The sequence below is a fragment of the Phaethon aethereus genome (genome assembly GCF_964289735.1).
Source record: "Phaethon aethereus genome assembly, chromosome: Z".
Taxonomy (NCBI): domain Eukaryota; kingdom Metazoa; phylum Chordata; class Aves; order Phaethontiformes; family Phaethontidae; genus Phaethon; species Phaethon aethereus.
This window is the reverse complement of record NC_138577.1, coordinates 78,850,659-78,991,152: the sequence shown is the minus strand read 5'-3', so window position 1 is coordinate 78,991,152 and position 140,494 is coordinate 78,850,659. Positions and strand designations below refer to the sequence as shown.

Genomic DNA, 140,494 nt, shown 5'->3' with positions numbered 1-140,494 from the left:
AGAGAGAAAGAGAGCGAGAGAGAGAGCGCGCGCGCGCGAGAGCGAGAGCGAGCGAGCGAGCGAGAGCGCTTACCACTAGAGGGTACTGTTATGCCAAACTGTAACAGAAGGGCACCTGGAGGTGCTAACAAAACTATTACACACGTGTTATGTCAAGCTGTAATGGGAAGGCACCTGGAGGAGGTAACAAATCTATTATACCTATGCAGTGCTGTTGCCACATTGAAGTACAAAAGCTTCTCTATGGAAAAAGATGTGATCATTTACCCATTATCAGGCACAGCAGTGGCCTCAGTCGAAGAAAAATTGACACGTGAGAAAAAGTAGATGTCATGACTTTGAGAAAAAGAGTACTCAAAAGAGAGAGGGCAGCTCTCTGAACACTGAATGACAAATCTTCATACATTTGTTTGTAACTTTACTGAACTGAATAGATGCTGTACCAGAAATTTGGGTCACCAGAATGTCAAGATGCAAGTACAATGAATTAGTCTGTCCTGAAAAGTGGATGGTTAAAATACACAAGATAGAAAAAAATCCACATTTCTCTCCAGTCAACAGCCAAATCAACTAAGAAACCTGAGGCCAAATGATCTCCAACATTCAGAGTTTCATTAGTATTACCAGAGTTATAACAGCATCAAGATATTCTTGTTAGTTACATCGTGACAGTAAGTACTGTTCAAATACAAAGCAAATCACAAAGTCAAACCACTTACAACTAGGAAAAAAATGGACTACGTGAGCCAGAGTGTTTTGGTGTTATCCACAGAGCTTGGGGGGATATTTTTGAATAAAGAATGCTCACACCACTCTGTATCCCACTAAGAAAAAAAAAAAAGAATATTTCTTCATCCAAAATGAGTGTCTGCTTTTCCAACACACATTCTGCTCAAAGGAAGTTCTGACAATTAGCTTCCTTCTAAAGAGCCATTCTTCACTTCCTCACCTCTCTGCTGGCTTCTTTTCATTTTGATAGCCCACCTTCTTTCTGCCTCTGACCTACACAGAGTCAACTGGAAAGCCCACACCCACTAAGTCCCTGTCAGGAACCCAGGTGATAAATAGGTCTTGGTGGCCCTGACAAGCCTTTCCGAGAGCCTTCACCTACATCCTCTGACTGGGGTCTCTGTTTAACCTCATGCCTGGGCCTTCACAGAATCATAGAATCGTTTAGGTTGGAAAAGACCTTTAAGATCATCAAGTCCATCCATTAACCTAGCACTGCAAAGTCCACCACTAAACCATGCCCCTAAGCACCACATCCTCTAAATACCTCCAGGGATGGTGACTCAACCACTTCCCTGGGTAGCCTGGTCCAGTGCTTGACAACCCTTTTGCTAAAGAAAGTTTTTCTAATACCCAATCTAAACCTCCCCTGGTGCAACCTGAGGCCACTTCCTCTTGTCCTATCGCTTGTTACTTGGGAGAAGAAACCAACACCCATCTTGCTACAACCTTCTTTCAGGTAGTTGTAGAGAGCAACAAGGTCTCCCCTGAGCCTCCTTTTGTCCAGGTTAAAGACCACACACATAAAATCAAAGGAAACAGAAGATGTGGCTTTTTTTTCAACAGTAAGCTGCATAAGTCTAGAGAAATGTTCTCTGTGGGCATCATAGTTACTCTATAACATAACACTCAACATCATAGTTACTCTAACCAACCTCATAGACTCCCCAATTCCTGGAGTAGTCACAAAGAAAATTGCGGATCATGACATCTGTAGGAAATTATGAACTTCATGTTACTTACATTTTGCAAAACAATAATTCAATTCAGTAGCAAGTGGAGAGTCAACTTGTCTTCTTACCAGGGATAGATATTTTTTTTTTTAAATCAATTTTTAAATAATTTAAGTTCAGTCCCTGCCTGAGCTACATCTGAGGTATGCTTGCCCCCAGCTCTGTAACTGAATCATTGTTTGGATTTCCTGGATTCACCTCAGACCTGTCATGTTACCTCCTTTTGCCTGGTGCTCACCAGACTGTCAACAGGACCTGCTGCAGTCACCACTCTGCTCTGTGCACCTGCCCCTGGTGCCATGGGACTGTGCCCCGCTGCTGAAGCCGCTGCCTGGCCTGCCTTGTGGATGTTCTCCTCTAACCTTTGGGGAGCAGCCTCCTCTTGCTGCTACCTGGCCATGCCATGGAAAAATGAGACTTGGCTTTCTAACAGAGTCCCACTTGTCCTCACAACTTGAGCAGTAGCTTCTGCCTCTGGAAGCCCTCCTCAGTAAAAGTCCTTGAATGCTCTTCCCCTCTGTCACATCCGGTAACTTTAAATAGGTTTGTAAATGGTGGCAGTAAGTAACTCGCTTCAGCATAATAAAAATGCAGTGAGAAACAGCAGATAACATTCACTGACCAATTCCAGGCATGTATCATGAATTAGACTGACAACATGCCACAATTTTACATGTACCCCCAAAACAGCCACCAGATTAGCGATGTGTTACATATACACCCAAGATTCATACTGATTGGATCCTGGGAGAAGGGCAATGAAAAGTACCAAAAATTAGATCTTTCCTGCCATACTCATTTGATGGATCCTAATCAATTTTATTTTTTTTCTCACAGGACAAAGAGTGTCTCAGAACAGACACAACAGGAAGTGTTTGATACTGTCTTATCAGCAATGAAAAATGCTTATCTAGGGAGGTGAAACAGCACGTCCTCTTACTCTGTGCCTGTCACTTTCTGCTCTGTGATCCAAATGGCTACTTCTGAGCTTAAACCTGGATTTGGGGTGATGTTCTGAGTTTTCTCTGAATTGTCCAATGCCTAATATTTACTTTAGAAACAGAATTTTTTACCTCACTGGGCAATGTTCACAATTTTACACATTCTGGCAGTTGAATTTAGATGCACAAAATACTGATTTCAGAGCATAATTTTACCCCCCAGGTTTGCTAGATCTTGCTTCAAAGTTTACTTTAAGCTCTGGTAACAAATTAAACTATGTTAACAACAGGCGCAAATAAAATTTCTTTCCATTTTTGCCATTCCTAAGTATTGCACGGTATTCCTTAACACTCTTTACATCCAAACCCTGCCAAAGCCTTTTACTGTCGTCACCTGATCTTTTGCCACCTTCTGTGACTTGGATCCCTGCCAAGCACCCGTAGATCTTGGCAGCCATAGCCTAAATTAGAGCAAGGAACTCCACTTAGGGCTATAGTTAACATGTTAGCTACATTGTTTCCACCACTAATGAGTTAGTTAATTCCTTCTCTTAGCAATTCCATCAGATAGACAAATATTTTAATTTGTTGCCATTTGGCAACAAACGCTGTTTAGGTTTGCTGTTTGCTGTGGTCTTAGAATGAGTCTGCACTGAAATCAGGAGACGAACCACAACCTTGAAAGGTAGCCAAGTCCTAACTACAAAACTTTTTCCCCATGTGAGGATATTTCAGACTTCACAGCGAAGCAGCTATAACTAAATTCCTTAGTAGTAACCTAATGTGTGACTATTGCAATAACACATATATTTTAACACATTCTTCACACTCACCTGCTGAACAGAAATTTGTCAAGTTTATCTCTCAGAAAAAAAAAAAAAAGCTGCACTTGAACTGTAGCCACACAGTCATTTCAGTATGAATTAAACTTAGCATTTTGATAAACTCAGCTTTTAATAGCCTAGCAAAACAATTTCTCCCTTTTCTTCACTGTCAGTAAAATTCTGCTACGATTCTGCACAGTTTCTGCAGTGCATCGGGCCCCTTTGTGAAAGACATGGAATGGCAAATCACAGTATCTAATTGTCATTAGATTCCTCATAGGAATTGGGTTGCTCAGAGGAAGTGTCTTGTTCAGTTTCTCTCCATAAGCAACCAGTAGAGTCAAAGATGCAACCTGTATTGCTGAGGCACAGTGCAGTGGGCAATCTAGTGGAGAGGCCATACCCTACCAGGCGCTGCCAGCCATATCAGTGCATGGTAAGCCCGACAAGGGTTGGCCCATGGAAGTCCATGGCTGCCCTTTCCAGATGTTTGCTCTGCCCCATTACTGGAAATCGCCATCCCACTTTGGCCAACTGGACTGAACCCAACAAAAAGGTGGAAGTGACTTTTTTTAATTCAGTTTGTGGAATGACCTTAAAAGTAGTTGAGGAGCTGGCAAGTTGCAGTGAATTGTCAGGTTTGATTAGGAGTGTTATTTCTTGAACTACAGCTGCTAGTGAAGGCCTTGTGTTGTCAAGTAAGAGGAAAGCTGAATGTCCTAGTCAATGACTACCCTGGTAAGAAATCTCTTGTTTTCCTTCCAGGAAACTAAACAAAGCAGTTCCTACTAGAAGGTATATTGTACTGTATTCCCAGAAACATAGCACATCTGACTATGTACACATAACATTTTATGGAGAACTGAGAAGTTGTAACAGGAGAATTACATGAAAGACAACCAGGTATCAAGTTATTCTGAGTAAATAGGAGCTAAATAAAATGAAGAAGATATTTTCCCATTAAATAAAAAGCAGTTTAGAAGACCTTTTAGCTGCCAACTACTAATTAATGTAAAAAAAATTCTTAAAACCTTATGGTAATGAGTATGTTCCAATGGGTTAACACTCATACAGCAATTACTTGATACGTAACAAAGATGTCTAAACTATTGATTTACTATGATGACCGTACAGTTTGGAAGATAATCATGCAAGCTGACAGTCTGCAGTAATTATGTGTATTGTTTAAAATTACTTTACAGTAGACGTTGTGAGAAAGCAGAAGGTCATATTCTTTTATTTGTTAACCTGGCAAGAGAAGAGCAAAGGTGGTGCTAAATTGCTCACTGAAAAGACGGAACAATTTTGTCAGACAAATTAATTTCCCTGAGTTTCATAGTAAGTACATTTTCTGCCTTATGGATGTGTAAACTAAACCACAGACTGGTAGGCAGTCTTGCCAGATCAGATCCAGTGAAGAAATGGAGAGGTCTGGAACCAAGGGTTCTACATCTCCTTTTGGTACTGAATCAGCAGAATGTTGCCTTCATGGTTACAGCACATGGGAACAATATGACTTGAAGATTACATACTGATTTTGTGGCAAGCATTAAAAACTGACTGAATCAGAAAAGAGAAAGTATTTTCAGTGTTGAGAAGCTATAAAAAGTTTTCTTCTGTGATAAACAGATCACCTAAATTCCAAAATGGATTTGTGCAATAGGTTTGACAGAACAAAATTACAAAACAGAAAAACAGGCCAGGTTTTTTTTCATAGTGTAAGAAAGTGCTAGCAATATGGACAACAGGAATATAAATAAGATATGAATGAGAAAAATATGGTAGGTATTAGTTTCTTTAAACCTGATATTAGTAACTTCTAAGACAAGTAATTTTCAATAAAATGCTGTGCTGCTGGAAACAGATAAATGTAGTTTGTTTAGAATAGATCATGTTGACTGATTGTGTCTGTCTAATCATATTTGTATGTTGAGTAGGCTAATTATTGGGCACCCAGGCCCTGATGCTATAATTGGATCTGTGCATACAAACCTCTGTTCTTGCTTGAAGTTCTATTTAATTAAATTACACCATATACCTCTTTAAAGTAAACAAGACCATTGTTCAGTTTATACATCCTTAAAAAAAAGGCAGCTGAAACACAACACATCCATTCAACACAGTTACTCACACCTAGTTTATAGACATCACAACTTCACCAACTTCCCTAAACTTGCAAGAAACATGAATTTGACATCGATCAGGAAGAATGCAATTTAAAGAAACTGGAAAATGAGAAAAAGAAACAGACACAACCAACAAGGAAAGCAAACAGAAAAGAACAATTAAAATAAGTGGATCATATAAAGAAAAGCACATACTAAAAACATAAGGAAAGTAGGAATATAACTCCCAAAGACCAAGTTTGTTTCCTAGAACTGATTTCACTCATACTATCTTTTATCTCCCTTCCCTCGCTCACTCCTCCTCTCTGAGGAAGGCAATGTTTAAATTTTCCTTCCTTTCTGTAGTTTGCTGCATGTGTTGACAACGAGCTCGCAGGCCCTACCACAAAGGATTTATTTTCTTTTTCTATCATAACAATCTATAAAATTTCTATTTCCTTTGCGAATTGCAGTTGGAAATAAATTCAAAAGCATTCTTCAATGGCAGCACAGTCTAGATTATTGGTGAAATACACCTATTTCTATTTCTATAGTATACAGACCAATTACAGGAGAACCCTCACGGTATTTTTAAATTATATTGTGTATTTACCTTGTAACAAGAAAGATGTGTGCCAAGGGATGAAAATACAAGGCATTTTTCACAATCTGACATCTAAAGAAAAGATCCTTCAAAGGATTCAAAAATTCATAATTCTACATTTATGTAAAAATATATATGTCATTACTAACATACATTCTAATATATTGGAAATATTAAGAATATTAATATGTGTGTATGTATATTCTAATATTAGAACATATGTATTAGCCTATATATTAGAATATATATAATATATACTTATATATACATTCTCCCCTCTTTTTTTCATCATAACTGATTCAAATGTCATTGATTTTGAGTCTGGTGTTATGATGAAAATGCATTTTTTCAAATGAATACTCACCAAAGTACTTCTAATCTTACATCAGCTGTCAATATGCTAGGTGGGGTTTTTTGATCATTGTGATTTGTCTTACTCATCTATTTCATGGGGGAACAGAAAAGCACATTTTTAAGCATTCCTATATTCTGAACAAAATCTACTGTTTTCATGACTTCACTCTGGGAAATTGACCAAATAAATCAAACAACACACTCATAACCTCTTTTCTGTCACAAGTGATGAAAACCTTTAAACTAAAACCTGGTCTAAGATGGAAACCGTATGAAACCACAACTTTCTCACAATTTCCACTTGAGACTGCAACTTTTCCCAGATTAGAGAATTCATGTTAAGTTTAAAGGACATATGAGGTTGTGCTATCAAACCACAAAAACCTGCAGGTGCACAGCGGAAATTAAATTTCCCTCTACAAGACTCTTTCCTTGCATGCTGCCCTAACAGTTACAAACCAGAAACACAGCATACAGACACACTTTTTGACTTGCATTAGGGAACCAACCTGGTTGACAAATTACCTAGTTATAAAAAAAATATTTTTTTAAGGTCAGGCTAATTCTCCTATACAGTGTATGGGCTGGCCACACTGGCAGCTGTGATAGCAAAGACAGATGGGTATGCTACCATGATCGGGCAGAAAAGAAGGATAAAAGAAATGAGAGACAGCAGTGCCTTGCCGCTATAGACTTCATAACCTTTTAGCAGAAAAAGTTTCGTTCTATTTTTAGATAACAGGACTCTCAACCTTTGGTGTGTATGTTCCATGAATGCCAAAGCACTTGTCCTGGTTTCAGCCAGGATAGAGTTAATTTTCTTCATAGAAGCTAGTATGGGGCTATGTTTTCGATTTAGCATAGGAAAATGTTGATAATATGCTGATGTTTTGAGTTGTTGCTAAGTAGTCTGGGGCAGTCCAGCTTCTCATGCTGGCCTGCTAGCAAGAAGGCTGGGGGTGCAACAGGGATCTGGGAGGGGACACAGCCAGGACAGCTGACCCAGGCTGACCAAAGAAATATTCCATACCATATGACATCATGCTCAGTATATAAAGCTGGGACGAAAAAGAAGGAGGGGTGGGGGGGATGTTCAGAGTTACAGCATCTATCTTCCCAAGAAACCATTACACATGATGGAGCCCTGCTTTCCTGGAGGTGGCTGAACACCTGCCTGCCCACGGGAAGTGGTGAATGAATTCCTTGCTTTGTTTTGCTTTGCTTGTGCGCACGGCTTTTGCTTTCCCTATTAAACTGTCTTTATCTCAACCCACGAGTTTTCTCACTTTTCCGATTCTCTCCCCATCCCACTGTGGGGGAGTGAACGGGCAGCTTGCATGCGGCTTAGTTGCCGGCTGGGGTTAAACCATGACACGCTCCTTTTTCTAGGCACTCCTTGATGCAGGCAGGGATTAAGCCAAGTATTTGGTGAACTTGCTACCTACCAGCTTCTTCTCCAGTCATTCTACTCACTCTCCCTACAGCAAGACTCAAAAGATGTCCTGTCATATTCAATGCAAATATCCTCCAGCAGGTGATAGGATACAGGTTATATGAATCATCTGTCAGGAAGTGCTTGCAGTTCACTCGCCAAATATATTCTCATTACCTGAAGGGACAGAGGATTGGGAATTGCAATCATCAAAAGCCTGTGTGCCAGGCTAAGTCTTGCACGGAGTGAACTCTGGGAGATGCAAATATATAACAAATCCCATTGTTTTCTGTAAAGGATGCAGTCATGTACTGTGATTATGTTAGGCACTGAACAAATTAAAATGTAAGCCTTTTCCCACTTGGTGTCAAAGGATTTGTGTTATAAAGGCACTAACCTACAAATGGCTTCTGAGCGTATGGATCTGCCCCTCTTCTAATATTATCTTGTCTTTACTACCTTTTAGCTTTTACTTCCAAGTGATTTCATGCACCAGTCAAATAAGCAACTGTCACAATGTGCCACGCTGAAAATGAAGACACCTCTTGTATACATTAATCCTGTCCCAGGCAGGGGTTTAGTGGAGAGACCACTGTGGCCTCTATCTATCCACTGTCCCCCTCTAACCCTCACATGTACATACTTCCCATCATTATCACACTTGTAACTTCCACATCTTGTGAAGCACTGACCTCACACAGAATCTTCAAGCCATTTGCACTGACGCTGCCTCTTTTCCCATGTTCTTCGGTGTCTTCTGTAAAGAGTGATACAGGAAACCTCCATACCTCGTATTTCTACATCGACACAATACAGAAGGAGCTTTATCCCAAACACTGTGGCAGGTCTCTATTTCCCACTGAAGTCTATCGGACTCACAGGACTTTGATAATGCCAATAATTGTCTTGTGGCTCCCACTCACTTGATTGAGGCTACATATTTCTTTAACACTATAGCCCAGAAAAGTAATTAGTTCAGGGAAGTCCATGAAGTCTGCACTACATGGGACATGAACTAGAGGAACACATTTCCTTCCAGCCTCATGACACACAGATGCCTTATCTGGTACCTGCCTGATGTCTCCACTGTACATCCCACACCCTGGGATCCTACCCCTAGGAAACAGGATGTGGAAATAACTCATTTAATGCTGCATGTACCCACCTCAGGTATAGGGCTGTGCATTACTCAACAGTTTCCCACCTTGCTCCTCAGGCCTCGTGCACACTTTTCTAGGCCTTTGTCCACTCTCCCACCCACGTCTCAGTGAATTTGCAACGCATCTAACCACATCTAACATGAGGGAGAGTTGACAGCCTTTAAACAAGGCCACAGCCAGCTCTGATGCGTGCCACACGTCAGGGCACGAGATACCAGCACCCAGCTCGGAGCTGGCACAGCCGAAATCCCTCCTCCCCGCCATCAGCCTCCAGCGAAAGGCCTGCTCTCCCCGAGCCCCGCGCGGGGCCAGGACCCAGAGGGCAGGAGGGCGCTGGGACACCTGAGCGACGGCGCAGGCCGGGACAAGCAGGCGGGCCCGGGGAACGGGTCCGCTGCACCCCACCGCCGTGCTGGCCTCGGCACTGCGCATGCGCCGCGGGGCCTGGTCGAGGCTAGGGGACACGCGCGCCCGGCCGCGAGCGCGCGCCATCTGAGCAGGGGGACGAGGAAAACCGGGCCGGGCACGTGCCCGGCGCCGCGCAGGCACTCTCGCCGGCTCCGTCCGCCGGCCACTACCCCTCAGTGCGCCTGCGCCACGGCGCGTGGCCAGGAGGGGCGGGGCAGAGGGGGGCGGGGGCGATGGCTTCGTCCGGGGCCGCTCCCTGTCACCCGCGCTCGGGGCCGGACTCCCTGGCCCCGCCCTTAGCCCCGCCCCCGCCCTCGGCTCCGCCCTCGGCTCCGGCTGCGGGCCTAGCCCCGGCCCGGCCCCGGCCCGGCCCCGGCCGCGGCTGGCCCGCCGCTCCCCCTGTCTGGGTCATGGATGGACTACAACCTGCCGCGGGGCCGCACCGACGGGCGATGGCGGCCGTTGGCCGCGGGCGCCGGCGCTCCCCTGAGGGCTTCACCTGGCGCCGCCTGTGGCGGGGCGGGGCGGGGCGCGGCCTCCGCCTGTGGGGCGGGGCGCCGGCCCGGCCCGGCTCGGCTCCTTCCTCCTCGGGGCTTGCCGCGCCGGGGTGGGGCTCGGGGCTCGGGGGCGGTACCCCCTGCCCCCGGCGGAGGGCGCGGAGCGAGGTGAAAGGTGGGTGTGGGAGGGGGGCCGGGCTCGGGGTGGGGTTATTGCCGCGGGCTGCTCCGCCAGGTATTTCTGGAAGGAGGAGAGCGGCAGCGGCCACTGACCTGGAGCCGAGGAACGGGTGGTTGTCGCGAGGAACTTTGTGGCAGTCCGCGAGTGCAGGTTTCTCTTCGTTTTGCTTTCTTCTCCTCTTTTCCTCCCCCCCCCCCCCTTTTCCTAGTGGGGTTGGGGGCGCGTTTTTTTCCACGCCGCCGCTCGCGGCTGACTTCCCCCCGCAGCGTGGGCAGCCGCCCCGCGCTGAGGTAGAAGCGGGATGCGCCGGGCGGGGCCGGGACGCGCCGGGCGGGGCCGGGCGCCGCTCGGCGGGCACCGGGCTTCCCTCCCGCTCCGCCCGGGGCGGCGGTGGCTCCCGCCTCGCGGGTGCCGCTGTTCGGCGGGTCCTTATCCGGTGGCAGAGCGGCCCCTTTTACCCCCGGCGCGCTGCGCCCCTGTCGGCGAGGGGGGACAGAGGAGGTCTCGGGGCTCGCAGCTGCGTGCGGTAACTTTCCTGCCTGCAGTGTGGCAGGTGGTTGTAGCAGAATAAACCGCGGGAGTGCTGCGGCCTGCCGCGTCCCTGGCTTCTGATGGAGGGGTGTGTGTGGAAGCGACCTGATTGATATCTACGCTGCAAGGTTAATCAATAATCGGAATGATTATTCATGCAGTCCTAAATGCATTTTTACAGACCGCGCTGAAGGCCTTTACTATGTGGTACCTTGTCACAGTGGTGAAGTTTATACAGTGTGTGGTCCTCAGAAAATAAAATTATTTCTAAGTGAGTTTAATATGTCCCTGCTCGTTGGGGGGCGGTGTGTGTGGATTAGATGACCTTTAAAGGTCTCTTCCAACCCAAACTATCCCATGGTAAGTTTGAAGTATTGTGCTCCTGTTGGTGGGGTAGTGTGGGGTATGCTGACTTCTATCTTATCTCATGATAAAGTTTCATAACTTGAAACTAAGTAATAAAATCAAGTTCAGTATGTGTACTACTAGCTTCCCTCACTGCTTTTCCAGTGCAAATGTGATTGCTGGCATATTTTCCTTTGCGTATTGGTATTTCAAAATCCAATGCCTGGGAAGTTTGACCATGGTGGGAAATTCAACTGTCCCAGGAAACTAACTGTGCCTAATGTCAGCGAACTACACTGTTTCTTTTGTTTTTTTCATCTGAAACAGAATGCGTACATGAAAATGGAAATGGTCACTAAAGGCAGTCCTTCTAACTTCATGCAGAGACATAGATATTGTTAAAGTGCATCCTGTACCTCAGTGACCTGTAAAATATTAAGTGTTCTTGAAATCTAGAAATCCTGAAACAGAAGTTAGGAAAACTACTTTTTTTTCCTTTCTGATGACTCAAAGCACTGCAGTCCAAACTTTTCTGACATAGATCATTAAATAAATAATAAAATAGTTTGGGTTGGAAGTTACCTTCAAAGGCCATCTAGTCCAACCCCCCTGCAATAAGTAGGGACATCTTCAACCAGATTAGGTTGCTCAGAGCTCCGTCCAACCTGACCTGGGGTGTTTCCAGGGATGGGCCATCTGCCACCTCTCTGGGCAACCTTGGCCAGTGCTTCACCACCCTCATTGTGAAACATTTCTTCCTTAGATCAGTCTAAATCTGCTTTCTTTTAGTTTAAAACCGTTATCCATTGTCCTGTTGCTACAGGCCGTGCTCAAAAGTCTGTCTCCATCTCTCTTACAAGCCCCCTTGAATTACTGGCAGGCTGCAATAAGGTCTCCCCAGAGCCTTCTCCAGGCTGAACAACCCCAACTCTCTCAGCCTGTCCTCACAGCAGAGCTGTTCTATCCCTCGGATCATTTTGGTGGCCTCCTCTGGTCCCGCTCCAACAGGTCCATGTCTGTCTGTGCTGAGGGCTCCAGAGGATGCAGGACACAGGACTCCAGGTGGGGTCTCACCAGAGCGGAGCAGAGGGGCAGAATCCCCTCCCTCGACCTGCTGGCCATGCTGGTTTGGATGCAGCCCGGGACATGGTTGGCTGCCTGGGCTGTGAGCACACATTTAGTGCTGTTGAAGTGGAAGCCTTGATAGGGAGGCAGGTTGATGAGAACACTCTTGTATAAATGCTGATTAATCAAAAAGCAAATAGTGTTACAAATTCTCTTTTTGGGGAACTTAATTTAAAAATGTAATGTGCAACTGTGCTATGATCAGCATTTTTTCAGATTTGGTATGAAACTACTTTTTGGAAAATTTCAAAATAAAATTAAAGAAGTTTTTGCTGGAGTGAGAATCTCTTTTTTTAATCTGTCAAATGTGCTTATGAGTAACTTGTATTTTTCTTTTAACCTATCTGGGAATAGATAGATTTTTTTTTTCCTGGAATTTTTTTTCCTTTATGCTATGGAATTGCTATCTAAGCTGAGTGTATGGTTCCTGTGGCCTTCCTATTCTCTTTCAACCAGTATGATTAATTTCCTTTGCAAACTGTTTATTAACTTTCATAAAGGTTTTGTTATTTCAATTGAGAGAGGAGGGGAAAAAGAGGCATGCATCAGTTGGTGTACTGCCCTGAAATACTAATGTTAAAGGTAACTTAAGGTCAACATTCATTCTGTGTTGAGTAGAAATAGTGTAAGCAAAATGTATGTAGCTCTTAATCTGTACAAATCTAACATCACATAGTAGAACCTTCCTAATAAACTTGCTTTCTGAGAGTAAGGCAAAGACTAAGGGCACATTAAATGTAAATTGAATGCTTTTTAAGAAATAAGTAGAGCTTTCTAAGTGTTTCAGTAATGACACAGGTGGTTGATTACTGCAAGTTTGAGTATGCTCTAGGTTGTTAGCTGTTGCCTGTGACTTTGGGAAGGTCTGTTTTTTGGGGGCGGTTTGCAGGTGTTCTTTTTTTTTGTTAGAAGGTGCTAAGTACTTTCTGAGAATTGGACTTGATTGGAGGCTCTCTAGACTCTAATTTGGAAATGCAAACTGTTAAGACCATGATTGGTTAAAACTGCTCTAGCACAAAGAATTTAAAGTAAAACAAGTTAAAACTCTTCATAAACCAGCTTGTAACTTTTTTTTGTTATTAAATGCTCTTCAAAACAGGAAGCATAAAAGAAGTAAAATTACACTTCATTTGCACTAATATATAAATTACATACAGGAATTAATTTATTTTTAAATTTAATTTATAATTAAAATTATTTTTAATATTTAATGTTTATTTTTATTTTATTAATTTATTTCTATGGGATACTGGGGCTAGTTTAGATCCACAACTTGACATTTAGTGAGGGTAAGAATACATAAAGGTAAACATGGAGAAACTATTTTCATTTGGATCAGGAAGATTATCTAGGAAGCTGTAAAAATGTCACTGATTTGTAGCAAAGAAATTGGCTCTTTATGCAAGATTATTGAATTTGGCAGAAAATGTGATTCAAGTTAAACTGATTAAATTAAAAGAAATTAGTAATGGTATGAACTGTAATTTCTTTATGGCTATTGAAGGCTGTCCAGATATGTGTATATATAGTTTTTTTTAACTGAGGTTAGTGACTTCCTTGTGGGTTAGTAAGAGGAAAAAATCAGGAACAATGGTAAACATAGCAGCTGAATATATATCTGCAAGTTGAATTCAGCCACTCTAGCACCAGATTAAATCTTCAGGTTTAACAAGGCTTCTGAATTCTGGAAAATTATGTTTAAGCCCTTAAAGAGACATCAACCACTTGCATATTATTATCCTGAGGTTTCTGGCTCTCAAGCCTTTTTCGGATTTATATTCCACATAAAATAGAATTACATAGCTTCATTTTTCCTGTGGTTCCTTCATCAATATCTGTCTCTAACCAAATTTGAGTTACGTCCATGTGAAAAATATCTAATATAGACCTAGTATGAATGAAGTTATCCTTCCATATGAGCTTGCTGTTCACTGAACAAACTTGTTTACTGTTAATATCTGATATGATCAGAATGGGAATCATCTGACACAATCAGAAACATGAAAGTAGCAAAATATAAACCAATCTCATAGTTCCCTTACCAGTTGTCATATTACTATTTATTTGATTTGGTCTATAGTCTAGAGAATTAATCTGCCTCAGTACCCTGTGGGGGCAAATAAGCAGTTAAGTATGCTGGGTCCTACAAGGGAGTATTTATTGACGTTTTCTGCTGAACTAATCCCATGCTATCTGGTGGGAAGCACCTTTGGGGGTATTAAGTGATAAGAACGAGTGCGTTTAGGTTGACTTTCCTTGAAAGGGTATCCTGATTAAACCTAATATTGTGTCAAAACGTGAGGATGAGAGTTAGATATGTAATAAAAGTATTGCCATTTCAAGGTACGGTTCCTAATTCTTTTGTACTTGTTAACTGTTGCACGGAATTGCACTCTTGCTTTTGTTTTTTCTGCTTTTGACCATTGTATATAATTTGTACTTTTAATTTCATTTTGTGCTGCATAATCTTTATGAAAGACTACAATTGAGAAACTTTCGTTTTCCTTATTTCAGCATGTGAAAAATAGAACCTTTGCAGCTTTGTATGTGACTTTTACACTGGAGAAAGAGGCAGCGTATTTGCCACTGTGTTGCGCACGGGGTAGGTGAAAAGGAAAAAGTATTTTGACTGTTTCTGTTGACACCACTCTTCCTTTGCTCCTTTCCCTGTTAGCAAAAGTTGTTCAAACTCAGGACTGTTGCCAAAAGTGCAGCACCATCCTTGGCAGCATGTTTCTGCGCCTCCCTCATGGTGTAGCAATTGTCAGGTGTGAACTGCGTAGCAAATTACTGTGGTACCATGCTACCTTGCAGTTGTTCGTCACTGCAGGGGGATCCCTGAGAACACAAGGGTGGGGAATGACATAACTGCCTCTGCTCACTGCAGCCTGAGATTGGCTTGCACTGACCAGGAAACCGCACCCTAAATTTCCCGTGAAAGCCAATGAATGCTCATATCATTCAATAATCTAACCATTATCTTTGCAATTAACTTATTTAATCACACTGTATTACGAGTAATATTAACTTGCTGTCATTCTTATTCATTGAAAGGCGTGGTGTGTATGTGGCATTTAAAGTCGAGGAGAAGATATATCATTCTTACTGAATAGTGAATACCAGAAGCAGAGGAATCAAAATAATGTTTGCATACTTATGCTCTGTGCAAGTGTGCATACTTTGCACAAGTGCATGGTGGGGTCAGTACTCCCTATTAGGACCTTACCATTTAAGCAAAACATCACTATCTCTTGGGAGGTGGGTTGCATTAATCATGGGAATAAGCATAGTCCAAAACCAGTTCGGATGTAGGCAGAAATCCAGTCTTGCCATGTCTTCTGGGTTGGTATCAGACCATGTGGAGAAATCCGGGGCTGCTAACCCTTTTCTTGTCTTTAGGTGGCATGGTAGCTACATGTGCAGTGGCACATGAGATGGATGTGAAATAACTTCCAGGTGTAATGAAGAACAGGCCACTGCAGATCTTTCTACTGCACCTTGCAGTGATTTGGCTAAGAGTATCGCTGTAACTTTTGATTCTTGCTTACTAGGTGATTGCTAAACTGTGCTACTTTGGAAAAGGCCATAGGCATTTCTAAAGGGATGATTCAAAGCACATTTTTGCACTTGTCCTGAGTGACAACATACTTCAAAGGACTGCATCTTGGTGTGTAAACTATGCTTCAACACTGAGATATGGGCTCCCATATCTTAAAGGTCTCTTCCAACCTAAATGATTCTATCTGCTTTCAGCCTTTTAACCATAATGTTTTCTAGGCTGGAAACACTTACAATTACTGTCTGGCAGTCAGCATGAAATGCATGTTGCCACAGTGACCCCAAAGACAGCTGCAAATTAAATGAATATAGCTTCTGAGTGTTTTACTGACTTGTAACATTGCCAGGTGACTTAGTTCAATCTGCAAATTACACATAATCCATCTTGGTTTTGTTAGGCCTTCTTCTCCTATGTTTTTGCTCAGCTGGATTAGGATTTTCTTTCTGGTTCCATTTCTGTGGGTTTTTTGGCTGTTTATTTTTCTCCTTTTACAACCCACTACAGTGCTTTCATTTCCTTACTTTTTTTGATTTGTCAGTTCACATGTTTCTATTTTCTAGTCTAATTTCTCTTTCTTGCACCATGTATACAGACAAGCTATTTGTTCTGATCTTGTGTTACCAGGAAAATTACTCTAGCTTCCTGTCTGTTCCTTTCCCCTTGTTTAGGTTACCTGTCCTGTTCCAAAACACAGGCAGTTTGAAATCCGTAATGTTTTTTTGTAAAGTTTTTCAGTGCACGACCTTGGATGTGGTGGAAGCTATAGTGCAAAACTTAGTTTCTGTGGAAGAAACTTCTTGAGCTCAAAAGTAGGTGGTGTGTTCATTTTTCATTTGGTTTCTGTCAGTGCCAGCAAACTTGTTTCTATGTAATAAAACTTTGTAGAAGTATAGAAAAGCTTGCTCTCCTTATAAAACTGGTCAGTTTCAGAAGATGAGTACAAACTGCAGATATCTACAGTCTCTTAAGATGCTGGTGGTTTTAATTTTTTCCACCTTGATCTTTCTTACCCGGACAACCAAGTATTTATAGGGATGGGGTACCAAAGTGTGAGTGAAGGTATCAGTGGCAAAACTACATATTCTGTCCAGTGTTATAGGTCAACTTAATGCATGAGCTAAAGTAGTGTTTAAAGGAAAGGTCAGTGAGTATAGGCATCACTTCCTGATAAGCAAAATAAATTAGTGTCTATAATTCTATGCAGTTCTAGATTTTTCTTAATTTTTTCCCCAGATTAAAAGCAGCTATCTGTTGCTTCAGCAACTGACTTGTCTTAATTGCCATTAGTTTGGAAGTGTTACGTAAGTCTGTCACTGAAGACGACTGTGTTTATATATAATTCCCTTTTATTCTGTACAACCCTGCTTTACCCACAAATACATGGCTTTCAATGTATTGAAATAGAGCTTGTGTATGTACAATGGTTTTGTTTTCTAAAATAGAAAATAAATGGATGGAAGTAAAATCAAGTGCTTTAAAAATGTAAAAGTAACTTGAAAATAACTCTTAACTGCTAAGGCTTATCTGCAGGATCCCATAACATTCTTTCTGTAGGAAAATTGCCTTGCTAATGGCACCGCTATTGGCAATTTTTGTCTTACCATCATGTAAAAAAAGTATCAAGTGATGTGTGTATATTTATATGTATAAATATATATTTATATAAATGTAATATATACAACAATGGGACTTCTATATAAATGCAAAGATCATTCAGTCTATGCCATGTTCCCCTACTGCTTCTGCTCTCTGCTTGTTTTTGATGGGTAATGGTTGCCCTCTGTAGGACTGAGGACTGGACAGTAATAACATAAATACTGTCTTTGTAGAATCGTCAAGGAACAATATTATGATTCATGAAGAATTTTTTATTTTTGTGAACTTTACTTTGGAGCCATAGGGTTTATCTGTTTTGTATACAAAATCAACATTTTTAGTGCACACTTGTGACAAGCATAGCCCAGCATGTTTTGAACAATGTTCTCTTGGAGGAGTTCTTTATCATGGTACTAGTTGCTGTTTCAGTGTGTACCTTAAAAGATAGGAACAGGACTCATAACACATGACAAGAAAAAAGCCAGGTCTCAGCAGGATCCAGAGTTCTCAAAACATGCAATCCAAAGACTAGATTAAAACTGCATTCTAGTCTAACGGGTGTTAGTAACTCAATGTTTAGCCAAAGCCATCTCATTTAAAACTGTAGACCGCCTCAAGGTGGTAACTCAGTTACCAGTAGTTTACAAAACACAAGAGAATATTAACAGGATGCATAAATTTAAATATTAATAAAACTCAGGAGTTGTGTTTGTTTCATAGGTTTTCTTCTCAGAATCATGTTTCTCCCATAGTTGGTTGTATATTTATAAGCAAAAGGGTAGGGTTAAAACTAATGAAGTGATGCTTAACAGTCAAATTATATTAGTGTTACTGTTAGATCACTTCACAGTATACTTTGATCAGGGAAAATGATTATTTCACCAACTAAATTGTGTTCTCTATTGAGAGTTGGAAGAAATTAAGACTGTTAGAGGGTGTATTATTGGGAAGTAAAACTGAAGAGAAAAGTTCATTTTGTGTGACTGGTGATATATGGGAGAGGGACTGAGAAGAGCTTGTCCACATATACTGAAAATATGGAGCATTCATTTAAACAAAAGATGTAGGCTTTCTGCATACAGGGGAGAAAGTGAACAAAAATAGGGGTATAGTAATGCTGTGCTGTCTCCTGAGTCTCCAGACAGTCTGACATTATGACTGCCCTCATTTATATAATTAGTGTATTAATACTGAAGCTTTAATCTAAAGGATGATTCTTACAGTGGGTAGTTTATTATTAATTGTTCCAACAGATGAAGCAGAGTTGGGCTGAGGAACAGGTACCATTGCATGAGAAAGAGTCATGCAGTGAGAAACTGGTAAGAAACATTGCTAAGGAAGTGGGGAGGAAACAAAACACAGATGATACCCGCAGTTCTTGTCCTTTTTGTATCATAGGTGTGATCATATTTTTCCTGCATACAATACTACTCTCCTAGAAAATATTTAGTAATTGAAAGTTCAGCTTGTGAATAGAAGTATTATACTCTATTGTTGATCTTGATGCAAATCTTTCATCTATTAGGATTAGCTTATTCAAGTAATACTTAATTTATGTGATGCACATCATTGTGGACTTTTATTAGTTTCCAACCACTTGACTCCAAGTGTGCAATTCCTAGGGCTTTTAGTCCTAGAGTTATTTGATTGTTTGAGAACATGAATCTTGCTTTTAAAAAAATAAAAAAAAAATTCTGGCTTTTGTTGGGGAGAAAAGCTTTAAATCTGAAGCTGCAGATTAAATACTCAAAGGGCACACAATCCAAAACATGTGTCTTCAGAGTGTCATGATTAATTTGAGAATGCAAATTGTCTAAAAAAATTCCCAAGGCTCTGATAATACAGTCTGTAATTTCTTTCATAAGCTAATTACTTCCATCCATATGCAATTTGAAGATGCCAGGAGGTGACATAGCATTTTCCTCTTGAAATTGTGTATTTCCTTAGGTTCTTGCCCTGTATTTACCATAAATGCAAAGTATATAATGTTACAGTGTTCTAACCTGTGGAGCCTGGTTGTGATGTCTGTTTTGGACTTTCTGCATCAAACTGCAGATTTGATACACTGGGTAATGGTGTATCTTATTTTAAATTCTGAAGCAGGCAGTCTTAAATGTGACAGGTGGAAGTATAAGTATGTCTGTACATCCAGATGCAGACTTAGTATTACTGAACTTCTTTTATTTTTAAAGAGTAAAAAATGTAGTCATAAAAGTCTGTGAAGTGTCAAGTTATTCTTCAATTTAAAGAGAACAGCAAACTGTTAGACTGATACCTACATTTGACTCATGCCAACTTCTGCTGTGAATTCCTGTGATACACTAAGTTGTAATGCAGTTCTACACCATGTCCTCATTTTAGTATGAACTTCTTTGACATGCAAATGGTGTAATTTGTAATTTTTACTTTTCTTGCTCACTCAACGTTTGTGCAAACTTAGTGAGGCAATAGTTGGACCTTACATTTTACTATGCTTATTGGCAGAGCCTAATATGTTTAGGGAGAAGCAAATGTCTTTGATATTGGTGATGCTCATTTAGCAGTTCTCCTAGTGTACAAACCAGAAACATTTTTGTTTTGCTGCAATAACAAAGATGTTCTCTCTAAATGGGAAGGCACCTCAATAAATTTGAGAAATTAACCTTTTAAACAAGTGTTGTAGTTGCTTTAAGTATGAATAGGCTATATTAGTACACTGAGCCAGGAAACAACAGGAACATACAAGACATAAGTTATTCTGATCCTCAGATTAATTATTTTCAAATGAATCTATTCAGTTTTATTGAAAGGTGAATTAGTGTGCGAAGTGTTGTGTAAACAAGAACTGTGGAAAAGGGCTTTAGTAGTATGTCTGCCCCTCCTGGAGTCTTGTGCAAACTGGTACATTTTCCAAAGTCATATTACTAATAAACTATTTTTAAAATGGAGATGCTGAAGTGCATGGAATACACTTGCTTTATTATATAAATGCAGCCTGTCAGGGAGGGGAGAAGAACCTGTATTGAAAACTGATCTGAAGATCACTTTGTTATTTCAACATTGTCAATTTCGAGACTCCTTTACTTTGACTGGTTTTGGGATTGTTTGGTTCTCCATGTGTAGTCTTGTATCCCAAATACATTACCTAATAGTGATACAAAAGAGTGGTAAGTCAGTTCCTGAGATTGTGTGATGCCATTCTGTGACAAGTGCAGATAATAAATCGTTTCTCTTTGCTTGTCCTGCAGATCAGTAATAGTGGCAGAGCACTGCTGAATTCTACCTGCTGCACTAGGAGCAAATTGATGAGAGTTAAGCTGTCCTTAGTTTACTGTGTATTTCACACCATTAAAACAATCTTCTGCGAACAGAACTCCAAAATCTGTGAGAAACAGGAAAGTGTGTCGTTCTATTAAAGACAGCAAAAAGTAAAGTGAAAGTTTAATATTGACTTGCCTGCATGAGTATTGTTGGGATTGTGAAGGGGAAGCAATGGTAATGATGTACTTACCAAGTTGTGGTGTTGATTGTTTTTGTCATGCCTTCATCACAAGGTACAGAGTAAAAGGCAGATTATTATTTACCTTACAGGAGAGAAAACAAATGAAAAACGTGGAAGGTTATTCTGTGTTATTCTGTGGAATAACCTACTGTTCTCCTGCTCCCACAATTTTGCCAACATTAAGGGGTAGAGAGTACAGTGTTTGCATCATAATATAAAGCAGAGGTGCATACTATGTGATGCTTCCAGCTTTTGAACACCTTGAGAGTTGAAGTTTCTATTTAAAATGTCAGGGATTTTTGTCCACGGGCATTGGGGACTATGAAATTCTTTGTGTTGGTAGTCTGCATAGAGCTTTCTTCATGTGACCTCAAGCTAACATGCTGAATCTATTTATTGATATTTTAACTTACCAGGGTAGTGATGCAGTACTCTGAAAACAGTCAACTTTTAATGTTATTAAATACTTTCAGATGAAAAGTTAAATGGCTCAGGGAATACAATTTCTTGGCTTTTTATCAATTATTGTTGTTTTCCATATCACAAAAGTGGGAATGGTGCTTTTCATAATTCAAAATATTGCTTAATAACTTTTCACATTAATTCAACTGTCCAGTGTAAGTCTACATACCTATTTGAAGCCCTTATAAGCAAAGGCTGAAGTGGACTCCTGGATGTGAAAACACGGAGGTTTACTCTTAAATTTGTAAAGATATCTGCAGTGTAACTTCCAGGAGAAGGGGAGAAAGATTAACTTGGGATAGCCAAGTAAACCAGTAAACTTGGAATATCAAGCCCACTTTCTAGTATGTATAAACACTATCACAGAAGGTGGAAGAGGCAGAATTTGATTTCTGTACATAGCCATCCATTCCATGTTTAAGTCCGGTGTGGGGTCCTCCCAGGTTGTCTTGCAGGATATCATTAGGAGAGAAGGATGTGAAGCATCTTTCCTGGGGATGTCTTTCTGGCCTCCACTTTAACTAACTATCATTTTCATGCATTTAGTAGTTGGTTTTTATTGTAACATTGGGCACTTTAAAAGGGCGTTCATCTATTTAGAATGCTAAACAAGAATTTAACTTCCCTGTCTTCTGCCATCATTCAGCAATGGCCAGTATATAGAGAGCGTAGAAAATCCTCCATATGCTGTCTGGAGCATCTGTGGTATAAGACTCTGCTTGCTTGGGGGAAGAAGTGTGTGCTCCTTAAGGAGCAGTTTGAAGAAACAGGAGTAAAGGCTGTGTGGCTGGGCTCTGAGCAGCGTATCTTAACCTTTTTCTCTCCTGGCATCCACATGAAGAGGTTGTTTCTTGCTGCAGATTCTGCTAGAGTGGGAGAAGGGTTGAAAAATCACAAAAAACACTAATGATGTGAGAAACTGAAACCACATGACCCTTAAATAGTGATCTAAAGACTGATTATAAATGAGGATTAGAGGAAAACCAACTAATTTGGCAATTACAATGCTGGATGTGTGTGCCAGTAGCTTAGAGCTGTGTAGCTGGGAGGCATAGTGGCTGGGGTCTATGTCCAATGACAGTCATGGATGACCAAGGAGTTGGCCACCTGGTGATGTGAATCCAAGCAGCAAGAAAGACACTGTCAGTCCCCTGAGTGCACTGAAAGGTCTTAATGAGCCTTGCCCGGCTCTACCCACACCCTCTGCCCATGGGCTTTATTTCAGCCCACGCCTTCAGACACTGCTGCCTGGTATGTGACCATGTTGTGAATGAGTGCTTTAGGCCACTTAAGAATTGCTGCTGAAGTTTTTGGGAAAAGAAATTATTTTTAATATGAGTTTGTAAAGAAGTGCAGCTTAACAGAATTCAATGTCAAGGTTCACTTTTGTGGCAATAAACCATTAATTCAGCTGGGATGTACTGTGAAATCATGCCATCAGGTATGCAGACACAGCTCTGTGATTCTGCTGTAGACAAGATCAGGGATAATTTTTTTCATCAAATTAGTTTGTCCATTTGGTTCACAGTGGGAAAGTGGGATGGAAATGCGTGGGAAGAAGAGGCTAAGATGGTATTTCTGTTGAAGATTTTGCATCAGAGAATTCAGCTGCAGTGTTAGTATGAGTAAATTTATGTTATTTCTGAATTATAGTCTGAATTCTTAGGTTTCTATTCAATTAAGTGTCTCTTACATCAATCAGATCAGATGTTTTAAGTCTTATGTATATAGGATAGTAACATTGTTAGATATAGAATTTTCTTGGTACATTTAAGTAGTATTTATGTCTTTTAAAAACTAGATTCTGCAATTAAATGAGTCAAACTACTAGTATGCTTTCTCCCACTCTCCATCCTGAAAACTGAAAGCCACAATGCACCTTCTTAGGAAAATATTTTAACAAGTAGCCAAATTTTATGCCTTAATATTGCTGAGGACATAGACAAATTGTCTCTAGAAAAGAGGAAAAAAACTACACAGTATTATAGTTATGCTATCTATATATATTAAAAAAACCCCTACTTAATTTAAATAATGATTGAGGACCTCTCAATTTAAGAAGTGCTTTTTGTTATTGGGCCCTTGCATATTCCTAGACAAAGGCTTATGGTGAGTCAAGCAGACAAAATGACTCTTGCCTTCTTCCTGACCTTGTTGCTTAATGAAAACTCGTCGTATTTACCTGCCATATATTTAGTTGCCTTTTTATTTTAGTGAGAAGGGAAGAATTAAATTAGAATGTGTGGAAGGTGGAGAAGAATACTTAGGTCATATTTAGGACATGGGTCTGAGGTCCTTTCAGAATTTACATTTTTACTTTTTCTGTTATTGTAGTTGGTGAGTACTGTTAATAGTACAAAAATTTTCAATTAAATAGAACCTGAATTCTTTAAATAACAACTACCTGCGTTCCTGGTTTCTGCTGCTGTAGTGAGGTGTAAACATAAGTGGTGATAATGAAGATGACTACATGCAAAATGTTGAAAGTGCTTAAAATATGACTTCAGGGCTTTAATTGTCAGAGATGCATTCCCCCCCCCGCCATGTATAAAGAGCACTTGTTGTTTTGAGTTTTGCTTCTTAATAGATTTTTAGTCAAAGTCTGAAGTTTTGTGGCTCACGTGTTGCATCTGAAAGACAAGGAGTTGGTTTTGTGCTAGAATTGTACTTAAAACTTTTATATAGTGTGTGTGTGTTTTGTATTTTTAGAGCATCTGTTAAACTGTGGCAAGGCAAATATTTAAAATGGGGAGATCATGACCTGCTTTGCCAGGTAGCTATGGATGCAGAAGTTGCTGTTGTGGATGCTTGCTTTATGGATGACCTGAAAATGTGTAACAGCAGCTGGATTCTTCTTTGCCTCTTTGCAATTTTAAGATGTCTCCCTGGTTTCAAATGATTTTAAGTTAGCAGCTTGTGGTTTCTCCAACTTTGACTGGGTGTGACTGCAGATTAAAGCATGTGAGATACAATTGGTGATTCTTGAATTAATAAGATGTGACCTTGGACATACAGTAGAATTGGATGATTCATTTAACATTCTTTTCCAGCAAAATAACAGTAAAAGCAGTCCACCACTGAAAGTAAATGGTGTAGGTATATACCATGCAGTAAGTGTATTACATGTCTGCTAGTTGGTTTGCTGAGAGGCAAGGGAAAGGTGCTGCTCAACTCTGGTCTCATGAGCTCACTGCCTCCTTCCCCTCTGTCCTCTGCTGTTTCCCCAGGGGAGGATGAACGCCGTACCTTGGTAAAGCTTATCTCCTTTTCCATATGCCTGCTGCTGACCTGAAAAACAAACATGTATAAACTAGAGGTGAATGCTTTGCAATCCACATAGCTCCCAGTTTGGATCAATGCAGTTAGCATTTCCATGGTTTTAAAAGGTGCAGGTTTTTATTTCAGTTTCTTCATTTAAGTCCCTTAAGAAAATTCTATTTTGATTCTTCTACAAGAAGACCTAAATTAAACAACTTGTCTGCATGGCTTCAGCATTAATTTCTGTGCCTTTTTCAGCTGTTCAGTGCTTTATGGTTGCTCCTGTTAGGTACTTGGTAACGCCATGGTCTCTGGACATAACTGCCTAAACTATATATGTGATGTCACACTGTGATAGCACAGCCAGAAGCACTCACTGCTCCAAAAATTTTTCAGTTAATTTCAGGAATATCTTTGTGACAAGCATTTCTACTTTACCTTTTAATATGCTCAAAGGTAAAAACTAAACCCCAAAATACTGTAACTTCCCTACAGGTAAAAATTCTGTTTTCCTATTATCTCTACCTTTAGTTAGAAAAACAGAAGAGGAAAACATCTCTGCAAAGGCCTTTCACTTTGGCACAAAGGCAGGATTCAAAGCAGATTCATTCTGAGCTTATTTTATTCTTCCATATGAAAACCCACATCCTTGGAAGTGTTCAGGACTGGGTTGGATGAGGCTTTGAGTGGCCTGGTCTGGTGGAGGGTGTTCCTGCCCTTGGTGAGGGGGCTTGGAACTAGATGATCTTTAAGGTCCCTTCCAGCTGAAACTGTTCTGTGATTTTATGATTTTAAACCACTTCATCAATCTTAAAACAGTCTGTATTGGTAAAAAAGAGAAATAGCTGTTTAAAAAAAGGCAACAGGACAAATGTATGTGTGTAGTCACTTTTGTTATTAACCATTTTTTCCAGCCATTTTATTGAAAAACAGTGAAATGATTCCATGATTCTACTGTTACATTATCTACATTGCAAAAGTTAAGATGAGATGACTAGACAGTTTCTAAAACTATTTTGTATGCAGTTCTTGAAACTGCTGGATTTGAAATTCTTGCTAACTACTTCATGTAGTGTATTTTGGGCTATTTTGGAGTGCATATTGTCTTTCCAACTTCAGTATGGCATCTGAAAATAACTGTTTATTCAAGTTATTTTTGTGTCATAGAAACTTTATATTTAAGAAATTTTTCTATCACAATTAGGTAAGATGATTTAGTTTGTGTGACAGACTGCTGCAGCTTTACTGATTATTTGTTGTTCTAAAAAGAGCCCTTTATCCCTTTGTTAATGAAATCAACAAGCCTAAAACTTGATTCATTCTTTTCCTTTTCAATTTTTAATTACTGTTGCATGACTCTTTGAAAGTGTGCAGTATCTTGTTGCCAGTGTGACAGGGAGCTTCAGCAGTTGATAGAGGCAGTGAAGTGGCCTGTATTGCTAGCAGAGCCACTGAGCATTCAAGCCTGCAGGGGAGCAGCTATCTGTGCTAAAACAACATGCTTCTAGGATGACTGATGATCAGCCTGTTGAGCCAATGTGTTTGTGAGGGGTCTTTGCAGTGGAGGAAAGGAGGCTTGCCTGTTTGATCATTGCCTATGATTTCTTTCTGTTTCAGTTTACTGAAATGGCAGCTTTTTCTTTGTAAGGTCAGTTTATTTTAAATACAAATATATGACTTCGAAATTTCCCTTGGTTTACCTCCACTTTCATGGACAGCTTTTTATTTTGGCATCAATGGCATTGTACTTCACATTAAATCCTGATTTTAGAAGTAGGAGTTGCATCTGTGTTACAAACACGGTTTGTGGAAGAAAGAATAGAGGAATATAACAGGTAGTAGATAGCTTACTGCAGAAGTAGAAGATAATGGAAATTTTTTACTCTTCTCATGACCCTTATCTTTTTTCCACAATCAGATTCTATAAAAATTAGTAAGATATCTGTTAGAACAGTTCATTTACATTTAGCAACAATTCTTCCCTGGTATAGCTTGAAATTGTCATATTTCAAAGTGTGCCCTTTTTGGAACAGTAACTCATTTGTTACCATGTAGAATCTTGTAGAAAAATGTACAAAATTTTAATTTGTATGCAGGGAGAAAGGTGCTTTTTGAAAGAATTATTTTCCCTTAAGATTGGGCTCCCTTTTTTGTTGTTCTAGCTATCTCATAGTAAAAAGCTATGATCATATTCTTCCTGGTTGTTGCCTTAGAAATAATAGTCTAGAAAGGTGACTAGCTGTATTCTAGGAAAACGAACAATACATATTTCAGGTAAAACACAAGTTTCTATGAGACTGTCCCATTTGTAATTAATTGAATTGTACTGAAGAACTTGTGACTAGCAAGGAAGAGAGGAGGAAAATACTGCAGTTGAAAGTTGGGGGGGGAAAAAGTTGGGGGTTTTGCTTACATACAGCCTTTTTTAAAAAAAGATGGCTGGTTATAGGAGTAATTGATTCCAGAAGTAATGCTGAATAGATATGTGCCATAGTTTTGACAAATGGACATGGTCTAAAGAAGTATCTTAGAGTACCCGATGTACCCTCCTGTTTCTAACTACATGTGACTCAAAGACTTTAGAAACCTAGAGCTGTTATTGACTTTTAGATGTTTGCTGTACCTCTTTGCTGTGAATACAGCGTTTTTTTAAACTTGGCTTGCAGAATCACTAACATATATTACTATCAGAAATTTAAAAATCATAGAACAGCTTAAGTAATTTCAGGAAAGGCATCTTTTGCTGTAGAGTCTGAAGTTGTTTAAGAAGTTGTTTTATTTAGCCAGGGAAATTGACCATGGTAGCTACAGGAGAATAATTAGTTTCTTTAACCTGTCATTGAGTCGTACACTTTGTAGAGGCCTCCTTACTGGAGGAGGAGTTATGCAGAACTATAAATTTTACCTGTTTTTAAAGAAATGTCCAAAATCACATTATGCTTTCCTAGCAACTGGTTTCTAATTCCAACTCAATTAAAGGAAAGAATAAACTTGAACTAGCTGTAAGGTGCTCTACTGCTCTTAGTTTACCTATCACCACGTAATAATCCCAAACAAATGCAGAAATATTCTCAGGAAATAGAGGTGGCAAGTCTTACTGTTTACGAAAAAGCAGTTAACACGTTAGGAGATCATTAATGTGTTTGGAATGATGCGATGAGTCAGGGAACAGAGGAGGGTGTTCCAGCCCTGGGCTGGTAGCTGTCCTTGTGTGGAACAATTCCACTGAGCTACATTGACCACAGGTCTGAAATACGGAATATTCGCTGTGTAATCAGTACAGTCCCACTGGCACTTCAACAGAACTATGGTGCTGCTTTCTGTGAGTATAGCTTTGTGCTGGAAGAAGTGCTTATCAGTGAAAGGTTAGGCAGCCATGCTTCTTTGTCCTGCCTGCTTCTTTACCTTTGCTTGTGAGGCCTCACTGTGAACTGGCGCAAGCAGCTCACTTAGGTTAAGTAACGGTCTCGTCTGAGACGGTCTGCTCTGAAAACCGAAGCAGTAGTGATGGCATTAGGATAGTGTGAGCTGACATGCCTGCTGAAAGAAGTGCTTGTCAAACTGCAGGCAAGGAAGGATGTCAGGGTGGCTTTGTAGGCAGGATTTGGCTGCTCAGACTGTTTCCGAGCTAGACTTAACAGCGACTAAGGAGTAGCCAACTGAAAACTGTCTATGGAGAGAAACTAGAACATAGTAGGACCCTCTAGCCTCTCTAGAAAGATTCAGTAAGAATTTTGTAACACATTACCTAGGCCACACTAACTTGTTGTGTGGACTTTTTCAGCACTCAAGGCCTTGCCAGCCCTTTTACCAGAGCAGTCTGTAGTAAATTATTTGCCACCACATTAAATGCTTCATGTTATAAAGTATTTTAAAAATATTTCTTTCAGTGCTATCTGGGAAAGAAGGAGATTGAACAAAGTGGCTTCATGAGCTTGAATTCTATCATTTGATGGTATTGGATGCCATCCAGAGGGACCTGGACAAGCTTGAGGCATTGAGCCCATGTGAACCTCATGAGGTTCAACAAGGGCAGGGTCCTGCACCTGGGTCAGGGAAATCCCTGGTAACAGTACAGGCTGGGGGATGAAGGGCTGATTGAGAGCAGCACTGCTGAGAAGGACTTGGAGGTTCTGGTGGATGAAAAGCTGGACATGAGCCGGCAATGTGCACTCGCAGCCCAGAAGGCCAACTGTGTCCTGGGCTGCATCCAAAGCAGCATGGCCAGCATTCCAGTCGAGGGAGGGAATTCTGCCCCTCTGCTCCACTCTGGTGCAGACCCCACCGGGAGTTCTGCGTCCAGCTCTGGAGCCCTCAGCACAGGAAAGACGTGGACCTGTTGGAGTGGGGCCAGAAGAGACCACAAAGATGATCGGAGGGGTGGAACAGCTCTGCTGTGAGGACAGGCTGAGAGAGTTGGGATTGTCAGCCTGGAGAAGAGAAGGCTCCAGGGAAACCTTATTGCAGCCTGCCAGTACTTAAAAGAGTGCTTGTAGGAAATATGGGGACAAACTATTACAATAGGCCCTGCTAACAAGTATAAAACTGTTACCCCTTGTCCTAGAAGACAGTAGATTTAGACTAGATGTAAGGAAGAAATGTTTCACAACGAGGGTGGTGAAGCACTGGCCAAGGTTGCCCAGAGAGGTGGTAGATGCCCCATCCCTGCAAACATCCCAGGTCAGGTTGGACAGGGCTCTGAGCAACCTGATCTGGTTGAAGATGTCCCTACTCATTGCAGGGGGGGTGGACTAGATGGCCTTTAAAGGTCCCTTCCAACCCAAACTATTCTATGATGCTATGATTTCTTAGTGGATTCTGTATGAATAGGGGTGGAAAGACACTGATGAAGTAGATGTCATCTGCTTTACTAATCCAGAATATCCCCAACATATGCACATTGTACTTCAACTTGCAGGGGAACTGTCATGTGTCAATTTATCTTTTCATTCTTCTAGAATATTTTTGCATTGGGTTTGTTTTTGCTTACAATCAGTAACTGAGAAGGCTTATCACGTATGCCGCTGCATGAATGATGAGATGCTGAAAAGCATCTTTCGGGTGTTCTTGTACTTCTGAAGTAGCTTGGTCATCCACTTCCAAAAGCAGTTGGTTTTGGAGTGCACTAGTCCTAGCAGTTCTCTTAGCAAACCCCCTGGAAGGATGTTGTATATAATAAACAAATATGCTGTAGTTGTATGAGTAGGCATGTAACTTAGTATTGGTGTCAATTATAAATTGGAATAGCATTTCCATGGAGCATTCAAATAATAATAAAAGTATAGTCAAAATATTGTAGTTGTAAGAAACTAAGTTTTGTGATAAGGGCTCTATGCTTAGCATGACTGTGGCAGGACAATTATTCTACGATGTCTTGATTTAGTGTTTTATCGTTAACTTTTTAAACATAAATACTGTGAAAAGTATGTTTATTTTAAAATCCTCTTTGTATCAAATTGAAGACGTAAGGACAGTTACACATTTGTAATAATGATGATTCCCTGTATTGTAAGAGGCTCAAAGCCTTGCTAGTCTTTTATTAGACCAAGTAAAATGGTTGACTAGGTGATGAACTTGGACTTTAAGAGCTTTCATTGTATTTTGGTTGCTGTATTACCAGGGTAATGGTTGTCAGGAGAAAGGCAAAATCTAGGGAGCTCTCTTAGGAGATGGTGATTGAATGATGTATCAGTGTAGGTCCAGGCATGTGTCATGACTAAAGGTAGTAATTTTGTGGTATCACTTTTTCCCTTCTGAAGCTGCTTTAATCCCCCATCCCAGAGCAGTTCATTTTGTGCTGCAGTGAGCTACGGCTTCAGCTGTATGGATACAGGGCAGTTCAGATCACTGCAGCCATCTGAATTGCATTTCTCTGTGTATGTGTCTTTAACCTGGAATTGCTTCATTGGTTTACAGCACAATCCCACAAGTAATATTATTACTGGATAAAACTGTAGTGATGGGGTGACCTAGAAAGGATGAATACTTCTTGAGAAGGTTACATACATTTTTCTTTTGGAATATGCTAGAACTCTTTTGGAGAAAGCTGAATTATCTTTCAGATTATGGTAGATTTATAGACTTTTTTTATTATCTGTGATAGTAAGTTCTGGTCTTTGTAACTTGTTTTTAAGAGCTATCTGCTCATCATAGTGTTCTGTTGTAAATCCTCACAGTTAGTTAATATTTTATGTGGCATCCTCTAAGAATTTTAAAGCCTGGAAATCAGTATCAAATTTATTAGTTGCATTTTCATGTACCAAACCTACAAAGTGTCTAATGCTCTAAGTTATTGATGCAGGCAGTAAAATTTAAGTTGAAAAGAAATAATTTTTGTTGTAAATTATTTCTATGAAATATGCATGTCTAACAGTGTGTAATTTACAAATTTTTCTCATTTGTAGACTAATACCTAGACAACTTACACTAATTTGTAAAAAAAAAAAAATCACCGTAACACATTTTCGTAAGTTCTACATAGATTATAAGTACATAGCTTGTCAAAATAGTAGATACTGGGTTCTGCACCAAGATGTTTACTTGAATCCTGAGTTGAATCAACTAAGACAGCTTTTAAAAATGGAAGAGGATGGAAAACTATTTTATTCTGAAGGTCTGTTGTGGGTTTTTTATATCAGTACATAGAAAATTAAATATGAAACTGTGAGAATACATGTTAAGTCCTTGAAATTAACTTCTCTATCAAAATAATAATAGATTTATTTGGGGCCAGGTTTAAAATGAAACCACAAAATAGCTACAGGTTGCTCAAAAAGGGCACCTGCTGCCAGACTCTGACATGCTAAAACACCAATTTTTTTTTTCCACAGTTGTCTTGAAAAATGCAGAGAGTTCTTCAGATGTGAGGGTTTAACTTGTTTTTTAACTTGTCATTTATTCAACAAGAGTTATGGCAGTAGTTGAGGTGGGGTTCTGCCCTCCTGTAAATAAAAGGAAGGGCTGGCTTAATAAAAGGCTTTCCTTAAAGCTTTCTACCCCTTACTAGCTGCACATATTGCTGCTTTTGTTTAATGAGTAGGATGTGCATTTTAAAATCAAAATATGCTCTTTAGGTGTTTAATACCTAGATGCTGTCATACTCAAGGTACTTCTAATAACTAAACTGGTTATAAACTAGTAACTGGTTTGGGATGTTAATTACATTGCAGTATCCTGCCAAAAAGGTGATTTCTTGGTCCTGTATCCTCTTCAAGTATGCCTACCCCTTTCTTCACCCTGGACCATGGCGCTTTTCAATCACTCTTTCAGCTGATAAACTGACTAACCTAACTCAGTAGAGAGTGCTGGCAGGTTGGAGAGTTGAGTCATCTCATGGAAAATCTCTTGGGCACCAGACCTGGTGCAAGATAAACAGCTAATGACAATGAGCAAGTGGGAATACTGGGGCAGGGGCAATGTGAACCTCACCTTCCACCAAAGGGGTGAGGAGCTGTTTGGATCAGCTTATTCCATCTTGTAAAAGCACTCCCTTAATCTCAACTTTTTCATGAAAATGCTTTTATGGAAGTGTGTAGTGAAAGTTTCAGGAACCTTAACTGCTTTTCAGAGGTGTTATGGTACCTTGTTTCTTGTTGGTAGTTTGAAGCTGATATTTGGCTGGCACACTAGTGCAGCCTTAAAGAGTAAACAGACTTAACTGGCAGCTAGGCACTGATTTTTGAAGAACCTGTAGTGCTCAAACTCTGTTAATAGTTAGAGCCTCAAGTTGTCAATACTCTTAAAGCATACACTTTGATTTTCAGTACTTTTTCTAAATACATATGATCCACCATCAAATTCTTAGGACAAGGATTAGGTTGGCAAAAAAGGTATGTCCTGAGTTAGTTTTGCTCAAAGTCCACTGTGTCCAGTCACAAATGCTGACCTTACCTGTGTGGCAGTGTGTTTACTCACATTTGGAAGCAATGTTGTATTGCAGACCCAGAGCCTGCAGCCAGCTCTCTTCTTTTCATAAGAATTTGTTGTTATTGATCTTTTAAAACATAAACTGCAGTAGGATGAATAATAAGAGAAGTAAGAAGTGTAACGCAGCTGAACTTGACAACATGTTGAGACAGAAGGAAAAGTTGTGTGGTTGGCATTTATTTTCTTGAAAAGTAAGTTCACAGCAATAGTGGATAATGTGTATAAAAAGGGGATGTTCTTGGGAAGAATAAATTACAGGATTTGTTGTGCTTTTATATCAAGTCCTTTCTCTGTAACAGCTTTTACTAGTAATCTTGTCTTATTTTTTTCTCAGTGTGGGCCTGAAGAGCTTCTTCTGGCATTAGTAGCAGGCCTTCTACCATGAACAATTCAACTCCAGGTACAGGTATATATAAAGATTTTTATCACAATTTTTCAACAATGTGTGTTTTCTCTGTAAATGTATTTTTTTTTTATTCTTTGTTATCATCATGAGCAGCCTTAACAGCTGTAATCTGACTCCAACAGTAGAACCTCCAGAGTCTGACCAATTCAATGACAGTATTGAGGAGCTCCAAAACTGATTAGTTGAAGTTAGTTGAAAAGAAAAAAATCTTTTCTATAATCATGACAAAACAAGTAGCCTTCTGTACATCTTCTCAAGTGCCTACTCAATTTTCCTATAGTTGTGCATTTGAAGGGAATTTGAAGTATTTAAGGCTGTCAGTATTACAGAGACAGGAGATGAATATCCTATATCAATCTTGGTTTGGTGGGACATAGGGCACATGATGTGGATTTGTGGTGAAGAGTTAAGCTGATTCCTTTGAGTGTTCCTACTTTCTACCCTACTTCCAGAACTTCTTGAGCAGCAGCACAGACATTCCTGTGATTTGTTTTCAGGTGTTTTCCTGCCAGTTCTTGTCCCCAGACAGTCTCTCAGTGGGTTGAGATGAATGGTAGTGTTTTTGCAAGGGAAGCAGTAGGAAAAATGGTAATTTTTTTTCTTGATCAGGTGTTTTCTTGATCTGGCTCACTACATATCTGCACACATTGTTCTTCAGCAGAGTGGGGTTTTTGGGAGGTGGTGGGAAACTGGATAGACAGGGGCAGGGTAAGGAAATTAGGTCTATTTAGGCAACATGATGGCTCAGTGTGAAACCACAGCCACATGTTTCTTCTAACATGTTAAACTAATACTGCCATCCAAAGAAATTTGTGCTCTGCCCTACTCCATGTGTTGAGAAAGACTCAGTAATTGTATTTGGTTACATGTAGTTTTAGACCAGACAAAAAGTTGAAAGTGAGGGAAAACTGGGACTGCTTCCTATAGAGATACTTTCAGTTTAGGTGGACTTCAATTATTCAGCCATGGACCATTAATACTTCAACTTTAAGTAACGTAGATTACCTAACTCATGACATGGACAATTGCCTGTCAGCAGTGGTTTCCAAATAGTTGTTTTTAAAATGGGGCAAGGGACGGAGCAGGTAACCTCTAGATAAGCATCTAAGACTTGCTATTTTTCTGATGGGGAATAAGGGGAAGGAAGAGTCTGAGGAACTAACTTAGTAAAGTCAAGGACATCTTGTCTGTTTTGAAGCTGAAAAGTAGATTTAGAAAAGTAGATTTAACAAAATAGGATGGGTTGTTAGGCTTTAATAGTAAAATAACCTGTTGTGGTTTGGTACTCATGTGTTTAATATGTTTCTGTTTGTCTTAGTCTCATCCCCAACAAATGGGCCCCATGTTCACATTTTTCAGAATGCACACAGGGTACATGATGCCATTTAAGATTTCTTGATGGAAAAATCAATGCATAACAGACTTTTCTGTTTTGCAGGTGAACAAATTAGTTAACTTGGCTTATGAGTGTGCCATGGTTGGGGCTTAGATCATCTAACTTGAGTTTTACAGATTTCCACTAGTAAAAAAACCCTCTGCAAAGATCCTTGTACAAATGACTTGTGTGAACAGCTTCTCAGCCTTAGACTGTAGTCAAAAATTTTCTGAATAATCTGAAATTACTTACTAAACTCATACAGATTTTTTCCTAATCTTGTGATTTTTTTTTTTCCTTGGCAGGCTAAATGCAACACATGAGGTGTTAAGGCTAACTCTCTTGCTGGAGTGAAGCTGTTTGTGGCACATAAGTAAAAAAAGAATGCTGTTTCTTTCTTTAACTTCAGTGGTTGCAGTTAGACTTCAATACAGTTTCCATCAAATATGCTGCCTTTCCTCTCAGTTTAGGAGTTTTTTTCATCAAGTCTCACAAACCTCTGTAGCTTGCTTTAGGAGAATCTCTAACTGCATTCTGTAGTTTGGCTAATATATCTCATTTTTATTACTGTAAGTTATTACTCCATTGTGATAGCTTCTAGAACAATATGCCTGATCCAGATGTGGTATTCTGCTTAAAAGTGCTCTCAAGATCTCAGAGTCATCTCCTTGAAATGTAACCATTGGTCACTTACCTGTTACAGGATCCAAATAGGCATATGAAAAAAGGCAGTTTGCCAAAGTGGAAGATTTCAGGATCTGTACAAATTTCATGCCTCACTGCTGTCTATCCTTGTCAAAGACTTCTTAAAACTTAAAAGCATGTGTGACAGCAGGCTTCTTTAATAAAATTAAAAAAAAACAATTGAGCAACTGAGTCTGTTTAAGAAACAAACCATGCAGGAAGATAAGTTAGTAATGAAAAAAATGAATGCATTACTTCCCAATTACTACTTGCCCCTCTTCTGTGTAAGTAACATTTTGTAAATGTTACATGGGCATTTGGGAAGAAGTTACTGGCTTCTAAGACCTAAAAAAAAAAAATGAACAAACCAATCCAAACCAAAGCAAAACAAACACACCAAACATTCCCCTTCAGTGGAGATTTGGAACAACTGAAGAGGTCTTCTTAAACTGTCCTTTGGTTAAATATGATCTGTCCTTTTGATTCAAAGAGCTATAGATAGGTCAATGTCAGTGCTGAGATGGCAGTTTATCTCTTTTAGGTTTTGGTATATATACTGTGCAATAAGTTTGTCTTGTTTGCTTGTCCATCCATCTCCCTAAAATATTTTAGATGATGGGGACCAGAAGGAGAAATTTGGAAGAAACAGATCACAATGTCTCCCTTCACGTGTCCTTCATATTCATCAACTTCCAAGTGATGTCACTGAAGCAGAAGTAATTTCACTAGGCCTCCCTTTTGGCAAAGTGACGAACCTCTTGATGCTAAAAAGAAAAGGTCAGGTATGTCATTTTCAATGTTTCGATTTTAAGAGCACGGCTGAAGATGTGGTCAATGTTATGACCCTTTTGGTATTGCATTTGGCTGAAATTATTGCCACAATATCTAAATGTTTCATTGATACCTCAAGATTTTCATATTTTTAAATGTGAAAGGATATCTTGATATTTATTTGAAGTTTTTAATATACTTTTGGATTAAATAATGATCTAGTAACTTGTTAATAATATTGCTAAACTTTATAACCACCTCATGCAAGAATATATAGATGCTAAGAACTACATTGTCACTATTGATGTTGACATCTCTCTTGAAATAACCTACCTCATAAAATTAACATGCATGCTAAATTTTAAATGTAAAATAAATTACTTAGGTTTTTTTAATCCTTTTAGTTGTGACAGGGTAGTTCACATCATGAATAAGCACTGAAATCCTAAAAATAATAAGCATTCATTAAAAAATTGTCTAGAGCACTAAGCTGGGTTCATACAATGCACAGACTGATAGATATTCAGTATGGTCTTCCTACTCTTTCAACCAGTATGTGTATCTGCTACCTAGGTAGTAGTGCTTGGATTCAGGAACTTGTATTTTTAGCAGCATTGCTTCCATATGTCATACTTACTCTACCTCTTATTTAATGCCTTATTGTACTTACAATGTAAAACCTTTTAAGAAAATCCACAAATCAATTTGATTGTCTAGAGCTTAATGATGGTGACAATAGGGTTGAGTGTTTATGGGTGAGAATCAAGGGGAAGGCCAACAAGACAGATACCATAGTGAGAGTCTGTTAGAGACCACCCAACCAGGATGAAGAGCCAGGCAAAATAGTTCTATAAGCAGCTGGGAGAGGTTTCACAATCACTAGCCCTTGTTCTTGTGAGGGACTTCAACTTACCAGATGTTTGCTGGAAATACAATACAGTGGAGGGGAAACAGTCCAGGAGGTTCCTGGAGTGTGTGGAAGATAACTTCCTAACACAGCTCATGAATGAGCCAACTAGGGAGGGTGCCCTGCTGAACCTGTTGTTTGTGAACAGGGAAGGACTTGTGGGTGATGTGATGGTTGGAAGCTGTCTTGGGCACAGCGATTGTGGATTCTTGGAGGAGTAAATAGGGTGGTCAACAGAACTGCCACCTTGGACTTCTGGAGGGCAAACTTTGGCCTGTTTAGGAGACTGGTTGATGGAGTTGCTTGGGAGGCAGTCCTGAAGGGCAAAGGAATCCAGGAAGGCTGGACATTCTTCAAAAAGAAAGTCTTAAAGGCGCAGGAGCAGGCCATCCCCATGTGCCAAAAGACGAGCCGGTGGGGAAGATGACCGGCCTGTCTGAACAGAGAGCTTTTGCTGGAACTCAGGAAAAAGAATTCATGACCTTCGGAAGAAGAGGCAGGCAACTCAGACAGACTGCAAGGATGGTGTGATCTTATGCAGGGAGAAAATTAGAAGGGCCAAAGCCCAGCTAGAACTTAACTCTACTGCTGCAAAAGACAATAAAAAAATGTTTCTAGAAATATCTTGGCAACAAAAGGAGAGCTAAGGAGAATCTCCATCTTTTATGGGATTCAGGGGAAACCTAGTGACAAAGGATGAGGAAAAGGTTGAGGTACTTAATGTCTTCTTTGCCTCAGCCTTAATAGTAAGACCAGTTGTTGTCAGGGTACACTGCCCCCTGAACTGGAAGACAGGGATGGGGAGCAGAGTGAAGCCCCCATAATCCAAGGGGAAGTGGTTGGTGACCTGCTGCACCACTTAGACACACAGACACATCTGTGGGGCTAGATGGGATCCATCCAAGGGTACTGAAGGAGCTGGCAGAAGTGCTCACCAAGCCACTTTCAATCATTTATCAGTAGCCCTGGCTAACCACGGAGGTCCCAGTTGACTGGAGGTTAGCAAATGTGATTCCCATCTACAAGCAGGGCCAGAAGGAGGATCTGGGGAACCACAGGCCTGCCAATTTGGCCTTTGTGCTGGGGAAGGTTATGGAGCAGATCATCTTCAGTGCCATCATGTGGCATGTACAGGACAACCAAGTGATCAGGCCCAGTTAGCATGAGTTTATGAAAGGCAGGTCCTGCTTGACTAACCTGATGTCCCACTGTGAAAGGTGGCCTGCTTAGTGGATGAGGGAAAGGCTGTGGATGTTGTCTACCTGGACTTTACTAAAGCCTTTGACACTGTTTCCCACTGCATTCTTCTGGAGAAACTGGCTGCTCATGGCTTGGATGAGTGTACTCTTCCCTGGGTAAACTCTTCCCTGGATGGCCAGGCCCAAAGAATTGTGGTGAATGGACTTAAACCCAGTTGGTGGCCAGTCACAAGCAGTGTTCCTTAGGGCTCAGTTTTGGGGCCAGTTCTGTTTAATGTCTTTATCAATGATCTGGACGAGAGGATGTACAAGTGCTCCCTCAGTACATTTGCAGACAACACCAAGTTGGGTGGGAGTTTTGATCTGCTTGAGGGTAGGAAGGCTCTGCAGAGGGATCTGGACATGCTGGATCGGTGAGCTGAGGCCAACTGTATTAGTTTCAGTAAGGCCTAGTGCCAGGTCCTGCACTTGGGTCACAACAACCCCATGCAATGCTACAGGCCTGGGGAAGAGTGGCTGGAGAGCTGCCCGGCAGAAAAGAACCTGGGTGTGTTGGTCGACAGCCAGCTAAACATGAGCCACTGGTGTGTGCCCAGGTAGCCAAGAAGGCCAACAGCATTTTGGCTTGTGTCAGAAATAGTGTGGCCAGCAGGACTAGGGAAATGATTGTCCCTTTGTACTCTGCACTGGTGAGACTGCGCCTTGAATACTGTGTTCAGTTTTGGGCCTCTCACTACACGAAAGACATTGAAGTGCTTGGAGCGTGTCCAAAGAAGGGCAACGAAGCTCGTGAAGGGTCTAGAGCACAAGTCCTGTGAGGAGTGGCTGAGGGAACTGGAGTTGTTTAGCTTGGAGAAAAGGAGGCTCAGGGGAGACCTTGTTGCTCTCTTACTACCTGAAAGGGGGTTGTAGCGAGGTGGGTGTGTCAGTCTGTTCTCCCAAGTTACAAGCGATAGGACAAGAGGAAATAGCCTCGCGTTGCACCAGGGGAAGTTTAGTTTGGATATTAGGAAAAATGTCTTCACTAAAAGGGTTGTCACGCATTGGACCAGGCTGTCCAGGAAGATGGTTGAGTCACCATTCCTGGAGGTATTTAAAAGGCCTATAGATGTGGTGCTTAGGGATACTGTTTAGTGGTGGATTTGACAGTGTTACGTTAATGGTTGGACTTCATGATCTTAAAGGCCTTTTCCAACCTAAACAATTTTATGATTCTATGAAAGCAGATATGCCCACAAATATGCACATACAAATGTATTTTGATACTGAGCAAATCAGTGTTGTACTTTCACATCATCTTTTTGTAGTGAGAGTGGAACTGGGAATAAATGGTGATTTGAATGCTTTGTTGTCTCCTGTAAACAAAAGAACACTGAAAACTGCTATTTATTGTTTGCAGGCATTTTTGGAAATGGCGTCTGAAGAAGCTGCTGTTACTATGGTGAACTACTGCACTTGTGCTACACCTTACCTCCGTGGTCACCCTGTTTACATTCAGTATTCCAATCACAGAGAGCTTAAGACTGATGATGTACCTAATCAGGCTGTAAGTATAATATTTCCACCTAACATGATAGTTTTACATGAGCTGTGTACTGTTTTTGGTTGGGATAGAGTTACTTTTCTTCATAGTAGCCTGTGACGCTTACATAGCGTCAAGGCCTTTTCTGCTTCTTATGCTGCCCTGCCAGTGTGAGTGCACAAGAAGCTGGGAGAGGACACAGTTGGGACAGCTGACCCCAACTGGATATCCCACACCATGTGATGTTGTGCTCAGCAGTGAAAGCTGGGGGAAGAAGGAGGAAGGTGGGACATCAAGAGTTATGTCATTTTTCTTCCCAAGTAACTGTTACATGTGATGGAGCCCTGCTTTCCTGGAGATAGCTGAACACCTGCCTGCTGATGGGAATGCCTTATTTTGCTTTGCTTGCAAGTGCAGCTTTTGCATTACCTATTAAACTGTCTTTACCTCAACCCATGAGTTTTCTCACTTTTACCCCTTTTGATTCTCTCCCCCATTCTTCTGGGGGGAAGTGACCAAGCAGCTGTGTGGCACTTAGCTGCCTACCAGGATTAAACCACAACATTGGTAAATAAACAGACTACTTTCCACTGCACCAATAGTCAAATTCTGATGGATGCGATTGCTGTCAATTGTTATCTAAGCAGCAACTTTTCAGACGGGGACTTCTCAATATCTGTAAAATTACAGTGGAGGAGCTCAAGAACAGTTAATCCTGATGAGCATAAAATCAAGTGAATGTGGCAGGAGAACTGCGTGGATGAACAAGGAGCTCCTGACTGAACTCAAATATAAAAAAGAGGCATAGAAAAGTGATACAAAATCACTGACAGGTGACCCAGGAGGAATATAGAGCCCTTATCTGAACATGCAGGATGTGGTTAGGAAAGTCAAAGCCCGTATGGAGTTTGCTCTGGCAGGGGATGTGTACAGCAATAAGAATGGGTCCTCAAAGTGTATCAGCAGCAGAAAGAAGATTTAGGGAACATGTGGGCCTGCTGCTGAATGGAGCAGGGACCCTGTTGACAAAGGATATGGAAGAGGCTGAAGTACTGGATTGGATGCCTTCTCAGTCTTTAGAGGTGACGACTTGCCCTTGGGAATACCAAGCAATTGAGAAGAGTAGGAATGTCTTGATGAAGGAAATAGACAAGAATCTTGTTAGGGAACACTTAAACAAACTGGATAAACAAAAGTCTGTGGCCATAATGAGGTGCACTTGTGAGTGCTGAGGGAGATGGCTATTGATGATGGTCATATCCAATGATCATCTTTAAGTTGTTCAAGTTTATTTTTAATAGCGTTATCTTTTTAAACGTTGACAGTTTATTCTAAGAACCCTAGATCCAGTAAAATGGATATTTTCATTGATAAAACATCAGTTTTATGTGTAACTTCATGCCAAACACCAGAATTAATTTCTTCCTTGTATTTCTGAAGTACTAAAAATTGATTTCTTAAGAAGAACATGAATTGAACATTGCAGACGTATGATTTAAATCCTAACCTCTAAACAAGGAAGCACTCTTTGCACAACAAGATCAAACCATCATATTACAGTTGAAATCCATTTGGATTTTTGGATTCCTGGATGAATTGCAATTGACCTCCCATTTAGATGCACACATCACAGTATATAACTTATATATCATGATTTTGTTTTCTGTAAGAATGTTGCAAATAGTGACTGGGGCAAAAAGGCAGTTTGAGGAGTGAGATTTAAAGATGGTTTTTGTGGTTGATAGCTTGGCTCAGAAAAAAGAGCAGGGCATGTACCTTTTAAGCTTATCCCCAACAAAACTTAGTTCCTGAAGAGAATGAAATCCTAATGAAGCAGAGCAAACAGTTTTTGGTGCACTGACTGGTTGTTAGTCTATTACAATATTGTCATTGTACTGATTTGCTGGAAAACCTGTAGAATGACAAAAGCTTACTGAATCAAAGCAAAATTGTGTTTATATGGCATTACAAAGAAGTAACAGTTTAACTGAAAAAGTTATAATTCTGTGAATGTATAATTGGATTCTAAGGGGAGGAGAAAGGGAAGCAAGAGGTATGGTTTACCTATTAATGTGGGATTTAAATTGATAATCTGATAAAAGGAGTATGTTTTTTAAAAGCTGCATTTTAAATGCATTTTACATGCTTTTCTTTGTAAGAGAACTTTGTTTAGATTTGAATAATTTCTATGTGTGTAAGTTAATTGTGGTCTCTGCTGTGTCATTATTTCAGAGAGCCCAAGCTGCATTGCAAGCCATGGATGCCATGCAGTCTGGAAGCGTGCCTGTTGCAGGTGTTCTTGGTGCTGAAGGTGGGCTCCTTCCAGCTCAAGGTTCTGTTCTTCGAATCATTGTTGAAAATCTTTTCTACCCTATCACTTTAGACATGCTGCATCAGGTAATGAGGATTGAAAAAAAAATTAAGATCTGTTCCCATGTTGCCATTGTAGATCCATCAAATTATTTTTTTTTTAAAAAAAGTACCTGTGTATCCTTAATTGTTTGAAAGAGGACTGTCACTTTAAAATGATTTGTTGCAATTTAGGGATCTAGGCTTGAATCAGTTTTGCACAAAAAAATGCAAGTAAATGGGTTTCTGTTCTCAGCTTTTCATGTTGTCTTTCATTACTTTTAGTTCCTTGGTTTCTGTGGAAGCAGCAACAAAGTTGAAGTGTTACTTCTAATTTATGCCCACATGATGAGCTAGTGAAATAGTGATTGAATTTGTGGACCGGTATTTTAGTACACAGAGTGCTAAGTAACTTTTGTAGTTTACATTATATTTTAGGGCTTTATAGTCACTTTCACAATTCAGTGCAAGTGATGTAATATTTGTCCAAGCAACTACACTTGTATGTTTTTAACTGTTCATCAACTGTTAGAATGCCATTTAATTTAACTACCTCTGAAAGGCTGGAGTAGTGGTGGGCTATAGCTATGAAAAACATTACCATAACTCCTGCTAGGTGGTTGTGCTATGCAGTTGAGAGCTAGAGGTTTAAAAGCAAAATAACTTTACACGACTCTTTCTTCATACCTGAAGGATTTGTTGATAGCTTTTTCAGATATTGCAAAGGGTTTCATACCTGAAGCCTTTGTAATTACTAGTAAACTTGTGCAGTAAAAAAACATGCCCCAAATATGAGTTTCTTAAATTAATGCAAATTAAAATAATTGCGATGTTTTTATAAGAACCTGCAATCCTGGAAGAAGATTTTTGCTGCTCTACTAGCATCTCAAGCAATAGTTGATTGTTACCAACACTTTATTTTTCCTCTTACCTCTTAGTATTTCGTCTTTATCTCCCCTGCCATGATACTGATTAACTAATATACTAGTTGTCACTTTGATGTCGCAATTTGCCTCATCTATGCTTTTGTTTGTGTCTGAGTATTGTTCACTCACTATTGAGCTTGTGCAAATGCTGTGTCAACTGTTTAAGATCATTAATTACTACTATCCAAAGCAGCATAGCCAGCAGGCAGAGGAAGGGGATTCTGCCCCTCTACTCTGCTGTGGTGAGACCCCACCTGCAGTGCTGTGTCCAGCTCTGGAGCCCTCAGCACAGGAAAGACATGGACCTGTTTGAGCAGGTCCAGAGGAGGCCACAAAGACAATCAGAGGGCTGGAACAGCTCTGCTGCAAGGACAGGCTGAGAGAGTTGGAGTTGTTGAGCCTGGAGAAGAGAAGGCTCCAGGGAGACCTTATTGCAGCCTGCCAGTACTTATAGGGGGCTTCTAAGAAAGTTTAGGACAGACTTTTTAGCAGGGCCTGTAGAGATAGGACAAGGAGTAACAGTTTTAAACTAAAAGCAGGTAGATTTAGACTAGACATAAGGCAGAAACATTTTACAATGAGGGTGGTGAAAACAGTGGCACAGGTTGCCCAGAGAGGTGGTGGATGCCCCACCCCTGGAAGCATTCAAGGTCAGGTTGGATGGGGCTCTGAGCAACCTGATCTGGTTGAAGATGTTCCTGCTTATTGCAGGGTGGTTGGACTAGATGGCCTTTAAGGTCCCTTCCATCCCAAATGATTATTTGATTCTAGTGTATGATTAGTGCATTCTGAATAACCTGAGAACAAACTTGTGTGGTTATGAGAGCTGTGCTAGTTTAATAGTGCAACAGCAATTCCTGGATCTAACCTTGTGTGGGTTTTCTGGTTTTTACTAAGCAAGCAGTGGAAGAGGAGATTCATGTTAATTTACTTTAATTTGATTAGTATTTACTTCAGTGCAGCAGAACTGTATTTTCAGTCTTTGAATTCAGTCCAATGACCCCCTCTCAACTACTTTTGCAGTAGATCTAGAAAATTAAGCAATACTTAAAAAGGAACCTTATTTGGAGTTCTTAACAGGGAGCAAACTCTTCTAATTAAAGCAGTACTTTGTGTCTGATGGCTATAATGTAACACTACTTTAAGCATGGTAAGGTTAATGGAAATGAAAATTTTCACTGATAGTATAGCATCATATGGAACACTAGGAGGCAAGCTGTCATGCAAAACTTCAATTGTATTTTCAAAGTTATGACTGCTTGTCAAGAAAATAACACTTTTTTACCACAATTCACCTTAAAATATTTATTGTAAGAAACAGAATAGTCAGTGTTATCTTTGTAGAAACAAAATTGATACATACAGTGGGTTTTAGGTTTAAAACCAAACAGGAATACATTGAACTTCATTGTCATAAAAAGGTCTATTGAGTCTTGTGGATGAACATGGAAAAGCATATGTTCAGAAGCTGTAGTTAAGTAGTTAGGCCTTTCTTAAGGGGAAGTGCTTTATGAACAGGAACTCAATGTCTAATTTTAAATTGCTGTGAAAAAGGTTTCTGTCTTCTACCACAAAAACAATGACTGCAGCATCGCTGTTTCTGCGATTGAAAAACTGAGCAAAAAGAGTTGTGACAGTGTGTCTTGTATCCATGACCCTAGGCCTAACAGGCTGGCAAGAGATGCTTGTCCTTATCTCTGGCCTTTCTTCCCATTGCAGGCTTAATACTTGTCTTTCCTGACTTTGCATTGATCCTCAGTTTATCTGAAAATTATTAGGATTTCCCAAACTCACCTTTCCTCTTCCACAGTTAACTTTGGACATAGTTTTTCTGCACTTGCATGATGTGTCCTAGCTATACTTCTGTCCTCCTTTGTGGCTTTGCTTTTGTACAAACGCTTTCATGTAGTGCACACTCTTGTTTTGAGTATATATATATTTTTCATTTCAACCTTTTAAAATTTTCCTGCAGTGTTTGCATTTGCAATATAGCAAATACCATTTAATTGTAAATTAGAGGGGTAGGTCCCAAACTAGTTCTTCGTCTTGCTTCTTTCCTTCTTTGTCTTCTAGTTTGGACAGTGGGTCTGCGTAACTAATTTGTAGGTATATCAACTATTTAAGGTGTATTTTTGGTCACTAAATTTGCAGAATTTGTTTGAAGTATAGAATGTAAATGTGGATACCTCGAAGGCAGTTTGCAGTTTGCATCTCAACTGACTTGTGGAAGTCCACTTCTCAGACCTCAACTTTGATTATCCACAATTTTTCTGCAGACATTGGACAAATGCCTGTTTGGGCTGGCCTTCCCTGCTCTTAGTTGAACAGTCATTGCTAAATCTTTAAGGAAATCTTATCCTTTTTCCCCATCTTTTGTAGCCTCTTTCCAAAACTTTTTTTACCTGAAACAAAATTCGGAATTCACTCAATTTCTGTTCAGCTCTCACAAAAGAAATAATTTTCAGAAATTTCTATGAACTGTTAAATGCTAGTTTTTAGTGTGTATGAATTACTCATTGTTTCTGAAAGTCTATGTTTTTTCCTTCTCAGGTTTTCTCCAAATATGGATCTGTCTTGAAGATTGTCACCTTCACTAAGAACAATCAATTCCAAGCCTTGCTCCAGTATGCTGATCCAATAAATGCACATCATGCCAAAGTGGTAAGTGTAATGTATTCACCTTGATGTTTTTGTTTGTTTGGGTTTTTTCCCCCCAGGTGAATGTGGAACACTAGGGGTAGCTTGATCATTAACTTTCATGACTTCTCATCATTCTAACACTCTTGTTGTACATGAATAACTTTTGACATCCATAATTAGTTGAGAGGATAGCACTCTATCACCAGCTGCAAACATAAATGTATGTACAAACCCCAAGACCTACATGAGTTTACCAAAACAAAAATCAGAGCTGTGAGTAGTGATGAGTAGTAACTGTAGTTGACCAAAAGTCTTTTGCCTTTCAAACTAAATGGAGTATTTTCAGTGAGGTTCAATACTAAGAGTAGTGTAGTTAAATGCTTGGAGATTAGATGAATGTTATGTGTTTTACCCATTTGAATTCCAGTGAGAAATTTACAGTAATCAATGTTTTCACCTTAAACTTCTCAATTTCAAATGAACTCTACCCTGACTTTTAATGTGCACATTCGCAGTAATGAAGAAAAGTTCACCTACTTTAGATATATTTTCTGTGGTGGGTTAACCTTGGCTGGCTGCCAGACACCCACCAGGCTGCTCTCTCCCTTCCTCAACAGGGCAGGGGGAGAAAGTAAGGTAAAAAAGCTCATGGGTCAAGATAAGGACAGAGAGATTGCTCACCAATTAATATTAGAGGCCTAACAGACTCAAGGAAGATTGATTTAATTTGCTGATTTTGCAAATTAAAAATAGAGTAGGATAGCAAGGGACAAAAAAGTAACGACACCTTCCCCACAGCCTTATTCCTTCTCAGGCTCAACTTCACTCCCAGCCGTTCTACCTCCTCCCCCTGAGCAGACCAGAGGGACAGGGAATGGGGGTTGCAGTCCGTTCATGACACTCCCTCTGCTGCTCCTTGCTCCTCATACTGTTTCCCTGCTCCAGTGTGGGCCCTTCCCATGGGATACAGTCCTGCACAAACTACTCCAACATGGGCCCTTCCCACAGTCTTCAGGTGGATATCTGCTCCACTGTGGACCTCCATAGGCTGCAGGGGAACAGTGTGTCTCACCATGATATTCTCCAGGAAAATCTCTGCTCTGTTGCCTGGACCAGCTCCTGCTCCCCCTCCTTCTCTGACCTTGGTGTCTGCAATGTTGTTTTCCTTTCATTTTTACCCTTTCTCAAACCCATTATCACTGAGGTGTCACCAGTGTCCCAAGAGGCTCTGCTTTGGGCAGCAGTGGATCTGGTTTGGAGCCAGCTGGAACTTACTTTATCCAGCACGGGGCAGCCCCTGGTCTCTTCCCAGAGAGGAGTAGCATCCCCCATACTACCAAAACCTTCCCACATAAACCCAATACAATTTTTTTCAAAACAAGTTTTAGAATTTGTTTCCTTATAATAGCTAAATATTTTAATTTCTAGAAAATATTGTTCATTTCCTCAGTGGGAAGTAGTTTGATAATTAAATATTGAGACCTGAGACCTCAAAGATTTTTGCAGAAGGGACAGTAATGTTACAAATCGTCACGTTATAATACTTGTACTGTGAAGTAAGAAATAAAGATGGAATATAAAATACTTTGCTTACTTGAAAGTAAGCCTGAGAACTTTTGTGTTTGTCTTTAACCTATGTGGTCACCTCAATATTAGTAAATAAATGAAACAAATTTGAAAGTTCCCATAGAAGGTATATAGGAGAATAGATTAGAATAGATTCTGCTAAGTATTAAGTGGTATTTAGCATTCAGTTTTTGTAAAAAAAAAAAAAAATTAACAAAAGACTAGAGTGAATGGAACTTTTACCCTACTTTTGGTATTAAAGTTGCCTTTATTCTCAGCTTCAAAATTAAAGGTGCAGAGCATTTATCTAGTGCTATTTGCACTTTAGTCCAGCAAGTAAATTCACTATGTGTGTTAGAGGTTAAGTATATATTGGAAATTAATAAAGTAGTCGGAATTATAGCCTGTTTGTTAGCAATAGCATCTTTTCTTAAGGAACAGTATTAAAAATAAATTATACCTTATTAAAGATTTCACAAAAACATGATTTCAGTCTAGATCACGTTAAATAATGATAACAAACCCGTATCTTTTGAGGGTTCCCCCCACCTTCGTCCATCATGGTTCTTCTGTGACTGGTACAGGCAGAAAATACTTCTTCAGTGATCTTTCTGAGTATATCTGCTTGTAAAAAGTTGGATTTTATAGAATCATTTAGGTTGGAAAAGGCCTTTAAGATCATCAAGTTCAACTGTTAACCTAGCACTGCCAAGCCCACCACTAAGCCATGTCCCTAAGCACCACATCTACAGGCTTTTTAAATACCTCCAGGGATGGTGAGTCAACCACTCCCATGGGCAGCCTGGTCCAATGTGTGACAACCCTTTCAGTGAAGACGTTTTTCCTAATACCCCGTCTAAACCTCCCTGGCGCAACTTGAGGCCGTTTCGTCTTTTCTGTCAGTTGCAACTTGGAAGAAGAGACCGACACCCACCTCGTTGCACCCTCCTTTCAGGTAGTTGTAGAGTGCATTAAGGTCTCCCCTGAGCCTCCTTTTCTTCAGGCTAAACAACCCCAGTTCCCTCAGCCACTCCTCACAGGAGTTGTGCTCTAGACCCTTCACCAGCTTATACAAGAACAGTTCTGTACAATAGAAATCTCCAAATTAGTATTGCTACTAGCATCTGATACATGTGTTGAGTGGGAGACAAGTAAGGTTAGAAGCACAGCTAGAAAGACAAGTCATGCTTAAAGCTCTGTTTTGTCCATTGACACAAGGCAACATAATCATAGAATCGTATTACTTATTAATTAGTGGACTACGCTAGTATTCTACACAGGATGTTTAGGTAAGGATAGTGGCGGTATAATTGTCTACTTGGTGTTTTAAAGCAGCGCCTTAAAAACAAGATGAATTTCTGTTTGGATACAATTGTGGGGTGAAAATAAAATGAACTTACAGTGGTGGTTGCCACTATGTGTTTTGTCTCTGAAAACATAAAATTATTTTTCTTCAGGCTCTGAATGGCCATAGTCTCTACACTGCATGCTGCACTCTGCGTGTTGATTTCTCTAATCTACCAAACCTTAAGGTAAAGTACAACAATGACAAAAGCAGAGACTTCACTCGCCTTGACGTGCCGGTTTTTGGCCAGGTGCCCCTGGAGACAGGTGCTGCCTTTGGTAAGAAACCTTCACTTATAGTGATAAATACACAGTAAGATAATTTTGTTTTTTCTGTTATATTGATATTCTAGCTTCATAGAGGGTTCATAGAAGGGTACATTTTGCATACATTTCTGTTTGTTACGTCTAGTAATGTTTGTATGGAAAGCAGAAAGTCTTAAGATAAATTACTCTGTGAAACTATAACATGAGGAATGCTTTTGGTCAAATTCAAAGTGTTGTCAAAAAGCTATATTTGTAAAATGCAGTGAAATAGTATCATTGGTACAGGTAGTATAATAAATGTCGCATACCAGAACAGTCATCTGAAACTGACACTGGCTGCCTAAAGCTGCTTGAAAAATTAAGTGTTTTAAGGACATTAGCTCTTATTTGAGTTGATATTTTAGGATAACTGCCTGCTGTAACAAACAAAATCATAAGAAACTTAAAAGGCCTACACTTACTGTTGTATGTTTTGTAGTCACCTTCTAAAATATAAAATTTTAAAAGTTTCCTTGAATTTTAGAAGCCATTTCCATGGCATAGAGGAGATAATGTCAGCTTGAAGCCACACTGGAGAAGCCTTTATGGCATAAATAGCTCAGGCATGCTCATTTAATAAACTTTGGTATCTGACTGACAGAAGTCCTCACAATGCAATCTGAGTGATTTTTACCTACTTTTCTTTCTCTCAAATGACAACCATTAGCAATAATACTCGGCTAAGAACTGTCTCAGTTGTTGAATAGGTATCTAAGTGCCTTCTAGTTGGTTAGAACAGTAGCAAGGTTTGGGGAAGAATTCCCTTTTTTCCTTTAGTTTTCTGTGGTAGCTAGGGCAGATCACAGAATCACTATGGTTGGAAAGGACCTTCAAGATCATCAAGTTCAACCATCAATCCAGAGCCACCATGTTCCCTAAACCATGTCTTGAAGCGCCACATCCACACGTTTTTTGAACACTTCCAGAGATGGCGACTCCACCACCTCCCTGGGCAGCCTGGTCCAATGCCTGACCACTCTCTCAGTGAAGAAATTTTTCCTCATATCCAATCTAAACCTCCCCTGGTGCAACTTGAGGCCATTTCCTCTCATCCTATCACTGGTTACTTGGGAGAAGAGACCAGCGCCCTTGTCTCCACAACCCCCTTTCAGGTAGTTGCAGAGAGCGATAAGGTCTCCCCTCAGCTTCCTCTTCTCCAGACTAAACAACCCCAAGCCGCTCCTCATAAGACTGGGTTTGGTTTGTGTTTTTGGCTAGTCGGCTTTTGTAGCTTAGATTAAAGTGAATTGTATTCACTATTTTCTTGATTGTTTTTGCTGGTCCCTTGAAAGGCAGGCCTTGGATCTTTATGTAATGTACAACCATCTTTATAATTTTTTGGAGGATTTTCCATACAGCATCATGGAAACATGTTATAGATTTGATATGTTCTGATTAATTAGACTTACACAATTTGAAATGTCAATGAAAGGGGAAAGTACAATCAGAGCAGCTTAAGGATAAAATTGCTTGTAGGGCAGAGATAACATTGTACACATGCTTTTGGAGGATAACATATGAAGACTTCTCCATTTCCTTTCCCCTAACTCTTCCAAGGTCGTCATTGCTAGTAATCTTGTTTTCAGCCTGAACATTTACTGTAATACTAAGAAGAGCAGAAGTCCTGGTGTAAAGAAGCCTGATGTATGTATCAAAATTCGTTTGTAGTGCAGTCACAGTGAAGCAGCTGCATAGATACTTCTCTTTTAAAAAGAAAGAAGCATGCTTCTAGCCTTTTTGTCAGTGATAACATGCATATGTTGCCGTAGGCATATTCTGGTAGTCCTCAGTTGCATGACATGAGGCAAAGATGTTGGGAGTCATGTCAGCACTTAGACTTCCTATGCTACAACTAGTCTGTGTACTTTTGATGGAGAATTATACGATAAAGGAGGTAACTATTGGAATAATATACCCGCTTTTTTCTGTAGAATTCATGTTATCTGAATATCAAAACTGAACTGCTCTTGAAACTTGTGTTTTTCTTTTTTCTTGTTTCTTTTGTTTTGGTTTTTTCATGGAAAAGATACTGTGTTGCAAAACAAGCAGATTCTGTGAAAGTTTTGCATTTAAAGAGTTCCCTCACCCTGTGAGCATAAGCAGAGATACATGAATTAGCTTCCTTTGAAAGATAGCTGCTAGCCATGAAGCAAATGATTTTACACATAAAAAAATGCAACAAAGAATTCCAGATGTTTCTCCATTAGCTCTGTTTGACAATTTTTACATGCCTGATGTTGGTATCAGCGTGCAACATGCAGGTCTTATTTGGCAGAACAGAAGCGCTTTACCTATTTCTTCATTAATGTTTCCATTACCATTCTTGGATTGTGAATAAGTGATTAATATCTATATTGCCAGAGCTTGTCAGTATAATGCACCAGTGCATGTATTTCAAGAACACAATGACTTGCTTTGGTATGATAAATGTATTCAGTTGTTTGCATAACAGACACTTTGTTGCTACAGATAAGGAGGTGTAATGTGATGAAGTATTCATGAGTACTTGTTTTGTGGTGTCTGTTTCGTTTCATTTCATTCATTGTTGTTGTAATTCAAACAGATACTACTTATGGTATGGCACCATCCCTGTCAATAACTGTCTGTTATTGAATGTAGCTCTTTTAGTCAATGGTGGAGGTTTGAGTAGTAAAACAGACGTATTGCCAAGTTTGCAGGATGTATTTGCTGATTATACATGCCCCGTTCAAAAAAAAACAAACCCTAGTGTGCTAACATATGAAAGAATCCACAACTCTGGCTTGTGTCTAACTGCTTCTTAGAACAGAAGTTTGTGTGCTGCCCCAGGTACTGCTTAACTCCAAATACTAATGTGAAAATCACTGACCTATCTTCTAGGCTAGGGCTCTCCATGTGTTGATATTCCAAATCTGTTTAATGCTTGTGATGGCCTGGGGAACCATAAAAAACATTGTTTATTTATGAAGTAACACAATCTGTGAAAGTACATCTCTCTAAAAAGAAAGATCTGTATACTTTATGCATCTCAATAGCCAGTAAAATTCAGAACCTCAGATTCATTGTAGTTATTTAGCCTATACAGGTTTTAGAAATATCTAGGAAGTAGTTGTATCTCATCATTGCAAAGTGTCCTTGAGTGCATTTACTTCCGGAAAATTTCTAGACTGCATTTCCATTGTCTGAATAAAAACTATTGAACATTGCACCACAGGCATCTTAACTTTAACAGATACTAATCTATGCTGTGCTTTCCTATTCAAATCTGTCTAAATTACATTTTGTCCTGACTTTGTCTTAGGGAGGGACATTGAGGCTGATTGGAATATTTGCCTTCAAAAGTGGCTGAAAATTGACTTTGTAAAACATAGAATCTTGTATTTGAATGAGATGTTTTACAAAAGATGTAATCATGGACCAAAGTCAGAATAGCAACACTGGAAGCTGGTTTTCATTGCTGAAGTCTTTTGTTTTCTAAAAATTTTAAAGTCTGTTTTAATTAAATGTGTCTGCTCTCTCTAGGCACTGAAAATACCATGTTCCCATCACATGCAGGGGCTTCTGCATTTACCCCAGCCATGGGGTCTGCTCAGGGTGCTGGTAAATATAAATATCTATTTTCTATAGAAGTAGAGTTTGCATTTGGGGCTAGTGGTCTATCTGAACACACCTGTGTTCAAAGCAAATTGTTTTCAAGTATAGCAGTCAGAACACAATGTTTATTTGAGTAATCCTGATATTCTTTATCATATTATTCAGTAAAATTATTTTCTGTAATAAAAAATATATGCTGATGTAGTTTATTGTTTAATAAGTAAAGAATTGAAAGCCATGATAAAGTTTACCTGCAAAAGAAAATAAGCATCTGTTTTTTTTTCTAATAAGACTTCAGTGACGTTCAAAGCTAAAGCAGGACATCTCCCCAATTCTGGCTATAAAAGGAGAAATAAATAGTCTTCTAGACTCAGTGATCCTTTCCTTTCTAGCACAGGAAAAACTTTTATGCTAAATCATTTTTCTCCTTTCTTGGGCTGCAATTTATGTCTCCTTTTGTTTGGGTCTGCTGATGGAGCTGAATATTTCTTCATCTCTGGAGGGGAGGTGCTTCCTGCTTTATTGTTCGGGTACTAGGAATAGCTAAAGTCCTTAGAAGCATTTTTTTAATTGAATATTGATGATTTTGCCAAACATGACCTGCTTTTGTCTTCTAAAATGTCTTTTTCCACTTTGAGATGTCAAGTGATGCTATTAATACCCTTCCAGGTCTTTCGGTTCCAGTTCTTCCTGCAGTAGTTGGTTCTTTCCCAGCCACCACATCTGCAGCATCTGGACAGATGGCTATCTCTAACTTTAATGGTATTCCAGGAAATTCTGTTTTACTAGTCAGCAACCTCAGTACTGAAGTAAGTTTGATTGGTGGAACTGATGCAAGTATCAACTTGTACCAGCTGCCAGAATCCTTCCTGCAAATTGACATTAGCTGAAGGAATGAGAGAGGAAATCTCTGTGCTGATAGTATAAAAACCAGGACAGCTCTATTCTTGTTTGAGATAGTTTGCAATATTGATGAGGTTTAAAAACTCCAGTCAGCAGTGAAAAGCTTCCTAACACACTTTACTGTAGGAAACTGATGTTAGCAGTGTAGATAGTAATTAGAGAAAAGTCTATGGTCAGACATGAGAAATGTTTGAAGAGGTAAACAACATATACCATGACTAAACATACTGGTGTTTCTGTTAATGACTCCTTTGTGTGCTACTTCATCATTAGAGAAGCCAAAGAATTTTTCATTTGTTACAAAAGATGGAGTTAGAGAAACAGGAGGGAAGAGAAAGGGAGATTAAAAGCATGCCAAATCAAGTACCTTTTAAAACATTGATAGGATCTTTCTAGTTTTGCAACTTTTCCCAGATTGGAGAGGAAGAACCCAGGTGCACTTTGCTATTGACATCACTGTAAATCCATTTTTACAAGTTAATAAACGCATGTGTTCATTTTTCACAGTACCACACAATTTTTTTTCATTTGTTGGCAGTGAAATTGGCAAGGACAACTTGGATAGTTATTTTTATAGTGGAAATGATATAGACTATTCTATAAGCTTACTCCTGTTACTCAAATATTACACATTGATCTGTGCTTAATTAAAAGCAATGTACAGCTCTTAAATATAAAAATCAGGCTTTACCAAGGCCATGACTTAAAACACAGTTCTACTTGACTGTTGATCAGCAGTTCTACTGCAGCAATGTAAAATTCTTGCTTGTTTTACACACTGATTAGATCCACTTAACCATAAAACTGATAAAATTAGGAATTATTGGCAAAATGGAAATTACATTATTGAGGTTTTAAAATCTGTTGACCAGTTCCTTTAATCTTTAAGTAATTGCTGTGTTTCTGGTTTTGTACTGATAGCTGAATTCCACTGTAAGCATCAAAAGAAACAGCTGCAAATTAGGACTGTAAGACAAGTCAATTTTTTGTTGATTTGTCAATATATCTTATTGGTTCATTTCTGTTGATTTCTGTGGATGTGCTTTCTGCAGCTGATTATTCCAGATGATTCTTTCAGTCTTAAAAGAATATGTTTTTTAAGAATAAGCATATGTGAAGCATAGGTCAAAGGTTTTTTTAGGACGTTGCTTCTTTACTTAATACGAATCATATCTAAGAAATTGTCATGTAGAACTTTGTGCTGCAATGCATGATATAACACAAATGCATTAAATAATGCTCAACTTATTAAAAGGTAAAAAATAGGAATGCACAACAATGTTAGTTGTTGTAAATATATTTCTTGTCAACTGTGTAACACTTGTTCTTCAAGTAGTTGTTGTCTGAGCCCTGTCACTTCTTTTTCTGTGCATAGAAAATCTGATTGACCTTATTTCAATTTATATTTCTTCCCTGTTGCAGGGTTTCAGTGTGCATTTAAACATTGCCTTATGACTTCTGAATTAGCTGGTTTTATGTTCCAAAAGACATTTTTAGTAGGAATATTGCAATCTCATTTGGTTAAGAAATTTCTCTAAGTAAACTCTGTACTGAACTAAAATATTTGAGCCAGAAGGATAAACTCTAGAAGAATTGAAATTTTACATCTGTAGTAATTGTTCCTTATTACTAAATGCTGATGATAAAATGGTATGGGCTTACACTTAGGCTGCGGTATCTTCAGTTTTTAAATAATTTAGGTATGTTTGGTACACATTTCAAATATGAGTTGAGAAGGAATAGAGCTAGAGAGTGTGAGTAGTGTTTCTGATACCTAGGTATTTTCAGTACTCATTACTGGCAAAACCTTTGCCTCAGTTGAATATAATTTGGCTACATTAGGGTGTAAATTATCTTCTTTGGTGCTTGAGGAGCTTGGTACACAAGGATTTAATTAAAAAACGTTGAAGAAAAATTATTTCTTTCAATACTTAGCTTTCTGTTCTCAGCTTCTAATTGAACACAATTTAAATACCACTTTCTATATGCTTCATATATAAACAGTTAAATAGTATGTGTATCACTTTAGCATGTCATGGTCACGTGCAGAGATGGGGACAAAACTGCAAGGCAAACACATTTTGAAGCAACTGGTTTTACTTTTATAGGTGTTGTCTGCTGTTTATAAAATATAAAGGAGTTCTCGAATGTTCTTTTTCTATTTCTGGTTTAGCAGATCTCTTTGATCTTTCAGGGAATGAACTGCTAGCTTGGAAAGAAAAAGTTCAAATAGTTAAGCCACTTAAAACATTATTAACTTCTTCAGCATGACAGACTTGAGTCTTGAGTGATGAAAATGCATGAGCTGAATTGTTAGCTTGTTGAAATATTTTGTATGTGCATAGCAAATACATATTAACAGGAATGCTATACACTGTAGTTGCAGGGAATGGCTTTTGGAGAGACAGGTTAATATATTAGTGCGCAGCGTATCTCTTCCATTCTTTTTTTTTTACCATACACTTATGGAATAGGTTTCTTTATTTGCATGGCTTTAAAAATAATATACTCATTTTATCATTTAAACAGGACATCACAGCACATCGACTTTTCATCCTATTTGGTAAGATATGTCGAATATACCTTGAGAAACTACAGGGCTAGCATTCTCTTCTTTTATCTGTCACATGCTGGTTAATGCAAGTGCCATTGTTCTGTCCTTGTCCAGAAAACTCACAAGAGAATGTGTTGGTTTTAAAATTATTATAATTTGAGTCAGTAGTTCTAGGCCACAGGTACCAAAAAGGCAAAATGGTTACAGTGTTAGAAGAATTTCAGTCTGTGGTCCAATTTCTTTACTACAAAGAATGGGAAAGCAAAGTAAGATGAAAAAACAAAGATTGCATCAAAGGAAATAGTTGGCATGTACATTAGTTGCCGAGGGCAATGTTTGTTGGCATAGTAATGTTTTAATATGCCTCTTAAGAGGACTTTAACACTGTTGCACTATTTAAAAGCTGAACATAAATGTGCAGTTTTATGACTAAGATCCTGGGTTTTTCCCCCATTTCTGAGCCTCAGAAAATAATATACAAACCTTAAAGCTCTCCTTCATACTAATATTCTAACCAACCTGTTTAATGAGGTGATTATTCTTTGTAATGCTAATGTTAGTCAAAAGGTACAGACTTGCCATTGTGCTGTTTATAGTAATGGATGAATTTCCTTTCTGGATTTCCACAGGTGTGTATGGTGATGTGCATCGTGTGAAGATCATGTTTAATAAAAGAGGAAATGCTTTGGTTCAGATGGCAGATGCAAACCAGGCTCAACTAGGTACTGATTTTTAAGGAGTGGTTATGCTTCAAAATAGCATGAGTGTGATATAGATGAAGAATTTGCCATCTGTCAGTGACAAGCATAAACAAATTAAATCCATCATTGTGATGCTTTATTACATATAAACTGTTCCTTGTATATGTTGATAATGATCTGTTTTGCTTTCATATAAATAATTTTCCAATAGTGGTTTGGGGGAAAAAAAAAATCCTGTGACTGTCAATCTCGTAAATGTTAGAATTAAAATATCATACAGTTTTCTTGTAGTTTGTCCTGTATCTAGCTATTTAAGAATAATCAACTGCTCTTTACTGAAATGCTCTTTTGCATTTTTATTGCATTTAGACTAGAGGTTATATTACACCCTTATGCTGGTTTTAAATATTATGCTATGACATAGCCTACCTGGTAGACCCTGAAGTTGCAGTTTAAATTCAGAATGTGAAATCTGACACTAAATAGAAGACAATATTAGCATTTAGAGAATCCTTTTTTCTTCCCTTCATTTCTGTTCAAACATGTTTCCACTGGTTAGCTATCGCCAACTTGAATGGACAGAGGCTTTATGGAAGGGTCCTCCGTGTTACTTTTTCAAAATATCAGACAGTTCAACTTCCTCGTGTGGGACAAGAGGACCAAGATCTGACAAAGGATTACAGCAATAGCCCTTTACATCGCTTCAAGAAGCCTGGCTCTAAGAACTCCCAAAATGTCTTTCCTCCATCTGCCACCCTGCATCTTTCCAACATCCCGTGAGTATCTACATGTGTGATACCTTGGAAAGATGTTTTTTTAGATTATGTTCTTAGGTTACAAAGTCTGATATAAGCTTTAAATTTCCTTGACCTTTCACAGTTTCTTGAGAATTTGGCTCATTCTGCTGTGTAAGTAACAAGAAGTGAATCCTTTAACTGTCACTTTTTTATTGCTAGCGAAGAAGATACCTGATTGAATGCTCTTCTTTATTAATTTTAATACAGTTTTCATTTTCTTGAGAATACGCTTTTGTTCACATATTAAGTCCTATATTAAGTGTTATAAATTCTTGCAAAGATTAGACATGTTTTTTGAGATAATGTACTGGAGTTACATTACATCAAATTCATCATTGGCATTGTTATTTACTGTAGATATAGTTTTTAATCATTCTAACAGTTTTTAATTAATACTTTCTACAGAATTCAGACTTGTTACATAGAGGGGAAGTTGATTTTTTTAAAAAATGTATTAAGAAGCATGTTCTTTAAAGCTGAAACACTTTTTTTCCTAGCTAGAATGTTGTCAACAATGTGTAGTGGCAGCCAAACAGAAGCTTTTACAGGCTGCTTTTGTTCAGCAGCTGTGCAGGGAGGAAAAAAGGAAAACTGTGGAATTTTTTTAATGTGAATAAGATAAAAGAAGACACTTAGAAAATGGCTTTTTGAGTAAAATAGAAAACTTTCAAAATTGAAAATATATGAAGCACATTCACAGTAATTACAAGATGAAAGGTATTTCTGAACGTACTGGTTAAGATCTTAAGTGATTTTTATGCAGTCTGAATTTGAGGGAGGAATGGGGCAGGATGAAAAGCAGTAGAGTATATTTGAAGTACTGTCACATACTGTGGTGCTAAGTCTTAGTGTCAGAGCCAAGATGTTTGGACTAAAGTGTTGACACGGCTTGAGTTGGTGGAGATAGTTTTTGCTGTTCAAATTTAATTTAGAAGCCAGAACTGAGATTTTGATACTATTACTATTACAGAGAACTCCGTGCTCTTTTACAAGTTGAGGGGCTTTTGTTTTGGTTTTGTTTACTTTTTTTTTTTAAATAGGCCTTCTGTTAGTGCTGATGATCTGAAGAAGCTTTTTGCAAGTACGGGATCTACTGTGAAAAGCTTCAGATTCTTCCAGTAAGTTCTCTTGTAAAAATGCTGAGCAAGCTTTCATTCTGAAGATAGCTAATTGCTTTTTTGGGAAATTCCCTGTGCATATATCTATAAGCAAAAGCTGTACACCTATGACAATTTTTATGATAATTCTAATCTTAAAATTTTAAATGGGGTACTATGTTAGCATGCCTAAATGAAAAATATTTGGCCTTTTGACAAATTCCACATGTTTTCAAAGAAGATAAATTTAGAGACAGTAAATACTTGCTTATTTAAAAAGAAATACAGGCTGTGTATATGTAAAATGTCATGTAAAAGATGATGATGAATCTGCTCTAAAATTCATTAAGATTGCTTGGCAGCATTATTTTAACATGATCATACCTGCTAAAATAATCCCATATATATGAACAATACAGGTGTTTCTCAGAGGTCTTCAAGCCTTATTTTGACCCTGTTTTTTGAACTGCAGTGTAGTGGAAGAATGGCCTGGCTGTAGGTCGTGAATCTGCAAAACTTGTGCAGTTTTATCTCTTCATTTTAGCAGGTGCATAACTAGTTCTGATTCTTTTGCTGTACAAGTGTTCAGTGTGTCTGATGTGACTGAAAAAATACTTGCGTCACTTTTCTGCATTGGCTAGTGCAATGAAAACTTGGTTAGGATTAATAATGGTTTTTATTGTACTTCAGGAAAGATTGCAGAATGGCATTTATCCAGCTGGGCTCTGTGGAAGAAGGAATTCAAGCTCTCATTGAGCATCACAATCATGACTTTGGAGAAAACCATTGCCTCAGAGTTTCCTTCTCAAAACCGGCAATCTGACTTTTCTGCAAATTTTCCTTTTAAGACTGCATCACAGTGTTTGTAAAATCTTCAAATAGAGACTGAAACTGCTGTGACCAGGTCTGTCCCTCAAAACAAAAAGCGCATCCATACAGAGTTACGTGATGATCTTTTCTAATTTTAGCTGCCGGTATGTGATCAAAGCTTAATATTCATCCATAGAAAGATTCCTTTGTAAAATTGCTTTAGCAACAATATTTATCATCAAATTTCCTTGAGAACACCCTTTTAGCTTTTGTTCAAAGTCAGCCTCACAAGACATTTTAGAGTGCTTCTACAATGTACCAAACAAAAAGTATTTGTAACAAAATGCTAAATCTACTCCACACAGACCAGCCACTGATTTGAATGTGAAATAGTGCTTGCATTCCTTGAAGAAAACCAAGTATTGACTGTGAGTGTCCTCTGAGTAGTATTTATGTTACCGGAGTGTGTGTTCATACTTTGGCAAATCTTTTCAAAGATCTTTACAAAGAGTTTGTGCTGTTCATGTGGGTTAAATTATTAGAGAAAAGGCAGTGCCTTCTTTCTGTGGTATAAAAAAATATTTGACAAGTTTCTTCAAGGTGTGGTATCAAAGACATAGCTTGTCTTAACCATGGAATGGAAGTTTGTCTTCTTTTTACTATGAAGTGATGTTGTGTGATAATACTTTGGAGAAAATAAGACAAAAAAATTAGACCTGATTTCAAAGAATTTTTTACATATCTTTGAAGAGTAAAATGTTTACAGTCTTACGGAAAATATTCAGGTCTATGATGGTTTGACAAGCTTTTAAGAAGTTATTTTTGTTAAGGTCATCTTTGGGGATAGAAAAAATAAACCTTAAGAGGTTTTTTGTACCACTATAATGGCTAATACTATAATTACTATGTATTTACTTAATTTCTTATTAGTGCCTTACTATGTGCTTATGATACAATACCTTAGAGTCTCATCTGAAGTATCTTGAAAAATATCCTGAAAGATCTTGAAAAATATATTGTAGGTGTTGTGAAAATCTTTTCTTGGTCTTTTTGGAAATATTTTTCTTGAAACTTAGTCTTTTTTTCATGAAGTAATACTCTGAATTTGTGTCTCTTGTGCTTTGGTATAGCGATTGGATAGAGCTGGAAATGAGCTTTAACTTGTTGCATAATTGTGTAGGGATTCTTCGAATTTACCTGGTTGCAGTTGTCTGATACCAGTACTTGGCTGAAAAAAATTTCACACCCAGCAAGTGGCACTAAAAACAATATAGAAAGACCAAGCAGCAAATCAACTCCAGTTTCTAGACTTCATCTAACTTTTTGAGAGACATTAGCTGTATCAGAATATTCTCTTCTGGGTTCCTGCATTCAGTATTGAACTTCAAGTAATAAAGAGTTATCACTCTTTCCTTTGTAAGTATGAAAAAATGTTTGATACTGAATGTCCATTTCTCTTTGCAGAATGAGCTGAGATGCAGTTAGTTTTGGTGTTGAAAGTACCTTTGAACTTCAGTGACTTCTGATTGTATTTTTAAAAGTTAAATTTCATTTAAAGATACTTTTCTTTCCAGTACTTACTTAACTACATTTTAAAGAACTATTCCTTTCAAACATAGCATTTATTTACTTCTAACTGCTGCAGAACTTGTTTCTGCTGTAATGTTTTGCCACTTACTTGTTTTGTTTTTTCATCAATCTGTATGACTTTCTATCTCCAGAAGAAAGGGTATGTTTCTACCATGATCAGTGTTCTGGAGTAAGCTTTTTCAAATTTTCTCTCTGAATTATTTTTGCAAAAACAGAAAGATACTAGCTTGCCTTCTTTTACTATATGTAAATCAATCTGAAGTGCAGCAGCTAGTCATGATAAAGACAGTGGCAGACCTCTATAGTGCAACAGAAGTGTGCTATTCAACAGTAGATAAAATGCTGATTAAATACATATGTAGCTACAATAAATATTCAGAATGTACTATTTACTGGAAAGTTAAATTGGCTTAGGAATAATAGATGTTATCTTTGGGATTTGAGATAGTCGTTCCATTTTCCCCTTTCTGCAATAGCTAATTCAGTCTGAAGTTTGAAACCAATTTTTTTTTAGAATTCATGAAAATAAGTAATTGTGTGGTGACAGAGCATCCTATTAAAAAGGTGACACATTTATGATTTTACATTAAGTGCAGTTGTAAGCAGGCTTGTTCATTTGCATAGGCCCTTTTTCACTGAGATAATTCATGCCTATGTTTTACCTTGTTAGCAGTTACAATGATATCAGTTAAAGAGAATCATGCTGGACTGGGAGTGTTGCTTGTTTACTGCACATAAATTGGTTTGATAATACTAGACTATCCATAAAATATGCTTTGTCACTTTTCTTAGGAATTCTAGCTATAGAGGAGAACCATATTAGATCTGAATGTAACTCTAAATCAGGGACGAAAGGAACCTTCAATCTGAGAGCTAATACTGGCACATATAGTATCAGGAGCAGGATATGCATACTGTCTGTGTAATATGTTATATCTGCATACAAACATGTGAATCACAGGCATTTTAATTTAATGACTCTGACAGCAGATGATGGGAAAGCTTAATCAAACAAAGGGATGAGGGCCTCTGACATTCTCTCAAAAAGAGAAAGGAATAATTCCTCCATTTTAACTGAGTGTTAGAGTGCAGCTAATGTCAGCTTTGGACTGTTTGCAGTTTGAAATGTAGAACGTTTAAGTTAGCAGAGATAGAAATTTTTTTAATTTGAGAAAAATCTGGGTCATGGATGTTTGATACATTTATCATGCATTTTTTCAGTTCTCCTTGGTGGTGTTCTATTTCTGTAGCTGAATTATTCTTGTCAATTTACTTCTAGATTTGTATTTATCTTAAAGATGCTGCCTTGTAGGGAGATAGGCTTTTACAAGAAGTGCAGACAAGCTTCAAAAATAACAGTATATCTTAATGTTTGCTTGGCAGAATGAAGGCACTACTTAAGGCTAGTTCATCTCATTCCATATTCTGCTTGAATGATTAAAAGCAAAACCATAACCCCTTTTTTATCATAATGCATTGCTAATAAAGGATCAGGACAAAATGGATAATTATTATACTTTGTGCTTCACACATTAGTGTCTGGCTGCAAAAGCACAACTGCATCTCAGTTCTTGGTTGTCTAAAGCATGTATGAGCAGATCCCTTGGTATCTGTAAAAAGAGCAGGATTTGGGAAAGAATGGGATTATTCTGCGGATTCTTACAGTGATGCAGGTTGGAAAGGAACCTCTGGAGGTCTTAATCCTACCTCTCACTCAGATTAGGGTCAACTTTGAACAGTTGCTCTGAGATTTTACAATTGAGTTTCCACTGTTTTCAAGAATGGAATTTTGGACACTTCACAAATTCTCTGTTCTTATCATTGTTCTGATATTTACTGCCCTCATTGTGAATGTCTTTCCCTAATACCTAATTGTGCTTTAGACATACTGCATCCTGTGCCTGTTAACTGTGCAACTCCCAGTAAGATTCTGGCTCCATCTTCTCTATACTGTGGCCTTAACTTGTTAAAGATAGGGTCATAATTTTTCTAATACAGCTTCTGTTTTCTGTTTAAATCATTTGTGAAGTACCTGGTAATGCGCATAGTGTAACCTGGAACTTGCACTCTAAAACAGTAGTGGTTACACCCTGACTACAGGTACTGGAAAAGGTTGAGTGTAGAGTTCTCTGCCTATGTCAAGTCTACAAATCAGCTCTGGATTGCCTCTAGCTCAATTTTTTTTGGTGGATGCACACTTCTTTCAAAGGGCAGTAAGGCCTTTTTCACAACCCAGGAGTAGCTTAGTGCCTTTTCAAATGACCTGTGATTTGTTGCATAATGGTAAAACTTCTGTTTCTTTGAATTTCAACTGCTTTTGAATATCAGAACAAATTTCTGAAACATTCATTCATAATTTGACTTGGCTTCCTTGTCTGCTGGTCCTGTCAGTTGCACTTTTCTGTGTGCTGATAGCTTGGAGTCCCTTTTATGCCTAAGATAATCCACATATCCAAGGTTATTTGCCTATATATGACATCTTTTGACTACAGATGACAAACCTGTGTTTCTATGCAGAGAAAGCTGTTTGCCTTTGTTGGTAATACTGCCAGTGTGGTTTGTGTGATCAAATATCTTGCTTTCCTCTGATTCATGTCAGTAGTGTGTTTTTAGAAGGATGTGGACCTACTACTTGTCATTGCATACTCATACTCTTCTTTTTCAAACAAGAGGTCAGCTGCTTACAAAAAGCATTGTTTTGCCATGGTATGTTGTTCACTACAGCAGAAGTACCAGACTTAGTGTTGTTAACCGTTGAGCTGAAAAGATACTGGTCAGGTTGCACAGAATTTTTTCTTTAATCTTCTAACTGTCTTCTGCAGATCTGTTTGCTATATACAATACTGTTTGCCCACTCTTTTCAAAGCAGTTAAGAATGGGGAATTATTTCAATAAAGAATGGAAAAATTCTGAGGTATTTAACTTCAGGGTTTTATTGTGGGGGAGGTAGGAATAAAATTGGACCAAAGTTTGTGCCTTCAGTAGTTTTACATGTAGAGGTTTTTCATACCTATTGCTGTCTTAAGTATAATAAATATTGTTTTCCCACTGGAAATTGTATATTTATATTGTTAAAAATTAATGTTGTACACTGACTATACAAGAATTGAGGTACAGATTTAATTATCCCTCTGCCTTTACCAGTGCAGTGTTTTTATTTTGTGCTGGGAATTCAAGCACAACCCACATATTTCCAACTCTGAATAGTAAAACATGTTGTGCCTGGAGCAGTCCCAAAGAAATTAAATGCCTACATAGTCGAAGGTCCTTGATAGATCAAGAAAGCTTTTACCTTAGCAGACTAATGTCATCACTGTAAGCAGTTCTCCAGTTCTAGGAAACCATGCATTATTTATAATTGGGAAGCTACCACCTATGTACTTAGTTCATATTAAGCACTTTCCAATTATTTTTGAATATGTTCTCCACTTTCTGCAAAAGTTCACCCTAGAACTGCAGCAGCACAAGACAACAGTTGCTAACCAAGCAGATTTCTTGCATCAGAACATCACCTCACTCCCTGACCAAAGACTGACTGTTCTGGTTGTACTGAGAAATTTCGTGGAAAACCTGTGTTTTCTTCCACCCTCCTTACTGATGGGAAGACCCAATGCAAAGTGGCCTTTACTTGAGACTAATATTGGTGGATGAAACACAGTTTCCTCACAGGAAAATGAGATTGTAATGTGAACCAAATGGTGCAAGATAAGGCAAAAGGTTAATGGACTACTTTCGGTACTGTATTTAAGACACACAAAGCATGGTTAAGAATTGCTGACATTGCCTCATTTTACATGTTCTGTTCATAAAAGTTCCCTCTCAGTTTATAAAAATATTTATCTAACACAAGAAAATGCTGTAAATATTTGTAACATCATGTTTTGTTTTGTTGGTTTTTTTAAACTGGCAAAAAGTGTTTTGGGGAACAAATAGAACTGTAAAATGTTTTTATATAAAAAACCAATTGTCTTGTATATTTTAATAAGCAACAGCTATCACTTGTAAAGTGTCTTGTGCCACTGCATAAAAAGAATTCCATGTTTGCTGAGATGACTTAAAAAAAAAAAGATGTAATAGAGAAACCTATTTTCTGACTGTGTAGTGCGTTGTTATTTTGATTTTGTTTATGCTGCAATGTATTCTGTTTCTTTCAAGTTAGTGTATTTGCTGATTACTTGGTATCTGTACCTAACTCTGCCTAACGCTTGTTGTAGCATGCTATTTAATAAATGTCATTACAGCTGTACTCTCTTAAATTCCTGTGTTCTTGTCTATTGCTTTGGGTTTTTATTTCTGATGCTGTGCAACTAATAATGTCTTAGTTTCTGGTGGTTTTTCTTAAGCATACATGGCCATCTAAGCTTTTTAGATCACAAGCATTTTAAGAGGACTAATGCACATCTTCAACAGTTGAAGTTCAGCAGCACCTAAACTCTCCCCTAAGCAGAGTAGGAGTTCTCATTTTCAGCAGGTTCGAAATCTATTCTACAACCTTGAGCCAATACAACAGGTGAAGACTGCTTCATTCTTTGAGTAAGGGATGAGGGACTTCAAGCCTAGGGGCCTCATCAGTGAGCATTCTTATGTTTTCTCTTTTACCATGCTGTACTCTTCTCTAGCCTTAGGATTTAAATTCGTATCATTTGCACAAAGATTAAAAAAAAAAAGTAAATAGTAGCTGAAAAAGATGGTCTCCTTTCAGTTTCCTGTTTCTCAACTTTCTTGTTGATTGCTTTTCTTTCATACTCTTCTGCTTTGTCCTTCTGTGTGTTACACAACACTAATTTAGACCTTTTATTCTTGCATCCAACATTCAGAATTGATAGTAAACGGGCAGTAGTCTAAAGCAACAGATGCAAGCATGTGGGTGATGTGGGGAGTGCAATGCCTCTTTCTGAGTAAAATTCTCAGCCAATCTGGCAAAGATTTAATTGTCACTGGGTCCAAGCGTAGCAGATCATGAAGAATCTGAAGTCTTATACATGTACTTAATGACTGCCTCTGTCTCAAGGCTAGGACCAGAGCACTGAGCAAATCTAGTGTCAGCTATGCTATTACCAATCTCTGAATGTAGATGCTGCTGTAGGGAGAAAAAATTAATTCATTTTAGACTGTGTTGCAGCTTTCAGCAAAACGCTTATTCTCTGAAGGCTAGGTATGTAGTCCCAAGTGTAACTATCTGGATTTTTTTTCCTTGATACTTATTTGATGAGCATTCTGGAGAAAATACTAGCTTTTGCTGGTGAAAATCTAGTGCTTTTTTTTTTTGACAAATCTGCCTGAGGAAGTGGGGTGGCAGGGTAGAATTCCCACCTGTCATCTTCTGCCCTTCCTCCTTAACCAAATAATAAATCCCATCTCAAATTTTTGTCTGCTGTTGTTGTACCCCTGTGGTATAATCACAAGTAATTATTTTTCCCTAAGTAGTTAATATAAGTGTCCACCTTGGAAAATGAAAAATCACTTTAAATAGCATAGATATAGAATTTTTAATGATAGCATAGTTTGGGTTGGAAGGGACCTTAAAAGGTCATCTTGTCCGACCCCCCTGCAATGAGCAGGGGACATTTTCAACTAGATCAGGTTGCTTCACCTGACCTTGAAGGTTTACAGGGATGGGGCATCCGGCAACCTGTGCCAGGGTTTTACCACCCTCATTGTAAAAAGTTTCTGCCTTATGTCTAGTCTAAATCTACCCACTTTAAGTTTCAAGCCATTACCCCATTGTCCTATCACTACATGCCCTTGAAAAAGTCCCTCTCCACCTTTCTTGTAGGCTCCCTTTAAGTACTGGAAGGCTGCAATAAGGTCTCCCCAGAGCCGCCTCTTCTCCAGGCTGAACAGCCACAACTCTCCCAGCCTGTCCTCACAGCAGAGCTGTTCCAGCCCTTGAATCATTTTGGTGGCCTCCTCTGGACCCTCTCCAACAAGTCCATGTCTTTCCTGTGCTGAGGGCTCCAGAGCTGGATGCAGGACTCCAGGTGGGGTCTCACCAGAGCGCAGCAGAGGGGCAGAATCCCCTCCCTCACCCTGCTGGCCACACTGCTTTGGATGCAGCCCAGGATACAGTTGGCCTCCTGGGCTGCGAGTGCACATTGCTGGCTCATGTCCAGCTTTTCATCCCCCAGTACCCCCAAATCCTTTTGGGCAGCGCTGCTCTCCATCCCTTCATCCCTCAGCCTGTATAGATACCAGGGGTTGCCCTGACCCGGGTGCAGGACCTGGGTTCACAGGGGCCCATTCCTTGAGCTTGTCCAGGTCCCTGTGGGCATCTTGTCTTCAGTCATGTCTGCCACACCACTCAGCTTTGTGTTGTCTGTAAACTTGCTGAGGGTGCACTTGATCCCACTATGTCACTGATGAAAATATTAAAGAGGACTGGTCCCAGGTATGGAACCCTGAGGAACACTGCTCATCACCAATTGCCATCTGGACATTGAGCCATTGACCACTACCCTCTGGATGCGACCATCCAAGCAATTCCTCATCCACCCAACAGTCCATCCATCAAATCCATATTTCTGCAGTTTAGAGAGAAGGATGTTGTGGAGGACCGTGTCAAAGGCCTTACAGAAGTCCAGACAGACAACATCTGTAACTCTCAACCATTGTCCACTGATGATACTTTTTGTTTGTTCTGTTACTTGCAAGCTGAAACAGAAAGTGCAGTAACTGGTGAATTGGCCAACAGATAAGATCTCATATGGTTTGGATCAGTCCCAAAACATTACAGCCCCAAGGCCCACCCATTTACAGAACTGGAAACAAGATATTGTATGTTTTAAAAATAAAATAAAAATCCTGTCTTGCATTTTCTTAAGTGCACTTGGATATTTGGCATTGAGCTTTTAAGAGTGTAGCAGGTGAGTACAAGGGTTTTTAAACAAAAGATATGAATATGTATAGAATACGTAGGTGAGAGGAAGCATGGGATGTTGAGGCAGAGGGGAAAAGACACCTCAGAGAAATTAATCATCCCAGAGACCATTACTGGCCCAATGCCTTTGCTGTTGACTATAAAGAGCTCAGATGCTGCAAAAAAACAAGAGAAACAGTCCATTGACAAAGAAGACAAACCTCTTTAGGGTAGTATAGGATAGCAACATGAGTTGCCTGGCTCCAGAAGAGGTCTTATAAGATGAGTAATACTTTAGTCTCAACTTAGTGATCATTCCCACTTCTCAATATTTGCTGCTTAGTTTAAGTCAGTTTATTAGGGTAACATTTTAAGGTCCCATTTTTTTATTTCCAGTGTGCTTCAAATACATGTAGTCAGTGTCCATCTGAGAGAATCTTAGCTGCTAATGCAAGCATAAAAAGCTTGGTTGAAAAGCAAAGGCTTGCCTTCTGTGGTACCTTATGAAATGTACTCTGTGAAGTGGTTTTCCAGCTATGGTTTAACTGCTTCTCTTGTGCATATTACTTGTATGGTGATGTCATGGTTTAACCATGGGTCTGTAATAGTTTTTATTGAGGGTTTTGTGGAGGTTATTTTTTCCCTCCAGAGCCCATCTTGGTCTGAAAAGCCATGTAATTCCATGCTGGGGAACTTTTTAAAAAGAGGACTGCCTGAAGGATATTGCATAATGCTGCAGGCTTGCAGCTCTGTGGTTGGGTACAGTTTCTATTTCTACACGATGTATTTGCAAACACAGTTTGAATCATAGAATCATAGAATCTTTGGGTTGGGAGGGAACTTTAAAGGCTATCCAGTCCAACCCCCCCTGCAATGAGCAGGGACATCTTCAACCAGATCAGGTGGGCTCAGAGCCCCGTCCAACCTGACCTGGAATGTTGCCAGGGATGGGGCATCTGCCACCTCTCTGGGCAACCTGGGCCAGTGTTTCACCACCCTCCTTGTAAGTATTGCTGCCTGTAAAAATAAAAATTACTTTTTAAGAAAACACGATCCTAACACCAAAAAATGACACAAACTATCTCAAAAGCTAAAGAAACTAAGGTAACACTTCTGATCAGTACAATGAATTCTGTTGATGATCTGGGAAGAATCGTCTGTAGCTCCATAAAATATTTTAATCACTGCAATGTAGGTGGGTGCTTGGAGGGAGGGTTGTGAGTTCTTTTCTAATTAAAAACTTTGAGTTAAGAATTGACAAAAAATTGAAATTGTCAGGTTTAGTTCTTATCAAACAACATGGCAATGTCACTGGCTGATTTTTCAGCATTTCTAACCTGTTCTTTCCTTATCTCCACTCTTATTTCCAATTCTCTCCCATGGACAAATTGCTCAAAAGCAGTACGAGATTTAACAGCAGCAGGGCATTCAACAAAATGTTATTCTTGTATATGCAGGATTTGACTCATCTGCTCGACAGATTTGGAAATATCTTGTGAATTGTGTAACTAATGTTCCTCATTTTACAAAGCTGTGAAACTAGTTTTTTCTGTTTAAGAACACAGTAAGTTTCTGAAAGGGTTTGCTACCTAAGTACACTCATCTATCACATCTATTAGTTGTTTCTACAACTTTCTTCATATATGAAGTTTTGTTGTGTTCCATATTCTTCCTTTTTGTGTGCGTGTTCTCTGTGTGACTGGATAGCTTCAAATTCTCTCTTGCTGAGGCTTTAATTATCTCGTCAAAAGCATAAAGGGTTCACACTGTTCCTGCATGTGTTTCAACAAGCTTACCCTCTTTTTCAGAGCCTTCATTGGTCTATCAGGTACTGAACTGGTTGACGATTTTGACAGGAGACCTATCCCAATCGTTGAGTGCCTTTCATTTCAACAGTAAGCGACAATGCATTATGCTATTTGCGTTCCTGAGTTTAAACATCTCCCAGGATAAGATCTTTCAATGTTAGTTCAACCACAGGGATATAAAAGTTAAAACACAACACCATGCTTCTTGCTAAGGTTTGTTATGGCATAAATATATTTTGTGACATAAATGTCTTTTTTCTCTCTTTCTGCTCTGGGTTGCACTGTTGCTTACAGCCTGCCTGTTACAAGATGGCCTCGGCTAATTTCACCTTCAGGGCATGCTATATATGCTTGTAAGATTCCCAAAGAACTTCCTGGAACTCTTTATGGAGCCCTTTATTCAGCACTCAGTGCAGGACTACGACTGCAATTGTGTAAGATGTTTTTCTTTGAGGAAGGTGTTCAATTACTGTGTATCTTTATCTTCAGCTGTTACACAAGCTGCTGCTTCCGTGGGGCTTAGATTCTCCCAATTTTGTATTATGGGAAGATTACACTTTTCACATAGTTTTTATTTTGATGAATCACATTTTAATTAAGGCCCATGAAAAATATTTTCACAGTGATTATTGCTACTCATCAGCAGGAAAATAGGAAGAAATTACTTCTTGAAGGCTCTGACACAACCATAAGATGTTAGCAACAACATCCTGTCTTGCCTGCGATATCGCAGTTATGGTCGCATGTGATCTAACAGGAAAATTGCTGATAACTTTGCAGATCAATTGCATAGAAACAATGGGCTTGATTACTATGGTGAATGCAAGTTAAGAAATCCTGCTGACTAAAAGTGTAGGATCCAACCAAAACAACTACACTGCTAAACTTAAATATATGTATCTTCTCACTTGCTCTACCAGTGATGGGACTGTACCTTCAGCCTAATTTTCTGGAATGAAGTGTAAAATCACTTACCTGGATCTTAATGCTCTCTTAATGCACAGTGATTTAGTATTAGGACAGTTATAAATTGTGATATTTGATTTATGTAGCTGTATAATGTGACAAATTAAATAGTTGTACTTCAAATGGGCATGAAAGAAAAAATTCTGTAATTGTCATTAGACAGTGAGTTGATGTAGTACATAGCAAAAAAAAAAACCACCTCAGCCTAGTGCTGGACTAAATAGTCAGTCAATATTTAGTTCCCACAGACTTGCATTATTTCAATCTCAAGTTCTTCTGGTGTATAGAAAGTTCTCCAAGAAGGCACAAAGAGGCTTAAGTGTGGGAATAGCTCATTAACTACTCATTAGAGATGCATAGCAGCCGTATGTTACCCACATCAAGGTTTGTTGTGGGGAGACAGACATTTTTAATCTGTTTTGGGGTTTTCTTTACATTTTTCTAGGTAAAGATTGTACTTTTTATGGACTTTTTTTGCCTGCAGATTTAGCGGTTACAACTGACAGTGCACCGTGAGACAAACTTTGGTTTCTTGCTCAGATTAATCTACAGATATTTTGTGGATTTAGACAAGTTTCATTTGGCTGTTTCCCTCTTCATAATACTATCCCAGGAGTTTAAAGAGGAACATTGCACATGTCCAAAAACAATTGCAATGCCTCTTCTGCAACTTTAAAGTGATTTTAATTACAAGGTCAGAAAAGTAGCCTAGGAAAAGCAGTTACTGATGCATTGTATGCTTATTGAGTGCCTTGTCCAGGTTAATTTTGGCAGAATATTCTAGAATGCAAGTTGGTCATGAATTCTTCAGGAAGATAAGCTACAGTAAGTTTAAAACGTGCCCAAAATTTTTATTCTGGGTCTTAGATATTTGCTATAGTCCAAGTGTTCACTTTATGCATAATTGTCTTTAGAATCATAAGTGTAGAAGGATCACTAAGTATAAGCGAAAGTTGAACTGTTTTGAGCAGAAACTTTTTTGTTGTTTTGAGTAAAAAATATGGTCAGAAATCTGGATTCCCAAGATTTGGAAAAGTTGAGAAAGACTGTGCTGGACAAATCTGTCATCCAGAGTCCTTTAGAAAAGCACAGTTAATATGCACTACACTTTGATTTCATGATAACCTGCAATGAAACGCTCTGGCTGTTGTTAAGGCGTAGTTTTTCCACACAAAGAGGGGAAAAAAAAAAAAGAACTATAAAGGCAGAGCAGTTTATTTCTAAATTTCACAATTTCCAAGATGTAGTTACTTTTCCTTAGGCACAAGAGAAGTTAATAATGCCTATCGATGTTTCTACACTTCTAATACACAGACACTTCTGAGTGTTTTTCTGGCAGCAATGCTTTGTTTTTTCAAGCATTTCACCTTAACTGATCACAATTAAGCAATAGCTTAGGTTCAAACAAATTTTCCTGTTTCCTAGCTATTTTGCCATCTACTGTGACACTTCTCTGTCTAAACTTCCAGATTAAAGCAGGGATGATTAAATTTAAAGAACAGCTTCATTTTGCAAATATTTTAATTTGGAAATGTTTTAATATTTGGAAATATTTTAATCCTTGATAGTGCTTTAAAATATCTCTCTAACAGCCAACAAATACTTGTATCATATACTTGTGTTTTTATGATTTGGCAAGCGGTGTCCCAAAGCCAGTACAAAAAAAAAGTGTTTTCACACACAGGCCCTTTATCAGAGATGTACAGTAATCTCCCTAATATTGGGTCTATATAAAACGGAACAGTTGACTAGTCTAGTTGTATAAGTCTTTACCTGCCAATTTTTAAGACACTTTAGAATGTGAACACCTATCCCCAAAATACTTTCTTTTGCTTTTATAGAGAAGTTTCCATCATCTTTAAGCATATCTCTGATCCTTAAATTTTATTTAGGTCCTATTGACTAACAAATATTCTGCTCCTGGTGAGAAGCAGCAGGTAGTAGACAAAATCCCACTAAACGTAAATGACTTTGTCATTTACCTACTGTATTTTTGTTATTACAAATGTTCAGTACTAGACAGATGTCAACCTTTAACTGCTGTGGCAGGTGGACTCTTATTGCCAATCAATTTCTGGATAGCAGCATTACTGATAGTCTTGAAGAGTCTTGTGGGAATATTGTAAACTATTTGAAGATAAACAGGGCTGTCACCTTTGCAATTAACGAAACAAAAAAAAAGACTAGGTGACCTTTTATTTCCCCAGAAATGTCAATCTTGTGTCTTTACTACAATTTATGACAACATATGAATGCCGTCACCTAGGGTCTCTTTCTCTTCAATAGTTATACTTAATTCAATTTTACAAGACCAAAGAGCAGGGCTTGTGTTGTTTTTGTAATCAGACAAAAGCATTCTCTCTTTGTATGCCAGAAATGAATGCATAATGTTATGAATCTGAAATCCAGCTCATCCTGCTGAGTTTGTGCTGTATTGCATCATCTCGGACCCGCGTTTATGGTATTAAGCCTCAACACACCTATGTAGGAATATTATCCCTGTTTCACAAACCAAGTGGGACGGAGAAGCGAAGAGAGGCAGAAAGGGCTTATCTTATCAAAGGTCACAGTGAGTTTGTGGCAAAGCTCAGTTTGGGCTCCTACTGCGATGCTAAAACCCACAGATAGCAGCCCTTTTGCTCTGTAGAACTGCTTTTCTGATTAGCAGCAACTGTCAGCAGGCTTTATCACCTACCATGCTCTTGCCAGGAGATGTATATGGCATACTCTGATGTCTGTTTCATCCAAGGCCTATCCTGCAGGGACCTTGTATAAAGGCATTCAATATTTAAGGTTCACATTCAGGTATCTATGACTAATTCTTTCGCAGAAATTCCGTTTCTTTTTTTCACCTTGATTTCATTTGGTGGGAGTTGAAGCAGTGGCATAAGGACACCTGAGAGCACAGATGGAAATGCTGCAAACAGCTGGATTGGTAATATTTCCTTTGTAGAAGGAAATTACAATTACCTTCTCTCATTACAAGAAAATGCTTTTCTTCTGCACAATATTTACTGAAACATTTTCATTAAAAGCTGAAGAGGGTCAGCCAATTTTTCAGTTGTTTCTTCTTCAAAAATTGCTGTTAATTATTCTGGAAATTAAGTGGATAACCAGAAACCAGTTATTAATTTGATTAATTTTAAGGCAAGAGAGGCATAATTCAGAGGGAACCTTCCATCAAGTTGCACTTACTCTTTTCATTGCCAGCTGGAAAGAAGTGCTTGACGGCAAGCTGTTTGAGAATGCAACTGCATTATGAATAGCTCAGTGATCTCTTAACAAGGATGAATTACATTTATTCACTCTGGCTGAAGATGTTTCCTGTGTTTTTGAAAATCTGTATGCTGAAAGAGCCATTAGTACGAAATATTTTGTCTTTATATGTCAGAATAAGTAGTGTAATCTATGTCAAACATCCTTACAAGAAGAATGTGATTTAGATGACATAGTGACATTCATTGTCTGCAAAGGAGACAGAACAAATACATAAGGCTGAGGAGATGTGTAATCCTGCTTACTTCTCTGACTTGCAATTATCTCCATTTAGACAGCTGCAAGGAAAAAATGCACAGGGAACTTCCAAGTGTCTCTGGATGAATTCAATTACTTTGACCATCACAACTGCTTTCTTATCACAAAGAAGTGAAATGGAATCAAATACTGATACAGAAGATGCCTTCTGAGTAGTGAGATTTAAGGCTATTAGGGACAAAGGAAACATTGCAATTACAAACTAGGTCCTTTAAGTTTGACAGTGAAAAGATTAGAAACCTCATCCTATCCAGAACAGAAAACCTATGTGGATATTATCCTGTATTTTCATTAGACAAGATTTTTGTATGAAATAAGCTAAATTTTCCTAAGCTGTAAGGATCAGCATGTTGGGACACTGATCTGTCTTACCCTCCTGAATCTTTAATTGTCTTTCTAAATAAATCAGCTCAGGGCTCAGGCAGGTGACCTCAGAGCAGAAATGATCTGTGACTTGTTTCAGTGCCTGATTCAAACGTGGGTCCAGATCATGAAGACTGTTGGGAGTCTGTTGTGAACTGAAAAAAAGACTTAACAATTTCACTAAAAGTTAAGTTGAACCTTAGATTACCGTTTTCTGATTACAAAGAGAGTGAAGTACTGGAACAGGTATCTTGGGAATGCTGTGAATTCTACATCACTGTCACTGTAACGAGCAGGTTAGACAAGTATGTCAGGAATCATTTATGTAGAGCTGATCTTGCCATAGAGCAGAAAAACAGAATAGATGACCTCTCAACATACTTTTGATGCTTATTTCGTATGACTATGCTTTGAATTTAGATATGCTAACGACATGTATGTAAAGTAGCCTTTATGTGTAGTTTAATTATTTGGTACTGCAGTATGTCTTAAACAGCAACTAATCAGCTGTTTAAGACATATTAGACTGCATCAAAACAAGGAGGTTTGTTCCTGTCTAGGTCCTGTATTTTTTTCGACTGATACACTTCCATGTTACTTTCTTTGCAGAATGTTTATATTACATTTTTTAACTTGTTCTCTTTATAAACATAATGATGTATTTCTTCAGGCTTGCTGCCAAAAATATTTTCCTGTTTGCTGTGTGAGGTGTTTTTTATAAAGAGTTACTCACACTAGTTCTTATGAAAGGAATGGTAGAAATTGCAGTGATTAGTGGGTCTGCAACTTGGTGGGTTGCTAGGAGAGGAAAAAAGTAATTTCCAAATAGTTTTTAATAAGTTGTGTGGAACAATTCCTCTCAGAATCATTCCTTATCGTGATAAGCTACTTAACACCACTGAGAATGCATGCCTCCAATTTCAGTAATTTAAGATAGAAATATGCAGTACTGACATCTGTAGTGTGTTATCCCAAAAGCAGGGTTGCTTGTGATGTAACTGGCCACTGCTGAGCTTCATGTCCCGGTCAAGATGAGTAAGGGTAGCAGAAGCTGGTTAAAAATGTATACATGCTTAAGTAGGCAGAATGGTAATTAAAAAACACTGGAACAGACCAACTTACATAAGCAAAAGTAAATCAATAAAGATGATAGTTTTCTGAAATTGTGTTTTCTTTCCACTGAAATCAGGCATGGGTTGTTTGGTCTTTGTCGTTGTAACACAGCAGACACAGCAGTAAAAGATCAGGTTATGTCACTTAAATGCACTCATGATGGAGGACTTGACTATGTTAAAGGGCATTACTGTAAAGCCAACACAACACATGAGCAAAACATCTTCAGGGAGCTCATGAGAGCATATCAAAGGGGCCTCGATCTACCTTTGTGTTGGGCTCCCCCCGTTCAGCTCCTTGGCACTCCTCTATTTTAGTTGTGGTAACTGGGCAACTGCATTTATAGATAAATACAAGTTTATACAGCTTTCTAAAACTCAGGCTCGCAGACCTGAATGAGGACCGTGAGCTTTAGAGGATTACCATTCGTCTACACCAGAAAACTCTTCAGGCAGTGCTGCTGGTATAAAAACAAAGTTTGGGGATTCACCTGCACTGCACCAAGGCCTACAATGAAAAACGTTACTTAATTTCAAGTACCAAGGGCTGGTGGTGTACAATTACACAATTTTCATACATTTGTAGAAACTACGTGCCAAGTTGGGGCAAGCTTGCAGACGGCTCCAGGAGAGCTGTCGAGCAGCTCCCACTCGTGCATATCGGGACACAGGCCTCGGCCCCCTTCCACCTGCAGAGGCGTGACTTCCCAGTCGCCTTTCCCCCCTTCCCAGGAATCCTAAGTAATCCTTCCGTCCGCATCTCGTCGCCGCCATGGGGTGAGGGCCGGCCGCCACAGACAGCGGCCGCCCTTATCAGCTCTGCCACCCGCCTGGCCGGGGCAGAGGCGTCGTCCCGGGGAAGGAAAGGGGTTGTGCCAGGGAAGAGAGAGAGAGCAAAAAAGAAAAAAAAGGGAAGAGAGCAGAGGGTGTTGCGGCCGAGGGCTCTTCGGGAGGAAGGGAGGAAAGGGGCCCCGCTGAGGGTAAAGCGGGGGGCCCCAGGCGCGCGGCGGCGATAAGGGCCGCCCGCGGGTGCCCCCGCCCCGCCGGGGGGCAGGCGCTAGGGGCAGCGCGACGCCCTCCGCCCGCGGCCTTTCGCCCTCCCCCCGCGCTCCCCTCCCGCCCTCCACCCCGCGGGGGGGATGTGGAGGCACCGCGTCCGCGCAGTACACAGGGGCGCAGAGGCGGCGACGGGCACATGAGGCCGGGGGGCAGCTGGGCCCTGGGGCCGTTGCTGCCCCTGCTGCTGGCGCTGCTGCCGTGCGCGGGGCGGCGGCGGGGTAAGTGCGGGCCCTCCGCGGGCCCCCGGCCCCGCTCCGCTCGCTCTGGGCCGCGGCGGGGCGTCGGGCCGTGAGGGCGGCGCCCCTCGGCCGACGCAGGGAAGGCGCGAAAGGCACGGAGGCCGAGGGAGGAGGGGAGCGGCGGCGGTCGGACTGCACCTGGAGGTGCCCCGCCGCGACGTCGAGGGCCGGGCGGTGGTGGCGGAGGCCAGGCTCCGGTGGGCGAGGGGCGGCAGCAGCCCGCGGGGCACCGCGTTTTGCAGCGGCTGGAGCGTGTGTTCGGCCCCCGGCGAGGGCTGTGGCGGCCGCGGCCTCGTGTGCCTGCCGGGCGAGAGGGCCGGGCCTGGCGGGAGTCACGCCTGAGGGGGCGCGCGGGGGACTGCGGCCATGAGGCGGCTCGGGTGCCGGAGCGAAAACCGCGTGTTGCTGGGGAGAAATAAGGTCTGAAGTTTCATCTGTAGTAGTAAGGGCCCGGGAGGAAGCGTTTTTTATCAACCATAGCGGCAATCTGAGGAGGACACTCCCGTGCCTTATGAGAAGATTGAGATATCGTGAGAAAGTTCTTACCGTGGCTGTTTTTAAACTTAATTTTCTGATCTATATTGGGTACCATTACGTGCTGACAGTTTTTGTTTTCAGTTCTTACTAGGAACACACGCACGCACACAAGTATATAAAAGCACTGAGAATTAGGAATATGAATCTCTCTATCCACGAGTCGTAAGGCACTCAGAAATGCACCGTGAGTAAAATTGAAACACTGTGCATGTGGAAGGGCAGTTTTATCACACTGATAAACGTGGAGTGTAAAAAAAGTTGGCTAGAGTGTTCAGCTGCCTTCCTCTACCAGTTATGGTTATGTATTTAGACACTGTGTAAAGGCAGGCAAAATTTTGTCAAAGCTGGTATGTACCCAGTAAGGTTTGTATTCTGTAATAGCCACACCATCCTTATCGACCTTAGCTGTCTTAGAAGATTCCATAAAATTCCATGTAAAAGATTCCATATTGCTATATCCAGTATCATGAGACAACATTGACTTGTGCAGTGTTAGTTACTACTTTAAAAATGTAAAAATGGTGTGAGCATATACATGCTTTGTCTACATTCAAGCCATCCATTCTGAGGTTTGTCATTTGGAAAGCCAGTGCATGTGTGACAATAGCAAAAAGACTTTACAAAAAGCGGAGAGATACGCACATAATGCACTAGAAGTATGAATACAAGTAAGGGAATCAGTTCATATTTTATACTAGTTTCATGTATATTTATAGCCCCGTCAAATGACAGTATATTAGGTTGTGTGTCATATGCTGCTAAACCACTTCTAAAGTAAATTCACTTCTAAAATGACTTTGCTGCAAGGAGGAAAATGACTTATAGTACTCTCAGCTTCATTTTTATGAATAGCATTTATACCATATACATGTTGATGATACAAGATATAAATAGCCCAAATGTGTGTGTAAGTAATAGAAACGGAATGATAGAATAAATGATGAAACAGAAATTAAGACAAAAGGGAAAGAAAATTAATATGGAGAAAAGATTAATAATGCTGGATAGAGCTATATATTAAATGTGTTGTAAGCCTTACTAACTGATGAAAAGCTGTTTTGCTTGTCAAAGAATAGATGCATGGAGAAAACTGTTCAGTGTAGTTATTTTGTTTAATCCTTTCTGTTTATTTTCTTTGGTTTCTGAATACTATTGCTGTGGGTTTTCCTGCAGGTTTGCAAATGAGGTGAGAAGAATTAGGATTTTATTCCATGTGCTTTAAACTGGATTTTATGTCCACTTTAAATTCTGTGCCAGTTACCCATGCTGGACCACCTTTATGGTCCTTTTAAAAAAAAAAAAAGTAATTTTGTCTTTTTGTTCTTAAAGCAGTTGTGAACAGATCAGTTTCAGATGTCTGTGCAACTTGCCACATTCATGCTACGTGTCATCAAAGTGAAGGGAAAAGTGTCTGCATCTGTAACTATGGATTTGTAGGAAATGGAAGAACCCATTGTCAAGGTAGGCTGCCTGTTGGCAAAATGGCAAGAAACTGTGCATATTCCTGAAATGTTCTTTCTTGAATAATATTACTGAATTCTTCAAAACACAGTAGAAGCTTTGTAATTCCCTAGCAGAATTTTCAAAACGTAGAATATGTATGGATTGTTTTTCTTTTTTTTTTTTCTTTTCCCCAATGGCTAGTCATGAGCTGTACTTGTACTTGATGTAAATATTGTTTTGTACTTAGCTGCTTAACTGTTTTATTCAGTTTCTGCTATAGAGTGAAGGATTTAAATTAATTTTGTCTTAGAAAATGTAGGGGTTTATCAAACATTTACTTTTAAAATAGAATGTATTGGAGTGGTTTACTTAACATATTTTATCCCAGCTTCATGAAAAAAAATCAAATATGGTGGGCTTCGCTTTATTATTCTTTCCAACCTATGTGTCATTGAGCTGAAAACTAGACAATAAAGCTGACAATTAAAATTAGCGCATTTTTGCTGATTTTTCCAGTTATCTCAGAGTAGTGGGTAACTAAAAATTAATTTCATAAGTTGAAGGTCTGTTTTTGATAACAGCATGCATATATACACAGATTTCTTAAGTGCAAATGTGTGTTACATGAGAAGTGTTTGTTCAGCATTGTTTTATTACTCTAGTTGATAGTGTCCTTAAATGCTATCTCATACATGACAAATCAATACGTGAACCAAAGAGTGATGTCAAATGCTGCGTCTGAGTGTATTTAAGCAGCTTACCACTGCTTAAAGGGGAAGGTCCTCCACCTCTGATATCTTTCACTCCATCTCGTTCCCCTTCCTTCCCAAACACTGGCACCTGCTGGGCCCTGCACAGAGTTCCATTACCTCATTATTGTGGGAGAAGACAAGCTGCATATTTTACCATGTTAATTCTCTGCCAGTTGGGTAAGATCAGCACAAGCTCCATCAAGTGCTGCAGCCAGCGCATGCTGTAAGGAAGAGCAGAAGTGGAGAGCAGGGCGCTCTGGTTTCAGCAGCCCTTAGATCAACTCAGGCTGTGTCATGAAGCTTTATTCATAGTTGCATCCAGGGACAACAACCTCTGTTGGTCTAAGTACTCCAGTTTACTAGCGGTGTTTACATCCCAAATAACTTATAAAGAAAAACAGTAAGGGAAAGTCTGGTTACACAGTAATGAGCGAGGAGGGAAAGATACTCTACTTTTCTTAATATCTGATGTGTTTTAAATGTGCTGACAGATAAAGATGAATGCCAGATTGGTGCCAGCAAGATCTGTGGAAATCATACACTGTGCCATAATACACATGGAAGTTTTTACTGTGTTTGCCTTGATGGATATCGAGCCTCCAACAACAACAAGACATTTATTCCCAATGATGGCACAAACTGTACAGGTAGACATCATAAAGAATCTTGAGCACCAGGAATCCAGAATTTAATTTGCTATTGCATGAATCTTCTTTTCCTGTCACTTTAGAGCTTACTTTCTAAGTCTGTATTAGAGCACGACTGTTGGGGATGCAAACACTTATTTGACATCTAGGTTCTAATAGCTATGAATTAGATCCATTTTGCATTCTTTGCTATGTTACAAATCATTCCTTCACAGTCACATTCAAGCAATAATCTTTAGAAGAAGAATCTAGATAAAGTAAGATGATGCATGTCTTTCCCCTAGGATGCCTTATTTGTCTTTAGTGTAGAATATTAGCCAGTTCCTTGTTACAGTAATGAACTGTTGTAACTGATTAAGGTATTTGCAGATAAGGGATTTTTCTGATACTGTTGTAGTAGGAGATAATGCTGGGAACAATTTGTCAGGTAAAAAAAGAAACAATTGTAAACATAGCTAGCTACAAAATTGTGAGTCTTCTTCTTAGAGATGCTTGAACACCAGGCAATAATCAGCTCCTTTGTTTCCCCGAAGAGCCATCAGAAACTATGTAGAACGCTTCATGGCGTGCTGTATTTGTTTTACGCTTGGGTCCTACATTAATTAATTTTAAAAAAACTATTGTGAAGTGCATATGTTTTTCTCTGAATTTTTAGACATAGATGAATGTGAGGAGTCTGGTCTGTGTGGTCGCAATGCAAGATGCGTGAATACTGAAGGAAGCTACAAGTGTTACTGCAACGATGGTTATAAATTAGAAAATGGAGAGAGTTCTTTTCATCCAGATGGGAACATGGTTTCATGCAAAGGTGAGAGTCTTTGGATGCTGTTTTGGCTAGGAGATAAAATCAGACCTTACATTACATAGTAGTACCTGCTCTGATCTGTCCTTTTAAGTCTGCAGGGCAGAAGCCCTCTCCGTGGACTTTGCCTGCTGTATGATTTTTACCTTCTTGGGGTTAGTTTGTTCCAGTGATTTCTGGATGGTAGAGTCGACACCAGATATGATTTCTACACGCTCTCAGCAGTAGTTCAGGTGTGCAGGGTCAGAGAAGCTTAATAATGCCATGGAGGTGATGTAGTTATTTTCTGAACAGGTAGGAAGTGTGGTATAATCCACTTGCTTATATAATCACACTGCATGAAGGGGATGGCAAGAGAGGATAAATAGCTTGTGAGAGAGGTCAGGTGAATGAAACAGTTCTAGGGGAGATGAATAATAACACAATAGTTTACCTATTTATTACATACTGTGCCACCTGCATAAATGAACTGTTCTCTTTATCTCGCCATAAAAAAAAAAATCAAGTTGAAACCATTCCTCCTTTCCTATCTAGCGTAGGTTTTCACAGATGCAAAATGCTAGCAGTGTAAGCTGTAACTGTCAGAGTCTGTGGTGAACGCAGGCATCCCATGTGAAAAAAACTGCCTTGATTATATCCAGCTCTGATTTCTGAGTTATTGTAGGAACTGTCAGTAAAGCTCACTGCCTGTAGTTCATCCAGTTTTTCCAACTGGAGCGCTCTGCTTCATTTTGCAAGAATTGCTGATAACCCTGCTAATCCCATTGACTTCCCCCTCTACATGCTGTGTTAAAGTGGTGTGTCTGTACTGGCTGTGTTGCTTGTGGAGTTGGACAAGGGAGTCCTGTCAAGCAGCTGTGCTTGAAGGAATGTAGCTTTTGTATGCAGGCTCGTTCAGTTAGACGGAGGAGTTACGGGGAAGACCATTTCATTTCAGCCTGTCCGTAGTGCTTCACCTTTCCCAGGCACAGGGAAATAAAGCTGTGCTTTAGGGCCTGAAATTGTCCTCTCGTATTGCAGGATCGTTCAGCCATTGCTGTAGCGAGACTGGCACATGCAAAGCACCATCATGTTGCAGTGTCTCCTCTTTGGTGTTGCGAATGGCTCCAGCTGTATGTTAGTAAAGGTGTAGCTCAATACCTGGATCACTGTGTTCCTCCAGCTGTGGCCAGTACAGCTCTTCAGCTCTAATCATCTACTCTTTGGCGACCCCTCAGATTCATCACATTGGGTGTATTTCGTGATGTCACCATCCAGTCCAGCTCATTTTAAAGTGGTTGCGAGTTGTCATTTTTTATACCGCGAGATCTTCTAATTCAATCTCTTTGCAGAAGTTGCATGTGGTTCCCCTCCTGAAATGAAGCATGGCTACATTGTGGGCAACTACAGCTTGCTACCAGGAAGTGCGGTTCATTATGAATGTAAAGAAGGATTTTATAGCAACGAGGGAAAGTTCTCATATTGCACTGCAAATGAAACTTGGGAACCTGCCACTTTAAGTTGTAAAGGTGAAAAGAATTTTAAATCTTTCTTAAATTCTTTGTTAGAGGGTGTTTATGCATGGGGAAGTATGTTTGTGAAAGACAGTAGACTGTTTCCTCAATCCGAACGATAATTTTTCAAGATCTGGCTATCTGCCATTAAAAAAAAGAAAAAAAAAAAAAGGACAGGTTATAAAATTATGACACTTCTTCTTGTTACTGTAATGACGTTTTCAGTGCTAGTCCTTGCATTTTTTCAGATACTGCAATGTGTCCTGCCTGTGAACCAAGGCCTAGAAAACAACGACATTTCTGTAGCATTTCGTGGGAAAGGCCACTGAGTTGGAAGGCATCGGTGACCTCTCATGAAAAGAACATTTTTTTCTGACAGCTTGTGAAGTTTTTTCCAAAGGTTGACTGTAAATGCAAAAGAGAGGCATCATACCACCGCTCATCTCTTGATAGCTTTCATGGTTTTAAGAGCATTTGTGCATGAGCAAACGCTTTCACATCTCTGAAGTGTTAAGTTTCCTGTGACCATCTTTAAAACTTCCACTTGCTTTGGTGTTCTGATTGCCCATTCTGATGAAATATTACTGCTTACGAATGCAGGATTTTGTGTTCTTGTGAGTAGTTAGAAAGTCTCTATATTACTTAAATGGCACTTGAAGTACTAGCTAACAGAAGCTACACTGCGTATAAAAATTCTACAGGGGAGGATTGTCATCCTGAAAATTATGACTTAGTGAGAAGAGTTTCTTCTCTCGAAATACAACAGACCTCTTGGTTTCTAATTCTTTCTCATGGCTTTTTTTTCTTTTTCCTCTGACAGTGGATAGAAATGTCATGTTTGTACGTGTGTCTATGGGAAGTGAATACTGGGAAAAGTGAAATATCAAATATCACTAGAAAATGCATAATTTCATACTAAGTTACTGGCATAAAAAATAAAACAATTGAAATAACATTTTTCCCCAAAATAAACAAAGGGCAATGAATTTGAAAACAAAAAGGAAGTGCCCAAAGTCTTAAGAGGTCCCTAAAGAAAAATTGTGGAATGCGCTCCTTGTGAATTGTTGGTACATTCGTTTTTTATTAATATTTTTCAATGATTATTTTTTTTCATGTGATTTTTTAATTTCTACAATCAAACAATAGGTCAGGTAAGAGTTTCTGAGCATCTCTCTCCTGGTTAATTGAAATAAAATATATCAAACACCAAGAAACAGCCCATGAGACTGAAATAACAAACGTATTTCCCCTTTGTATTGCAGGCTCTTTTCCTGGATTTCAGTTAGATCTTCTCTTTTTGTAAAACCAGCAAGTCTGAATTCTTTTATTTAATGTTAGTAAAAGCACCTTTAAATAATCCTTTAAGCTCAGAGAGATTCCCTGATAAGTCTTGATTGCTAATTTAAGAATTTCTCTTGGCCAGGTAATGTCTTCTTTTTGTCTTTTGTCATCCATGGTAATTTAGGAGTTCATTTTATATAGTCATGATGAAACTGGCCACTGAAGGTAGGACAGACTTGGTAAGATGTGTGACCTAACATCAGGGTACTGTAAGTGGAGTAGATCCCCTTTTTTTTTAATTTACATATAAGTACATGGATGTAATTTGTCTTTGAAGAGTATAGCTTCCCTTGGATATTAAAAAAAGAATTGTCATCTTGAGATGAAAAGTCTCAATGGGAAGATGTGATACATGTGAAGAGGTGTAGCTAAACTGTTGAATTGCGATTATTGTGTCATGCTAACATGAAAGCCTTTTAGATAGTTGCTTACCTTAGAAAATGAACATCATATCAAACAGATTGCTTTTTTGTGCTACCTGACTTCTTTGTTTCATGCATTTGTAAATGGCAACTGAGCATGTTTGTGAATAGAGCAATTATTACAATGCATTTTGAACACCATGTAAACTCTTGCTCTAAGAGGAAGCTTTTGTACTGTGTGTTGTAACCTTTTTTATGGTTTTGCATTTCTCTGGTCCTTGTCCATTTCCTAAAGGCAGTTTCCGCTTGTCTGCCTCCCTCTGACCATTGCTCACTGCAAATGGTATAAAACCAGCTTGCCACCTGTAATCAGGTTTGTAAAAGAGGAGAACCTTAAAATTAAAAAAAAAACCAACAGGACATTTTCTATATACTAGCAGCTAGGTTGAGGAAGGAGTCACAGATTTAGCATGCCATTCTGAGAGAAAGGCAGAGAGAAGTCATTTTATTTGGAAGCAGCTCTGGCGTACCTACAGCACTCTTGGTCCCAGTGGAGTTGTCACAGAGGACACGAGGGGGTGTTGGATTACCACAGGAGAAGAAATAATGAAAGAAATACTCATGGGAGTGCAGCCATCATTATTTCTGCTGCTTGGCTAACAAGTTCATTGTCTTTCTTTCTCTCCCTAGGTGTGGATTGTGGGATTCCACCTTCTGTGTTAAATGCACATCCAGCATATATAAGTGGGACCACATACGGAAGTGAAGTTACTTACAGTTGTGTTCATGGTTACTTCATTGCGAGCGGCAACCAGACTGCAGTCTGCAATGCCAAAGGACAGTGGGATGGTACTGATTTGGTGTGCAAAGGTAAATCACATCTGCCTTCAGATTTATTTAGCATAGATGCTCTTTCGACCTCCATAATAAATAGGAGTCATCAAAAAGAGAAATCCTCTTCAGGCATTCAGTTTATACAGTTTTCTGGTATATGAAGTTTAGTCACAAACCAAAAGCCGTGTATTAACAGGGTTTTTTTGTCTGTGTTGCTAATGAGTTGCAATTAATTGTTAAAAGTTAACATTCTAAGGACAAAATCCCAATGCATGACAGGCATTAGGATTTGCATGAGGTGAAAATTCAGCCTAAATTGCTGCCATTTTTCTAGCTCTATCTACTCTGTGATCAAAGCCACTACTCAGAAATTGAACCACCTTTAGCAATTAATGTCCCCTCAAAATTCCCGTATTCAGACAGTTTCCAGTTGTAAATTACGATTGCTCAAGCCTGCTATTGTTTGACGTGAGTCATAAATCCCTTTTATTACTATGATTTGGAAGATTATAGCCTAACAAGTTCCTTGATAAGATGAAACACAAAGGTACATTTTAAAAAAAGTATTTTGCCCAACAAAATCTCTGGTGTATTGTTACTCTGAGCTCATATTATTAATTAATATGACCTCAGTGTAATTACAGTCTTCAGTCAGTTTTTACTTTGGCACAACTTCACTTTTCCATTCACTGGATGATTAATATCTTTTCAGCTTGATCCAGCAGGATTGAGTCTTCTGTTCATTGCAATCATATATAGTAATTTTTTGAACGTGCTGTGTCTGTTACAACCACTCTCTACTTTTAGAATCTTCTTTAATATTCTTATTCTGGGTCACCAGTCTAAATAGAAGGTTCATTATGTTACACAGAAATGTACTTCTGAATTTCTGCTTTTCAAACTGATTACAGGATGGCTGTGGGCAGATAGCTGGAGTTAAGCAGCAGTAGTTTTTGTATCTCATCACATATTGTCTTTCTAGAAGTTAAGCATATTGTTTGCATGTGCATTAGTTATTCTAAAGCTTGTTCTGATGATTTATAATAGATACATACATTCATACACATTGGGATATGAAAAGGAAGGTAATCATGATGGTTGATATATTCCCCATTGCAATACACAGGTTTACTTTTCCTTTAAAGGTTGCACAGCTTACGATTCTATGCACTTTCTTTTTTCATCTTTGTTTTCCTTTTTCGAGTAGAATTTCAGAACCACTTAAGATTATTTATTGAACAGTTTTAAAAGCACTTGTTTTCTGCATATAAGCTTTAGTGTAGTTTATTTAAGATTTTAATTCTTACATTGCTTTCTTCTTAAAAATGAAGTAATGCAGAATCTTCTATTGGGGTATAACATTCATTGTGGATGTGAAAGGGAATTTTTACGCTGAATATCCTTCCATTGATTTGATGTTTACTCTTTATTCCTTTTTGTTCCCTGATTCTATTATAAACCCCCTCAAAACAACTGAGCAAGTAAGTTTGTAAGTGCATTACCCTCTAAAATCATCTTTACAGTGGTCTGAATAATCCATCAAATTTTCCCCCAGAAGTGCTCCCTTCCTGCTTGTCTGTAGCAGCTTCTCCTTTTTTCAAAGCTTGAACTAAATACACTGGCAAAGGAACATAACCTTCTTGATTGCTGTTTTTCCATGTCACTCCTTGAACCATGTGGTGTTCTTCAGATCTGTTGTTACTAATGATAGGTAAAATAAGGGAATAAATAGAATGTGGGGGTAAGAGTGTGTTGTGGGAAGATAGATCCGCTTGCAAAAATTTGCTTAGAGATAGTTGTTCTCCATTTCTAAACAGGACACTTTTATTGTTCATCTTGAAGGATAAATGCCCCACCCTGCTAGAAAGCCTCCAGTCACAAAATTCTGGGTTTTAAATGGCGGGTCTGACTTGTAGAAATCACTAGGAAGTGAAAAAAAGTGAAGTGTTACTTGCTGGGACAATTTGTCTCTCTTCCTTAAACACTTTGATATGCCTTGCCTGTTTTCATTTTCAGGTTTTGTTACCCTGTTTTTTCTGTTTCAGAAATAGACTGTGGCAAACCTTTGCTGATTCCACACACAGAAATGATCTGGCACAACTCTACCACTCTACGGAGCAGAGTGTACTATCAGTGTAAAGAAGGATATTATTTTAATGGAGACAGGAATTTTTCAGAATGCACAATAGATCAGTCATGGGAGAATATTACATACATATGCAAAGGTAAATATTGTTGTAGGAAGTTGCTGTGGGGTGTCCTATTTAAGTAGTTTCTTGTTCCTCTTCTGAAGGTAGGAACAGGAGGAAGGATGAAGGCAAGAAATCCCTTTCTAATTTATGATGCAGGGAACATGGTGATACTTTTGGATGGAAAGGTCGCAGAAGAGAATGTTAGCCGTGCAGTAATTTCTAGTAGATGCTACAGATCTTTCTGTAGCTGTCTTGCTTTTTATTTTAACCAGAAAGGAACTAACGCAACTGGAGTTTCATTGCTGCACTGGGAACCTTCAGCTTTAAAAGACACAGGAACATGACCAGACGAGCAGAAGTCATTTAACAGCATTCTCTTGTGGGCCTGATAACTGTAAGGTGCACTTCAATGAAATTCAAAACTCCTTTTTCTTTTTTACTCTCTCATAATGCCCAAAGTAAAACTTGTTCACGGCTGCCTTTCCAGCCTAGATCTAGTTGTCTGAATTTCAGTCCAGAAAGATTGTCTTACAAAAGAATGAGTCCTGAGAAGGGAGATCTGTAACGAAGGTGTTGTAATACTGTGGGCTTGGATACAGGATATACTGACATTTTAATAATAGCAAAAAAAAAGCAGATCTTTTGGACTGTGGCTGTTGTGCTCCTTAGTGTTCTTCTGTGTCCTTAGAAAGAGGTGTCACAAGACAGCTCTACGACTGTCGTCCTCTTGTTCTTAAGTAGCAGAGCTGTCTTTTGCAGATGGTCATGTTCCTGTAGCTTTGTAACATCCACATGTTTCTCAAAAGGACTGGAAGTGTGTCTTTGACTGCTACCACTTTACAGATCAAGCCTTTACACAAAGAGTTGCCACTTGATGCCTCTCTTGCCTCATGTCTTGAACATTCACTGAGAATATAAAACGTGACATTAAATAAAATGAGCATGCAGAAAACCGGTTCTCTCAGTTTTTATAGTGCTTCAATAAAAATGTAACTGCTGTTGTTAGAAGTTGTATTTTGTATTTCATCTAGGCAATTTGTGTAGCTGTACTTTCTGAATTAGTTTAGAAGCCGGCATTGTGTAGAGTGGCTAAGTTAATCAGGTGTGTCATTGCAATGCTGAGAGTTCTGTCTTGAGCACTCTGAAGCTTTGAAGGGTCTGAACCTGCAGACTGCATACATAAGATTACTACAGATTTCAGCAAGAGCCTTGTCAGAGGCAAAAATCAAAAATACAGACTGCAGCTTTAGCTGTTGGATCAGAGGGCCAAAAAAGTCAGAATTATGGTCAAGTAGAATGGAAACTTTTTAAAAAATAGCCTAACCAGTTCAGGCTCGGGGGGGGGGGAAGAATAGAAAAGCGGTGCAAAGGTCCTCAGCTTCTTAACGTCTACATTTTCTACACTTACTAGAGGTAACAAATTACTTTCAAATGAAATTAAATTTATGTTTCAGTAATGGTGCTTTTCAGATGTATATGATCTTAAGGGTGTGTATAATTAATCAGTAATCCCCATTAAAATGAGAAGGAATCATGTATTGTTACAGAATAACTTAGATAGAAGTCAGAAAACCGTCTGTCTTTTCCTATTGCCTGAAAAACCTCATTAGAAATAAGGAAGTTAAGAATTTCCCCTGAGCATGTTCCATTTGGCAAATAATAATTTCTTCCATTTCTTAGGCAATGATTGCTGTTGAATGCCCTTCATTTGCATTGTCTGTTGGGGTATGTAGTAAATGTGTGTGTGTATATATAAGTACATTTAATAGAAGCTGATTTAAATATTTAAAAATTGCTTAACAAAATTGATTTTACTGAGAGATCCTGATTGGATCAAGTCATCAACAGTGAAGTCTGGCAATAGTCAACTGGATTACAGTCTTCCTTTCCCAACCCTTGACTTATATACATAAACTCAAGAGACTAAAGTGCAGAGAACTTACCAGCAATTAAATACCTGCTGTCCAGTATGCTCAATGTGAGTCTGGACATCCTGTACAGCTTGTCTTGAAGAACTTCTTTTACCTCTGCAGAGTAGGAATGCGTGGTTTCATCTTTTTTCATTGCAGAAATGGTGTGCTGTTATTCCAGGCACATATTTAATTGAGCTCTAGTGGGATTTCATGGTAAATTTGGAAAGTTTTTTTCAGAGTGAAAACAAGATCCCCCTGTGGGAGTGTTTCAGTTTTTCAGGGAAAGGCTTTGGCTATAAAGCACTATAGCATGCAGTGGTGGAATACAAGATAGCCTGAAACAAGAAGCTTGGTTTTCTGGTTGTGAGTTTCAGAGGAGAAGTGATCAACCTGAGCTTTTTTGGTAGTAATATTTATCTTACTAGCAGAGGTGATTCTGGGTTGAGGACTCAAAATGGGGCATAAGGTAACAGAAGACTTAGACTTGCGTTTTTTATTACAGTGAAAAGTATAAAATGAAGTGTTCCCACTCATACTTTCGTTTTTGACTGGATTCCCCAGATCAAGGTGTTTGGTTTTTTTACTTATCATGGCTGTAAGAAAGCCAGAAAAAAGGTGATTTGTGCCTTGGCTATCTATCTGAGATACTTGTTCCTAAATCTGCACTTGCAAATGGCAGTGTGCAATGTATATTGCAAGCCTTTACCAAGTCCATGAAGAGTATCATTTTGAGACGAGCAGGGAGAGGAACTGGATGGTGTCTGAAATGAAAATGGGTAAATGAGTTGGTTTTGGCTTTCATTGAGCTTGGATAAAAATGTTTGATAGTAAAAGGTCACGAAGGGCTAACATAGATGCTGAAGTAAAATCTTTTCCCCTCGTAATATGTGTAGATTGTGTATGTGCATGCATGTACACACATACAGACACGCACAGAGTTTTAACTTCTGAGAATTTATTTCTTGGGCAGCCAGGGGAAGTTAAGATGAATTATGGTGAATAAGGTGCTTGCGGGGTGACCTTGCTCTTAATACCATGTGCAGCTCTAAAACTTTTTTGGGTACTTTTTCCAGTCTCTTCCAGAGTTAGGAAGGAGTCAGTTCATGCACAAAAGGGGCAGTGTCTGATGCAGTTTTCTATGTTAATTGGACAATTGCTAAGGATATTTTGGAGGGAAATAGTCCCTTTAGCTACTGCCGCTCACTACATCCTGTTTGCAGAGCCCTCCCTTCTACTATTAATCAAGCTTTGTCCAATTTCCCAGTCCCAAGTGCTAGCAATATCCTTGTCATGGAGAGCTTTTTCACAGTATCTGATCTACTCCTTCTACAACAATTGGCTCTTGTCCCAGCAGATAGGCTGGGTTGGCTGCTGCTTATTATTCTTATCCTAGAAAAACTCCTCTATGGCTGGTTTTTTTGGAGATTGTTGGTATTCAGTGTGTTTAGCATCTGTTGGTGTGGGTAGCAACAATATGGCATCTTAAGAAAGACAAACAGTTTGTCCAATTTCCTTATTTTAATCCAAGGAAAAGAAAACACAAGTCTGCATTAACAAATAACTTCTCAGTATTTAAATAAGTCTCCAGAACCGGTATTCACTATATTATTAGAAAGGCATTTTTTAAAGTGTTGTTTGACATAGTAGATGAAACATTTTCCTTGCAAAAGATGCAACTGCTGTACATGGGTGGGAAAATTCCATGGATATGTAAAAAGGCTGGAGGAGGGATTGAATCAAACCTGCATGGAAAGGTAATGCGCATTACTGGTAATGCATTCCAAAACTCAGGGAGTGGGAAACAGCTGTTGTAGTCAAAAGGGAAAATTGACCTCTGTGTCCCATTAATGCTGAGTCTGACAGCATGGCAATCTTCCTGGTCAGTTGTGAGAGCCTTCCAAAGTAGGCCATAAAGGGCTATCAGCAGATTTTAGGCTTTGTGTGCATAGTATATAGAGGAAAAGATGATCCAGTCCCTATGTATTGTGAACCTGGAACTCAAACAGGGAAAAAATCATTCACACCAGTGCACATTCCATCTGATCCTGAGCTTGGAGCTTCTGTGTCATAACCTTTTGTGTGCATGCTCTTCTTTATGTTACCTCTTAGTAAATGCGATATGAACTGTCCATCTTTCATTAAAAGTTAATTTTGTGTTTCAGAATGCTGCTTTTTTGTGTGTTGTGACTCCCCATCCACAAATAGAGTTGAGCTGCAGGTCTTGACCTCTGGAGGTGGTGTTGAGATAATCATGTGGAACTTGGGTATTACAGCAGTGAGGAGTACCTTCAAAGCATCAAGAGAATAAGATGTTAGTCAGTTTTGAGCCATTTCCCAGAAAATAGGTGTTGCATGCCAGCGTTGAAAATCCTAATGGCTGAAGAGGATGGAGGATACTTGCTAAATACGTGCTTCAGAAATTTGAAGGTTTAGAAGGAAGAGTGGTTTGATGAATTGGTCCAGAGAAGGCATAGCAGATTGTCCACACTGTGCACTTTAAAACATTGCAGAAGAGGAAGAGAATACTTTCATAATGTAAAAAATCTTGGAAAACATCAAAAGCAAAATCCGAATCCAGCCTGGAATAAACAGAGCAGGATCATCCTTTCAGGTGTCATTTAACTGTAGACCTACAGCAGAGATAATTTCCATGCAACTGAGAGGGTCTAGTTACTCTCTTTAATCCAGAGTTGTCTTCCCTTTGCTTTCACTTTCCCTTCTTCTCCTATGTTTTGTCCCTATTTCCAGTGACCAATTTCCCCTCTAGCTAGAATTCTGGGTGATGTCAGCTTTTACATCCTCACTTGTACAATAAGAGATGATACAGAAAGGCAGCTAGAATGTTTCTGTGGTGGCAGCATAAGTAATTACCACACAACAATGAATGGGTTAACTCTCACTCCTAATTTTATTCCCAGCTATGTGTCAATAATTCATGTCAACAGTTATGAGCTTAATAAAAAAGGTGTCACTCACATCTGTGGGCATTGATGCAAACCCTGTGGTTCGGTAGGAATAAAAACATCAAACAATTAGGATAGTTACAGGCATCAACTAAAAGAGTCTGATTGACCCAAGTTCTTGTGAAGACCTAGTTTGATATGTTAAATCCAGGCATCTGTTAATTTCTTTAATTGCCTGGAGATACACACGTGGAGTCTGTGTTATGGGAGGTGCTACTTCTTAGATCAAAGTGATGCAACCCAGTGATAATTAAACAAAAAGAGTGTAGCTTTTTGCAGGGCTATTTAGGTGTTTGTTTGTTTGAAACCAAATTAATAATTACCCAGTTTGTGATGGCAAATACCAATTTCCAGTCTTGGGAACATCTTTCAGCTGGGGAGTAGATTATACGCATTTCTAAACCCAGCCCATCTAATCTTGTGTAGTCTGACACCCTTGATTGATACATCTTCCGTTTGTAAGTATGCTAACAACTGCATCTCCTATGTTTTGTCAGTCTGGTTCAATACATGAATAACTCTGCTCCTGATTGTCTCCTGGTAACATTGTTAGACCAAAGGAAGTAGTAAATCATCAGCTATCTGTCTGCTCCTTCCTGCATGACTGCCTACAGCTTTGCTGTTTCTTTGTGGATTTGCTCTGTGTAAAGTTTGGGGCTGAAGGTGAAAACCTGCTGCAATTTTGCAATCGTAGTTAAGCAAGTATGTTACTCAAAATACGAAAAACTCATAAAAACTTAGCATGCTACCCTAAAAGGTATAAATACTGAATATGTGTCTTTGTAAAATAAATTCCATATATACTTGTGAAAGCTACTGTGCAAGAGGAGTTTGCTTGTATGCTATAGAACAGGTGCCTTGAAACAGCCTGAGCAGAAGTTCTCTTTGAAATGTTGTTTGCTCTCATTTAATTTCTTTTTCTGAATGTATGTGTGGTGCGTGTTAGCAGCAGATGGCATTTGCAGCATCATTCACAGTTTTCACAGAATTGAACTGGCACAACATAGAAAAAAGCGCTAATACTTGGGTTTTTTTCTTTCCCCTAAATTGCATGCGTTTGTGGGAATTGGTGGGAAGAGCTCTGTAAGTGAATTTGCATGTGTTGATGCTCTTTTAGCTACTTGAAGAAGATGAAATATCAGATTGGAGCTGGTTCTATCTGCTTTCTGGTAAATAAATTTTCCATTTCTTTCATACAAGTTCAAAACCACTGATGTATCTGAAGCTGAGGTCAGTCATGTCAAGTGCTCTTTCAGCTGAGGACTAGTGAGTTGTATATGTAGAAGAAGTCATGTAGTTTTAGTAACTGTCTAGACGTAGAGTTGTCTGTGTGTTACCTTTTTTTTCCTGAATTGGCAAATAGTAACACTGACTACTGGGACCTGAGCTTGCAGTGGCTGATAAGCAAAGGATTAAGATTGTTTCTCACAGCACAGGGCTAAGGCAGAAGAGCACGACAGTACAGGCGTTTATGCACTGGCTGTAATTACTGTGAATATTTTCCCACACACTGAAGCATAGAGAGAGGCCCTCCTTCCTAGCAGAGCTTTTAAAAGTGGAGTAAAGAAGACTAAGACCTTCACTCCCTGTTTTCCTTCTTAGAATTCATTTCTTTGGCTTTCTTAACATGATTTCACCCCCTCCAATCTCACTGGTGCTGTTGAATCACTTTGTTGCTTGCTTTTTGTATTCTCCCATTTGTCTTCTATTTACCAGCACCTGTCTTTCCTGGCTGCTAACAGCCAGGTGCTGTTTGCGTCTCTCTACCCTCTCCCAGATTTGCCTTTCAGTATTTGAATCCTCCAGAATTTTCCACCCTTCTGGTCTGGTCTCCAGGCATTTGCATGTTGTTTCTAGGATCCTTTCCCTTGGGATGGGAAGGAGATTGTGACGGTAACCTGGAGATCAGTGGCAGCAGCAGTGGCATCCGGTGGCCTTCTTGGTTAATCACAGGTTGAAATTTCTAGTGCTGAAATATAGGGAAATTGAGGGTCTTGGCTTCTCCAGTCTCATTTGTGAGTCTTAGTGAAAGCTGTTGATGAGAATCAGGTTTGTTGAAGACCTGGATGCTACTGTCTGCTAAGACATCACAGCGAGGCCAGGCACGTATTGCGCCTTTAACTTTGGGAGTCCTCAAGCTCTGGAAGTCACTGACACTGATAGATTTCACAGGACAACTAATCTGTCGGGGAACCTGTTTCCTTCTAGGTGCGAGAATAGTTGTTTCAGAGATACCTTTGTGCTGTTACTGGATGCTATGTTTATGCTACTGGGATTAATGTTAAACCAAGCACTTAACTGTACATTTGTTTATCCAAACAAAGAGGGTGTGATCAGTAAGAGTAAGTAAGGAAAAGCCGTCTCCTCAGAAAGCCCAGGACTTCGTTGTGGTGTTCTCTCTGTGGGTGTTACTGATTTTTGTCCTCTTTCACTCCTACCCATTCAGTGTGAACTTGGGAGAAAAAGTCTGCCAGCTATTCTGGCATGTATGGTAATTGTATGGGTGGCCTTACCTTTCTGAAAGTTCAGAAAGCATGATGGAAAAATTGATGTAGTTGCAGAAAAAAATGCTGCTAGTTCTGCCTTCTTCCTTCTGACCCTTCCTTCCTTGGGTCATTTTTGCCATCTGGTCTTTGGTAAAAATGTATCTGATTTAAATAATAAAACTGAACATACTCTTGCTGTGCGTTGGTACAGAAGTCTTAATACTGTGGAGTTTCTAGGCAGTACTGTGAAACAGATGATAACCAACACTTAAATACAATTAATCACACAGCCATTTGTAAGGAAATTTGTTTTAGAGGACATGCAGATTAATCTGTTTTTCTTCTTGTGTCCTGTAGAGGAGGAAGGAAGCTTTCAACAGCATTTCCATATTTAATGACAGTTTAGAATGTGAGAATTAAAGTTAGTTGGGAGATAAAGTGGTCTAGTGAGCATGGCGTCTATTTGTTGAATATATGGAGAGGAAGATATCATTAGAAGACAGTTTATGACAGTTTTAATAATAAGAAAAAAAGGAAAAAAGAAAATAAAGTGTGCAAAATACAAAACCAGTTACACTTTAATTCTAAATAACTGCCTACGTGTAGGAATTTTGGAGACTAATTTCTTTAGCTTGGAGAGAAGGAGGCTCAGGGGAGACCTTGTTTCTTTTTACAACTACCTGAAAGGAGGTTGTAGCAAGGTGGGTGTCAGTCTGTTCTCCCAATTAACAAGGAATAGGACAAGAGGAAATGGATTCAAGTTGCGCCAGGGGAGGTTTAGATTGGATATTAGGAAAAATTTCTTCACCCAAAGGGTTGTCAAGCATTGGACCAGGCTGCCCAGGGGTTGGTTGACTCACCATCCCTGGAGGTATTTAAAAGACCTGTAGATGTGGTGCTTAGGGACATGGTTTAGTGGTGGACTTGGTAGTGCTAGGTTAACGGTTGGACTCAATGATCTTAAGGATCTTTTCCAATCTAAATGATTCTATGAAATTAAATATCCCCACAGACATGCACACACAAATGTATTTTGATACTGGGCAAATCCATGCTGTACTTTCACATGATCTTTTATAGTGAGAGTGGAATTGGGAATAAATGGTGATTTGAATGCATTAATGTTGTTATTGTATTCAGAAGAGCATTTTTTTCTAAGTTTATTGGCTTATTGGTAGCCTCTTTTTCTTACAGACAGCTCTTTTAAATCTGCTTGACTCTTCTGTTTGGAGTTTAATGAGACTTGTAATCCATGAGATCCAATGGTCTACGAAGTCTTCGAGTTGATGTGTAAATGGCTCATTTGCTAGAAGACAGACCATTGCATGTTACGAGATCCAGATGCTGGCACCCAAGTTCAAGGAGAATATAGAATGGGTGGCAGAAGTAGTGGAATTGGGGCATTGTTTATTGCTTTTCATTTTTGGTGTTGTGATACTGTCATAAGCACACTTTAATGAAAGACTTCGACCAGGAATACTTGTACAAGGTACAATTTTAATGTATTATAACTAGGAGGAGTGTCCAAAGCAGAGCAAAATGTCGTTTCTCATTGGCTCTTTTGGCTGGATTGGTCACCTGGTATGAAAGATTCTAGTCTTAAGTAGAGTATGTACTGAAGATCCTTGTGTAAGAAACAATGCTGTTGTATATGTATGCTTTTATATATTAGGAACATATCAACTCCTCAGGAACATGGAGTTGATGAGCTTATTCCTGTGCTGTCAGGAAACTGTAATGACTTAATGTCCTCTTCAAGATCTGTAAAGTCATTAGAATTAAAATTGTTCTACAATAAAACGCAAGCGTAGTGAAGTATTTTGTTTCATTAGCCATGGCAGTTCACATAATGCTGGCTGTATGTTTAAGGACTTCCACAATCATTAGCTTCAGAACATGCTGCTTTGGTTAACCTTGTATTTTTTTTGTATATTTTAATTTTAGGAGCCAACACAGTTAAGGGAAAACCTACTACCTAACTTCTGCCTACCTTATTTCATTTTTCCTGTTTGAAAAAGAAGCAGAGAAAAAGGAAGAAATAAGCAATTGCTCCAAACATCAAGATTTGCATGAGAAATTAACTGTTTTCATTCTGTGTTCATGTTTTTCCTCACAGAGGAAGAATTATTCAGTAATTTGTCCATATTCAATGAAACATGTGTGAAGTGGCAAAGGAAAACTGGAAGACTGGGAGTGCAGGAAACGTACATGGTAAGTTGGGCAGTATTTAAGATTGGGAGTAGCTTTGTCCTGGTTAATTCTGGTCAGTCAGTAGTGGAGATTTGTTTTTTGTGTTTTGTTTATATGGTAATTTTTCTTCCTCTTCCCAGTGAACTGCCTAAAAAACTGAAGACGTCTGGGTTGGGAAAGAAACAAATCCTTGTCCTAAAGTTAGATGAAAAACTTAAAAGCTGTTGGGGTCCCATTCCAGTGAATTTAACATGTGCTTGATACAAGAAGCATTTCAGCACAAGTTTATGTTTTAGTGAAATTTTGTTGTAGAGCTCAAGGTCCCATTGACATAGAAAACATTGCAAAATGTGCAGTCTGTCCCTGTCTGTGATGCAGACATTTCAAGTAAAGAGTGTATCGCTTGCAGATACTGGATGTGACTTGTTGTAGAAATGAAAGGTATATTGAAATACTGTGCCTTGCTCAAGAGTTTCAACCATCTTACATTAGAACATTTTAGAACTGTTTTTCACAGGAATTGAAAACAACCTTGGTAACTACTCTTTTTTTTTTTTACCATGTATAAACATAAGAATAAAAGTTAAGATACAAATCCTCAGAAAAAAATAGTTCAGCCAGTGTTACTGAGTGCCAAAACAACATGATAAGAATTCCCATGTTTTGGGAATGACAACATCCTAAGAAAGGTTGGGGTTTTTAACACATACAAGTAGGGGAAAAAAAAGGTGAGGTATTGGTAGTGGTCAACAGCTCAATGTCCACATGGAGATTGGTGACTAGCAGTGTCCCTCAGGGGTTCATACTGGTACCAGTCCTCTTTAATGTTCTTCATCAATGACATAGACAGTGGGATTGAGTGCACCCTCAGTAAGTTTACAGACAACACCAAGCTGAGTGGTGCGGTTGACACACCTGAGGGTGGGATGCCATCTGGAGGGACCTGAACAAGCTCCAGGCATGGGCCCATGTGAACCTCATGAGGTTCAACAAGGCCAAGTGCAGGGTCCTCCACCTGGGTCAGGGCACCCCCAGTATCAGTACAGGCTGGGGGATGAAGGGATGGAGAGCAGCGCTGCCCAGAAGGACTTGGGGGTACTGGGGGATGAAAAGCTGGACATGAGCCAGCAATGTGCACTCGCAGCCCAGGAGGCCAACTGTATCCTGGGCTGCATCCAAAGCAGTGTGGCCAGCAGGGTGAGGGAGGGGATTCTGCCCCTCTACTGCGCTCTGGTGAGACCCCACCTGGAGTCCTGCATCCAGCTCTGGAGCCCTCAGCACAGGAAAGACATGGACTTGTTGGAGAGGGTCCAGAGGAGGCCACCAAAATGATTCAAGGGCTGGAACAGCTCTGCTGTGAGGACAGGCTGGGAGAGTTGTGGTTGTTCAGCCTGGAGAAGAGGCGGCTCCGGGGAGACCTTATTGCAGCCTTCCAGTACTTAAAGGGAGCCTACAAGAAAGATGGGAACAGACTTTTTAGCAGGGCCTGTTGCAATAGGACAAGGGGTAATGTTTTAAACTGAAAGAGGGTAGATTTAAACTAGATCTAAGGAAGAGTATTTTCACACTGAGGGTGGTGAAACAGTGGGGCAGGTTGCCCAGAGATGTGGCAGATGCCCCATCCCTGGAAACCTTCAAGGTCAGGTTAGATGAGGCTCTGAGCAATCTGATGTATTTGAAGATGTCCCTGCTTATTGCAGGGGGATTGGATGAGATGACCTGTAAAGGTCCCTTCCATCCCAAACTATTGCATGGTTCTATGATTATTTATGATCTCCAGGGGGGGTAAGTTAATGTGGAAAATACATTTCAATACATTTCAATATACGATAATTTTGGAAAACAGCCTGGTTTTCTCTTCCTGTGTTACAAACCAATGTATTTTTAGTTTGAGTGGTTTTGTAGAGCACTGCTGAGACGGAAAAAGCAAATTCACAATTGCCTGAACAGTTCAAAACCAGTGCTTTTCATGTGCCCAGTGGTAACTGGCAAGCTGTGGATCTCTGGTATAATGTGCTCTGTGCATGTGGTTGTGCCCGAATTCAGCTATTTGCAAGACACTTCACAATATTCAAAATTGAGGATGATGTAGGCATAGGGTGCATGCATCTGTGTATTGACAACACAGTCTGAACTGCCTTGAGCTCAACTAGATGAGTTTTGTCTGTCCCTTCATCTCATACAAACAACAGGTTTCTTTTTCACTGCACTGGGACAATCTTAGGGAAAAGAAACTATCGAGCAGATGTAGTTCTGATCTGTGTGCTGTAATCAAGAAAGAATATTTACTTAACACCTTACTGCTTATGTTGGAGTTGCTTGTAGGGTCCATGTTGCAGATTCCTTCTATTTGTTGTAGAAATACATGAAAAAATATTCATAATTTTAATAGCCAGAAGAAATTGAAGATATAATTTATTAAGCCATCTTATTGCACCAAAACAGTCACAATCTAATTTTTTTGATTGAGCTGATATTTTAAAACAGATGTAATCCTAGGTTCTCAAGGCTTAATTGAGCTAGTGTTCTGAATTTTGGGGAACCACAACCAATTTTACCATCTTTTTTGTTAATCCTTCAATAGTTTCACATACTGGGCCAAAGATGGGATGAGAAGGCATTCTCGGAAGATGCGGTATTTAACATCACTACAAGTGAAGATAATCCAAATGTGTGTTTAGATCTCAACTCTGGTGGTAACTACCTGGTGAATATTACTGCTATCTCTTCCACAAACATCACTGTCTCAGTTACAGTAGCAGTTCAGACAAAGGGTAGGTAGTGTTTTGTATTATCTGTGCTTACAGAAGAACTTGCTGTGCTGTAGAGTTCACTGTTTTGGGTCTAGCTGTCAGGGCAACAGGCTGTCTCCTAGACTATATCGTTCTTTATGCTGACTGCACACATCAGCATCCTCTTTTTCTGCAAGACATTTTTCTTTCTGTTCACTGTGGCTATTGAATTTATGAGAGAACAGCCGGGGCAGTAAGTGCCCTTCAGAATTTCGATCCATGGTACAGTGCTTACTGGTTTCCATTCCTTGCCTTGAAAATTGATCCTCTGCCTATGGGAGAATTCCCCATTTGCTGAGCTGACACTAATCTAAGTGATGTGAGCATTATAGATAATGTTCCTCTGCTTAGCAGCGATGGGCAGTGTTCTCAGTAATTGTAGTGAAGGCATGTTCTAACAGCAGATTTCTGTAGTATTTTGGTCACAGAAACTTGTAAGCTTCCCTTCTGACATGCTAATTCTGGTGGGACAGACAGACCTTGAGAAATCATTGCCTTTGGAATCCACAAAACATGCTTTTTCTCATATGCTTTTTCCTAAAAGGCATCAACTGTAGCAAATTGTTCTATGATAACTTTATTTCCATCAGAAGGTCTGAACCCCTGGGTCTTTCTGTCATTATAACCTTCCTAGGTGTGGACAAATAGATCCTATGTTGATTTCCTGAATAGCGTGCTTGGGTTTTTTCCAACAGCCATTTTCTGTTGAAAATGTTCATGCCTTATTTACTGTGTTTGCTCATTTCAAAAAGAAATGAGATTCTACCTCCGTCTCAGAAGAGAACTAAAATAAAAACCTTTCCTTTCATCTACTCATTTTTAATTATATTGAAGAAGGTGAAGCTTTTGTAATAAGTTTTTCCCTTTTTTTATTGTCTCTACAGTAAAAGAAGCTCTCAATAACCTATTAATTTTTAACGATACATGCTTGAAATGGCGAAGAAATGTCAGAGGAACTGATGTGGAAGACACATACTCAGTAAGTCACAGTCTGTATTTTGAATCTAGAAAACAATCCATATCAATCACCTATGTGAAAAAACCTGTAATTTTTCAAATACTCACTGCTAGCAGTGTTCCTCATTATTAGAATGCCTCCCATAGAAAGATGCAGGGAGTAAGCTTGCATAGCAAACTTCAAAAAAGAAAGAAACCACCATGCTTTTTTGTAGTCTCCTGGTTTTGCTTATTTTTTCCCCTGCTCTACCCTATTTTGCCTTCCCTATCTGTACTTTGAATTTTGTTGTGTTCAGGCCTCAGACAACTCTGTTCCAATTCCACAGAATCAGTCCACTCTGCCATATGGTACACCTTCAATCTTCCCTTGTCCCAGCAGGGCATTTCTACATGAATTATCTCTGCCAGGACTCTTGACCACCTGCCGTTCTCTCAAATCTCCATGTGCTCAGAGGTGCTCAGAGATTATCTAAAGGCATAGGATCTATTCAGAGGAAAATTAGCACATAATTAAAATACAGCAAGCATTTTAGTTTTCATTAACAGAGGAATGGTCAGGAGAGGCCTTAAGTTAATAACTTTATGGTCATTTGGGAGATCAACAACAAAACAACCACATACAAAATCCAGCTGAAAAAAAAAAAAAAGCCGTGGGCCTGTAAGTTTGCCTGGAAACATAGCTGCCTGTAGGCAGATCCTGGAGGGTGGTTGGCATTTTGACATAGGAGTTGAGTTTGATGGAAGTTTGACTTGATCCTCAGGGTCAAACCAAAGAGAGGTGCTCATGTGAGCTTACACAGATCATCACTTTGCACCATGAGGGTATACTACAATGAAAGTGCACTCTTACTGGAAACCTGTATGTTACCAGAAAATCAAGACTTGGGGGAAATTACAGTACTAATAAAAAAGAAGCTAGACTCAGGAGGAGGAGAAATGAAAGAACTACGACAATGTCAGAGCTGATCAAGGGGGACTGCAATTCCTGTCAAATTTTGGAAGCATTTGAACTTGAATAACTGTCAGTGCCAAGATTTTTGGCACTCTGTATGCAGTGATGTGTTTTTCTGCAATTTCTTCTAATTTAGAGCATGACATGACTGAATGCAAGTGATATATTAAAACATTGCAATTTCCATACCGTGATTGTTTGGTTACAGTTTCATGTGCAAGGCCAGCGTTGGTATCAGAAGGAGTTCTTTCATGAAATGACCTTCAACCTTACCACACACAAGCAGGCTCCAGAAGTTTGTTTTGATTTGCAGCCAGGCACCAATTACTCTGTTAATATTTCCATGGTAGCTTTGAATTTTTCACTGCTCATTTCCATGACAACACAAATCACAGGTATGTCCTGCCACTTATTTTATGTTTACAAAAGCACCTACTGGGTGCATGAGGCTCAAGTGAAACAGTATTGTTGATCTCAGTATTGTATGGCGAGTTGTTAAAGTGCTCTTTCCATGCTCAAAATTGTTCATTGTTGTTTAACAGATTTCACAGGGTTGACAGTCCAGCAGCAGTAGAGGGAGAGAAATGGGGTGCAGTGTTTTGAAGCATCACTTTGGCACAGCAGAGAAGAGATAGTTTGATGGGTTAGACACAAGGTTGGTATTTAAGAGCTGGGTTAAATTCCCTGCCCTATTAGAGGCTGACACTTTTTCAGTATGAGTTCTCTCCACTGTGAAGTGGAGCTAAAAGCACAACTCCACGTCGTATGGGTATTTGTGACAACAGATATCACTAAAGTCTGCAAGGATCCAAAGTGCAGAGGGTCCTGCAAGTACCTCAGACAGATACCTTCATCTCTAATTGGTAGAGTACAAAACATAAAAGGCATTTGAGCAAATAAAGTTACGTAGTAAGGGTCTCAGCTTCACTGTTTAGCAAGGTATTTGTATGGCACTAAAATGCTGTGATTAAAAACAAGGCAGTTTTTAGCACATTTTTTGTTTAGAACAGTTTTGTACCATCCCTATACTGTCAAACTTTCTGTATAGGTTATTAGCTGTTACACTGTGAAGTGCAGTGTTTGGTGCTGGTATCGTTCTTACCATTGGGGCCAGAAATTGGAATAGGTAAGGAACATGAAAAGTCTCTGAGTGTTTGTAACTGTATTCAGCCACTAGATGGAACCAATTCTCTTCTGACGGCTTATAAAGAACTGGGGTTTTGTGGCAGTTTTGAAATTCATAGTACTACAATATTTTTAATAGTAAATCTAAGGTTTTTAAGCTTACTGAAAGGCAAAACATCTCTTGCTTCCTAAAGCTACTGTTTAGGATATACAATGATCTGGATTTTTTTAAAAAATGAAATTGCCATAATGATTTGATAATTCATTTTCAGAAGTTTCCTAGCTGTCACACAAAAGTAGCATCTATGAGTTCAAGAATACATGTACCATTGTAAAAACTAATAAGCTGCCTCAGTTTGGTTGACTGAAGTAATTTTTGAATACATACTCAGAGTAAAAGTGTAGCTCTTTACTCGCATCCTGTGATATTTCCTAAACTCTGCAGGATTGCATCAGGTCACTTACTCAGCAGAGCTCTAGAGATCACTTTGCAGCAGGTGCTGTGTGAAGTGGTATTTGTGCCTTGGCAGCTGGCATATTTTCCTCCTCACTGAGTTAGTGCTTAACAAATGTACATGCATAACCTCAGAAAAGGTCTTCACGTAAAAATTAGGTCATTACCATTTTGAAAGAAGATCCTGCTACATAAGGCATTTTATATGTCATAGTTACTTTTTTCAATGAGCAATAAAAGGTAGGTGTTGCTGTGTTATTACAAATCTTCATCTGAAATTTGCCATGCCAGCACTTCCATAATGTGTTTTCTTTAATGGAAGCCAAAAAATAGAAGTGGGTCTTTTTGCGTTTGAAATTGAGTGAAAATTAAAAAGCTATCAGTGGTCATGCTGTAAAGGTCACCAAAGAATGAGAATTTAAATAAGATGTTAAATTTTTTGCTGTTTCAGTTTATCTAAGATGAAAAAGATATAGTTAGAATAATTCATCTGGCATCACCCTTTGACTTCTGTGCCTTATGTTTCGGGACTTGTTGTATCTGTAAAAGCAACTTAATTTATATAAAAACTATTTATAATAGTGGGTGTATAATTTGCTTCTTCATTTATCCAGTTATTTTGTAATCATGTATGTTGTTAAACCAGATAGTTGTGTTCCCATGGTGGGTGGAATGATCTCAATTTATCTGCCATAAGTCTGAAAAGTGTTTTTTGGCTCTGGTAGTTTTCTGGCTAAATGGTACTGTATAAATGTAAGAAATGCATTAAGCACAGAGGCTCTAAGGGGTCTAAGACTTAAAAAAGTGTTTTAATATACTGGAGGTGGCCTCTTTTGTTGTTTAAGTTTTCATATGGCATCCTGTAACAAATGCACAGTCAGTTGGTCTGTTTCCTCAGCTGGGGGCAAATGCAGATGTTTTATTTCCTTCGCTTCCACACATCTCCTGCATTTTGAGAGTTCAGGAAGTCTTAACTGTGGAGTTTCAGCTACTGTAAAGAGACATGTCTGAGATGATTGGATGACCGTGGGCTAACAAACTTAATGTCCTGACAAGGATAGTCATCTGTGTAAATTCTTAAAGGCTGTTGCAAAATAGAATAAGCATGTGAATGTGGTCAATAAGTTTGTGTCTTTTTTTCAAAAAGGAAGATTTGTAAGTACTTGTTAAGAAGGTTACTTGTATATCCTGAGTATCTATATCTGTCTGTCTCCTGAATGAGTATGTATTATATCCATAGTATTTAGAAAAAAAAGCAAGAACTTGGGACTTAAAAGCCTGCTTTTCTCCTTGCAAAGTAGCATCCTTTAAAAATAGTTCTGTGCTGAGCGTAAGTTGGTTTCGCCCATCATCTTGTGGATGGTAGATATAGTCTAGCAAATCCTTCATGGATCACTGAAATACTGCTCCTTTCATACTTCCAGTAACAGGCATCTTGCACAGTCTTTTATTTTAGACAAGCTCTAAGCACCTGTCTACTTGAGATAGGAAATTGAGTAAATTACAAAAAATGATTAGCAGTGATTATATTGTAGTTGTAACAAGATGATGGCAAGATTGTCTTTTAAGCAAAAAGGGAGTTTGTGTCTGTTTCCAAGAAAGGAAATGAGTGTCTTCTGGGTGTACTTTCTCATTCATTATTTCTGTTGGGATTGCACTACTTACACGTGGCTCTGTTCCTTTTCCTTTTTGAAGATCATTTATTAAGGCATGCTTAGACAAAGCATTGTTCTTAATTTCATTGTCTGTTTTCACATATGAATTTAAGACAACTGAATTTTGTAACCACTTTCAAATGTTTGAAAAACAGAATAATAGAGAAAGAGCTAATGCTTTTGCTTCTTATATCCTAAATAAGAGTAACTTCTCCAGTTGAGCTGCATTAAAATACTATTGATATTTGAATCTGTTTGTAAGCTTTGCTTTGGGATAGATTATTTACGACGAATGTGACAAAATTGTGGTCTTTGGGAATTTCATGAATGCCTGCTTATTTACATTGTCTAGCTAGCTTTTTATAGTTTTAGAGGAGGCCACTGTGACCTAAGACATCATACTTATAGGACAGAAAACTTTCTAGACACTAGAAATAGATCTTTTGTGTCTGAATTACTGGATTACACTTCCTTTATGTAAAATAATTCATACTAGAGTCAATGATGATTTCTCATTACTCTTCCTCCACGCCATTTTTGTCCTTAGAATGAAGGTGTGTTTTGAGTTTGTTCTATGCTTACTGTTCACGCATGCTGCCCTTTTTTCTTACATATTCGTATACGGACTTTCCAGTGCGTTTGGGTAGGTTTGACCTTGAGCCTGTGTACCTCAGGCAGTTGTAGTAGTTCCTGTTTTTCAGCTGCTGTTCTTTTTGTTTTAGTCCAGGATATACCTGCAGGCCACATACTCTAGTGTGTATCCTCTCTTTCCATATGAACACGTAAGTCAGTAAGTAGACTTACAAGCAGGGAGTTTAGAAAGTGACTTGAGTTAGAGGAATGAATTCCATCATATACTAAGTATAATCTTTGATTGCTCTGCATTTCTGTCTAGGTATGTGAAAAATGTATTACGTTGCAGATCAGGTTGTGATGTCTTGATTTGTTTGCCCACCCATGGATGTACACACATACATTAAAGATCCATTATTGTTCTGCTCTGTTGTATGATGGAAAAGATTTACACTCATGCTTTCATAAAGGGACTTCTTTAACATCTGGAAAAAACAAATCTGCTTTTCAGGGAGGAAGTGGAAGACTGTTGGTGATCTGACGGCTCTTACTCTGACAGCATATCATGCACCTCCAGAGAGACAGTCCATTACAGTGTGCAGCTTCAGAGCATGAGTATTGCGACGAAGGGGGTTTTTGGGCCCCTCACTACAAGGCGGACATTCAATTGCTGGAGTGTGTCCAGAGAAGAGCAAAAAAGAGCAACAAAGTTGGTTGAGGGGTCTGGAGAACAAGTCTTAAAAGGAGCGGCTGAGGGAACTGGGGTTGTTCAGTCTGGAGAAGAGGAGGCTGAGGGGAGACCTCATCACTCTCTACAACTACCTGAAAAGTGGTTGTGGCGGGGTGGGTATTGGTCTCTTCTCCCAAGTAACTAGCGATAGACGAGAGGAAATGGCCTCAAGTTGCGCCAGGGGGGGTTAGACAAGATACTAGGAAAAATTTCTTCTCTGAGATAGTGGTCAAGCATTGGAACAGGCTGCCCAGGGAGGTGGTGGAGTCACCATCACTGGAGGTGTTAAAAAAACATATAAACATGGCACTTCGGGACATGGTTTAGTGGGCGTGGTGGTGTTGGGTTGATGGTTGGACTTGATGATCTTAAAGGTCTTTTCCAGCCTTAATGATTCTGTGACTCTGATTTATGTAATGGGGAAAGGAGAGTGATTAAAAAGCATGATTTTTTTTTCACCGTAGGGAGGAAATTAGCTGCCAATCCTGTAAATACCTTCATACATATGTTCATGCATGCACTTTGTATTTTTATGCAGAGGCTATTGAAATGAATTGTATTTAAGTTCATATGGACGTCTGTTATTTTTCTGACCTCCTTCATAGCAAGAATTGTTTTATAAGTATTTGTGAGGTCGTGATTGTTCTGATCACCTCTACCATTCTGTTTACAAAGCACTTAGTATAGGTGGCACAGCTGATGCTTTATAGCCAGTGCTTTCAATGCTGAACAAAATTCTTTGCTTTTTTAGTCTTTTCTATCTCTGTGAACTGGGCGTTCTTTAGTATTGCTTCAGGTAGTCCTTTACAGATTTATAATGATGTATCTGCATCACCCTCTATGTTGTCCTTAACTAGTTAGCATAATTAGCATTAAGTAAAATGAATGAAATGCAAAATGAAAAAAAAAAGCAAACAATAATAAAAGACTGGGCTACAATGGGCAGAAAGATAGATTTTAAGCTTTTTTCAGGTATAAATTTGTATACGAAAAGATCACACATACACCCTGCTAGTATTTCCATTTTTAATATAGGATCTTTAAAGAAGATTTAAATGATCATTTTCTGTAGATATGTTCTTGATTTATTCAAACTCCTTCCTTCCCTTCCTTCTTTAAGTAATGTCTTTCTCTAAGTTAAAAATCTCTTCTCACTCTTTGCAAAAGCAATTGCGCTGTAATATGTACAGTAAACTTAATTACTCTTCAGACAGTAGTACAAATGGTAAAAAAACTTTTCTATTGTATCAATATGTCTACCTTTTTTTAAATTTTACAGCAGTGGTTTTTTTACTTCCTAGTTTTAAAATTCAGTAAGATTTTTGGGGGGCATAAAGCCCTCAAATAAACATGAAAAAAATCCCTTGTGTGCAGGAAATGAAGATCATGCAAATGGTGTTATTTCAGCAAAGGGTTGTTTCAGTTAGAACTTGGCCTTAAGAGGGATCTTCAATTTGACTTCCCCAGGCTAGGGAAGAGTTGCCATCTGGTTTTGGACTTTGTGGTTCAATTCTATTGCTATTTTTAAAGCTTTATCATTAGTACAAAATGATGAAGGGAAGCTGTAAAGAGGGCTATGCTGGCACCAAACAAAGGTTTTTTAACAACGTACAAATCACTCAGTTTAACAGGTTTTGTGCAGATCCATTATAGGGGGGATAGAAATGGATTTGTGCATTCATTTTTGATGTGTCTGTGTGTAGGAAACTTAGAACCTTTTTTGCCTACTTGCCAAAGGTAACTAGCACAGTGTGGTACCAGAGTTACAGCTTCAGAGCTGTACAAAATGTCAGATGATGGGAAAGGCATTAAATATTGCTGTTACCAGTACTGGAGAATGTCGCAGAAGTGCCTGCATTCCTTCTGTTGCAGCAGTTCACCTATGAAGTCCTTGGACTGCAGCAGTAGACAGTATTGGCAAAAACCAGGGCTTTAAAACAAGAAGTAAATGGCTCATTTTCAGGATTAAAGAAAGAAATGTAGCTGTTCCATTGTGAAACACTTTCATGATAACTAATAGTGAATTGCTTCCAACATGGTAGCTTTTTCTGAAAGAATGATTACGGTATAACACCAAGCAGGCTTTCGCTTTTTCCCTGTGCTGTTGCAATGGTAGGCACATGTTGGTGTGTACTTCTTTCCTGTAGCCTGCCTTCACGTTCAGAGGGAGACTCAGTGGATGGATTCTTATTGTAGAAAATGAAATCTCCAAGCATTAGTAACATAGCACTGTTATGACAAGAAAGTGCTTAGAGCAGGACCGACTCTGAATATACTTGCATTTCTTGCTATGTTCTTCTGTGCTTTCCTGGTGCTGCTACGGATACGTTAGTCTGTTCTGCTGGTGAAGAGTTAAAAAGAAAAACAAACTAAAAACCTTAACAAAGGCAAGGTGGTAACAGCACTGGAACAGACTGGAGGATCTTGCTTTCTTCTCACAGCCCACCTAGTACATCCTACAAGTCCTGATCTCTCCATAGCATCTCCCCTTTCTCTCGCCCTGTTCTAGATGGTGTTAAGTCAGCATTTTTTCCAGGGGCTTTTTAAATCTGGAAATTATGATGACCTCATGGCAGACTCTTTTTTTAAATGTTAAATTTCTGGAAAGGTGCTTCTTTTAATAAAAGTTTGTAGTGGCTAAATACTACATACGGAATAAGTCCTTCAGAGTTGCCTTTCTGGTCACTGAAGCAAAAATGAAGTCCATGCCTTTATTATTATTATTTATTTATTTAGCATTGTTGCCAGTCGTTCACTTTTCTTATTCAAACAGGCAGGTTGTCTTTGGTGCACTTGATGTTTGTAATAATTAGTGTTTCCTACCAGCAACTAAAAATGGCAAAATACTCCAAGCTTTAAAAGCACTATGTGTTTTTTCAGATTGTATTCACTTTTGCCCACTTACTAGGGCTGTCAGTGCTAGATGGCTGTTTATTTTCATGTTTTGCATTTTTTCTGTCAAATTACAGAAAAAAAAAAGTAATTGTTATGAACTTAGTCAGCAGTCTTTTTGTCCCACCTCCTGTTCCCCTTTGCACTGCTTATCTGGAAAAAAGATGCTAAACTATTGCACGCAATGCACATTCAGGCTGCCATTAAAGAATAAATTCCCAGGTTCTTCGTGGAAATTGAAAAACTCTCAAGAGGAATTAATAACACTGTCTCCTGGTGATACTGAATGCCAAAGGAAAGGAAGATAGGAGAAATGTACCAGATCAATCTGCCCTGATACATATTTTCTTCTCAGTCTGTCCACTGGCAATCTCTGTGCTGAAGAACCATTGATATTAAGGGAGAGTTTACAAAAAACTCCTGTTTGCTTAGATTTGCAAGGTGCAAAGGACATAAAAATTGGCTGCCAAATATTATTTGTTCATTTATTTTGTTCAGCTAGAAATACGGTATATACATTTTTCAATATCTGCAGTTGCAGAAGTATTGAAAAGAGCCTCTGAAGTAAAGACCATTTCCTGTTCTTGTAGGTAGCCATGCAATATACTTCATTAACTCAGAACTATCTGAAAGGATTTTCTGCCCTGTCTCTGCTGGAGGGAAGCCACTGTAGAGCATTAAGGCTTTGCTAGATACAAATCTTATTCTCAGTTCAATCCTAAACATTCGTAGCTGGCTTCTTCACTGGTAGTTCATGCATAGCCTGGTTTTGAAGAGGACCTCGTAAAGGAACTACCATAACAATTTGGCCAGGTAGGCTTTCAGAAGGTTCACTTCAGGATGATTTTTGTCAAGGGCAAGGTAGGGTTTTTCTTGCTAGGGATGCCAGTATGGCCTGTTGTCTTTATTTTGGGCATACTGTGCTTAAGTTGTTCCTTTCCCATGTTTCATCAGTTTAACACATAGATTATGTAGGCTTTCAGATTTCTTTTTCATAGGCTACAAAGACAAGTTTTTGGTTCCCTCATATAAGGCCATTTCTCCTTTTTCGGATCTTTCTTGTAGTTGCTCTCTGTACTTGTGTCACTTAGCGTTGTTGGTCTGATGATTGGAACTTCAGACACTGTGAAGTGATCACACCTAGGCCTTCTGCACCTCTGGTGATACTATTCTAGCATCACAGAAATCTGTTTCTTAGGCTTTTTAGAGCAGCTTTTTCATTTTTTTTTCCTGTTATCATTTCGGTTATTTTTTCCTGTTACCATATTCTTTTTAACAGTGCTCTGAAGCCTCGGTTTTCTGTATGTAAGCACTACATTTGTTAATTTTTAGTCAGATAATCACATCATCAGCTTGACAGACCAATTTTCAAACAGCCTAGCCATACCTGTAAATATCTGTGCTAGTTTTTTGTACTTCTGGGGTAGATAGTGTCCATGCTTCACACTCTGCCCCCCTACTTGTGCACACAGAAGGTCTTTTCGTTTTTGCTTCCTGGCTGATGGTGGTAATTGCCATTATCATAACACCAGTCTCTGCCTGTGTGCAGCTGTCATAATTGCCATTGAAATTAGAGGCAGAAGTGTTTGTTCAGTTTGGCTTTCACGCAAGTTCCCACTAAAATAAATTAGAGCTCTGTACCATATTAAAATACAATTTAAGGGGCTGGATATCACTAGCTGACTGGGAGTAGTAACTAAGGAAGTTGCCTTCTTGAAAGTGCTTTCGGTGCTAATAGATTCTTGTTTATTCATACCATTTTATTTCTTGTAGTGCGCTGTGTGCCTGGAGTTTAATCTTTTTTATTTCCTTGACCATTTCAGTTAGTCTAATAAATAATACTGCTTCTTCCAACAAATCTTTCCTGTCTCATTTCTGTGTAGTCTACCATGATTTTGGCCATGTCTGTTTTACACAAGTAGCAGATACACTTCAATACAGGGGTTTGAGTTGGGGCTGCCATGCCATCACGCTCATATTTGCTCTGCGTTTTTCTTGACCAGACTACTTCTGTTGCCTGCAGACATTGGCCGTCAGGGGTTTGAGGCACAGTTAACAGAGGAAGTTTGAGGGGGAAGAAAAGAGCTAGGAATCCTCATGTCTGAAATATTTCTAAAACCTCTCTGAAGCACTGGTATTTGTTTACTTTTTAGATCCCCTTTTCCCAGACGTAGAATTTGTTGCAGTAAAAGGTTCTGCACCCTTGCTCAGACTCCGGAAAGCAGAAGATAGAAATGGACCGATCAGGTTTGTCTCTGTGCACTCTTGACCCTTTTAAACAACATTCTGCAGATTTATGTTACTTACATATTGGAACTTTCTGTGGGGGTTAGATTATTTTTGTTAGCAATGGGAGAAAACTTAAGCTGTAACTCCCAGTTTTTCCTCCTATAGCAGAGTAGTATTTGGCTTCAGACTCTTCCCTGCTTTCTGGAACAAAATTTTGTTTTTATAATTCTAAGATTTCACTTTTGGGGGTTTTTTTTTCCTTCATCCACGGTGAAGTCACAGTAGATTTTTATTCATGAATCCAAGCACAGCTCTACCGATGTGATTTTTCTTTTTCAACAAACTCATGAAGCCATTAGATTTTTTTTCTAGGAGCCAGAGGAAGTGGTGAACAATGTCTGTCTGTATTTATGTGTATTCTGAAGTAGTATTTTCATACTAGTGTATTACTACCAAAATATATTTCTAGAGAAAAAGGATTTATGCCTTACTAAGTGCTGTTTATGATAGAAGGAAAAGGTAGTTTTAACTCAATGTTACACTAAAGTAGAAAATATTTGAAAGTGAATAATGTTTCAGGAAATGACGAATGTAACAGCCCTAATAATTAAGTCTTCCAATGGTTGAATACCGTAGACTAAATATTGCTTTGAGACATCTGAAGACAGATTTGATTAATTTTTTACAAATAGTGTCTGTCCTCTCCTCCTTTAAATAGAAAAAGTCTTGTTTCTGGGAAGTTACGAATCATTTTTAGAGGCCAATGATGTATTGTTTCATAGGTGAACTTACGTGTTAGATGAGAGGAGCAAGTAAAGTTAATGTGCATGTGCTGAGGAGAACCAGCTCTAAACTGTGCATGCAGTGCTTTTGGTTTAAAATGCAATGGAACACACACACAGAACTATTTTAGTATAAAAATAATTGATAATAAAAAGCAGTTAAGAGGCTACAAATAGAAGAGACAATGGGAATTAATGAATGTCTGATGCTTAGTATATTGAAGTGAGGACTAATGTTTACTTTTTTGTTTCACTCTAGTCTTTATCAAGTGATTGTGCTTCCTCTGCATTTGCAAAGCACTTTTACTTGTGACTCCTTTGCTTCTGCAACTTTCTTTAGTAACACCACTGACATTAAAGGATATGTGGCAGCTGAATTTCGGGCGAAGGATGTTGCTGATAACATGTCAATTGCTCTTGGAGACAGACATTACTACGGGAAGTTTTATAATGCTCCTTTAAAGCTGGGAGAAGAGTATTGTGTTTTTTTGAGAATAATAAGTGAGTGGAATAAGGTAATGGATGTTTTAAAACCTTTTCTTTGCACCTGTTGAATGAAATGTTGCTGGGGAAAAACGAGGAGAATGTTAGCTTTGTGTTAAACTTTTTCTGTTGTTGCAAGGATCTGTTAGTTGACAGAATTAGATTAAGTTTGAAGCTCTTTAAATAACTCTTTTCTTACAGGTATTTATGTCATTGTAATATTGGAGCAACTCTGGATGCCAAAAGGCAAACAATGGAAAAAGCCTGAAACTGAAGGGCCATTGCTGCCCTCAGTAATTGATGGTGTCTTTATTGGGCCAGAATTTAGTGAAAGAGATTAGTATGAGAATCTGAAAAGTACTCTTTAGCAATGAAAAATTCCCCCATTTTAATTTTTAATTGAATGTTTTATAGCAAAATATTCCAGTTCTCCAGATGACAAGGAAAAAAATATTTTATCATGTGTTATCTTCCACATAGCAATGAATGTCACCTCTGGCTTCCTTTGGAAAGCCTTGTGGAAAAAAGGAGATTACTACCATTTTTTTTTTTTTTCTGTCGTTTTAAAGTAATCATGTATTTTAATTAGAAACAAAAAGTTTCTAAACTGTACATCTCGGCTGTTTCATGCTCCAGTGTCTTGCCTCCCATGATGTCATTATGCCACTATGACTCAGGGGTCAACAGCTTGTAATTTTTTCATAATATAAGTCTTAGCAGTAGCAAGTTTTTTCTCATATGGGCCAGGTGATAGACTTTTTGTGTGCATACAGTTCCTGAGTGTGAAATGTAAAAACAGAAAAAAGCAGCCCCTGCTAAAGAAAAACACCTAAACTTGCCTCACCCTGCCACTCAAGAAAATTAAAATGAATTCTTAGGGATTTGTAAACAGCACGAAGCAAGGAGGCACGCAAAAACTGATCTGTGAGTCACTTGTAAATAATTCTCTGTAATCTGGGAAGCCTAGGGCCAAATCTCAGTAAGTTAAAACAGCTTCTGTTAAGAAATGTAATTCTGCCTCCAGTCCAAAGCAAGTAAAATAGAACAAGTACATGTAATAGCTGATACTAGTATCTTCTAATCTATGTAGCATATCTTTTGTGTGGCATCTACTTTAACAATAGTCAAGAAGTTTTTATAGCACAGATAAAGTGGTTTCTGATCCTGATACGAGTCTGTTGTTTGTCATAAATTTTTAATTAACTGTGTGAGGGGAATAAGTAGGGAAATGGCATTTGAAGGCGTTCAGCTCATAAATAATGTTAAGTTAGCCCAAAATATCCTGGAATTTGGACAACTAGTTGTATTTTTTAGAAAAAATTACTCTATGGAGCAGAATTGTTAATGTGTCAAACATACACAAGTTTAGCCTCTCTAAGCACTCCTAAATACACCCTTGAATACACTTTTATGTATCCTTGGGTTTCATGCTTTGGTTTCCCTAGCTCTTTCCCTTCAGTATTTTCTGATACTGGGGAACATTTCTTATAGTTACTTGTTACTTGAGGCTTTTCCTGCCCAGAACAGTGCAGATTGCTTACGCATCTCTGCCAGCTGTTTGTTAAACTGCTTCTAAGTTACATTATTCTTTTTCTGTCATATAGGTTATTTCCTGATGTTTCATCTTTAGCATTGCCAGATGTATTTTCTAGTCCACTGATTTAATGGAATATTATTTATTTTATGGAATATTATTACTGTTATTTGTAAAAGTCACTCTTTGCTTCCTTCCATTTAGAATGCATCAGCTCCGTAATACACACTTTCCTGTATGGCTTTTGTTACTTGATGAAGTACACAAAGTTACATACAACATTTATAAATCATTATTAGGATTGGAAATACCAAACAGCTTTGGTTCTCAGCTCTGCTTCTTTGAAATGGAACTTAGACCTGTGGCTCAAAAGTACTGGTTTATCTTCAGTTCTCATTGTCCTTGTATTTTGTGCAATTGTTGATACTAAGAAGCTAAAGAAATTTGGAATTATAAATTGAGGGTTGTTGGGTTTTGAGAATTTCTGAAAATGTGATTACTTAAGTAAGTAAATTTGGATTCAAGAGTTAATATTTAAAAGTCTACTTTTTAAAAAATTTGTTCCTTAATTTAAGGCCCTCAATTGTTAATGCATATGAAATAAGCATTTCTTAGTGTATTTTAGTTGTGAGCACATTTCCATTTGAATACAGACACATTAGAAATACATGTCATAGACTCCTAACTAGTGTTTCCACTATTGTACTTTTATGTTCTGGCATCCTTCGGAGTCCCTTCTGGCTCCAGACACCTTCACGCTCAGAATGGTACAATTTGTGTCATACATGCTGCAAAATCATGGCTTGGTTGTGACTTTTTGTTGCCACTATTCTTGCCATATTTTCTTTGTGGTAAGGGTGGGAAAATCAGTTCAGATAAAATTGTTTGGACACAGTTAAGACAAGTATGCTGTTCTGTTTTATTCAAGTCCCTGCTCATTTATCCCTTGCTCAGATTTGGAGGTCCTGAGAAAGAGGTGTCTGCTGTATGGTTTTTACTTTCTGTTTATTTTTCAAGGTGGAGGATTTAAAACGCATTATTTAATTTGTGCAGGACATTCAGATTTGTTAAAAGGCTGGTCAGATGATCTGAGGAGATTGTTGGGGATGTACAAGGCAAGCAGTTAGGAAGTTGGAGATAATGGAGGTTACCATTTTTCATATTGATGAATTTGGCAATTGGAATATAGGGATGTTGGTGACCAAAGCAGAATTTTGGAACAAACAAGAAATTACTGTCATTATCACAAAAGCCTTACTTAAGTGGAACAAATTGTCCACTCTTGGAAATGTCCTTCTCCGTAAGGGATACTGCTAATTAAAGAACTCCGACCCATCTGGTACCTATTTTAATCTCCAGTGATTACTTTATGGATTCCATGCTGTGCAGAGAGCCAAGGCTCACAGTGAAGGGCAAGAACTAAACAAGGTCTTTGGAGTTTGAACTTATTTGAGAAGTTTCTTTAGCATAGATTTTGTTCAGTGTCAGCATCAGCTTTTTCGGATCAAACCGTTTGTGTATGTAACGGAAATAAGAACAGGACTGTGAAAGGTGAAGATGATGCACAGACTTTTCAGGAAAAAAGCTATGTGCTTTTGGGAAAATTGGAATCAAAAAGACCCCTACTGTGAGAAAAGTCTGTTAAAATTAGCCTAAGAAAAATAATCTGAGAAAAGTATGTATGCAAGGCAAAATGTTTTCTCTTTTCTCTAGAACTCTTTTAAGTGTGCATCTGTGGAAGGGGTTTCTATCTCCAGTTTAGCTGCCTATGAATATCCAGGTTGAAATACGGACTTTGAGACCCATGGATACTCAAGTATTTGGAGGAGTAATGTCACTGATAATTTTCTGCAAAAGTACTAATTCATCAGAGAAAGGCATTTATAATTTAATTTAGTATACAGTGCACATCAGGGAACTTTGCTGAGATTCCTGGAAGTGTGTAGCTTCTCTGATAAGCAGGAGATGACTGCTTTCCTGCAAACTACCTCCGTATGTCAATGGAGGTACCTATTTCAAGACGATGGCACTCACCAGTACTTCTAAAATCTGTAATTTGGTTGAGTTTTTAAATCCACTCCTTGTTCTTTACTCCCTGTCTACTAAGAGGATTTTCTTCATCAGTGTTTTAAATAACCAGAAAATTCCTTATAAAAAATGAGTTTAACAAACACTGAGATTCCACAAGTCAGCATGCAGACACACAAAAGTAATATTAAGCATACAAATGTACCTTTCTCCTTTTGTGCAAATGCTTCAAAATGTAGCCTTCAATTTCATAGAAACATACTGTTATCCAGAACAACATAATACACCTTTGCCAAAACATGAAAAATACATGGGTATGTATTCAGTGAAAGTCATTTAGCAGGAAAGTACGTATGGAAGCGCTATAAAAATAGATTTTACAGTAATTATTTCAGTGAGCAATAGAACTTAGAAGAGAAATTCTTGTATGTATACTAGTGTGAATTGCTGGGAGAAAAAGCGCTACAGGGACCAAAGCTTACTGTAAAAAAAAATCCAAAATCATTAAACAAGTCTGCAAAAGCAGACCCCTGATAAACATTTGTTCAACTACTGTGAACACTAACTACTATAAGTATTCCATAAAAATTGTTAAAGATTACCAAGCAAATTGTCATAACTGAAAAAAACCCTACATCTAGTATTTGAAAAACATGCCATTAAGTACCATATTTTAACATATATATTGTACTTGGGGATAAAGTTAATACACCATATTCAGCCTTATCTTAGCATTTCATAAATTCTGAGTTCTTATCCAAGCAGCTTCAAAGATCCTTCCATGTTACTTGCATGCCTAGGTTGTAGAAAGAAAGGAAGAGTGATGACCTAAAAGACTAGAGCCAGCTTTTCATCAAAGTTCTATCTCTAATCTTATCTTTATAGTTCATACTCTTTTCAGACAAGCTAGAGGCTGCTACCATGGGAATAACAAACTCCATTCCCAATAGTAATAAAACATAGCATGTTGTGGATGGCTGCCATTGCAGAGGGTGTTAGTGATAATACATTTCTCTCATGAGAAACAGTGATTTTTATGTTTTCATTTTCAGGTGAGAACACAGTCCTGTGCTGTTTGGGCACAAATTAAAAGTAAGTCAATTTTTCTTTCAATGAGAAAACCAAAGTTGTCATGGCTTTGCTTGGCAGCATAAACTACTAGTTGCTGTGGCTGTTTCTTCATTTGCCATTAATGGTCAGTTGACTGAGGATTGGAAAGGTTAGAGGCACAAAATTTGCTTTGTACTTTGGTATTCCATTCCAGTGGATTCAGTAATCCATTATAAAATGGATTTTCTGGTTTCTCCTTGGTTTTCAATATTATCCTTTCTATGCATCACATCCAAATCTTTATAGCAATTTTTGTGCACAAAGGATATGAGAAACAGAAGGTGCGAAATTTTAGAAGCCTGTTTTAAGATAGTTCTATATTGGCTTAAAGATAATAAAAAGGGTTTTTTTTAGCTTTTAGAAGCCACATTATTTATTTTAGTGTGTTCAGGTGGGCCTTGGAGAATTAAGTCCCTTTTGTGAACTTCTGTGAACCATGTGAAAGTGAAAAATATGGCTAATTTTTGTACTTGTAAGTACAGTTTCTTGAAAGTATAATGGCATGACTTTGAAAGCCGGTGAATTTCTCAGCGTGGTTTTATCTTTGTTTTTCTTTTTGACTATAAAATGTTTCCAGTGAATGCGTTTACCTTAGAAGAGTTTGGAATCCACTAGAGATCAAGTTTCCTTCCTTTCCTGCATGGTAGAAAGTACTGTCTTCATCCATTTCATCGTGTTTCAGCAAAAAGCAAACATTTTCCTCTCCTGACAAAGAAAGTGACACCACTGGAGTCCCCTACAAACTCTAAATTCTGCTTTTGAGTTGAAAGGCTCAAAAATTAGAGTTAGGAAATGCAGTGACACTGGAGAGTGAGACAGTACTTTGGAGCGATAATAAACCATTGAGTGCTTGAGGTGCATCTCATCCACTGTTCACAAAACCTAATGTCTGACTATTGCTGTTACTGATCTTTTGGTGACAACGGTGTGTTTAGTTCAGGTTGCCTTTTGTTGTTTACTCCCGTGATGTAGTCATTTACCGCCACACTTAGAATATAACTTAGGCAGTTTGTGGTTGTGGAGACTCTGCTAAGATCAAGGATTCCCTAGGTTTGAGGGCTCTATTGCTAGAGCTGTATAGGCAGGAGTTGTAAAATAACTGAAAAGACTGAAAACTGTCTTCATCTGAATTTGTCATTTATCCGCTTATAGAGCATCGTCAGAGGCTGTCTTACATATGGGTGGATTTTGGTTTTGGGATGAAAAGAATGGGCATTGGAAGATGGGAGTAGGACAGGTCAGACCTTTGGCTTTCTGTTGTAAATCCATTTGCCTCTATAGTGAATGGCATTCCAGCAAACGGTGTTCTTGGCCTACTGTACTTCTGCAACTGGAGTGGCTGAGAGTATTTTTGGCTCACTGAATCTTTTGAGAAATATTTCTTAATTCAGTTTATGTGGAAGGCAAATCTGTAAATCACATCTAAACCAAATGGGCCAGTTTTAGATGCTGTCTAGACAAAGCTACAGATTTTATGATAAAGCATTGCCATTAAAAGTGTTAGAAAGCTGTTAAAAACACACTTCCTTATGTCACAAATAAGTAAAATGAATTCTGAGGGTTTTTTACCAAATATACTCTAGAATGTGTAGGGAAGACTGTTCTCTTGTTTTTATGGAGGGCTGACATCTGCTTTAGAGATACATATCTTGCTTATGGAAACTGGTGTTACAGTGATAGAAGAACAGGTACAACTTTTGCCAAAAATCAACATGATTGTAGGTTGAACAGATTTTCTGTGTAGGGTCCCTATCTGAAATTCTTTATTTTACCAGACTCACAGTGAGTTTACAGGTAAGACATGCTGCACAAATACAAACCTTGCTTCACTGAGCAGTGGTAGGCAAAGATGGTAAAACAGGTCAGGTTCTCCTTATGGCTCTGTATGATTTTTTTTTTTTTTTTTTTTTTTGTGTGCTTCAGACTAATTGCTGAGGGTGTTTCGGGTGCATGCCCAGCCAGTTTTGTGCTTGTATGTTCAGATGAGCCAAAAAAGAGTTCAATTTAAGTAACGGAAGTTGCTTTTCTGATGTTCAGCGACTTGGATTCTCACTGTGGACAGTAACTTCACTGAGTAAATGCCATTTTTGCAAGACCAGTAGTTCTTAGTAATCCTGGTTCTAACAGCAAATGACTGTAAGCTTTCTGTTCTGTTCATGGGTGGCTTCTGGTATTATGTGCTTGGGTAAGGCTGTCATTGCTAGGTTTACTTCCATTCTGTTAGTTGGAAAAAAATAACAATAAAAGAATGGGGAAGAGAAATCATGCCCAGATGGCAAAATCTTGAAGGCGGTGGACTGAGCCATTCAATAAAGCACTGTGATTTTCTGGCACCAGAGACGACCTTGGCGTATCATTTAGACTGAAATTGCCAGTGATGAGAGGGGAAAAAGTTGACACTGAGTATCTGAGTTTAAAAAAAAAAAAAAAGAAAGAAAAAGACAGGAAACTGAGGGATGGAGAAGTATAATCACTTTTGAGAAATATACCATTTAATCTTACTTCCTCAACTGGATGGTAACTACTAGGTAGTCAGCTCCATTACTACTTGACTGAGCAGTACTTCAGCTTTGAGCAGACTCAGTTGGTCAGTGACTAGACTGAACCTACACTATTTGGTATTTGCTCATTTGAATTGTTTGATATTTTCTTTCAGATTTATCACCCACTCTGCAGTACATGACTGGTGTTGGATTAGGGTCAGTTGCTGCTGTCTGCCTTGTACTGTTCTTGTCGTTCTCAGCGGCACGGTATGTATCGTTATTAACTCCAGTTTTCTACTCCTCCTGCATAAGGCTTATGTGTTTTTCTTTTCAGATATTTTTTCTTTCTAGGCTGTTTGGTTCAGGCCTCTTGGGTGGTGAGAAACTATTATCAAGAGTTCCATCAGTGACCATTAATGCTGTCCCTTGCTTGAACTGATGCCTTCAATATCTTTGCAGTCACTGGTGAAACATCTGCTTCAGTACAGGGCTCGTCTTAATAAAGGAAGGATTCAGGCAGTGAGTAGCACGAGGAATTTAGTTCAGAGGTGTTCTGATTTAATGGTAACTAAATAAATGAAGTTTATATTCTGTGGTACTCTAAAAATGAAGTCATACCAACAGAAATGTTGATGTACTTTTCTCATGTGAGGACGCAGTTTCTAGTCTTCCCAACTTTATTCAAAAGTTCTAAAAGGATTGTTTTTCAGTAACAGTTGATCTTTAGCTAAAGGCCACAATAAAAACATTTTAGAAATTTTTATGAAATTGATTTCTTTCTGTTTCGTAATGCTTCATGCAGGGGCAGTAACTTTATAATTCTCTTCCTTTCAAAGGTAAAACAAATATGTGCCTTTAAGTAATTGTGAATGTCTGTGTATATGTAAAATCTCTTGACTAAAAAATACATCTTTATTGTTGTTTTAATACGTTTGTCTCTAATAGTCTTTTGACTTATGTTGACTAAAAGGTCGGGACCTTCCAGCTTGGGGCCTGTGAAGTATAGAGCATTGATCAGTCAAGCTGCTTATTTGGTATTCAGAAGTAGAAGGAGCTAGTCTTATACAGGGATGGAGAAAGTAGGATTATTTGTAGTTGTCTAAATTTCAAATCAGTTCTTACAATTTAAATTCCACAATGAAGGTTCCACGGTGTCTTTCTTTCCTTTAAGTAATTAAAGGATCTCCATATTCCCTTGGCAGTAGGATGCAATGGTAAACTTGAGCTTGCAGTCTTGACTGCTTTTGTTTTTTTGATAAACATTGTTAAAGTCAGCTTTGACATTTGAGGCAGAAGGGGCTATAACTGTCTTGGTGTCTAAACTAGCACTCGTGGCAGAGGGCTTATTGCAGGAGGAGGGATGTCCCGGGGCTGTCATGGTGTGAAAGGCTCCTCAGTTATTTCAGTTCCTCTGGCCAAAATGTGTAAGGGATAGAAATACTTTTTAAAACTCTGTCAAATCAATTAGCATCATAGTGATAGGAGGGCTGTTTAAGATAATAGACAGTACGGGAAGAATTGTGTATGAGTATGAACCACTTGTGAATGAGTGTAGAATCTTCTGAAAGGAGTGAGAGGAAAAAAAAACGAGGTGACGTCCTTAGGGAGCTGAGTACATTAAGTACATTTGACAGGGGTCATGCTGCAATGTGGGGTAGTGTTGAGGGCCAGGACTTGATAATTCAACACGTATCTTTTAGGCCCTTGACCCCATGTACAAAGAAATTCTTGAATCCATTCTCCTGTTTTAGAGAACATGAGACAGAATCCTAGGCAGAAATTAAAGCTGCCCCATCCCAGTAGAAGGCAGAGAAGGGAAAACCTCAGATGTCATTTGTGATAAGACCCTTCACAGTGCTCACAAGAAGTGTCTGTAATGTTCATAAATAACAAATACTCTTCTAGTTTTAAATAAGCATCAGTTTAATGCACTTCTGAGTAAGAATATAATTTGAAGAAACATGTGAAGTCAGCCTTCTGCCCTGTCCAGTTGTAAAGCTGTGGTCCTGTTTTAGGCACTGTACTCTAAGAAAGATGTGGCGCACCAGGAGAAATAGGCAGAGGAACTTGACAGGAGAGACCACGAGATCTGTCTGATCCAACTGCGAGTAGGGTAATCTACTAGTAGGTTGCTTAGCCTGGCAGAGAAGAGGCTGGCAAGAAGCATGATATACAACTATACAAAAAGCCATTATAGAAGGACCAACTTCCTCCTTTCCATAGCACCCATGGTATATGTACCACCTGGGTGCTTCTGAACAGGAGGAGAGGGAGGCATGGGAACAGGTTGCTGCCAGTGCTGGCTTCTGGGTGGTCTACAAGAGCAGGTTCAACAAACATTTGTCAGGAATCGCACAACTACAGCTGATTATGCCATGGTGTCAGGTGAATGGTCTTGGATTATTTCTTGGGGTCTCTGTAAGGTTTCCTGTTCTGCAGCTTCTTTCACAATGAGCCACTGTATTGAACCACTCAGCAGCTTGCCACATGTCTGCTGCCTCAGGGATTACATTACCGCAGTGGGGCAGATCAGGATCCCCACTAGCATGATTGCTAGAAGCAGTTTTAAGTGTTCCTCAGTAAGTAAAAGTCTGACACTGGGTTCACAAAGCACACAGCCTGACTGCTGATGTCCTCAGATGTTACTAATTTTTTTCATTTAAAAAATGCATTAGCCCATAGTTGTTATTATTAAGATACCTTGTCACACATCCACCTTGCTTTATTCAGCCTAATCCTTTGCTTCCTTTTGTATGTGATGCCAATTCACATGCATAAGGACAGTGCCAAAACTTCAGCTTCCTGAAGATCTGCATTGGGTATGGGTGTTGTTGATGCCAAGGTTAATGTAGGTCAGGTAGTCATCAGACCCTGTGGGAATGCTTCCTATGCATCTCACACTGGCTGTGATGTTCAGAATTTATACCAGCACCTTAGGTCTTAACAAAACTTAAGAATTATCCCACCAATGAGTGATGCAAGCTCTTGGTTAGGTGCATGCTTGAGTCTTGAATGGTTTCTAAGTATGTTTTTTTTAACTGGAATTTTTTCCTCTTTCTCCAGCTTTTATCTCCACAGCACAGCGCACTCTCCGCCTGCTGCTTTAGTCTGTGAGGCTGTACATGTATCTGCTACAATGGACGTGGCACAAACAGGGATTACATCATCATTCCTAGAGACTGAAAATGTCTCTCTTCTCTGATGTGTTATCCCCTGCAGTCAGCATAGAGAAAATGCACTCTTCTTACCAAAACCAGCATCTGTTGGGTATGGACGTATCTGCACAGCACATACATACTATAGCCTGGCCCGTTGAAATGCGTTTGTTACTGGAAGTGAGATGTTTATTGTCTCCCCTTGTTTCCAGATGGTGTGGTATGTAAAGGAGAACCTTCCCTCCTATGTAAGAGACGTTAGCTTGCATCCCATGTGTTGGCCACAGGCTTTCAGCTATTCCAGCCACATGAATGCCTGATAATGAGTGTTTGCGTTGTACTTCATAACATGAATAATCCCCTGATCCAGTTGAGACTGTCTAAGGATCAACTGCTACTTTAGATACCTTAGGACACATAAACTGGCCCATTATGATAGAGAAAATACAAATCAACCCTTTTATGAGATAAAGTGCCAATTGGTATTTCCCAGTATAAAAGTAGAAGACTTTCATCAGTCACTTACAGGTAATGGTACTTCAATAAGAAGTACAGCGTTTTTAACCATAAAATTGTCACATTTAAATAGTGTCAGCAACAGATGTGTTCCAGAGATATTGCAATGATTGTTTATAGCAGTTAGTAATAATTGCAGATAATATAGCAATCCATAAAACTGTGGTTTGCCAAAAAGCTGAGTAGCTTTAATAGCATGTGAAACTAATTTAAGGAAGGAGCTACCTGTGTTAAATGCAGTTTTGTTAATGTCTGTTCTATAATTACAGCTGAGTACAGCCATTAAATCATTGTCTGGTTAATGAGCTGATGTGTAACATCTGGTGAGAGTCACTTAATAAAGTCCAATTAACCAATTTTCTATGGCATACTCCCAGTTAATATTTTTTCCTTCTGTAAGAAAGAATCAAGTGCCTTTGATACGTCCACTCCTGTTCAGAAGTTGCTTTGAGATATGTTAGCAAAATCATTCTGTTAACTGGTGAAATAAAGAAGCAACAGTTTTGGGTTTGATTCAAAGAAATCCAAACTTAAGAGATTTCTTTGAATCAGTTTTTACTCAGTTTTCTCTTCTTTTTTCCAAGTTACGTTTTGTGTTTTACCACTTTGAATATATGATACCTCTTTTTGGAATTCTAAATGTTTATGATTCCTGGCTTTATAGTTTTAGACGTTTTATATCTCTGTGTTGTATAATTCCTTTTTGGGGGTTTAAAAAGAGTATTTTAAAGTGTAACATTAGAGTTCATAGTTGGTAGCGGAGATGAATTATAATCAAAGTTACATGAGAGGCCTTTTAACTGCTGCATCTAACTGGGGGCGCTTTTTTCAGATCTGGGCAGTTATCATTTCTGTTATCCAGCATTTCCACTGCTTATTAAATCTCCCTTCAACTTAGGAAGTTTTCAGTAGTTAGTAGCTGAGTAACAACACCTTTGTCTACATTAGCAGTTAAAAGTTCGTAACGTTTTCCTTCGCTGATTGAGAAAGAACAACTGAAGTGTTCATACCAGGCTACTGTTACTTAATTTTTCAGTTTCTTCTGCAGAATTCATTCTCGCACATTCTGGTTGTAATTCTCTTTTACAATGGAATAGGTTGCCAAGGTTTGGCATACTGGTACAAACTGCACCACTTCATTCTGGTTCGTTCTCCTGCTGCTCTGGTCCTGTGAGAGAGTTCATAAGCAGCAGTTCCTGAATAAGAGAGAGCTGGAGAGGCAGGAAATTATTTAAAGAGACAGACATGCCATTCTCTGTGAAAGAAAGCTTCTTTCATCTAAGACCAGAGGTGTTCCAGTATGTTCTGCAGGATCAGGAACATGAAGTCCATCTTGTCAACTTGGTATAGTTGGAAAGTTGGAGGTCTTTGTGTAACCTGCAACAAGTAATTTTTTTTTTTACTGTGTGCCTCTTCTTTACCTACCTTGTCTTGTCCTTTCATGATGTAAAGTTTTCAGAGCAAGGTGGTTCTTAGCAAACATCCACACTTCTGCTGGGACTTGCATGATGTATTAAATGACTCATTTGGACATCTCCGCACAGCAGAGCGGTACAGCGTATTAATACCCAGGAATGGACTGATAAGTGAGAAGCAGTGAGGCAGGACTCCTGACACCTTAAGTTCTCCAAAACAGCTACAGTGCTGCAAATTTCCTTCTTTACTTCTGCCTCCTTTGTCACTCTTGGCAGACCTACCTCTGGCTGTGAGCCTGTCCTCATCTGTTGTGTACTTATCTTTCTTCCATCCACATCTGTTTCAGTTTAATGTGGGAAGCGTGGAGAAACAGTTTAGCCTTGCCCTCCTCAAATAATTGTGCAAATGTTAACAGTTTGTTAGAGCCTCTCTCTTTCAGAAACACTGCTCTGTTGCTCCCAAGCTTTCCAATTTTTAATTCTTTTTTAGGGAAAGTAAAAAGGTTTAAACAGTAGGAAATTAAGAAGTAGCTAGAATAGAAGAAGGTTCATAAAAATTCTACTCAGAACAACTCTTGTAGGACTGGACAAAAAGAATAACATGAAATTATAGTGGCTGTATGTACTTTTGTCTGATAGAAAACCAAGCTTGTACAGTGAAATTAATCTGGTTTAAGAGTACTGCTAATGAAGGCCAGTTCTCTGCCATTTCATTAGAAGGAAATACGCCATTATGCTAGAAAGCGTTTCACTGTTCTAGACTTCTGATCAGGTAACTGATTTGCAAAAATAGGTTTTAGGAGAAGATAGTCCTAGCAGGTGCTACTGTGAATGGGGCTTTGGAGTTAGTAGTGTATGTCTGTAGGGGTACTTCTGTTACTCAGATTTATAATCCTTATACTCAAGCTTATGTAATGATCTAGTGGCTCTGTATTTTTATACATAGCATCCTGCGGAAGTAATTTCAACATTGACATAATCACAAGCTCATGATTCGAGAAATTCAAGAGACATTTCTCATGATCCTTCACTGCTGATCCTTCAGATAATACTGAAATTCTCCTTTTTCTTCCAATGTTTTTTTGCTTTGCTGCTTCAAATATGTGTTCCACACCCAGGCCAAGTAAGGCAAAGCTGACTGAAGCTGCTCTGCTTTTACTGCTGATCTGTACCCATTCATGGTGCTATATTGAGATGTGCTATATTGAGAAACTGTTTGGTTTAGATACATACCAATGTCTGTATTATCTCCAAAGTGTTTTCATCTGTAGAGGAAACAGGAAATTGTTAGTCCTGGATAAACAATTCTGTGTAAGCTTAAGTTAAACTGTTTTTTATCTTTTATTCTGTAGTAGTGAGATAACATGCAGGTTACTGTAAAAATACAGTATTTATGCATGTAGTTGTGATGGTGTCAAATGGAAAACCTTTTACTGTAAAATACACTTTCTACTGCATGTCACTGATGGGTCCTTTAAATCTTTTGGTGAGATTTCTTTTTTCTGGGCATGTTGGAGACAACCAGAAGCCATCCAGGCTTGTTTGTTTCAGTATTTATAGTCTCAATAAATTGTACATACGGGGCCAGATATGTGGGCCAGTATGCTCCTTTTTTCTGCGTGTGGTCTCGGATTTAACTGTTCTCAGTCACCATTCCTGTGTCCCAGGTCTTGCAGTATTTTGCAGGGCCATTTCATACTCAACTGAATTCAGCCAAAGTCCAGTGTGAGCTGACGGATCCATAATCTCTAGCTCAGATGGAAGTATTTCTGTTCCTAGTGACAGCATTGCTAGGAAATTATGAAAGCCTCTGAAAAATCTAACCATTGCAATTGCTTTCAAGGACAGAGCTGCAGCCTTCGGATGACATGCTGAGGACACTCTGTGAAATCAGTTGGTGACCTCAAGTGTTGAGCTCTAGTGGAAAGGAACAAGTGTCTGTGTTGCAAAAGCACGTCCACAACTGCAGTTCCTGGCATAACTGTGGACAGCATAGGCACTTACTCCTTTTGGCTCTGACGGAGGTGAGGTCTGAGGAAGCAGAGAGCAATGACAGAATTTGTGGTATGCCTGTTATGGAGTTATTTCCATTTTGAGGTTAACAAAAATGGCACCTCTACGGTCACAAAAAAAGGGGGACTTGCTCTGAAGTTCTGTTTTTCCTTCTCCCCCCACTTCCCCAAATGTTTTTCCAGAAATACTACTTTTGTTCCTGCAGTTTCACAGGTGAATAAGGAAGAGTGGCCTTTTATTGGTGTTTTCCCACCTTGAGGCAGCACAATTGATGTGTTTCAGTTGCAGTTTGTGTTTTATGTTCCCTGGTGTCCTCGTTGGATCACCACATTGTAAAAAACAGTATACATTATATATGTATAATATTTGTGGACATACATATATGTAATTTGTTCTGTTTCTTCCATTTCACTTAAGTAACTGAAGATATCATCAGAATTTCACAGCAAGGATGGAGAAGTTCAGTTTCTGTTCCCAGGAGTATAAAAAATATTTAATAGACTGGGGAGCAACAGAGAAAGGATTATAAAGTAAGTTCTTAATAGAGGGTAATTTCCAAAGGCCCAGATTTTCCTGAGCAGCTTTTAGCCCGGAATGTTTTAGCTTGACTTTGATGATAGTTCATATAAAAGTCTCTCCTGCAGCCATCCTGGGAGAAGTGAGAAGAGAGCAAAATGGATTGGAGTAGTCCAGTGAAGATGTTTCAAGCTAATGGGCACAAATCAGCTGTGCCAATACAGCCTAAACATAAGATAAAGCCTAACATTAGATAAAGCCTAACATAAGAACGTAGGAGTGATAGAAGCTGGTTCTCATCTTTCCCTTTCAGCTGTGTGAAATGACCTAGTTGGTTTGGTTCTTGGCTTATTAGACAAGATGTTAGGAAGTTCCATTTTGTTTTGCATTCCTGTGAATTCTGACCCATTCTAGGTATTTTATTCCCATGTGTACAATCAGCCAGTTTGTTTGTGTAGCCTGGAATATTCATTCAGGCACACAAAACCAGCCAGGTGAATGTGGACTGCCAAATGAGTAGCAATTGTAAATCTCTGCTGAGAGGCAGGGAAATAGTGCTTCAACAGCAGTTCTGTGCTTTTGCAGTATACCAGTCTATTATGGCAAATGAGTAAAATTATCATTATACGATGAGGTAGCATGTAGAATTTTGATTTAAGTGTTTGGTGGCTAAATGAAATCTGACTCCTTCCAGTTCTGTTAAATACTACCTTACCCCCTTTATTCTTCATGGCTTTAAACTGCCAGATGTTAATTTACAATATGTTACAATAACACAGGCTCAAAATTGGACATGCATCCAGCTATTCTGAGGAATTCAACTTTGTGCTACAGATTTTAATTAAATTCCCTTGATGTTATGGAATTATCCAGGTTCTCACCCCATGGCACTTAACATTGTTCTTTCTAAATTTAGTGCAATGATACGTATTTACATTAGTTTAGAATCTGCTCTTATGTTTTAACTCAAGACAGAAAGAGGAGACCAGAGAGATGAATACATTGTGCATTTTCACAAGGAGATTGAAAGCAGTAGCTCTAAGAATGTTTCCTAGTATGGCCACAGCAGTACCCAAAGACTCTTCAGCAGTTCTGTTATTTACCCACTCTTTGTCTACACAGGGGGTCAGTGTGAAGCAAAGTAGATGGGAATTTCTAGCTGCATGTTGCCTAGTGGCGATTCCCTTTCTTGTTTGAAGATGCAATTTCATCCTTTTTTTTTTTGTTTTTTCTTCCTTAAGAGATTTTTCTGTTGGTCAGTCCAACAGCATTTGAGATTAAATAGGGTTGCTTGAGTTAGTTCAGTATCCTGTTATCTGTTCTGCTTTCTGCTGGGACTCTTGGGAGTTTGTTTTTTCGTCCCACATCCTCATAATTACCACAGCGGGACTAATTCATACTTTTCAAACAGACCAGACTATTGGAACACATTTTCATATATTGGCTTTGGGTGTGTCACAATGAAAAGCCATGTCCATCTTTGACAAAAAGCAGCAAGTATTTCTTATCCAATAATACAACTTAATGCAGGCACCAGTTCTAGCTTTGCCCAGGTTCACCCTCCAAAACAAAAGGCAGAGTTCATGCATTGAAAAGGAGTTGCATTTAGCGTGACAAAGTACGGCTTAAATGGCAGTGATTTTGTAATCACGGGAGTGATGAACCCAGAAGATAGAGTATCAGCAAGCAAGAATACTACCTTAATATGAGAAGTGATCCAATTTAATCCCATCTAGATGTCACTCTGTTGCATTTATCCATAAACATGTCCCAGCAGATGATAGTAAATCAATATGATAGTGAAATACTTTTGTCTCCAGTCATTTTATCTGTTACCTGGAATTTCCCTTCCCAGATATTTTCCTCATAAGTAGGCCTTGGAGATTTGAGTAATTGCTTCCTGTGTTTAGTCATATCCTAAAATGCTCTTTCTGTAGAGGTAAAAGTCTCTACAGTCAGAATATGCTTCTCCATAGGAATAATGGAGGTGTGTGGAAACTGCAATACCTAACAGAGATGTTATTTCACAACACTGGCCCACTGCTCTCTGGATATGAGGGTTGGGGGGGGTGAGGGGGTGTTGCCGTCTGTTTTTGGGTTGTGTGTGTGTTTTTTTAAGATTTCCAGTCCCTTTTGAAAATCGTAGCTCTGCAGTCTCCAAGAACCTGGAACCCTTACCCTGGACTTCCCTTCTATTTCCTTTTCCATTGTTAAGGTATGCTTTACTGTGAGTGGCGTGTGAGTCAAGATTTAGAATCATAGAATCATAGAATATCTCCAGTTGGAAGGCACCCATAAGGATCATCGAGTCCAACTCCCTGCTCCTCACAGGACTGCCTAAAACTAAACCGTATGACTAAGAGTGTTGTCCAGATGCTCCTTGAACGCTGACAGGCCTGGTGCCACAACCACTTCACTGGGGAGTGACCGACTACCCTCTCAAGTGAAGAACCTTTTCCTAATGTCCAGTCTGAACTTTCCCTGAGGCAGCTTCATTTCGTTTCCTCATGTCCTATTGCTGGTCACCAGAGAGGAGATCAGCACCTGCCCCCTGCTGCCCATTTGCATGCTTGGGATCAGCTTGCCCAAATTCATTTGTGTTAGCTGACTGTTCTTTCTGCACTGCTTACTGTTTCACAGTTTTACCGCTTTCTAAAGAAATGAGCCTATTACGAACTCCATGGAGAACACAAGCACACATTGGCACACATGCACAGCTCATGTCCAGCTTTTCATCCCCCAGTACCCCGAAGTCCTCCTCAGGGCTCCTTTCAATCCCTTCTTTGCCCAGCCTGTATTTGTGCTTGGGATTGCCCATGTGCAGGACCCTGCACTTGGCCTTGTTGAACTTCATGAGGTTTACATGGGCCCATGCCTCGAGCTTGTCCAGGTCCCTCTGGATGGCATCCCATCCCTCCAGCATATTGACCGCACCACTCAGCTTGGTGTTGTCTGCAAACTTGCTGAGGGTGCACTCGATCCCACTGTCCATGTCACTGACAAAGATGTTAAACAATGCTGGTCTCAATACTGAGGAACACCACTCATCACTGGTCTCCACTTGGACATTGAGCCATTGACTGCAACGCTTTGAATGTGACCATCCAGCAAATTCCTTATCTACCAAGTGATCCATCTGTCAAATCCATGTGTCTCTAATTTGGAGACAAGGATGAAACCCTGGCACAGGTTGCCCAGGGAGGTGGTAGATGCCCCATCCCTGGAAACATTCTAGTTCAGGTTGGACGATGAGGTTTCAACCTCATCTAGTTGAAGATGTCCCTGCTCATTGCAGGGAGGGTGGACTAGATGGCCTTTAAAGGTCTCTTCCAACCCAAACCATTCTGTGATTCTGTGTTGTGCAGGACAGTGTCAAATGCTTTGCAGAAGTTCAGGTAGATGATGTCAGTTGCTCTTCCCTTATCCACCAACGCTGTAACCCTGCTGTAGAAGGCCACCAAATTTGTCAGGCACAGTTTGCCCTTAGTGAAGCCATGTTGGCCGTCACCAATCATCTCCTTATTTTCCATGTGCCGTAGCATAGTTTCCAGGAGTGTCTGCTCCAAGATCTTTCTGAGCACAGAAGTGAGGCCTGTAGTTCTCTGGGCCTTCCTTTTTTTCCCTTTTAAAAAATAAGGGCTATGAGTCCCCATTTCCAGTCAGTGGGAACTTCACTGGACTGCCACAGCTTCTCAGATATGATGATTAGTGGCTTAGCAACTTCCTCTGCCAGTTCCCTCAGGACCTGCAGATGCATCTCAGCAGGTCCCATGGAGTTGTGCACCTTCAGGTTCCTTAGATGGTCTCGAACCTGATCTTCTCCTACAGTGGGCAGTTCTTCATTTTCCCAGTCTCTGCCTTTGCCTTCTGCAACTTGGGCAGTGTGGCTTGAGCACTTGCCAGTGAAGACAGGCAAAAAAGTCATTGAACTTCATGAGGTTCACATGGGCCCTTCTCCACACCCTGTGTAACAAAGTCTCCTGTTTACTTCTGGAGAGGGCCCACATTCTCCCTAGTCTTCCTTTTATCATGGATGTGTCTATAGAAGCTTTTCTTGTTGCTCTTGATGTCCCTGGCCAGATGTATTTCTACCAGGCTTTAACTTTCCTAGCCTGACTCTTGCCTGCTCAGACAATTTCTATATATTCCTTCCAGGCTACCTGTCCTTGCATACACCCTCTGTAGGCTTCCTTTTTGTGTTTGAGTTTATCCAGGACCTCCTTGTCCACGCTTTAGGGAACATGCAATACAGAAGAATCCATTGCACAGTCGATTCACTCCGTCTCTTGCATGCAAACAGCAATGAAAATCTTTTACTGCTTAGTATGTGATTAGTCTCCTGTGCCTGCTAAGAGCTGAGCTCATTTAACAGCAATGCTCAAGTTCTGTTAGAAATTCAGGTCAATCACAAGATACAAATCCAAGGAAAACTGGGCTTGGTTGAGCCCAGTGTGTTACAGATCTGCTTGTTATCTAAACTCTTTCAGCATGTCTGCAGGCTGTTCTCTGCAGGCAGATTTAAAAAATTCTAGTTATTGCAGTCTGTTAATTCTTGAAACCTGTTAGGAGCATCAGAAAATCAGTGGAGCTGAAGGCAGCTATCACAGAGAATCATGGAAGTGTTTTTCACTGGGAAAGAGCAGTGACATTCCCTGAGCTCATTTCTCCAAACTGAAGAGAAAAAAAATCAATGCAAGTGCAAGCTTTCCTTTCGCAGGTCTTATCTGATAGCTGCTGGTCCAGAATGATGACATGTAAGCAGAAGATTACAGGCAGACTCAGGCTTCCTCAAGGAACATGTTTTCCCAGTGCTCTGGTGGTCTGGAAAAAGAGACACAGCACAAACAATATCCAGGGAACGTGCAGTGCATAAAAGAAAGTTTACAAGCTAGATCTTGGTGTTCATATGATTAGAGGAAGCTGATAACTTTATGCAGGTATGCTGCAATGAACTGAGCAGTCTAGAAAATTTTAAATGCAAAGCAAGATAATTATTAGATTCATTCAGATAACAAAAGGCTTTGAATCTCAGACTTTTACAGTGGGCTTTTAGAAGTGGCCTCTAAAACCATTCTCTTCATGCCACATTTATGCCCTTACACCTTTATGTTCTTTCCAGGAGCTGTGCTGCGTCTGCAGGTACGTACATCTCTAAGGCTCTGTATTAGAGGCTGCTAACTACAGGTCCTCGTGTGTGTTAGCTGCAATTTATTCTTGTTTTTGCAGCTTATAGCTTATATACTAATTCCGCTGTTGCCTGGCTCTAGCAAAAATTTAATGCTTTTTAATAAGAAATGAGTAATGTGGGAGAAAGTCTTCACTTCAGTCTTAGCCTTTCTCACAGCTGTGGAAATCTGGCTACTGGCTGCTGGGAAGTCACAGGCTACAAGCCTTGAAACTGCAGAAGCAGCAGGTTTCTTTCCAGCCATCCCTGAGTGCAAATCACTATCATGAGTCCTTGTTTTTCCAAGTAAACAAGCAGCTTTCAAAACGAATATAAATCTTTCTCTTCCTGCTTTTGACATCCTTAAGCAAACATACCGTTCTTTAACTTTCACTTTGTTACCTTTTTATCTTGTATTCATTTTCTCCTACATTGCAAGTTACATTTATTTCCCTTTGTCTTTTTCCCAATGGAGTCAACATCCTGTGGGAGCACAGGATTGCTTTTTTTTTTTGGTAGGGCATGGGGAGTGATGGCTCTTTTCTGTTAGAAAAAAAAATTTATCAGTTAACCACCTAGGAAATACATTGTATTGATCTTCCAGCCTGAGGTGGAGATGAGGATTTCAAATGTGCTTGCTATGGCATTTGCTCTTTTGTGCTGTTCCTCTCAGGTTTTATATTGAGGCAAAAAGGAGCATAGATACACTTTAAACTTGAAACTTTCTGCCCAGCAGGAGGAAAACCAGAGAGGGGGGAAAAAGTGGCTGTTAATATAATTTCAATCCTTATCTTGCAATCTCACACCAACAAATCCTTGCTGATAAATGGTTGATCTAAGAATAAATCCTAGACAGGGTTCATATTTTAAAAGTACAGTGAAGAGGCAAACTGTCCCAAACTGCTTGGGAACACCATCCCAAAAGGAATTGCCTCTTTTGCTGTTGGGATTTTGTAAAGGAATTGCTTCCTCTGCTGCCAGTCATTGGATCTGCCTTTATCATGGTTCCCTGCAGACTCTCAGGGTGCTTGCTGTTGTATTTAAGAATGTATTTTTTGGAATCACAGGGTCCGCTGCTTATCTAGCCTTTGCCTTTCTCCATGGCACTCTTACCAGACTGTCCATGACTCCAGACCAGTACTCATGGCTGTTAATCTTTTTAGTGTGTTTGGCAGAAAGAGTTATCAGATACTTGCTTTTGAGATAATCTTCACCAACGGATTTTTAATCAAGGGCTCAGCAAATGAAATGTGGAGCCAAATGAAATGACAGAACCACTCTGTTCACTCCAATTTCAGTCTGCCAAAGGCTGCCTTGCAGACAGCAACTGTCATATGTGTCAGTAGGAAAGCATTACCACAGCTAGAATTAGAGATCCACCTAAATAAAGAGGAAGTGGCATAACAGCCATTAGATGAGTTCTTTTGTGTAATGGTTGAGCTTTTTAAGAAAAATAGTGTTCATATCAAGTCTAAGCATTTCTGTCCAAATAGGTCTCCTTCTGAGAGAAGGTCTGCTGTTATTTTGAGCCTGCAGTTTCTAAAAGTGCTGTTACTGGTTCAGGGAGAGTCTTTGTCTCTTGACTTCTTCAGATTTCTTTTCAAAAGTCTGTACCCTTCCCTCTTCACTTCCCTTGAAAAAAATCAGAAAACTTAATTAAGAAGGAGAAGAATACGATAGACAAGATCTTAAGATGTTGCTGAAATGAACTAGGGTTTTCACCAAGGCAGTGCTGGTAAGTTTTACTTGGAAGGTAAGTCTGGGGCATGTACCTTTAGCAAAAGGAGAGCCCTAGTGTTTTTGATCTGGGTCTTGGATACGTGTCTGTTTTCAGGGTTTGCACATTTGCTTATGCTACTCCTGCACAGCTGAGGCACTGGCACCCCTTTGAATCACTTACGGATTCATCTATTTGAAAAGTACTGATAAAAAACATATCTTGTCAGAGGTTTTTAAAAACAAATATGGAAGTCTGTTTAAAAAACTTTATTAAATCACCCAATTTTTCTTTTTAAAAAAAGATAGATGTTATGGACCAACTGCATTTTTAGGTATTTCTGTATTGACTTATTTGTTTGTTTTTAAACTGCTGCTCATCCTTGGTACTTGGAAAAAATCTTGTCTGTACTCAATGCTCTTTCTTCCCTTTGCACAACAAAACTATAATGTTTCTTCTGCTGGTTAGCTGGGGTTAATTATCTTAGAGTGGATCTCACTGGGAGGAAGAACCTTGTCTCTGATTCTGAATACAGATAATCATCTTACTCCCATGCTGTCAATCTATTCCTGCCTTCATTACCTGTTCTTTATACAACACCTTTTTCCTGGAGAACTCAAAACATTACTGTAAGAAAGCATGAGGAACAGAGAAGTTAGGGATCGTACTGGCTGCTGCAGAGTGAATTGGTAAAAACACAAAACGAGAAGTCTTGTGGTTTGACTGTCAGTTCTGTATCATGAGTGCTAATTTAGACAATGCTATCCCTTTCTCTTCTGATAACCATCTTTTATGGCTTAGAAGGCGATTCTGCCACACGTACTTGTCTGTGATCAAGACCTGGTCGTCAGTAGGATGATGCAGATTGGTTTTACATTACTTTGGTGAATGAGAAGGTTACAACAGGTGCTTGCTAATATAGGGGTATTTCACACGGATTTTTAGCCACCGTTGTGCTTGTCATTAGAGTGATACATTTTGAGAGTAGGTGGAAAATAACAATATTCCATGCTGTAGGAATTCACGCATTACTTATTTTTTAACTGTTTGGTGAAAATGATCTGCGTGAATGTTACACTGAAGGGTATTAGTATCTATGAAAAAGATATTAAAATATTGTGTACTCTGTTGCTGTGTGCCTGATATTTGTTCTGGGCAAGAGGAGGAGGTCCTAGGTCTCTACTAGATCTGTTAGCTTACTCATATGAAGAAACTACGAATAGAGCATTCTGTAAATGTGGTGCCAACAGACGGCAGCATTACCTGGGCAGTTCCCCTCAGCCATGATGTGGTCTTTGCAGTTTCTGTGGCTTTAAGTTGGACACCAGCTAAGCCCACAGCACCCTGGTTTCCACAACTGCAGAAGGGTAGTGGGAAGCAGAACAGGACAGCACTTGCTGTGGGATCTCAGTGGAGTTGTCTGCTCTCTGAAACCTTTGTCTGCTAGCGTGTGGTACAAGCTAACAGATGCAGAGACTAGAAATACCAGAAGCATCTACTAGCAGGGCCTTAGGCTTCAAGCATATGGTTGTGATGCAAATACTGTGGCTACTGCATGACAAATGTCTGAAACTCCTTTGGGTACGAGGAGGAGTAAGGATAATAAATGCAGCCAAATTTCGTGAAACTTTAGTTTTTCCTTTCTCCTGCTTTATGAGAAACACCTCATTGATAACTGCAAAACAGTGCTAAGCTGTGGCTGACAGTCATCGTTTTGGCCCATGGCAAAGTCACTGGTGGAAAATAAAGAGACTTTCTAGGGGAAAGGACAATTATGACTGAAGGAAACTTTGGAGAGAGGCCAGGGAAAAGAAGCTCTATCACAAGAACATGAGTAAGGAGGGGAATGACTTGCGCAAGGGATAAAGGAAAAGAAAGCAGACAATCTGGGAAGAGATGAATGCACCACTTCTGCTTTTTGTGCTGTTTTTTGCAATATCCATCTTTGTTGCGGTCCATTATAGCCAGCCATGTTTAGTTGTCAATTTGAGGGGGTAGCCAGACATTTCATTTGCAAGTCAGCAGCATGTGTGTAGCAACTACAACATCATGGTCACTCCAGGTATGCTGGTGTGGGGAGCAGGAGAAATTGTGTTTTGAGAAAAAATGGTTCAGTGGGGGGAGTGGGGACAGCTGAAGCAGCCTTTGGGTTAGAGGTCAGATAATAATTTCCCCTAAAAACACTGGGATTTTTTTTTTTTTTCCTTTTCCAAAAATATGGGAAGTTTGTCCCTGACTTAACTTTTGCAAAGCTTGGGGGGAAGCAGGCGCCAGTAGGCACCTTTCTAGCCTGGCTGTTCGGGCATCCATGAAAAGTTTGACCTTCTTTTTTGTCCGATTGAAAGAAGGAGCTTCAACTTGAATCTCCCCCCTTGCAGAAGGCCCTGAATACTGTAATTCTAGACACTTTCATCATAACCGTAGAAAGTGCATCCCCATCCACCCAACAAGTCATGTTCCAACGCTTTCTGTGCTAAGCTCCCCGCAATCCCTTTACGGAAACAAGGCTTTCTGCTGCTTTTGTTTTTATTTTTCTTTCCTTTTTTTTTTTTTTAGCAGGTAGTGTTTGTACCATTTTTATACCCAAGCACACATCCAGTGCTTGTGCTCTAGCAATCTGCAGGTGTAAACACAGCCATGACCTGAACTTGGGCAGGAACTGCACACCAGCTCCGTGGTCGGGTCTGTGCGACGTAGCACAGGAAGATCAGCTGCAGCCTCTGACCAGTATCCAGTGACTTCTTGTGTTCCCGTGTGGAACTCCACCGTGCCTCATGCATTCTGTGTCTGGCACTGTAGCACCCTTCCCCTTTAACAACTCACATTTTTTAATAAAGAAGAGTTTTAAAACATTGTAAGTTGAAATAAAAGATCTCTTTTTTCATTTTTTGGTTTGTTTAAGAGATGCTAGTGAACTGAAAAAACAGCTCCTGCTTTGGCCCTGTTGACCTGTAGCGGTCTTGGTCCCACCACGTAGAGTCTTCCTGAGGCTGTGACTTTGATTTATCCACGTGCTGATATAATTGAGAAACATAGATGATTAAAATCTGATACAGGTGGCTTTCACAGCCTCATGTTATTTTTCCCAGCTTTTAAATCATTGTTGGTAGTTACATACCCAAAGGCTTCTACTGGCTTTGGAATTTTTTGTCAAGCACAATGATAATTTTGTAACAAAAATACTCCTTTTCCTATGGAGGAACACAGTTTTACAGAAAGGTTGCTGAAATAATTAAATAAACAGACATTTTGACAGGTACAAACCAGCATCAAACGGTGAGATGCAGGGAAGTGCTTGAGGAATATTTGTTTAGTGGGTCTTTGTGCTGGCAGATGAGTAATCCTGTAGAGCCACAGCCATTGAGAGAATGAGTGTTTGCCAGTCTCTGTGAGTTGTATATAGAAATATACATCTGTATACATATTGATGCTGCATTTCCTTGCCTCTGATAAAAGGTTTTTCCATTACATAAACAGGCTTTTGACTGCATAAAATTACTTTCAACCCCTAAAGTAACCTAAATTGTAGCAAAAGAAGGGGCTGTTTGACTTTCTAACTCTTCCACTAGTGTTTTTACCAGCACGTCACACCACCACACCCCCAGGAAGGCCGCTGCGCTGCGGAAAGCCCGTTGCGAGAGCTGGATGTAGACCTGCACCACCGCCGAGGTGCCGTTGTAGCTGGAAGAGCTCCAGGTTCCGGTATGCCTCCAGGTCATTGCCAAATGAACTGATCTGATGTCCTTTGATGCAGATTTCTCAGGGAGGTGGGAGACACCTCATGTTTTGTTCTGCCCCTCAGGGTTGTCAGGGGGACAGAAAATCCCTGAAGGTGCCCCTGCAAATTCAAAGCCTGCCTCGTTTGATAGAGCACTTGCTGGGAAACACGAGATCTTTTCACTCCAGTTTGCCATGGCACAGCGTTTCTTTGAGCACCTCTGGACCACTTTGCCGTCTTTGCTCTTCTTGATGAAGTGCTGAAAGTTGCAATGGTATCTGCAGATAAGGGAAAGTTTTACAGTTACTGAAAACAACAGTAAACAGTTACTGCTCCCAAGCTAGAAAATTAAAGGCCTAGAAAGTTCTGGTGTTACAAGTGAAGAATGACTTATTGCTTACTCTCCAGAAGGAAAGGGTCAAGCAAACAAGGAACAGCCCAAAGTGTGTGAGCCAAAGCACATCCATAAAAAAAGCAATTCCCTTTAGCTCCAATGGGATGATGCCCAAACCACATAAACGTTTGCTTAGGGGAGATTTTTTTTAAATTCAGTTCTTGATTATTAGCCTTCCAGTGTCCCTTTAATATACACACATCTACATGGAGAAAGGATGAATGGCGGGTACAGTTGCAGACATGTGCCCCACACTAGCTTTGCATATAATTTATTTCTGTGGCTTCCTTTGCCACGTGTTTGATTGCCCAGCATCTGTGGTTTATTTTTCATTGCAATACCTCTATATGATGCAGAACTGCCCTTAATAATGCTCTTTTACTGAAGGGAGGATGGTAGAGTGAATACAGGGTGCTTAGTTGCTGAGATGCTTTTAGCCATTGTCTTACAAGTAAGCTCTAAACAAGGTGAACTGAAGAGGACAGGTACTGTTAAAGCACATAGCAGAAAGGGGTACCTGCGACTCCTGTGCCAGCACAGCAGTCACTATTGTGACTGTTCCAGAGGTCTTCAGCTTTCACCTCCTTAGGGTAAGTGTTACACTCTCACTGCCTCCATTCCCCTCTGTGCAATATGGGTGATTATGACTGTTCTTCCACTGACACCCTGGCAGGGTTAAGGCATTCCTGTATGTGTAGTTTTTTTCACAGAGTAAATACTAGCTTGGGAACATTAACATTGTCATTATTGTTTCAGTGCTGCGGGTCTGGCAATAATACAAGCAGGCTGATGAGCCCACTGGCTGCAGTGGGCAAACTCTAAAATAGGAAGCAGGCTTGAGGTAGGGTACGTGGGACAGAACTCTGTCAAAAGCAGCTGCAGACCCTCTGGGTTAGGATATGGGGGCTCATCACATAGGCATGTGTTTTGCCATTTAGAAACACAGAGAAAGCATTGAATTTTCTGCACCCAGGAAAGGGAACATTTTTTAGGAAAACCCTATTAGGAGCCACAGGCTGTCTTTTGCAGATATTAAGACTCCTGAAGCATTTTTTCTAAGACTTGCCCAGGCCCTGTGGCCAGAAATTGTATTTTTCCCTTGAGAGGCACTGCCCTAGTGAAAGCTTAGGTCCAAAACATGCATCCCAGCCGACTCACAGGAGAGTCTTACATTTTCTTCACATGGTAAGAATGACTGCAAATACTCATGAAGGCCAGTAGAGCCTGATCACCTCTGACAGCCTTGCTGCAAAGTAACTCTGCTGAAAGAGGGTCGATTCTTCCACACAACCCTCAATTCTTGAACCTGGTCTCCCTGCCCCCTCCATGTGCTCCCCCTGAACTGTCAGGGGCCAGGCACATCTTTATGGTTTGGCCTGGCAGAAATGGTTTTACAACAAACGTGCACACGTATTCCAAGCTGTTTTGAAGACATATGAAGCTGAATTCCTGTTCTCCCTTAGAGTGCTGCTAACTTTGTCCCACCACACCAGACTTTCCATAAACTTAAAAATCCCTGTCTTTGAGATTTCTATCCTGCCTTCTTTTTTTTTTTTTTTAAATTGTCATGATAAGTCTGATTTAGTTTGACTCAGGAGATACCACTGGGTGAGCATCTCCAACAGATCCACAGACAACTGGACTGCTTAATCCTGAGTATGTGTGAGAAAGGGTTTTAGCTAAAGCCATCAGGAGAGGAGGAGGCTTGGTTCTCTTCAAACTGCAGCCAGCCTTTCCACAGCATCGAGGCTAAGAGCACACTTGTCCTGTCTTCATCAGTTCATCCAGCATCACATGGAAGTTGCTAACTCCTTTTCAATAATCTGAAAGCAAAACCCAGTACGGGTTTGGTTTGTTTGGACATTTTTGTTTAATGTTTTTGAAGCTCAGCCCACATTCAGTTGTATCTGGCAACAGAACTGGTCATCTCTGGAAATCCCACTCGTGATTCCCTCTGCTGACTGCAGCCTTTGTTCTCCTCATCTGCGGCTGAATGTCACACCATCTCGTTCATCACAGGAAAGGTATGAATTCAATGAGGCAGACAGTAAAAATGGAGAGGGAACTAGTGTCCAGTGCTGTGCCACCAGCCAGGCGCAGCTCTGCTTGCAGTGCGGTGCTTTGCCGCCTGTGGGTTTGGCTCCTGCACCCTGTGAGACTGAACTCTGCTTTACAAAAAGTCCTTTCTCTTAGGGAAAATACTCCCCAGGCCAGGATGTCTTTGAAGTAAAACAGTCCTTGGGAAGGAAGGAAAGATGAAAGCAGGGAGACATGGTTTAGGGGATCTTGAGTGGGACATCTCAGTGTTTAACATACCATCAAGCGATCTGCCACCATGCCCAGAAGTTAGTGTAAATCACAGCCACACAACGGATCTGAAGCCGGCTTGTGCACCATCACATGTTTTCTGTGTCAGAGCAAGGCCCTGAAATGGTATCGATTCAAGCTGCAAACCACATCTGGGCATCAAGGAGAAATACGAAAGGATGCTGGGTAGCGAAGAGCCCTGAGAACAGCTTTGTGGGCTCCTGCCCCTGCAAAGCCCCGGAGGCTGCAGTGAGGCTGACAAGAGGTGGAGATTCCTGTGCAATGTCACAGGTCAGACAAACAGGAGGTTCATTTTAGGGCTGCAACGTCTCCCTTGCTCTGATTGTGAGGACTGAG

General features: G+C 39.4%; 2 protein-coding genes across 2 annotated transcripts; both read left to right on the top strand.

Moving 5' to 3' along the window:
- Window positions 1-35,649: 35,649 nt before the first annotated feature.
- On the top strand, window positions 35,650-58,974 carry PTBP3 (polypyrimidine tract binding protein 3; the record flags this gene model as incomplete). Its single annotated transcript, XM_082013340.1, has 11 exons — window positions 35,650-35,778; window positions 39,273-39,419; window positions 41,628-41,792; window positions 45,221-45,331; window positions 48,334-48,499; window positions 52,769-52,908; window positions 55,532-55,565; window positions 56,186-56,278; window positions 56,817-57,033; window positions 58,095-58,172; window positions 58,842-58,974. The coding sequence occupies exons 1-11, from the start codon at window positions 35,758-35,760 to the stop codon at window positions 58,972-58,974; spliced, it is 1,305 nt and encodes a 434-aa protein (XP_081869466.1). The 5' UTR covers window positions 35,650-35,757.
- Window positions 58,975-76,059: 17,085 nt separating this feature from the next.
- Window positions 76,060-122,424, top strand: SUSD1 (sushi domain containing 1; the record flags this gene model as incomplete). Its single annotated transcript, XM_082013060.1, has 16 exons — window positions 76,060-76,467; window positions 78,355-78,486; window positions 79,712-79,867; window positions 80,523-80,675; window positions 82,001-82,177; window positions 84,556-84,735; window positions 86,745-86,924; window positions 96,370-96,464; window positions 99,028-99,217; window positions 100,120-100,214; window positions 101,353-101,539; window positions 110,727-110,820; window positions 111,844-112,099; window positions 116,682-116,721; window positions 119,396-119,489; window positions 122,286-122,424. Exons 1-16 carry the CDS (start codon window positions 76,386-76,388, stop codon window positions 122,422-122,424), a joined length of 2,250 nt encoding a protein of 749 aa, XP_081869186.1. The 5' UTR covers window positions 76,060-76,385.
- Between the last annotated feature and the right edge of the window lie 18,070 nt (window positions 122,425-140,494).